This window comes from Podarcis tiliguerta (assembly GCF_965153285.1).
Source record: "Podarcis tiliguerta genome assembly, chromosome: 3".
Lineage (NCBI taxonomy): Eukaryota > Metazoa > Chordata > Lepidosauria > Squamata > Lacertidae > Podarcis > Podarcis tiliguerta.
The window spans coordinates 58,503,289-58,647,467 of record NC_139536.1 but is presented as its reverse complement, the minus strand read 5'-3'; positions in this window follow the sequence as shown (position 1 = coordinate 58,647,467).

The following is a 144,179-nucleotide window of genomic DNA, read 5'->3' as shown; positions in this document are numbered from 1 at the left end:
CCAGCAAGTCTGACAAACTTCCTGAACATGCGCACACGGAAGGTTTCAAATTACACTCTTCACAAAGACTTATCCAGCCTGTGAACGTCCTGGGAAATTCTTCTTTCCCACAGATAGGCACTTCATGTGATGTCAACAATCTGGGTGTCTGCAGCAGTGATGTTTCCATATACTGACAGAGAGGTGTACAAATGCGTGTATAAACTAGCCCTACTGTACAAAAGGAAGAATTCCATTTGTTGCTCCACCTACTTTTTCCTTCAGTTCCACCCACCAGTGTGGCCCTTGGAAGGCTGCTCAGAATGAAATGCGGCCCTCAGGCTGGGAAAGGTCTCCTAGCTTTGCAAAATAGGATATTCGCTACGGAGTTTGATTTTAAGAAGAGCATTCCTGCTGATTCTTGGCAGTTTCTTTTTTCTCTCTCAATGGTTGTCACTTTGGCTGGGAGGCCATCCTTCACTGTACAAGTAAGAGCTGTAGCCTTTACAATGATTTTTAAAATTCCTCCCTCCCACATGTACAGAGTCATCTTCTTCTCTGAGAAATGAGCTGGCAGCTTGGAAGTGTAATAAAAAGTAAAATAAATGAACCTCACTCCAAAGACTTTAAGAGGCCTTTGGAAAGCTGCTGTTCTCAATAGAGGACTGGAATCATTTCTAACATGAGCACTTTCAATCTTGCGCAAAGCCAATGGATGCTTCAGGAAACATTACTCAGCTATGCAGTCTTTGTTCCTAAGAAGTAGAGGTGCATTGACACAGAATAGCCTTGAAATCATGTGAGCCACATGACAGTTAGCCCAGAACTTCAAGGCGCATAAGTATAGTTTGCACTAAAAAAAGAAAATGGCCTCAACAGGGAGGCTGTGAAATTGTTCAGACTTTACAGCCCTTGAACTTGCCTGAGGTTCATCATTGTCTGTCTAGACAACATTTCAAATTATAAGCAGTACCGCCTATGAAATCCTGCCTCCTGCTCATTTAAAGATGAAACCTTTTGGTGAAACCTTACTAGTCTTATAGCAACTGATTTGGCTTTGCTCAAATCCCTTAGATGTTTTGCTTGAGGATGAACCAATTCAAATTTTGCTTTAAGTGTGCAGAGATGTGCAGCACCCTTCTAAAGGGGAGGGGGGAATATAAAACTCCACCCCAGTGTCAGAAAATTCAGTGCTGTCTCCCAAAACAATAGCAAATTTGCCCCTGTACCCCAAAATCTACAATTAGACTGCCCACCTGTTCAGGGGGCTGAATTTACAATGCATTTGAAAGCTGAAAAGATTGCTACGGGCTAAGCTCTTAGTATACCAATTGATTATCATCATTTCGGAGAATCACATGAGTGGAGAACCATGGGGCTAGAAAACAGGGTTCCATCCATGTTTGTTATCCATCTCAGCTTCATTCAGCATCTATTTCAGAAGGAAGGAGGCACCGGGGCTTCTTCACCTCCTTTTTCACAAGGGTTTAGGATTTCTATCTTCTCCTCCTTCTTGAGCTTTAAAGAAGGTAACTATTAAGGTACTCATAGCTCACAATCATTTGGTTACTGTTGGCATGATAATCCATATAGGTGGTGGAGGAGAGATGGATGTTAAGGCCTGCTGTGACAACAAGCAGCAGACATGAATCCATGAAACAAGCAGCATGAGGATTTGCTTGAATGTGCTAATCAAGGGTTGATCAGTAATAGTCAATGTGGTGCCCTCCACATGTCCTTAGAGTACCACACACCTAATCCCTGGCCATTGGCCATGTTGACTGGAGTTGATGGGAATTGTAGTCCAAGGAGCTTTGGAGAGCACCATGTTGGCTACTCCTGGACTAACTGGAACATAAAGAGTCATGGGTCATGAACCTACTGCTGGCTTTGAAATTATGTTGTGTCATCATGAGTCCATTCTGAGCAAGAGAAATGCTGCTGGATCCCATTATGAGGGATATTAGTGAAAGGAAGAGCAGCCACTGAGAAATAAAGGGTGCATCATTGCTACTGCCTCAGGGATAATGAAGCATGTAGCAAAAATGGTGAGCTGAGGAGCAGTTTGGAATTCAACAATTCCAACTTGTGGCCTCAAGTCACCTAGATGCTTTCTGTTCTGGACTCACCTACAGGATCATGCAGATTTGCTGGTGAGTTTGTGATCTATCCAGGGTCACATGAAAAAGTGATCCTGGATAGACCAGCTTGTTATTGAGGGTCACCATTAGCTGCCAAACAATCACATGAGCTCAAAAAAGATAACTGCTCTTGGAGAAATCACAGTGGTTCCTTATGGACTTCCCCTACATGGAGATGCTGGCTTGTACAACCAGTGCCTTCCTGGGATCCCAGTTAGATCACCAGTCTGCCAACAGCTCTGATTTTTTCTGCAGGCAGTGCAGGCTAGCAAACACATGGTTGGATCAAAGTCTAATTAAATTTGTTGTTGTATTTTGAGTTTGTATTGTTTAAGAGCTCCATCTCATATTTCTTTTTCGCATAGAATTTCATTCCCCAAAAAAGCATGAGCAGTTCTGTCTAGGCTTACACTGCCACCTCTACTTAGCTCATCTTTTGTGCTTCAAAATTCAACCATAGGAACTGAGGTGTAGTCCTCCTACAGGCGTTCCCAAGGCTAGGAGAATGTTCCAAAAGTTATTGCAAAGCTCTACAGGCTCAAGAGCTGTTCTGTTTGGAAGTTGCTTTGGGGTATCAAGGGACAATAAAGAGTGCTGGGAATCCATGATAAACCACAGATGTGTTTCTAATTGGAAGGGACTTTTTCTACCTAAGTAATGAGTTCCCTGAGGAAATCTTCTCTAAAATGACAATGCCTCTTGCATGCATTTTGAGGCTCGGTCGAGGACTACTCTGCACACAAAGCTTTTGTGAGTCTATCAATAGTTCCCCTTCTGTATTTAGCTGAACTATTTACCTCACTGTCTTAGATGACATATAAAAAATAAAGATCACAGCACACTGTCTCGTTAGCAGTTATCTCCTCAGCAGCCATAGAAAAATGGCAATCATTAATTGGTATACTAAGAGCTTAGCCTGTAGCAAATTCTTCAATTACTACAGGTTCCTCTCACAAATGCTTTGCAAGGAAGGATATGTAAGAAAAAGGGAGGGGGAGGAAGAGGGACCACCATTTCAATCCATTTCAGCTATTTAAAATTATCTTGTGTACTAGCTCTGTCTTCTGAGGAACCTCATGCTTTCCCTGGAACCTTAACAGGAGTTCCTCAGGGAGAAGACCAGGAATTGCAGGCAAATGTCCCTGGCTGGAAGATGGCTTGGTATACTTGAAGCTGCCTTAGGAGGTCAGGTTATTTGTCCTTCTGACCCAGTCTTCTCTACTCTGTCTGGAAGTGGCTCTCCAGTCTCAGGCAAAATGTTTCGCTCACCTCCTACCTGATTATTTTGACTAGAGATCCCAGGAAGTGCACCCAAGAACTCTGAGTTACAGACTCTCCCTCTGCTAAGATCCATTGTTCACCACCACTGATCTTCCACGGTCACCTTCCCCAACCTGGTGCCCTCCATATGTTTTGGGCAACAATTCCAATCAGCCCCAGCCAACATGGCCAACGATCAGAGATGGTGGGGTTTGTCATCTACAGCCTCTGGAGAGCACCAGGTTGTGAAGCTGCAAGGGAGTAAGGCTCATCAACCTTGCCTAGGCAGCCTCTGTGCCATCATGATCCTGATGGTCAGTGATCTCTTGGCAAAGATCCCCCAGCACCGGTACAAACTCTGAAGTGTTTGCTTTTCCACCTCTTGGAAGTCATCAGAGCCCCAACCTGAGCACATTTGAGAGGTGATACCAGGAATTTACAGTTCGTGAATAACAGAAGGTTACGTTCATTTTTATTATTCATTTATGCATGTCGTTTATTGATATTTTTAGCATATTCTACATTTTATATGATCTGTTTAACACCTTTATCCCAGAGATTAGTATAAGCCTACAGGAGCTTGAGCAGCAGCGTGCTGCCGAAACTTGATGCTGTGGAAGTCTGTTTTTTTAGAAAGAGGTAGGGGAGGAAACTGTACCTCCCTCTTTCCCTGCTAGCTATGTCCAACTGGACACAGTTGTGCCTGGCTATGGCTGTTAAGGCCAAAAGGAAAAAAGGAAAAACAAACAAACCAAACAGTTCTATCTGTGCTGAGCTATGCTGGTATTCCACAAAGTTATTTATTTTATTGGTTCCATTTATATACCACTTTTTCCTCCAGGGAGTTCAAGGTGGTGTACATGGTTTTCCCTTACTCATTTTCTATATACAACAGCCCTGTGAGGTAGGTTAGGCTGAGAGCCAGTGACTAGCCCAAGGTCACGCAGTGAGCTTCATGGCTGAATGTGGATTTGAACCCTGGCCTTGAACATACTTGAGTTCTTAAATATCCCATTAAAAGATTTAGAAGAGACCATAGAACCAGCTACTTATTTCTGGCAGTTTAGGGTAGATAATAATAATAATAATAATAATAATAATAATAATAATAATAATTTGTACCCCACCCATCTGACTGGTGGTTTCCAACATAAAGAAAACATAAGAAAACATTAAAACATTAAAAAAAAACTTCACCACACAGGGCAGCCTTCAAAGCTTATATCGGTAATATCCAGGTGAGGTTTTGAGAGAGTTAATGGGGATGGAGGTTTTTAGGACACAATAAAGGAGGTTGTTAGGAGACTCCAGTTAGAAGCAACACAAAGAATCAAGGAATCAAAGAATCTTCTCCCCAAATCTCAGAAAAAATAACAAAAGTATTTTGTTTCATTGTTATGTCCTTAGCCACATTGGGCAGCTTCACTCAATCCACAGCAAAGGTGAAATGAAAACACTATTTGTCATGCCATCAGTCTTTCTTTTCTTTTTACAACTTCCTAAAGATGAGTGTGTGAAAGAAAAAGATCTTACAAAATGAGCTGTGTTTTCTTTGAATGTTGAAATTAGGTTTAACATCTTATAAAAAAAAATATTTAGAATTTATTGGATTCTGCTACATTTGTATAGAAAAGGACTATCTATGACCACACGCTGCTGTAGATGTAATAAGGACAATGCTTCATTGTAACAATGTTTCTGCAGTGTCCGAAACTTAAAGATTTTTGGAGGAAAGTTCTAGGATGCATAAATGCTACTTTGGGGGGGAATTAAAATTGTCAGATGATAATATTCTTTTAAACTATATACCAACTATCTGAGGTTTGACAGCGGTTCAGTGTAGATGGACTCTCTGTGTAGGAGAGCCAGTGTGGTGTAGTGGTTAAGAGCGGTAGTCTCATAATCTGGGGAACCGGGTTCGCGTCTCCGCTCCTCCACATGCAGCTGCTGGGTGACCTTGGGCTAGTCACACTTCTCTGACATCTCTCAGCCCCACTCACCTCACAGAGTGTTTGTTGTGGGGGAGGAAGGGAAAGGAGAATGTTAGCTGCTTTGAGACTCCTTAAAGGAAGTGAAAGGCGGGATATCAAATCCAAACTCTTCTTTTTCTTCTTCTTCTTCTTCTTCTTCTTCTTCTTCTTCTTCTTCTTCTTCTTCTTCACCCTTACTTCTGCCAAAAGATTGATATTGATTCATACCATAGATAGAAGACATGACAAGACTTTCAACCTACAAACGGATTGCTTGTAGACACAGATTGTGTATGGATAAATATACAGTGGTACCTTGGTTTGCATACGTTTTGGATTACAACCCATTTTTTTTTATTACGAACAAATTTTTTTTGGAGGCCCCATTGGCGAAAGCACGCCTTGGGTTACAACCTGTTTTGGTTTACAAACAGACCTCCGGAACGGATTATGGTTGTAAACCAAGGTACCACTGTAACAGTATTGGGAATCCATTGATAAAAAGTATGATGACATGTTAATAATTGTACCTTTGTTGGAATAATTGTATTCATTATATATCAGATTGTACAGTGCTATATCTTTTTAAAAAGAGGTGTTGGAGTTCACCATGAATGCTTCCCTCGTTCTCTTAGAATGGCAATGTTGCCTACCTGAGAGGTGCTGGAACTGAGTTCTGTCAAGTTCCTGCTGGCATTGTATCACAATTTCAAGTATTTTGTTGTGTTTTTCTTTCTTTTATGTCACATTACTTTTTATAATAATAATAATAATAATAATAATAATAATAATAATAATAATAAAAAAAATTAATGTTGCATAAAATGCTGCATTTTAGTTACATTGTATTTAAGTTGCTGTAAAAAATGTTTTAGGTACACACCACAGGGCTGGTGTGCACACTTGGGGCAAGCTAGGTCTTAAGACTTTGTCCCAAGTTAACTCTCATGGCAGTGAAGAGAGGCTATTACCTGAATACAGTGACTAATGTTTATATATGCAAATGAGGCTGCTTGCATCACACAGAGACTCAGATACTGCACATAGTCAGTCTTTGGGTGTTGGGCCAGCAAGCAGGAAAAGATAGAGAGAGAAACAGTATTTTGATGTTTGGTTGGAAAGGTACATTTTGGTTAAAGATGTTTAAAGGCTCACACTGGGTGCAGTGTGAGAAACATTTGTAAGACCAATGTATCTTTAGCCATAGTTGTAATGTTAAAAACCAAGTTCTGCAAGTAAAGCTTTAAGAAACTTATTTCTTGTGTTACAGATTTTTTCTGCACAATGGACAGATCTTCCATTGGCACTATATCAAACATCCAATTCCTCAGCAAAGTAGCAAAATGTGACAAATACTTCACCCCTCCTCCTTAAAAAAAAAACAACAGTGGGGAATTTCCAACTCATGGGCCCAATTAGGCCTGCCAGGCCTCTCCATTTGGTCCATGAGGCTGCCCTAGGCAAACTGCACTGACCTGCCAGAACCCTGTTGTCATGCAATACTATATTTCCAATAGTAACTAAAACCAGCAATGCCCTGTTGGCCCTTGTTCTTGCAATGTCACAATACCTGCTGACCTACCAATCTACCTGGCCCATGACTGTGTCCTCTGTTCCACGCTCTGTGTGGCCAAGCCCAACAGGACCCTGGCAATGGTTGCTTTCGTGGGCAAAGATGGAGAGGAGGAAGAGGAAGAGGAGTAAAGTGGGGTGGGCAAAAATGATGGAAGAGACCACCAAACTTTGGGACTCAGGAAGAAGCTTTGTTGGAATATTGTGTCTGGGGTCTGGTTCAAAGACTGAGTGGTCCTATGTGCTTTCATTTTTTTTCTCCCCCAAAGTTGAAATTATAGGGGCTTGGTTTTGATGAGACACTGTATCAGACACCGTTCCCCATTTTTATTTATTGACTTTGTTACCTAAGTGTGCATGTGTGTTGCACGTGCCTGTCTGTCTGCGTGCTTCCCTGCCTACATGTGAGAGTATATGTATGCGTGTGACTACCTTTATGTGGGTGAGAGAGGGGGAGAGTGATGTCTGCCTGATGTCTGGTGCATGTGGCCAAAAAAAGCATAAGAACAAGGGTATCTTCTCCTGTGTTTGGGTACTATCACTCCTCCCCAAGACAGCTGAATTTAATGGATGGAACTGAAAAAGACTGAGCTGTCAAAATGGATTTCCCCCCATCTTCTGATTTTTTGTTCAGATAAACGTAGATTTGTTTCATTGTATTTTACTGAAGTAGTTTGTGTTGTATACAATGTGTACAATATGGTACCTTCCTTATATTATCAGGCTTGTTAGAGTTTATGCTTTGGCATGTGCATTTGTGATGATGGAGGGTGGGATAAAAGTACAATCTTTTCTTTTGTTTATTTCTTTACCCCACCCCTTTTTGCTCCTCCATCCACCACTGGAATGCTGCTCCCAGAAGGTTGGCCAAGTTCCAGTCTGGCCTTCAAGCTGAAATAGATTCTCCACACCTGACAGAAGTTTGCAGTTGATTCATTTACAAGAAGAAGTATTGAACAAGACTGGGGAGAGGAGACAGAAACTTCAAGAAAGGCTAATCAGTTCTTGGCTGATGAACCTACCTCTTCAATCTGCTCGGCCACTTGAATCCCAGTCCTCTTGTCTGTCTGCTGACCCTGTAATCCAGTGGGTGTTTTAAAATATAACTATTGCAGTTTGCTGCCTCCAGAGCACTAAGCTTCCAAATCTATTTTGATGGCTAGAACGTTGTGTTCCCCAAATGACATTCTATAGTGAAGTACAGCATGTTTATTTTCTGTGGAGTGCATTGTAAAAGAAATAAAGATTGTGAACCTGCATCAGATTATGAATACTTATGTCCGAAATACTCCAGCTGTGCAGAACTGTAGACAAAATAGGCAAGTAATTATATTGCATCTTTTAAGAAGAAGTCAACACTGGAAATTATTAGCATGTCATTAAGGGAATTGTTCACACAATTTTGGAACAGTTGCAAAACCTTTCTCTTTCACCAGAATTTTGGCTGCAGGAAGTCTTTTCTAGCTCTTTGAATGGGTAGTTGTTCTGTTTTTGATGTTATCTATATTGTGTTTGATGTTATGTTATGTTTTATGTTATGTTATGTTATGTGTTGTTATGTGTTGTTATGTTATGTTGTGTTATGTTATGTTATGTTGTTATGTTGTGTTATGTTATGTTGTTATGTTGTGTTATGTTATGTTTTATGTTATGTTATGTTTTGAACTACCTGGAAATGTGGTATACAGATATGTTTTATGGTGCAATCCTATGAAGTATGCATAGGATTGCAGCCTTCAAGAAGTAAAATATAGATTGCCTTAAAGAGCGCCCCTGGGTATTCCCAAATACTCTCTGGTGGCAATATAGAAAATAATCTGGAAGGCTGTAATAGAGTACAAATGCTAAAGCTCGTGCAAAATACTTTGAATTTCCAACATCACACAGCACCAGACTATATATCTTGCTTCATCAACTCTGCTTCCTTCACCTTCATAAAAAAAAATTGAAAAATTGCTCAAGGGAAAACAGAGTTTCTTACACAGGCTTTCAAGGAGACTTCAGAATGCTTAGGCTTGCCTTTTAAATTGACTGTTTACCAATTTAGAGTTTACACTTGGAGCATTAACTATCAGAAAAGGTTATCTTTCCTCAGTTCTCATGAAGGTTACCTCCTGCTGCACACTTGTGTACAGAGAGCATTTAGTTTCTCATATTACTGTGGCCAGAGATGTTTGTTTGTTTGTCTTAAATAGTGATCCACATGGAAACAGCTCCTTCCAACCCTGCTTTAATAAAGGAAACCCTTCTTAAAAACAATTCATTTCATGCAGGAGCAGATTTCAGTTCCTGTAATCAAAGGTTTCAGTAAATACCAATAATCAGAAATACCACTTTTCAGCCTACAACGCTGAAAGACGTTTCCTATTTCTGCAGAAATAAAGCTTTGTGCTCTTGAAGACAGAGGCATCTCTGTGACCAATGCTGCCTTTAAAAAGGAGGGTGGGGGGAGTGTGAGAAATGCCTGTGGGATTTCTCAATGGGAGAAGCAAGCTGACTCCCAGGATCCCAAGTGAAGCAGGCGGGGGGGGGGTGGACACAAAGGCTCTAATTGTAACAGTAAACAGAGGTGCATGTCGCCACCAAATTTCAATGGGAATAATATCCTGCTTTGTTTGATCAGGCGTCCATCATATTCTTTAGGTTCTGTCATATGATAGCCAGCATGTTGGATGGGATAAACAGCTTTGGGGATGGATGGGCCAATTAATATCAGCCTTCAGAAAAAAAGAGAAAAGGATAAGAGGGGGAGAATGCAGATAGGCAGCCAATATATAAATAGAGACTCAGCCATACACAATAAACAGAACACATCCTTAGGTTTGGGAACAGAGGAGCTTGTTAAATGTTGAATGTCACTGGTGAATGGCTGAGCTCAGAAAACTATCTGTCTATCTATATATAAAAACAGCCATGTTTGCCACTTCACTTCTCTCTGCAGCCTCCATTGTATCTTTTTGTCTGCATCGCCAAAGTGACCTCTAAACCCTGCAAACAGCACAGAGATTTTTTCCCCTCCTTTCTCTATGTAGACTATTATCCTTTCATCTTGAAAGGTCATTGGGTATCAGTTGAGGAAATACACCACTTAGCTCTGAGCATTTGCTCTGTTTGAAGGGATTTGCCTGTTTGTTTTATAAATGGGAATGCTGCCCACAAACAAATTGAAAATTAGTTTGCCATGTCTTTCCACACATAGACCCACCCCCTAAACTTTCCACACATAGACCCATCCCCACCCCATAGGAAGAAGAGTCTAATTCCGAAGCAGACTGAAAGATGTCTATCAAGATACAATATGAGCTTGGAGACTTGCCACTCTTCTGAAGCAGTTGAAGCCAGTTTGGGAAGAATGTGCAGCCTAAGAAGAAGAAGAAGAGTTTGGATTTGATATCCCGCTTTATCACTACCCTAAGGAGTCTCAAAGCGGTTCACAAGCTCCTTTCCCTTCCTCCCCCACAACAAACAATCTGTGAGGTGAGTGGGGCTAAGAGACTTCAGAGAAGTGTGACTAGCCCAAGGTCACCCAGCAGCTGCATGTGGAGGAGCGGAGACGCGAACCCGGTTCCCCAGATTACGAGTCCACTGCTCTTAACCACTACACCCCACTTGCCTAAGTGGTGGGATGGGAGGGTGGACATCTGAGTGCAATTGCGAGAATCCACAAACGGTTCCAAAGGACTAGACATGCAAAGTGCAGTTGCATCCATCATGAATCAGGCTCGGAAGATAAGACACAACAACATTCAAAATATTGCAGTAGAGAGCCACTGCAGTGGTTCCAAAGTGCTGCAGTGGTTAGAATGTCAGCCTGGGACCTGGAAGAGATCAGTGTTCAAATCCCCATTCAGCCATGAAGTTCACTGGGTGACACTGGGTCAGTCACTGCCTCTCAGCCTAACCTACCTCACAGGGTTGTAATAGCGATTAAATGAGCAGGTTGGATAATGTACACCACCTTGAGCTCCTTGGGGAAAGGGTGGCATATAAATGCAATAAACAGGAACAACTACGGTCGTACCTTGGTTTTCGAACAGCTTAGTTCTTGAACGTTTTTGTTCCCGAACGCCGCAAACCTGGAAGTGACTGTTCTGGTTTGCGAACTATTTTTGGAAGCTGAACGTCTGACAAGGCTTCCATGGCTTCCAATCAGAAGCTGCACTTTGGTTTCCAAACGTTTTGGAAGTCAAACAAAGTTCCAGAATGGATTCCGTTCAACTTCCAAGGTACGGCTGTATTAACAAAGTTTCTTAGGGGAGCAGGAGAACCAGACTTATGTAAAAGGGGGAAACCTCTGAAAACTTATGCAAGAGGGGGAAATCCTGTATTATTGACTCTCAAACATTAAACGTGTTTTTATTTGAGTGTCAGTCCAGCCTGAAGATTTTGTGGGGGATGATATATGTGGAGGTGCTTTTGAAATTTCCCCAAACCAGACTTCAGGGGCTTGTTGGGCCAGCCTCAAGGCACTCTGGGAAAGGGCCCAACCCCATTCACTGCACCATACAACAAACATACAGAACAATTCCAGGGAAGGTAGAGGTGGAAGAGAACTTCAATTCAGTTCAGAAAATCTATCAAACTTGTACTTTCTGAAACAACATGAGAACCAAAATACAGGCATCTTTCAAAATTCACAGTTGTTGAAATGTGCAATGCATTGCTCCAGTCAACCAATGTTTACAAAAATGCAGGCAAAAGTCCTTGAACAGGGTTTTTGCAGATGGGACTCATTAGTTGAATTCCACCCAGGAGAGAGCTGGCCAGACATGTGCATTGGTTACTGATGCTCATTTCATTATTTTTACTTTTTACTTCTTCTTTTTTAGCACCGGGGCAGCAGAAGTTGCTATTGTTGTTGAATATGTTGTTTCAATTTATTGTTGCCACATAGGAGTCTCCAAGCAACTTACAGCATTTGAAGAGCATAAAGCATAATATAAAATCAGAAAAAAATAACAATGCATTATAATAAAAGCCATAGAATAACAGACAAAACAGCAGCACAAACTTCAGCAGAGTAGTGGTGCTTTGATTTAAGTGAGCTTTTCTAATGTGAAATGACACGTGCTCAGAGTATTCCCCATCTTCCCTAACATATCAGAAATATAGACGCAAGTGTAAAGCATGGAGGGTGAGTGGGAGAAAAGAATTGCTTCTTGCATGCTTTACAACTGAAGTAATGCACATAGAATCATAGAACTGAAGTGTTGGAAGGGTCCATGAGGATCATCTAGCCCAACCCCCTGCAATGCAGGAATCTTTTGCCTAACATGGGGCTTGAACCTCAAACCCAACTGAGCTATCATGATTTCCAGTTAGATATGGCTCTCTAAAGGGGCTGCCAGTAAAACCACTAAGTCCAGGGTTTAAATTTCCCTAGTCACTAGCCACTCACCACCAGTTGCTGCTTGGTGACTATCAACCAGCTAGCATGACAACTACCATTTCCCTGTCCCATAGAGATGTTCTGGGCAGAGTGTTTTTCTGATATGCTACACCAATCCACACCTGCAAATGGACTTCAAAGGGGCTCACTGTAGCACCAATCAGCACCCTTTGGAGTTGTTACCTGAGCTCATAATGACATCAGGTGATTGACAGGCGAGTGACCCCACTCATTAGTCAAAGTTAGCCCATGGAGGGCGGGAAGTTTTCCACCCCTGTTAGAGACATTTCTTTTGTTTTTGTTTTAAAAAATGATGGGCTCTGGAAAATTTGCCCATGATGTGATCACACCGTATTCTTTAAACAGCGTACACAATCCATCATCCCCTCTGCCTTTGTGTTTCAGCTGTAAATGTGAATATAGTTTGTTGCAAAATGATCAAAATATCATAGAGATATAGATGGTTTGGCTGTCATACATATGTATTTCCCCCAAAAAAACTTGCAGATGGTTTGGCAGGAAATGATTAAAATATTGGAGGATGCAGACACTGTGAGAATACATAACGCTGTTTTCCCAAAATGACATGAATCATACACATACATTGCAAAATTATGGCAGATTTCAGAAAGGTTGCTAGAAATCTTGGAACAAGAGTTCACAAATGATAGGAATTGTATCCTACATCCTACCCCATAGTGAGCTCATTCTCTGGTTGTGGGTCTATATGTAACTAAAACAGAACGAGCCCTGCACAAGATGGAGTTCTTCACATTGAAGAAAAAGTGTGAGAGGGAATCCATAAGCAACTCACTGAGGACTGAGTAAACTAGTGCAAACTTACTAAGGGGGGTGAAACTGGAAACCGGGGGAGGTGGCACCGTGAGAGAGTATCTTGGGAAAGGGTGTGGCTAGTAGTTGGCTGGCTGGAACTCTGAGCAGGATCACTCCACATTTCAGCATTTTGTTGCAGGTTCCAAGTTTGTCAGGTCGGATGTTGTAAATGCTCTGTTTGAATGTTCCTGACATGCCAAGCCAAATGAGCATGAGGCTAATTTCAATGGTGATCTCTGTTAGCCCAAATAGACCGAGAGGATCAGCATGGACAGCGAAGTCAAAATGAACTGTCTTTATAGCAACATGCTCATACTATCCATATATACGTAGTGCCTTCCATATATGAGCATACTGTAAGTGTCACACACACTTACACACACACACTTACACACTTTTATTGCCTTTCATGGAACCCATAAATATTTAGTGCCTCTTTTTCAGGTTTCTATCCAAGAGATCTCTCCCAACTTGAAACAATAATATATTCATGGGATCCTGATAGTGCTACTTGCAACACATCATATCAAACTGTTTCCTGGGAGAAGCCACCAGCATCAACAAGTCAGAAGGGCTGCTTTGAAAGTTCACTGGTCCCTCCCTGCCAGATTGAACACACCCAAGGAAAAGATTGGATTTTAGGTCTGGAAGGGGAGCAGCAAGTACTTTCTCATGAACCAGTCCAGAGGAGATAGTTACCAAACAAAAGGCTGCCTGGCTGGCTGATTTGACCATGTAGTTAAAAGCAATCAATAACAATATCATCTAGGCTAAGTGGCTAACCTTAAAGAATATCTGCACCTACAAAGCAGCTTGTCATTAGTTCATGCAGTTTTGCAGATCAATCTGCAAGAGTTTCATTGAGAGTAAGGAGCTTACAGATGTTTTTGTATGTATGCACTTCTAACAATGATTCCACTCCTCGGAGGCAGTGAATTTTCCACACACTCCCATCTTTGAGGAGAAGGTATGACTCGGTCTCTCCCAGAAGGACAGAGGTACCCAATTACAGGCAGACGTTTGGGCTTCATTTCAGCCTGTTTCACCTCTTTCACACACACAAACCCCTTCTTCTATTTGCAGTGCCCTCTACAGTATGGGTTTCAGTAAGTTGCCTTGGGGTGGGGGGCACATAGGAATTTTGAGGGAAGCCCTTGATTGTCCCTGGGGGGGGGGGTCCTCTTTTTCACCTACTTCTCACTGTAGGGCTGTTTTATTGTTGTTGTAATAATTTGGTCTTGTTTGGCATTCAGTGTGGAAGAATAAGGAAATTTACCTTCCACAGACTTTTGCTTGAGTTTAAGAGTCCTTGAGGGTGCCCTTTATGCCTGGCATGCACATCTTGGTGAATGCTGAGCAGCAGGGCCTGGGTGAGTTTGCTGTGTCCATGTACTAACCAAGGTTTACTTAGCAAGGAGAGAGAAAATTCTCCCAGTCCTTTCCTATGGTGCCACAGCAAGCAGCTCTTAACATGCCTAAGAAATGGGGCTGAGTGCTTCCCTCACAGAATTTAATTCAACCCACCTGCCCATACTCTCATAATCTGTTTAGCATATCTTCTAGTGTTATACTTAAATAAAGATAACCTTTCCACCATTACTCTGCCTCTTGAGTCTTCTTCTGGGGGTGGAATGGCAAAGGAGCCTTCTCAGTCAGAAATCAGGTGGCATTTGTGCTTGTCATGGGAAAGGAATGCAGTTCAATTAATAAAACACCTGAGTTTGTTTTGTTTTGTTTTTCTAGTGCTCCAGCATGTAGGACCTTAACCAACTGGTTCAAAATACAAGGAAGTGGCTTGATAATACAAGCTGTTTGACAGTCCAACAGACTGCCTTGGAAGGTAGAAGGTTTGACGTGGAGGCTGTAAGACTACCTATCAAATTTCCTCCACCAACAGAAAGTTGAAATAGAAGGCCTCTGAGCTGATATCTCTTCCAGCTCTACGAGTCTATTTCAAAACAAGTAATTACAAACTTTGGCAACATTATCTCTGCCAAGTTCCAGGCTGCCTAGAAAATTCTGAACAGGGAAGGCTTACATCCTTGTCACTAATTATTCCACAGCTGACAAGCTCTTAAGCAATTTTAATGGCATAGTCATGTTCTGAGTTGCTACAGTGCATCACCTCAACTGCAAAATGCCATTTACTGGAAGCTGAATCTATTCTTCAACGTGTGTGTGTGTGTGTGTGTGTGTGTGTGCGTGTGTGTGTATGTATTACAAAATCCAAGAGGCTCAGCAGCAGCCATAATCATAAAAGGAAAAGGAATAAACTGCATTGGCTTTACTCTTTGGTCAGCATCCCATAGTTCACAACACTGAAAATTAGCCACATCTAACTGTAGCAATAACAAATCCACGTTACAAGGAAAGATCACGCTCAGAAAAACACCCCTCCCGGGATTATAGAAAAAGTGTCTCCTGTGAGCTGATGCATTTAGGATATGTTGCTAGAGAATAAAGGATTTTGGATCAATTGAAGCGCGGCTTGGCTCATGGCTACAGAGAAAAGTGATGTATTTCTCCACAGACAAAGTTACCCTGTAGAATGAGAGACAAATGGGCCACGTTTCCAGTGGCAGCCTGTTTATAGTCAAGAAGAGTGATGACATCTCTATGAAGGAAGAACATTTTCCTCCCAGCAAAACATTTTTTTCTTAAACAGAAATGTAATGGGCAGTTGATTTTCACTCCTGCCATTTATAAGCGGTTGATTTACTACACATTAATGTTGTTCACATCTGCTTCTCTAGTTTACCAAGATGTGGAAGATTTACCTGGTTGTTTATTTTCTTTTCAATTAAAATAAACCAACCCACCCGTGTTTCAAGGAGCAATGGTTTCTCTCCTCTCTTTTTTGTTTTGTTTTCTAGAACCCTGCATTCCATTTTTAGGGTTAGGTTATGCCAAAGCCTGGAGAACAGCTGCTAAATGTTTCGTGATATATTATGTATCTGATGCGGTGGGGATCACTCACCTTTGGGGGTCAGTGGGCACACTTTGAATTGTCAGAAAGTGTTGTGGGTGCTAGTCACTGCTGTGGAGACATGGCATTAATGCAAAACAGCTGCCACATGTAACGAAACAGAAAAAGAGGCAGGACTACAAAACAGTGCAGGCATGGTCCCTATCAGGCGTTCCATCAATGAGAAAAAGGTACCAACATCAGCCACTTCCACACTTGCTCATAGAAAGAATCTCTTCACACCTTTCCTTTGTTCAGAATGGACAAGGAGGAGGAGAGAATGGGTGTCCAGTCCTAGGATCCAATGAAATGTGGGCACGTTCAAGGGTGTATGTTCAGTGTAGGAGAGGCTGGTCCAGTGCAAACAGAAACTGAGCAGGAAGAGCAAACATCCTCTTGTGCATTGTTAGGGGATATTTGCTAAGATCTTTCTTAGGTGCTATAGGAAGTACTGGCAGGCATATTGGCTCCCACAAGTGCTGCACTGGTGACTTATGGAATTGACAACAATGGTAGCTGTCCATATCCATTTAAGGGTTTCCCATTTTCTTCTATGAGAGGGAAATAGTCTGAGTCATCACAGTCTTTCTTATGGCACTGGGCCGCTGAGACTGGTTGCAATATACCACATGGAAGATGCCTAAGATACCAGTAGCAAAAGAAGTAAATCATAGCTGCTATGCAAGTTACATTTTCTTCCATGTGATTTTTGCCAGTTTTGTGGCAGCCCTGTTTCCCCCATAATGCCTTGAACTACACAGTAACCTGGGCATTCTGGGAAACTAAAATGGCAGCTACAAGGAGAGGGCTAGCAAGTTCAGCTCTGTTGCCACTTTGAGACTAATTCTCTGTAAACAAAACCTATTTCCTGCACCCATGAGTTCTGTGACACGTAAATGCATATTTTAGGCTGTGTGTCTTGCTCTCAGAATGATACTGAAGGGAAAAGTTTTCTGAAATTGCAAAAAGAGACAATGCTAACAGATGGTGCCTGAGTAATTTAGTGTGTCATATATTTGTAAACAAACAATGTAAATTTAAAAAGAAAAAAATCCAAATTGATCTTTAAGGCATATGCTTTTAAAAGAAAAATTAAGCACAATAAACTCACACTAAATGTAGGGATATTAAGCCTTCTCCACTATGTATGGTGTTCTTCTTGTGGAATGGGTGCTCCTTACGTATGCAAGTTTTTTCTACCATGCATGCAAAACTGTTGGCATCAAGATGCCAGCCCACATTTTCACCTCAATTTAATCCAGATTTCCCCTTTCCAGGGAAAGTCAAATAAGTAAAAAATGCCACTTCGTACATCCTTCTGGGCTTGCATAATCCGGGGCAGAAAATGGAGACAGACTTTTCCTCCCTGTTTTTTATACTTGGCCTTCTTTGTTTATTTTTCCTTCAGGTCTGGTGTAGTTTTCAATCCCTATCAGGGAAACAAGACAGGCCTTCCCTAATCTGCACCCAACACACCAATTTTCATTCACCGACAGTGGAGAAACAGAGTGGAGAGACAGAGGCTCTTTTCCATGTGCCCCCACCATGAGAGGCCTTGGAGGGTGGCAACATGAGAATGGAGCCTTTTCAGTGGTAGTCTCTCTTGTGAAGTCTTGTCCCTAGAGAGGCCTCTCCTGGCATCATAATTACAGGCAAAAACATTTCTTTTCCACCATGCCTTTGGTTTTTAATTATCTGCAGCCTCCTTCAATGAATGGGACATTTTAGTCCTGCCTTTTAAAAATATATCTTTTTTTCTGTTTAAAGCTTATTTATTTATTGTTGTAAGTCTCTTTGAGTCTCTTTTGTAACCAAAGTGACCAATACGTTTAATTAATAATCATGCCAAAAGAAAGAAGGAGAAGGGGACAACAACCTTTCCCTCTTTGGTAAGGACAGTGGCAGAAAGATGGCACAAAGCAGGAAACCAGGTCTGAGGCTGACAGTCATATTAGTGTTCTTTTGTCCAGATTTTATTCCCTCTGTGATTTCCTGTGAAGGAAAGAAGGAAATGAGTGAAGGCTGCAGTAAGACCTGCAATCACTTTGAGATATGGATACTTGTTCTCCATGCAATCTTCTGTCTAGCCAGGCAACCCAAGAACACAACTGTTTGTTTTCAGTCAGAACTGTTGCATGTATCTGATGCTATTGACTGCTTATCTTCATTAGTTATATAATTTCCTTCAGGCCGTGCAACTGTTGTTGTTGTTTAGTCATTTAGTCGTGTCCGACTCTTCGTGACCCCATGGACCAGAGCATGCCAGGCACTCCCACCTTCCACTGCCTCCTGCAGTTTGGTCAAACTCATGGTGGTAGCTTCGAGAAAACTGTCCAACCATCTCGTCCTCTGTCATCCCCTTCTCCTTGTGCCCTCAATCTTTCCCAACATCAGGGTCTTTTCCAGGGAGTCTTCTCTTCTCATGAGGTGGCCAAAGTATTGGAGTCTCAGCTTCAGGATCTGTCCTTCCAGTGAGCGCTCAGGGCTGATTTCCTTAATAATGGGTAGGTTTGATCTTTTTGCAGTCCATGGGACTCTCAAGAGTCTCCTCCAGCACCATAATTCAAAAGCATCAATTCTCCGGCGATCAGCCTTCTTTATGGTCCAGCTCTCACTTCCATACATCACTACACGGAAAACCATGGCTTTAACTATATGGACCTTTGTTGGCAAGGTGATGTCTCTGCCTTTTAAGACGCTGTCTAGGTTTCATGGATCATTGCCTTCATGGATCACTGCCTTGCCATGGTGAAGGGGCTTGAATAACTCAGAGAAGCTATGAGCTATGCCATGCAGGGCCACCCAAGATGGACACGTCATAGTGAAGAGTTCTGACCAAACGTGATCCACCTGGAGAAGGAACCGGCAAGCCACTCCAGTATCCCTGCCAAGAAAACTCCATGGACAAAGACAACAGGCCATGCAACTAGTTGAAGGTAAATTAACATGAGCTGAGGTTGAAGGGATTTACTGATGACTAACAAAGCAAAAAACTAGTCCCCCAGCTTCTTGACCAGAACAACCTGACTTTCCAAGATTATTAGGTTCCAAGTGATTATTTAACTATCTGGTTCAGTTTGTGGAAACTGGAAGCTTCTTAAAGATGCACGAGTGGAGGCTTTTGTGGGTCTGTACAGGAAGGGAGTTTTCCAATTTTAATGCACACACTGAGAACAACTCTTAACTTGCCGTCTGAACATGGCACCAGGGATGCAACCAATAGCCATGATTCCCCACCTCTCCTGCAGTGAAAATCACATATTTGCATACACCATGAAAAAAGTGCACTGAACAGGCAGCAAGGCTGCAAATACATTCTGAAGATCCATGGGGGGAAACAGCCGACTTGATTTGCAAGATGGTATGCAATTAGACCAAGGGCGATAAGCATTCAGTCTGTGCATTTGAATGGGGAACAATGCAGCAATTAAGGCAGGTCTTTAGAGTTGCAAATTTGCCCTCCACTCTCTCCAGGAGACTTGTTCTAATATCTCCAATTCTCATTAAAATGCAAAGGGGCTTTGCTTCTATTTTTGTTTTCCCAGTGGTGAAATCAGCAGGGCTTAGTTTTATGTTCAGGGAAGTAGGAGGAATGGGCGGGTTGCCCCACACAGTGTCTTAGCTGTTCAACCCAGAAGGCAAAATAACATATGGGGGAGTGCCTGCCAGTGCCAAGATTATTGTGATGTTGGGATGGAAGGAGTTAACCCTGACTAGGAATCTAAGCCCTGCTGATCTTCTCCATTGGGGGAAAAAATGCAAATAGAACAATAAAGGCTGCTTTTTACAAGGTAATCAGATGGTAATTGATGGCACTTTTAAATGCAGAATGATGGGCAATTAACATCTTGGAAAATCCTACCATTGTGAACATTGCATATCTGCTTTGGCACTTGATTGTCCAGAAAGGCAAGTCTGAAAATTTCTACAAAAATAATAAATGAGAAAGGTTTGCACAGAATATGTTGCATTGTTAAATCAGTAGATTTGTAGCAGCCTTGCGTGTTACAAGAGGTATGTAAAAGCTGCAGCACAAGTGACACACACACCTGCTTTTTCACTTCTGTACAAATTGTAGTTCTTTATGCAAACAGTCTCATTTTTTCCCCTTTTCCTAACCACCCCCTTTTCAAAACTGCCACTGCAAATTAGCAGCTGCTGTGTTGACCCTCTGCCCACCATTTTGCATCTTCCATAATGCCTGCAGGATCGGGGGGGGGGGGGAGAGATGATGGCAACCACAAAAAATGTGGAAAAGATTAAGAGAAGGTGCCCTCTGTTGATAATAAAAGTTGTAAATGGGAATAGGTGAAAAAGAAACTTAACGGTAATGTCAGGATTGCAAATGGTGTCCAAAATAAAAAAAAAAGAAGCCAGAGAAAATTCTGAAACAGTGGTGTATTTTTTTTATTCTTAATAATAATTCCCTTCTACACAATTATCTCAAGGTGATGTACAATTAAAGCACCAAAAACAGTCAGAAGATTTAAAAAGCAGCCAATACATTTAAAGTAGTACATGTACCGTATTTTTCGTCCCATAGGACGCTCCGTCCCATAGGACGCACCTAGTTTTTTTGGGGGGAAATAAAGGAAAAAAATTTTTCCTTTGTTTCCCCCCCAAAAGCAGGTCCGGGAAACCGAACCAGGTCAAGGAACAGCGGGGTGGCGGCGCTGCGCCTCCCTGCTGTCCCCCGAGCTTGTGGGGCTGGCCAATGTCTGCCTGGCGTGAGGGGCGCCCTGAAGCAGAGCGCCCCTCGCTCCAGGCAGCAGGCTGCTATCCGCAGCGTGGGGAGCGCTGCAGGGAACTCCTGGAGGGCTCCCGACGCTGAGGGTGTCTGCCTGGCGTGAGGGGCGCCCTGAAGCAGAGCGCCCCTCACGCCAGGCAGCAGGCTGCTATCCGCAGCGTGGGGAGCGCTGCAGGGAACTCCTGGAGGGCTCCCGACGCTGCGGGTGTCTGCCTGGCGTGAGGGGTGCCCTGAAGCAGAGCGCCCCTCGCTCCAGGCAGCAGGCTGCTATCCGCAGCGTGGGGAGCTCTGCAGGGAACTCCTGGAGGGCTCCCGACGCTGCGGGTGTCTGCCTGGCGTGAGGGGCACCCTGAAGCAGAGCGCCCCTCGCGCCAGGCAGCAGGCTGCTATCCGCAGCGTGGGAAGCGCTGCAGGGAACTCCTGGAGGGCTCCCCACGCTGCGGGTGTCTGCCTGGCGTGAGGGGCGCCCTGAAGCAGAGCGCCCCTCGCGCCAGGCAGCAGGCTGCTATCCGCAGCGTGGGGAGCGCTGCAGGGAACTCCTGGAGAGCTCCCCACGCTGCGGGTGTCTGCCTGGCGTGAGGGGCGCCCTGAAGCAGAGCGCCCCTCGCGCCAGGCAGCAGGCTGCTATCCGCAGCGTGGGGAGCGCTGCGGGGAACTCCTGGAGGGCTCCCCACGCTGCGGGTGTCTGCCTGGCGCGAGGGGCGCTCTGCTTCAGGGTGCCCCACCCGCCGGGCAGCAGGCTGCTATCCGCAGCGTGGGGAGCCCTGCGGGGACCTCCCGCAGGGCTGCCTAGGGTGCGGACGTGTTCCCGAAGCGCCGGGCGCTCTGCTTTCAGGGCGCCCGACGCTCCGGGAAGGAGGCTGCTATCCGCAGCCTAGACATCCCTGCGGGACCTCCCGCAGGGCTGCCTAGGGTGCGGACCTGTTCCCGAAGCGCTGGGCGCTCTGCTTTCAGGGCGCCCGACGCTCCGGGAAGCAGGCTGCTATCCGCAGCCTAGACATCCCTGCGGGACCTCCCGCAGGGCTGCCTAGGCTGCAGATGTCTTCCTGAAGCCTGGAGAGCGAGAGGGGTCGGTGCACACCGACCCCTCTCGCTCTCCACGCTTCAGCAAAAGCCTGCATTCGCCCCATAGGACGCACCCAGATTTCCCCTTCATTTTTGGAGGGGAAAAAGTGCGTCCTATAGGGCGAAAAATACGGTATTTATCCAGCTGGAAATGCCAATTGGAACAAATACGCCTTCACCCAGTGCTTTTTTTTCTGGGGAGGCGCAGATTTGAACTATAAAATGGTGGTTTTCTTGAGTCAAAATGAGAGTACCCCTAAACATTTTTACAGAAAAAAGCACTATCTTCATATGTTTTTGGAAAATGCAGATAGTGGGTACTTGTCTTATTTTAACAGAAATGTTATTCTACAGAACAAGGGCAGCAACACTAAAAACCCTTTTCTGAGTTACTGCAGAGTGGGCTTCTGAGATCTTTGGAACTTGCAGGAAAATCTCTCCCTCAGACCACAGGGATCTACCAGGTATATAACGAATAAGGTGGACTATCAAGTAGCTGATCATGAGATAAATAGGGCCATATATGTTAGTACCAACACTTTGAACTTGGCCTGGTAGAAGATTAGCAGCCAATGGAAATCCCACAAGCAAAATGTTATATGCTGGCAGTAGTTCACTCCCATAGCTGCAGATTCTGGATCAACCCCAAGGGCAGCCCCACACAGAGCACATCACTGTAATCCAATCACAAAGCTACCAGTGCATGGACAACTGTGGCCAAGATATCCCAATCTTGAAATGACCATAGATGTCCTATCAACCAAAGTTGGTATATATGCTCATGTTTGCTGAGCACACCTCTGGAGTGACAGTCTGAACTATCTAGAGCTACTTAAGACATATGACAAGTTGCTTCACCATGTGGTCAGCTTGAGTGATAGTTGCTGGGTGGGTTGCCATCCAATATCAAGGGTTATACTCTTTTCAACAGATGGAGTTGGTGAAAAAGTGTAGACAACTGGTAGAGAACTTTCTTCCTCCACAGCCTTCACAACTGCAGGAGTTCAATGTCTGGTAGCTTGTTGTATCCCTTCAGTGAGCAAAACAGAGAGATGTTAATGCACTTCTTCAGATGCTACCACAACAGCTTCTACATTTGATAACCCGGAATCCACTCCCCATGGGTGAGGAGATGCTATCAGATGTTAATAAGGACCTGTGACAACTATTTAATTTAGGCTAGGGTGACAGTTTAATTTGTCCAACTATAGATGATTAATTTGTCTGAGAATAGAGAAGGAAGTAGCTAAGGATGTATTTCCTGTAATAGAGGAGAAAGCAGTTATGATCTGAAGAATGGGATTCTGCAGTCTGAGTTTATGCAGAGAAACAAGGAGAATGTGTAATGTGAAAGTCACCATCTTTGCAACTTCCTGCTCTGAAGGACCTGGACCCCAGGAATGCTTCAGCTGTCATTAATCTAGTTTACTTAGTTTATAAATATTTATACTTAATAGACATTCCTGGAAGGGAAGGAACAGTCTGACTTTGAGCTGTTGCTTTATGTACCATTGCACTTCACACAAGCCTTGATTTTCCTGGGTCGAATTTATTTGGTATGCAGTTAACAATATAAAAGAAACGAAAATAGAAAACGACGTGTTTAGAATGTTTGAGTAAACTGCAAAATCAGCAATAAACACGTTGCATATATTTCAGGTCAAGAAACAATCTAGCAATGTGTTTAGAAAAGAGACAGCAACGGTCAAGACATACATTTCCAGATGTTAGATCATAGGGGAAGTATAAACTTTCAGGCATGACTGGAGAAGTGCATGACATACTATTTTGATGGTACTTGGTGTTCATTACAGAGGCAGCTGGATCAGAAATGCTCATCAAAGGGAAGCTCTCCCTACTATAATTCTTCTACATTATGCAACATGTGATGCAAGATCACACAGCTTTATTGTTTACTGAGAGATGCATGCAGTAAAAAGAAAACATGAGTTCAAAAGGCATCTCATGATGTGGAAAGATGGAATTGAGGAGCCAACTCACGCCGTAGCTAAATTGCAAAGCTAGTTTCAGATATATTACTGTCTTTAGCTTCTGTGAAGTCCACCTCGTGTCAAGACATTCAAAAATGCCCATGCATTGGACTATTTTGGTAAAGTTTCATTTTAAACTTTTTTGTGGCATAGTTGGCATCCCATGCATCCCATGGCATAGTTGGCATCCCATGCATACTAGAATTGATTTGACCCTTGGGATTCCTGAGTCCAAGTCTGTCTTCTGCCATGAGCTTCTTCTGAGATGTTGAACAAATCAATCTTTCTGCACCAGTCTCACATCTGCAGATAGGAATGATCTACGTCACAGGACTGTTTAGCATAGTGATGGCCCTAAGATGGGGGTCAGCAAACTTTTTCAGCAGGGGGCTGGTCCACTGTCCCTCACACCTTGGGGGGGAAGACTATTGGGGGGGGATGAATGAATTCCTATGCCCCACAAATAACCCAGAGATGCATTTTAAATAAAAGCACACATTCTACTCATGTAAAAACACGCTGATTCCTGGACCATCCACAGGCCGGATTTAGAAGGCGAGTGGGCCAGATCCGGCCCCCGAGCCTTAGTTTGGCTACCCATGCCCTAAGACTTAAAAATGCTTGTGTCTGGAGGACAAAGGAGCTGCTGCCTCCCATGACATTTCTTTCCTGGCTTACTCAAATGTAAATAGGAGGAAGAAGGAGTTGGAAGCCAGTAGCTGTGGAGCATTAATCAGGTGCCTGGAGGGGCTACATAAAAGGCAAGACTGGTGTTGGCAAAGAGATCCCAGGAAATTTATGGGTGGAAGTGGGGAAAGGACAAGCTAGAAGAAAATTGGACTAGTTGCAATTAGAGCCAGAGAGGATAGAGATGAAGTCTAGTGATAACCGCCAGTGGCAAGATAGTAAGGTTTACAGAAGAGTGTGGCCAAAGGAATGGAATTGGCATGTTATAGACAATTTGATAGGGATGCAGGTAGGAAAATCCTACATCTCAGAAATAAAACTAGGAAAGGGGTCCTGTGATGGAAAGGGGATTTCCAGGCTCTAGGGGTGAAACAATTTCTAAGGCTGTGAAACCACCTAGAGTTCTGAGGATCCTAGGGACCAAAAGGAGGAGATTTGGATCACTGCTTCTACCTCCCTACCCCCAGTGCTGGATTTACGTATAACAAGCTATAGCTTAGGGCCCCACTCTCTTGGGGGCCCCCCAAAATTTCACTGTTAATATACTTCATCTTAATTGTATTTCAGTTCAACAATTACTTTGATAAAATATATATTTTCTTATGTGCAAATGGCTTTAGATATTACCATATCTATAAATTACCATATAGCATATATTCAACACAAAAAACAGTGACAATTTGTTGTTGAGAAAGGACAGCTGGACATATAAAGGGCCCCATTTCCTTCAGTAGCTTAGGGCCTCATCAAACCTAAATCTGGCCCTGCTCCCCCCCCCCATTTATATTTGGTTGCAGCAGTCATGATGTGAAGGGCTGCCCCCAAAGTTTACTAAGTGGGAAATGCAGTCTCCATGGTTGCAGCAGCCATAGCATTCCTGATGGATGGTCTTCATCAAGACTCTTACCACAGTAGGAAGATATGGGGAAAAGGGAAGACAGGAGTGCCTGGCGTGCTCTGGTCCATGGGGTCACAAAGAGTTGGACACGACTAAATGACTAAGCAACAACAACCACATGGGGAAAAGGAGACATATGAGGAGGGTCATGGTAGAATCAAGGAGACACTGATTATTCTGAGACCTATAATGCTCCAGTGACATCACTGGGAGTGTGACAGGATGCAAATATCAGTATAGACTTGGGAAGAGACATGCATTTTTTTTTTAAATAAATCCAATAGAACCCATATTTTCTTCTCTCTGTATTTGGTTTTTCAATGAATTGTATATTGAGAGAGAAAAGCAAAGGGCCAAGGACAGGTCCTCAACGGGTACCAGTGAAGACAGGAAAAGGAGAGTAATAGATGTTCCTAGCAAATCGTGTCCTCCCTAAAAGAGGACACGTGTTGCGTGAGACCTGGTGACCGAACTCCTGTGTTGTGGGTGGGTAAGATTGGATAGCCACAACACCCGATTGGTAGATCCCTCGATGTTTGGGTTCAATCTGTCGTCTGTAGTTGGGACAGGGGCATGGCAGGAATTTTCCCCACCTGGCCGATTGGCTGTTGCCATCTGGATTTTTGCCTGCCGTGTTGCAAATTGTCACAACTTGTAAGGTTGCAGATAGGCTCTGGTTCAAGTGATAGGGATGGGAGAACGGTCTTACCATCCCTATGTGAAGGGTATTCCGTTCAGGTGATAGGGATGGGAGAATGGTCTTACCATCCCTATGTGAAGGGTATTCCGTTCAGGTGATAGGGATGGGAGAATGGTCTTACCATCCCTATGTGAAGGGTATTCCGTTAAAGGAATCCAGGGACTCAACTGGTTTGGTCAACCCTAAAACCAAAACGAAAATTTGAGTCAAGTGTGAATTTATTTAGGGGGGACGTCTCTGGGGCTGAACACGCAATGTATGTATGGATGAATGTAGTCAATGGCTACATTCATTATTGTAGTATAATAACATTATGTTATTTAACCTTTTGCTTCATGTGTTTTTAGTGGAGAGTTTTGGGGGTTTTTTTAAATCTATGCATACCATGTTAAGAGATATATTTATATAATTGTTGTTGGTTGCATACATACCAGACAATGCACAAAGCAACCACATCTTGCTTCTTCTGTAAAAGAAGGGCCTTTGTATGTTGAACAAAATGGCTGTGTTCATGTTGGTGCTGGAAGCCATTTTGTTGTACATAGCCCTTCATGCATAGTATTACACAGAAAGTGATGAGTAGCCATTTTCTAAGCAATTTTTTAAAGCTTTTGTTACCCAGTACAGCAGAGGTAATGTGCTTTGAAGCTGTTCTAAGCAAGCCCCTGGTTCACCTCATAAGGACAATGAACTATCCAGCCCTCAGAAAAGTTCATAGATCTGTGGACTAAACCACAGAATTCAAAGGCTGGTTCAATGAAAAAAAAAAGGGGTGTTGTAGCAAAATCCAGCCTGGATCGAAATCCTTTCACATCCCTAACAATTAGTGAGCAAATTGTCATATTGCATAAATTTAAACTTCCCCACAGTTCGCAACTACTTTAGAAAGCACTCGAAGGAACTGCTCATTGGTGATTTCAACATTGTAGCAAATGATTCCTAGAAGAAGTATTATTATGAAAGGTGATTTGAATGCCAGAACTGCAAAGGAGCTGAAAAGTGTTCCCCGCCCTTCAAAATGAGACAGGCTTTGAATTCAAAATCCACACAGCCCAAGGGATTTTACTTTGAACAGTGACACAGTGTCATGTTTAATACTGAGACTGCAAAAAGGGAATCACCTCTCTTTTATTATTGTAATTCATCCTTAGTATTAAACTTCCCCCTTTGAAAAATAAATAAATAAGTGTGTGTGTGTGTGTGTGTGTGTGTGTGAGTGAGAGAGAGAGAGAGAGAGAGTTTCTCTTAACTAATACAATCGTACCTTGGATCTTGAATGCCTTGGCTCCCAAACAAATCGGTTCCCAAACAATCAAAACCCGGAAGTGAGTGTTCCAGTTTTCCAACATTCTTTTGGAAGCCGAATGTCCGATGGGGCTTCTGCGGCTTCCGATTGGCTGCAGGAGGTTCCTGCAGCCAATCAGAAGCTGCACTTTGGTTTCCGAACATTTTGGAAGTCGAACGGATTTCCGGAACGGATTTCATTTGACTTCCAAGATATGACTGTATCTGACAAGAGGTCGAATTTGGGTCAGAAAAATATATTTGCATCATGCCAAAACTGGTGGTAAGCTGCTGCTGTACCTGTGGAATGACTGCTCAGTCTGTGAGTGAATGAAGCACACACAGAAAATACAAAACAAATAAACAAAAAGCAGCAGGGAAATGGAATCACACCCACAGCATCCCTGAAAACTCTAGCTATGCTGGGACTGTGCTGCTGCTGCTGATATCCACATAATTCTCATTGAGAATTATGTCTCATTGAGACAGCCAATGAACTCATGGCAATGGTACATGCCGACAGCACGCACAACTGTAGCACCACTTATATCTCATAGTCTGATGCATGCATTTACTCACATGGAGGATGCTCATATGTATCACATGGAGGGCATAGCAGAGAGGCAATGTGGATTGGGCCCAGTGCAGAGCAAACCCTGCCTGCCAAGGTCCTGATTCAGATCACTGCATGCCTTCTATTGGTCTGTTTTTAAGAAATCATCCACACAAAATGTTAATTGCATAGGAGTTGCCCAAGTGGAAAAGATGCTGTGGTGGTATATGCACAGATGATTAATGAACAGTTTACGAAATGGGTGGAAGGACCAGCTCAAGGACCTGATCCAGAACTGGCCTGGTCTGTGTGGGTCATTTTTGACAGGTGAGTGGGGGCCCCATATTGTCAGTCAAAGGTTTATCTCCAAGCTTTGCACCACATGCTGAGATTGGAAATAACAGTTCCCTGTACCAGATGTTGTATGACATCAGGTGATTGACAAGTGAGCAGGGTTTACCCAAAATGGCCTAGCAGGCCAAATCCAGAAGCCTGCCAGGCCTGAATGGATTGAAGAGTTAGAAGCTCCAAACTGCTGGTTTATTATTCTGCATAAGGTGTCTTATGAAATCCAGTAATGAGAAAATTATTTGGTAGTCTGATGGCCAGGATCACAAGAGGACAGGGCTCCTGAACCTTTTAGGAGAGGGGGATTCGGGGGGGGGGCAGGTGTAGCTTGCACAGCAGTGAATATCTGAACCACTGCTTTTGGTATTTGTTTCCCTTTCGAAACAAAGTGAATAAGCAACCTGTCGTACAGGCTGGGGCTGTGGATGTTAAAATAATCCTACAGGAGAAGAAGAAAATTGTTTGTGGCAAGAACAACAACAAAAATGTACCGATATTATAAAAGCTTTCATATGAGTGTTTGGGCTGTGTAGCTCATTTCAATGTTTAACAAAACTTGTTGATAATGAAAAAATATCAGCCCCAATAATAGTTTCCTTAAAGGCTGCCCTTTAACCCCTGGGCTAGTTTTTGATGTTGTTGCGCCTTTTCATTGTTGGCATGGTAACCAAGAGGCACTTACTGACAGATCAATGCATGGCTACATCAACATAACATTTTCAGTCAAGTTCCCAGGAGCTTTCCTCCTGAATATGTCATTTTGATTCAGATAACTAAATCAAGCTAAGCACTGCAATGATAATGGATGACTTGCCTCATTAGCTGGCTCCTGCTGTTTTCCCGTGTCAGGAAGCACCAGAGTGAATGTCTTGGCTCCTAGGAGAGGGGAAGGATTTCTATTATTTATTATTTTGGTGTGTTATTTTTATCCCGCCTTTCCCATTCATTTGGCTAAATTGGTGCTCACAAGACAGAGAAGGAGGGAGGAAACAGCAACACGGTCCCAGTGAAAATCCACTAAAACGAAATCGTGCTAAACAAATTTGTGCAAATAGGCAATAAAGATTTGATCAGGGTACAAGTTATAATCAATTAATCTGATCATATTATGGCACTCATCGTTTACTACTTAACCCACCCACCCACTTTATAAGGTCATTCCAGTTTCTCATAATACTCCAATGATGCCCATATAGAAATGAGATTTTATACTTCACTAGGTCTAGATTTTCAAACAATGTAGCACATACAGGAATTGATTCAAGACAAAGATGGAAAATGATCACTTTGACAAACCTTTTGGTTTTAAACTTTAAGGCCACTTTGCAATCAACAGGTGTACTTAAGGAAGCCAAATATGAGGCCATATCTTGCTTTGTATTCTGTGACCCCAAAATAAATATTTATAAAAGACAGGAAGAAACTGTATTCATATTTGAACCTGTATTCATTCTTAAAAAGAAGATCACAAATGGTATCCATCAAGCAACCATTGTTCCCTATAAAGTTTAGAAGGGCTATGGATATTTACAGAGAATCGCTTACTAAGATTGTGCACAGTCCAATTCTCAGCCCAGTCCAGCCCTTTGGCATGCCCTCAATCCAACCTGGGGCAATCCAAGTCCTGAGTTATAGTGCTTAAACCCAACATGTGGTCAGGAGGGAATGAAAAAAGAGGCTCCTGCATCTGCCTACTTCTCTCCCCAGTCCTCACCACTAGACTGCACCTCTTTTGATAACCCTGGATTGCTCTGGGTGGAGCTGATCTGATCCAGGGTATTCTAGGGCTGCCTCAACCTATTCCAGCTGAATCCTGAGCCAACATGAACAGGGTCAATTTAGTTCAGGATGAAGAATTCAGTTCTGCTGCTTAAGGTAAAGGTAAAGGGACCCCTGACCATTAGGTCCAGTCGTGACCGACTCTGGGGTTCCGGTGCTCATCTCGCTTTACTGGCAGAGGGAGCCGGCGTACAGCTTCCGGGTCATGTGGCCAGCATGACTAAGCCGCTTCTGGCGAACCAGAGCAGCGCACGAAAATGCCATTTACCTTCCCGCCAGAGCGGTACCTATTTATCTACTTGCACTTTAATGTGCTTTCGAACTGCTAGGTTGGCAGGAGCAGGGACCAAGCAACGGGAGCTCACCCTGTCATGGGGATTTGAACCGCCGACCCTCTGATCGGCAAGTCCTAGACTCTGTGGTTTAACCCACAGCGCTGCTTACCCTACATTATATTATACATGTCCTTCTGTTGTGTGGTAAGTCTCCATATTAAATGGGAGGATAAGGACAGGTGACCAAGCTACTATTAACTGTATTTCCTCTATATATTTTTAATAATAATAATAATAATAATAATAATTTTTATTTATACCCCGCCCTCCCCAGCCAAGGCCGGGCTCAGAGCGGCTTACAAGCAATAATAAAAACAAGTTGAAAGCTGAATTAGTGAATATAATAACCCACCATAAATAAATAAATAAATTAACAAACACAACAATAAAGATAACACAAACATTGCACTTTAATAATAATATCATTTGTCCTATGATAGTGAGACTCAGGATTGAAAAGTTATGTTTAATGTAATAGGGTTATTATGATTTTATCCTAGCTTGCATTTTATGGTCTCAATAAGAAATTAAGAGCCTCAATTTTTCTTTGAACCTGTTGACTTCCTTATCTAACTCTTGTCACTCCTCTGGCTGTGAGGGGGCTAAATCTGTCCCTCCCTTCCCCCATCCTTAGGTAGGGACTAGGGTAATAATGCTCTAGGACAGCATCCTCATGCAATACTCCTTATCAGGTTGGGTGGGACCTTGTGCTACTTAAGGTGGGCCTACCTGGAACTTCCCCTGTCTTCTACTCAATGTGGCTTCTACTGGCTCTTAGAGAGGACTATGGGTGACCATCCTTTGAGTAGGAGTTTGAGGTGGATGCTGACTTGGCCACTGGGGCCACCTTTTTCATCTGATCCTCACTACCTTTGCCTTCTTTTAAGCTGTTCTGTATAATTTGGTCCTGTTACGCGGGCAATGCAGGAACTAGATGGGTAGAAATATAACATCTGTGAGCACTATGAAACACATGAAGGGTGAATGGATACTAACAAGCCTACCTCCTATCACCTGTTGACTTGAGGACAGGAGAAGGAGGCAGACCTTGGCATCCACTCGGTCAAATGCCAACCAGCAGTGGCAGGTAAGGGAAATTTTGAGCTGCTCAACCTGACTCAGGCTGACTGTGATTAGCACTGATCAGCAAGGGTAGTGTCACAAAATCAGGCAATCATGGGTGCTTCCTGCAGATACTGGCACCCATACCTATCCATGGTTTATTACTGCATAGCTGCATATCCTATTCTATGTGAATAAAGTGATCTTTCATCCCAGTTCCTGGAGGCCATAATATGAGATAAGTGTATCAAATTGTGCATGGTAGTTTGATATAAACATCAGACTTGTGAGTGTTTATCTCCACCCTGCTAGAGACCACAGTTATTGCCCTCTTTCCTTCCCTTCCTTCCCCTATCCCCACTGAAGGGTTTTTTGAATTAAAAACATTTTTTTTCATGGTGAACTACATAATGATTAGCAAACCCCATCATTGCAGCTAAAGTTCCACAAAACTTGTAGTCGTTGAGTGCTCTTACAAAAAATTATGGGGAAATAAAATATGAACAAGCTCAAAGAGGGGTAGTCCAAAGGGAAGCAGGGAGTGTTCTGAATCTGATTATCAAAAGGGACAGAATTATTATAATAATGATTTAATGGGCATGACTCATATCCCTAAATATTCAGCCATTTGAAAACTGCCTCCAGTAGTTAGAATCAGCATGATAAGCCATTTTTGTTCAGTGATCACAGGTATTTGATTCTAGGTGCTCTGATCTTTTGAAACAACTTTGAATACTGTTAACACTCCACTTTAAAGGGCTTGGTGAAGGGAGAGGGAGAGATCAGTATGAAACTGCATTGCCAATGCTGTCATTATTCTATGCCAAACAAGTGAAGGGAAATGCAAGGCTGCATTTTGTGCTTGTGATTATATTTCACGTCGCTTTGCTAAGTCTTTACTAGATTTTAAGCACCGGTTACAAACATGTACCCAGGAAACATTCTGTACAAGGATTCTAATGAGCAGGATGGAATATATAAATAAAACACAATTTGACTGATTGGCACAAATAGCTAGTACAGTCACACTGTGGCCAGAAGTAGCTAAGCTTCCCAACACTTGGGTGACACCCAATGCTTTTTTTTTTTTTTTTTGGTAGAAAAAGAGGTGCTGGAACTCACCATTAACACCTCATTTGTTCTCTTACAATGGCAATGTGAACTGAGTTCCGGTGAGTTCTGGCTGAAAAAGTAGGTTAGGTTCTGAGGTATCCTTTGAGGAGCCAAGAAGGCCTAAGAGGATTTCTGACCTGCCTAGGATGGCCATGTTGTCTGTCTGGTTCAAGTCCAGTTGAAAGAACAAGAGCAATAAGAGAGAGCAGGGTCCTAGAGGAGGCTCTTAAATAGTGAGCACCTGGACAGCAGACTGAGGAGACACACACGTTGATGGATTGGACTAGATGTTCCTCAGGGTTCCCTTCCACCCCTACAATTCTATGATTCTACTTGATCAGTCTTTTCCATTAAGGCTCAATGCATTTCTATTTAAATTATAATAATTCATATCCATGTAAATTAGAAGATTCAAATTTTATGTTCTTCTTCATTGTCTATTTTGGCAATATGTAAGTGGCCACCCCAGACATTCCCTTTATTCCATATTGTTAATACAGATTTGTGACACCCACAGACACACTGGGGCTTCTTATTTGCTGTTCTGGTGCCTGAATTTGGAGCATACCCTCTTGATATCAGGCCAGCGCAGGATGTCCGGATGCTCCTGAAACTGCAATGTATGCCTCCTCACTGGGGCTCATTTATTTTGTTTTTGATTCATATTTAAGACAAATGTTGAACATGTGGAGGCAAAATAGGTGTTCTCTTGAATGGTTCCATACAAAAGCACAATCAAAAATGGAAGTTTTGTTTGATTTTGGCAAAAGCAAAGCTAAAAGGATCGTTCACTCAACAGTTAGGCATCTTCATGGCTCTGGGCCTCGGCACTTGCTTGAACCTAATGAACAGAAGTGAGAGCAGTCACAATCTCAGTAGATACTGTTAAGTTGTGGGCGAACATATCAGATGACACAGCGATTCTTCCAAAGCAGCTCTTTATTTGTAAGCTGGAAAAGAACTGAACTGAGGAGCTCAGTCAGCCTGCTTATATAGAGCTCCAGAACAATGTAACTGTTGCAACTTTCTAAAACTATCCAATCACTGAACGTCACTTTCGATCCTTCATTTGCATACAAACTATCCAATCACTGAATGTCACTTTCGATCCTTCATTTGCATAACTATCTACAGTATCCCCCTGCTGGCCCAGGGTGAGAACTTCAGTACATAACAGATACATTGTGTGTGAGGGCGGTGGAGATAGGGGTTAGTGGGGTGGTACAATTTGGTTGCACAAACTTACAAACTCACAAATAGGGAGGATGTTGTCCAGATAACTAAATCAGGCTAAGTACTCTTGTCTCATAAGCATTTGTCTCATTTCTCACCCCTATGAGAACAGGGTGCTGGATTAGATGGGTGTTTGATCTGATCCATCAAGCATCTTCTTATATTCTTACAAAACCACAGAGGCCCTGTGTAGCACACATCCCATGTGGACGTAGTATATCTGATGGGAAGCCCACACAATTCTTAGACTCTTATGCAAAATGCCTGCCATGATGTGCGAGCCTGTTCTTAATCTGGAAGTGGGGTTGTTATTTAGAACAGTTCTTTAAATTGACGTTTTGGTATTAAAACTATTTTCTGGGTCCACTAGCAAAAGTGCAGTGCTTTCAACCCAAGTCTTTGACTTTTTCCACATTCTGTCTGATTTTTTAAATATAACATTCCACCTTGGATATATAAGTTTATAAGCTGTGTCAGTTCAATTTAGTGTTAAACCTGGCTAGAATTCACCAGCAGAGGAGCAAATGAACATGCAAAACAATGGAGCAAAAAGTTATCTAAATATTTTTGCAGTGTCAAGGGAGGTTTGATTTGGATTGAAGTTACTTGTGGTCCTTAACTTTAGCCAGTTTTGCCCAGATTTAAATTGCTTTGCCCAGTTTCCATGCCACTAATGTGTGTGACCTCTTCTTCACTCTTATTCAGAACAGAAACAAAAGCCAAGATGTAAAAATTATTGAATAATCCTATTTCATTTATACCTTCTCCCCTTCACACTCTTCACATACACATGTCAGATAATATAACAGTGTTCTGGAACTGGTATGTTTAAAAAATAACAACATACAGCTATGTATACTAAAGAAACGAAGAATAAAAAAACAAAATGTATTCCGAATGCCCAGATCATGATCACCTTAGTGGATTCAATAACAGGCAAAGCATGCATTTTGGGTACATTACATAGCTTTTACTTTTTCTATTTTATGACACTCCAGTGGTGGGCTGTTTTCATTTCATTTTTTAAAATTTATAGTTCACATTAGACTCTAGTATGAGGGGATGCTACAGTAGGAAATTTCTGCATTACAACTTCAAAAAGTCAAGAAATTTGCTACCTTGATTGTTAAAGCAGACAGATACCAGAGGAATTGTTGTTCCTTTACCTATTTTTTTTTTTTTGTACCCTGTTTATAAGCCCACACATGGCACTTAAATGCAGTTACGCTGAATGTTCCAGACATGCTGATTATTCCAATATCAATATAATGATTGTTCGAAGACTGGTTTGAGATTCCTTTGAGAGGCTGCGTTTTAGAAAACGCTGAGAGATTCCAAAACAATAGTTACTTTAGAAATTGAAGAATTCAATTGTTTATTTCATATGATCATCTTTTTATGCCTTTTATTGAAACATATTTTATAAAACATACTCATTTGTATAGCATGATGCCAACAGATAGCCTGCCTACTGGGATATTAATATCTATCTAGCTATGAGTCCCCACACACAGACACAAATAATGTGCAAAGTGACTTGCAATAAATCCAGCATAAAAATACAGCAACTTCACTATATATCTCTGTCTGGCTTCTGGCCTGGTTTGGTTATTGAGAAAGCTTTGGCTGCCCTGGTTGATAATAGGAATACTGTGAGAATTCAAAAAGGGCTTGAATTCCTTGAATTCCTGTAAACAGAATCGAGAAGGCATAGGCTGCTGCAAGCTGACACATGGAAGATGGAGCAAGCTTGTTTCGCCTGCCCCAGAGGGTAGGACCCAAACCAATAGATTCAAGTTACAAGAAAGAAGATTCCGACTAAACATCAGGAAGAACTTTCTTATAGTTAAGAGCTGTTAACAGCAGAATAAAAAGGTAAAGGTACCCCTGCCCGTACGGGCCAGTCTTGACAGACTCTAGGGTTGTGCGCCCATCTCACTCAAGAGGCTGGGGGCCAGCGCTGTCCGGAGACACTTCCGGGTCACGTGGCCAGCATGACATCATTGCTCTGGCGAGCCAGAGCCGCACACGACGCCATTTACCTTCCCGCTAATAAGCGGTTCCTATTTATCTACTTGCACCCGGGAGTGCTTTCGAACTGCTAGGTTGGCAGGCGCTGGGACCGAACAGCGGGAGCGCACCCTGCCGCAGGGATTCGAACCACCGACCTTTCAATCGGCAAGCCCTAGGCGCTGAGGCTTTTTACCCACAGCACCACCCGCATCCCTTAACAGCAGAATAGACTCCAACAAAAGGTAATGATGGACTTCTTTCCTGGAGGTTTTAAAGCAGAGGTACGATGGCCATCTGTAATGTATGATCTAGTTGAGATTCCTGCATTGTAGGGGATTTGACTAGATGACCCTTGAATATACCTTCCAATTCTATGATTCTATGAAAAAAAAATATATACCATGGGCATATTGGGGCATGACTTAATTTCAATGGTCTGCTCTGAGTTTAACTTAGCTGGATATAACCCATGGATGCAGGTGACCTGGTAAAAGCACCAGATCCCCTAATGTGACGGTCACCTCCAAGGTTGACTACTGTAATTCGCTCTATGCGGGGCTGCCCTTGAAGCTGTCCCAGAAACTCCAGTGGGTGCAAAATGCTGCAGCGAGGCTCCTCACAGGGTCTCTGCCATGGGAGCATATTCACCCAGTGCTTTTCCAGCTACACTGGCTCCCGGTGGAGTACAGGGTCAGATTTAAGGTGCTGGTTTTGACCTTTCAAGTCCTTCACGGCCTAGGATCCTCGTACCTATGGGACCGCCTCTCCTGGTATGCCCCACGAAGGTCCATATATAGCAACACCCTAGAGGTCCCGGGCCCTAAGGAAGTTAGATTAGCCTCAACCAGGGCCTTCTCAACACTGGCTGTGGCCTGGTGGAACGCTCTGTCTCATGATTTCTTTCCTCAGGGCCTGTAAGACAGAGTTGTTCCACCTGGCCTTCGCCTTAGAATCAGTTTGATTCCCTCGCACTCTTTCTTTTTCCTTTCTCCTCCTATGAAGAGGCTGCATCCTAATGTTTTAATATTGTATTTTAATTTTTTTAAATTGTATTTCAATCAACTTGTTTTTATTATTGGTTGTTAGCTGCCCTGAGCCTGGTCTTGGCTGGGGAGGGCGGGGTATAAATAAAAAATTATTATTATTATTATTATTATTATTATTATTATTATTATTATTAATTTTGAAAAAGAAATGGTAAAGAGACGATATTGTAAATATAAGGGCAGGATCTAAGCTCTCATTCTTCACTTTATGAAGCCTTTAACACTGATAATCATTCTGCCTTCCTCAATTTCATCTCCTGGTTATGTCTACAAAATTTCCCTCTTAGTTCTATTGCTCTCACTTCCACCTTTGTCTCTCTTTCAGTGATTCTTTCTTCTTTCTAACTCTCCACACACAGGAGGGCTCTTTCCTTGACTTTTCACTTTATTCTTCTTCATTCTGTATGTGTAGACTTCCAGTCCTGGGAAGATTTAGTAAAAATAGTAACTAATGACATAAAAAGTCCCTGTCCCTGGAAGATCGGAAAGTGTGCTCATTTGGATCTGTTTATATATAATTTTCAGTCATTGGAAAAGTCAAAAACGTGTGGCAAATGTGGACTGGAATGCATGTGTGCCAATACCCTTGAGAATAATTGAAACATGGTGTGCTAGTCAAGCAAACAAAACTATGTTTGTGATTATTGTTATCTCAGCTTTTTAAAGCTTTGCAGTGACCTGAAGTTTCTTGTCTGGACTCCTGTGATGTCCCTCCTACTGATACGCATCCTTTGTTCAACTTTCTCTTCTTCGGTCAATGCCTTTGCTGAAATCATCTTTTTGATACTCCTCCTCCTACATTTATATCCTATGTTTCCTCTAAGAAGGTCAGGGGGGCGTCCATTCTTCTCTCTTCCACCATTTTATACTCACAGCAACCCTGGGAGGCAGGCTGGGCTAAGAGACAGCGACTGACCCATGGTGGCCCAGTGAGCTTCAAGCTCCTAATCCAACACTCTACCCTCTGCAGCAAACTGTGGTTGTGTCAGTCCATGTGGAGAGACAACAAGGCAGCCCAAGCACAAGTTCTTCCCTTTTCTGAAACACAGGGTGCATATATGTTGATACTGGCATTATGCTGCTAGGTTAAAAGAAAGGGAAATATTTTATGTTTCATGCATAGACTCACAAATAAAATTTTCCCCTACTTGGCTTAAAAACACTGTCATGATAATAACATAATTCACATTTTGGCAATTGTATTTTGCAAAAAAGAAAAAAAAAAGATATTGCTCATGCCAATCAATCTAGGATCTTCCTGTTTGAATGGTCTCCTTGTTCTATTATTTGGCATGAGCAAACTAACTTCTAGAGTGTCTTGTTCACATCTATGAATATTTATACAATAATCACATTTTATTCAGAATCCTATTTCAGTTCTCAAGATTCCTCTGTATTTAGCTACATGCTGTGTGAGCAACTCTTCTTTTCATCTGAGATACAGAGTGGAGCATTAGCATTTCTGGTTGCTATCTCATATCTTTTATATTTTTCTTCATTTCCCTTCTTTCTTAAAAAGAAAGGATAAACATCTCAGCTGGTCAAAAATGTGTGGTTATTCCAGCCTTCTTTCCCCCAGTGCAGTTTTACAAGGCTACTTGAGGAGAATTGAAGTATGATATTAGATAAATCTTCTGGGACTCTCTGCAGCACACGTCCCATTGAAGTGAATGGGGGAAACTCAAGAGAAGCTCAGTTCAGCTGTCTCAGAGGTGTCTTAATTATTCCAACAACCACGGCAAAATTAATATGTGATAAAAACTCATGTAGCCAAAAACAAAATTAAGGGAAGACAATCTGTACAAAACCTACAATTTTCTTTATTACAAAAATTTTCATAATACAAAAATACCTCCCAATAACAGAACCTTAACAAAGGCCAAATTTCAACATAAGCCAAATGTATTTTGGAGCACAGGTCTTCTTAACAACAAACAGATATTAACCAATAGGCTTTGATTCTTGTATATCGAGCTTTAAGAAAAACAGCTCTCTTCAAACCTCTGTCATAAACAGCCATTCTAAACAAACTGACAATGTTCTACAGTCACTAATTAAAATCATATAAACATTTGCGTGCTCAGGCTTTAAACCACAAAATTAACCCACTCAAGTGGTAAGTTTTGAAGCTAATTGTTCTGTCTTCCTCTTTTACGGTTTTCTATGCAGGAATGAAATCCAGTTGGTGAATATTAGTTTGTTGTTCCTTAGACACTTTTGTTCTTGATTCTAGTAGTGCTGATCGTTAGTTTCTTTTATTTTTCATAGATTTGTTCTGTTTTGAAGGTCTTTTAATGTTGTATTAGGCCACTGGTGAAGACCTTTGTCCTCCGGGATTTGGCCATGCTAATTATTTTTGTAATAAATGGTTTTGTATATTTTGAATATGTTTTCCTTACCTTTGTTTTTGACTGCATTTTATATCATTGATATTAAGTGCTTGAGCTGCCTGCTGTTCACTGGCATTTGGGGCTGAACCTGTACACTGGTATAGAGCAAGTGTCAGGAGAAGCCAAATAGACCTTGAAACTACACTACCTTAGAGCTGGTATAATTAAGTTAATACCTTCATGGAAAGTCCAGAAACTCCAACTGGTGAAAAATGCTATGCTAGACTATTGGTGGAGACAGATCACATAACACCAGGGCTCAAAAGCTTGCAAGGGTTGCCCAGGCAGGTTCAACATTCTTATATTATATTACAAGGCCCTTAGAAACTTGGGTTCAGGATACCATGGGGACTGTCTAATCCCTTATGCCCCTGCCAGATCACTGAGCTCTCTTCAAGAAGCCTCTGTTAATGGTCTCCAGTAGCTCAGATTCATGGCTCATATAAACCAGATGCTGTGCTTTCAATTTTGTGGGCCTGATTCTGTGGAATGCCCACACAGCGAAGCATTTTAAGGAAGCTTTCTGTTCTTATGATTAACAATAATGTAATGCACTTTATTCCTTGTATGCAATATACAGTATATGTATGTTTATGAACACTGCTTATATTTAGTGGTATACAAATACGTTATACAAATAAATAAATAATACATTGTGGTCAATGGGTTGTGAAGGAAAAACTGTCCCTCAGTTTCCAGCCTGGCAGAGATGATAGGGCTGTAGTTATTCTGTCATCACTTACACACACACACACACAGAGAGAGAGAGAGAGAGAGAGTTCTGCCTATTACTAGTCACCCTCTCAGTTGTATTTTGTTCCAGATTTTGCCTTCAAAATGTTTTGTCCTTCCTGCTACTGTCTTTCATATTGTCTCATTTGTCCTCAAACCGCCACATGATAACTGCACACATTTCTTATAAAGAGAAACTGCTTTTTGTTTCTTATACTAAATGCTTACCTATTTACACCAAACAATTTAGAAATGTACAAATAATGGATGACAACTGTCTTCATAAACTCTCAGTGCTGGAAGATATAGTATTGTCAGGATCTTTTGTTCTGCAGTAATTGGATCCAACCACTCAGCTAGACATTAAGGGATGTTAGCTACTTAACATAGTGAATAATTAAAATTGCCATTTGTCATTTGCATGTGACGGAGGAAGAGCTGAGTATAGCTCACTACTGCCATTGCCTCTGTTATGAGCAATGCTTTCCTGCCATTTAGTATTTGCAGCCTTTTTGAAACACCTGCTTTGATGGGGAAGGTAAGGCATGAATGAAGCCTTTGGGAACCACCACTTTGGGGCACCTTGAGGCAGCAGTTCCCAATGATGCTGAGTTCCCTTGCTCCGTGTCTGGAAATTCCATGGAATTTTCCTCACAGCTCTTGTCTTAGATTTCTGGTGGGAGAGAGGGCAAGGAAAGGGAGAGCTTAGGAACTTCAGAAAGCTCCCTGTGAAGTCAAACACACACATAATAAGGAAGTGGCAGACAACCCTCAAAAGCAGTACAGTGGTATCTCGGTTTACGAACTTAATCCATTCTGGAAGTCCATTCTTAAACCAAAACTTCTTAAACCAAGGCGTGCTTTCCCTAATGAGACCTCCTGCCGCCAGTGCCCTTCCACCATTCAGACTCCATTCTTAGACTGAGGTGAAGTTCACAAACCGGGATACTACTTCCAATTTTGCGGAGTTCGTAAACCGAATAGTTCTTAAACAGTGCTGTTCTTAAACCGAGGTACCACTGTACCCTAGCATTGAGACTGACACACTGCCTCCAGTACTGGAGGAACTGTGCTGCCATTGGGACCAGTTGCCATCGATAGCCTTATTTGCCATGGGTTTGCCTAATCTCATCTAAATTTGTGCTCATCACCACATCTTGTGGTAGCAAGTGCCATGACTTTGACTGTACTCTGTGTGGGGAAGTGCTTTGTCTTGCCTGTCCTGAAACCTCCATCATTCAGCATCACTGGATGACTCCAGGTTTTAGTAGTATGAGAGAGGGAGAAAAAATTCCCAATGTCCAGTTTCTCCACACCATGTGTAAGTTAGACCATCTATCTCGGCAGTGATCTCAGATGGGACATTCTGTATGCAAAGCATTTTCTCTGCCACTTTGATATGTCTGACACACACAACAGCTCAGCTTGTAACAGTAACAATAGATTAATTCCATGTTGTGCTATCCTTGGTTGTATTAAAATATGAATGTGTTTCAGCTTCCCTCACAAGATAGGTCATCATTATCAACAATCTTCATTGACCTAATCACCTTTGCTACACCTATTCAGGTAAATGTAGCTGGACCTAAGGTTGCAAGCCTATGAATCTTCTTGGGAAAAGTAAAAACAATGACCATCTGCAGACTTCATATGGTGAACATTTTTTTTATTTTTGAAACCCCTAATATTTTATACTGCTCATTAAACCCATCCAATATGCTGACTTTTGAATATTCAAAGCTTCCAACTCATCTGTTTTATTTTTTAAAACTTTCTGATGAAGCATAAGTTACTAAAAGTTGATGTTGATACTGGCACAGAAAACTCTGAAAAGCAGTTAAACACTTTAAAATGTTGGGTTTTTTTAAAATTTTGGCATATCAAATACCAATTTTTCAGCTGTCAGACTGAAAGACAGAAGTTTGATGATTTGACAGAAAATTAATATTTTAGTAATCATTTATTATCATTATCTTCCCATTTTGCTTTTCAAAAATATGAAATATGTCAAGTGGCACTTTAAAGAAGAGGGTTTGCCCAAAGCAATTAAAAATGTTAAAATAAAATAGCTAAACTTAAGAACAAAAGTCTACTGTAGTAAAGGCATTCACAATACAATTCTAAGTATACTCAAATAGAATAAAATTTATTTGTGGATTATGGACCATAAATATAATGTCCATTTAGAAATACATCCCTCTGAATTCAGAAATATAAATCCTCAGTAAGTGTGTTAATGACCACAGTCCATTCTTTGTAGCTTTCATCTTAAGTTGCCAATGTCTATGATCTGGGGCTGAGCTTATGAGGTTACAGGGTGTGATACAAAAATGTGCCTCTTTGTTTTATATTTAGCAATTAATAAGAAGTGCACTGTGTACTCATAAGAAGATAAACCTGATAGTAGGTAAATGGTGGGCTGAGGTTTTTTGCTGCCTAAGGGAGATGGGACAAGAATGTTTCCACAAAACTGTCAGACTAGGGATGGAAGAGAAATTTAATTCACGATGCATTGAAAGCTGAATCTATCAATTTTTTTCCAAAACAGTATGTGAACTGGAAACACAGCTATCTTTTGAAATTTGCACTTAGCCAACTTTTGCAATGCTGTACAAAAATGCATTTATGGGAGGAAAGTGTGCGTAAAATGTATACATTCATGAAAATAACATTCAAAAAATCATTATCTTGGGGAAAATGCTTGCCAAAATGTGCACATTAGTCAAAATTGCATATAAAAATTGCAAATTGCATATAAAATTGCAATTTGCATTAAATGCTGATGAATTTTTATTTTATATATATATATATATATATATATATATATATATATATATATACATTCTCAAATTGCTGCAAAATGTGGAGAACTGAATTTAGGATTGGAAAAACTGAGAGAACCAGAATTGACAGATACTTCCATCCGTACCTCATAACCTCCTCTTCTTCCAGGCCTTTGGTTAATTAAACAATCTATGGCCTTTTAAAATGTGGAAAGGACCATTGATTTTGTTTGTTATTATGGTACATATTTTTGTGTTTTTATATTGTAAACCATTAGAAATTTAATAAATAATAATATTATAAGACCATTATAAAAATATATTATACCATAGGAGTTGGAATACAGTGTAGAGTTCTAGTTGCTGCACCTCAAAAAGAACACTGTAGAGCTAGAAAAGTTTCAGAAAACAACATACAAAATTATCATGAGGATGGAGCAACTCCTCTATGAGGAAAGGTTACAACATTTGGACTACCTCTCACAGTGGATGTAGAACATGTCTAGTAGCCTTTGATAGTCTCAACCTCCACACATTTTCTAATCCTCTTTTAAAGCCATTCAAGCTGGTGGCCATGACTACATCTTGCGGGAGCGAACTCCGTAGGTTATATGCTGTGGAAGAAGTTCTTTCTTTTTCTGTTCTGAATGTTCTAACTTTTCGCTTCATTGAGTGGCCCTAAACTCTAGTATTGGGGGGGGGGTTGATTTCTCTCTGCACTTTCTTCGCACCCTACATAGTTTTACAAATCTGTACCATGACCTTTCCCTTGCTTACCTTTTCTCTAAACTAAAAAGCCCAAAATGTAGTAATTTTTCCTCACAAGGGAGTTGCTAACTGACTGAACTTAAGGTACCAGCAGGATGCTATGGAAAGGCTCCATGGATGCAGTAGTGAGAGCCAGCACAATGACTTTCTCCCCTCCCCTCCCCTCTCCTCCCTCCACCCCCTACCCCCTGTGTGGGTCTGGAAAGCCCCTGGTACAGCATGGGGGGCGGGGAAGAGAGGGTACTTCATTCCATCAGGCAAGCTGCACTGCTTGTGCTGGTGGAACTATGGAAGAGCACAACACTGAATTCCACCCAGTGTGATGATTTGGAGCGTATCAGCTGTGTTCTGCCTTAGAATGCATTGATTACCAAGATAATAAATTGTAAGTGTTCTGAGCTATTACAACAATTCTACATTATTATGATTATCATCATCATGTATTTTCTCTCAGTTATTCTGGTGCTTACTCAGATGAAGAGGACTCTCACTGCTGGAAGTGCTAATCGCTTTTTAAGAAATGTTGTTTAGCAAGTTTGGAGAGTGATAGTTTTTTACAGGTATTTAATGGGAACAGAAGCACATGAATTTGTTCCAAGTTTTCCTGCAGGGCATTTGGAATTACTCTTGAAGCTTAAAATGACACATGTACTATATGAATTACCTTGGGTCCCCATGTTTCCATAGGTTTGGATTGCTGGCTTGTTTTGGTTCCCCCAAATAATCTGTCATCTATTTTTAATCTGCTATAATAATAAATATATTCCATCACAAGAATGAATTGTTATTCTCAAGAAGTGAATCGAGATTACAGTTATAGGGTTGAATGATCCTGACATGATACAGCAGTGATAAAACTTTTCATTTCCATTTTAATCTGCCCTGCTTAAACATTTTATCAACAAGACTACATTTCCTGTGCTGAGATTTTCTGGGTGCTTCTGCGCCAGGGATTTGAATTTCCCTGTTTTGAGTCTTTGCTTTATTGGTTCTGTAGCAAAGCTAACTAGAGGAATCCTAGCTGAGAAGTAAAGCACATGCAGAAGATTCAAGGTTCAACCCTTGTCAGTTAAAAGAATTACATAGTAGATGATAGAAAAGACCTCTGCCTGAGATCCTAGTTAGAGGACATGTTTCCAGTTAGCGTATACATGTACTAGGCTAGACAATGCAAAGGAAGCTGGCATAAGGCAGCTTCCTATGTTCTCGTGCTTCCAGAGATGAAATGGCTGCCTTTCAGAATGTCCTCATCTCTTCTGATATTGCTTTCTCCATACTTGCTTGTAATTCCTTTCTCGGGGAGTGGGATGGGATTGAAATTTAGCATCGGAAGCTTCGGAGGTGCCATTGCTGTATTGAGATGCAAAAGTGCTTATTTTAGCACTATCAGCACTGTCAATTCACGGCTTCCTTTTCCAAACCTGCTAGTGCTGGTACATTGTTCTTTGTAGCTCTTTCCCATATTTCCATTGAGTTTATGTTTGCATAAGAATCTATATTATGTGGTACAATTCACAACAATGGGAAACACGAGGAGAATGCATAGGCTCTGGCCACTGTTCCAAGGTATGCTGCTTACCTGATTATTAACCAATAACATTATAAAGGGCTCAGTTATTTTAAGACCGAAACCAGCATTCCCTTCTTCCCCTTCTGTTTCCACATGCACAATTTTTACAGGGCATTTTATTGTTCCCAAGACATCAGGAAATATAAAGTATGTTTATACAAATATGCCCATCCATCATTTTGATACACATCCAACCAGGCAGATAATGTCAAATTCATGACAGCATTTAACACTATCAGTCAGCATGTATGCCTGCTAGTGGGCATTCCTTGACAATGTGGATCATTTCTTTTCTACTGATTTGCAAGGATTCCTCTTTCTCATTTACTTTGCAAGTCTCTCTCCAACACCTTGCTTCTGAGCCCCCTTGCCTTCCTTCTGCCTAGGACCCCTTCCTGGGAGCCTGTGGCACAAAGCTCCTCCTGTCCCTGGGGCCTACGTGATATTTTAATACCAAAGTGATATCTTTCTTTTCTTTACCTCAGAAGATTTCAACAAATCTGATAGTTTTGCTTCTGAGAAGTTGGAATGTTTATGAACGTTCTGTGCCATCAAATCAGCTACGCCAATTGGTATCAAATGTTTCATTGCCATATGTAACGTACCATACAAGCTTTTGTGATATAGAGCTTCAGGCAAGCTGATCTAATGCCAGCTTATTTCATGCCATTTGCATCTCTGCGCTCACTGTTATTCTGTTCCCTCTTCATAGAAGAGCCCTTCTCCCTCATCCAACAAGTCATGCCCTCCTTCCTTAAGATTGGCTTCTTTAACAAATATTTCCTATGCCATTCCAACAAAATCTTAACTTACATTCTAGTACAACAACATAGTGGCAGAATTAAGGATAACTGCACACAGGTTGATTCATAACCTCTCATTTGAAGAATATCCATGGTATCACTCTTACATAGTATTACATCTTGCATGATGTCATAGTTGTGATGACATCATGTAGACAGCCACCACTTTGTTCAATATGAACAACCCTCATATTGATTTGTGTTTGAACCAGTGCTAGCTCTTACTGGAAAGTTATTTTCGTAAACTACAAATTATGACCTTATCATTGGTGGGGTTTTTTAATTGCTTCCTTTTTAGGTGATTTTTTAAAAATAAAAAAAATGGATTCCAAACATCATTTTTGGAGACACTACAGAACAGATTGACCTAAACTTAAACAGTATTCTCTTAGAAAGGACCAAGGAAGGAGCTTCACTGGTGTCCTAGAGAAAATATTGGCTGTGATCCTAGTTTGCTATGCTGTAATTTAAGTGCATAAAAATTATATTGCTTCATCATACATCATCATAGTTCTTAGTGCTATTCTGATAATAATCATACATACAGTGAATGTGTATGGGGAGAATGGTGTTGGGGTGACATGTCATGACAACATATATGGTCCCTATATGTCAGGGAGCATACAGTTTTGTTAAATTGATAGGTGGTGAATGGTGATGCTGCAGGATATGCCATCACAATCTCATTGAGCAAATTACTGAGGCCAGACAATAGTATAGCACAGGTTAACTTTCCCCCAGAATGATTTGTTTCCCATAGGATTAAGATGTTTAGAACGGGTAAACACCAAGAGAGAACTGGCATGTAAAAATACACATTTTTCTCAGCAAGATTGAATAATGAAATCCTTTTTGAAAGCACTAGGTCATATGAAGAATGGAAAAAAAACTTTCAGGGAGTATATAATGCACAGTGTTTATTAATCCCAAATATTTCCATATAGGGCTTTTTGTAAAAGGACCTATTTCTTATGCCTGGGAAGAGAATCTTTCTCAAAAAGCTTTGTCATGCCTCTCTATCCTGTGCTTTGTGACAAGAGCCACTACGGTGTCAAAGATCCTGTTCTTTATTAAACTCTTCAACAGCTTCTGGAGCTTCCCTGCAGGTTTCTGAAGCAGCTGAACAGCTTGATGGAGCCCCAAACACAAACTGCTTCCTTGAGGATCTTTCTCGGATACATCACAAAGCCTGTGGCCTAACAAAATCCATCTTCTGTGACTGTGTTGTGGTAGGTGCAGGAAATGTTATTCAAAACTGTATCGGAAGGCAACCGTGCATTCCCCTCCTAATGGGTTCAAAAAGGCTGCCGCATTAGGAGAAAATTGAATATTTCCTGTTTTTGTTTACCACTCTAAGAATTCAGTTACGATAGCAATTTCATTTGCATTTTGTGACTCTGTAAACTCTTGCTTGCTTCTCATTTGGAAAATAGCTAAGCCTATGGCGAACTTTATTGAAGGACTTTGTGTATGTATTTTAGTCACACAAACACTTTGCCCAATATCAGCAGGGCTGGTGCAAGACATTGTAGTGCTAGAGCTGAGGTGGATCAGTCATCACCACCACCTTCCCCACCAACCTCCTCCTTTTTTGCCACCCTGTGAATGGCAAAACTAGGGCCGATCCTAGGGCCTCAGCAGCATATTCAGCTAAATGTATCCAATAGTTTAAGAATTTGTGCTAGCGCAGTGGGATTTCTCCCTTCTCCCCTCCCAGTGCAAACTGCAAATCTGTTCTGGAAAGCTGGAGAACAACCCAGAAAAAAATTAGAGAGTGCATGGTGTGGGACAGTGAGGGGAAAATTTACATTGTTCAAGGAGTAACCCTCGCATAGATGTAAGTCACCTTTGCACTATGTTGAATACAAGCATCTGGGGCCATCTCGCCATTAGGGTGAAGCACAAAGGCCCCTTCTTTGGAACAAGGCATTGTGGGAAAGCACCTATACTGCCGCCACTTTGTAATGGCAAATGCTGTGCAGGGTTTTACAGTTTAGCACTGTGAAACTTTAATTTGCTACTGTCATGGCAAACACCTTTTAAATAACATTTTGGGTGACCTGGAAGTACATTCAGTCTTGTGTTTGGGTCCACTTGTGTTCAAAATTTTAGGCTTTGGGAAAGCATGTCAATTAATTTCTTGTGCTTGATTCTATACCCACTTATGTGGGGGTGAGTCTCCTTGTACAGAAAGCTTCTGGCAGTGATCTGTCTCACAAATCCAACTTAACTCTGGCACTCAATATTTATTTATTTATTATTTGAATTTATAACCCACCCTTCATCACAGGGTCCCAGGGCAGAGTACATACAATTTCATAATGAAGTGTAAAATAATATACAGCTAAACCCATAGTTAAAACAGCAGCCAGTGCTACAAGACTGCAGGAGGGGGGCAGCAACTTCTTTAAAACATTGTGTGCCTAGGCCAGGGGTAGTGAACCTCCGACCTGTGGGCCTAATTGGACCCACCAGGCTTCTCCATTTGGCGAGCCAGGCCATTTTGACCCACCTACCCCACACCTAGATGCTTCACAGATACGATGTCATATATGACAGGGCTGTCCAGCTTCCAAGAGACTGTGATCTGCTACCACTATTAAAAAAACTGGCAGTGACCTAACCCATTGACTGACCACAGTAGTTGAACTTTTCTTGGGAAAGCTTCATCAAAGTTGTTGAGGTTTTTTGGGTGGGGGAAGGATCCCGCGACTGACCAGGATCGACCAGGGGCATCCCGCGATTGACCAGTAGATTGTGATCAACCTGTTGGACAGCCCTGACATATGACATCAGGTGTAGGACAGAAAAAGTCGCTGTGCCAAAAAGGACTTAGCAAGACACTTTAAATCCTTGATTTTCAATTGATTGTTAGTGCCTGAAGACAGCCAATGTTCAGCTGACTGTTACGATGTCAAATTGCAGCCCTCACAATCAGCTAAGATGGGAAACTGTAGGGCTGTCATATGCCAGGAATTCCCAGACATAGCTGGGATTCAGCCTTCTTGAGATTTTGCAAAAAAAAAAAAAGGGGGGGGGAGCTCAACAACTATTGTGTCTGGATTTTCATAAATCTCGAATTGGAGCCAGAAGCAAATATGTGAGCTGACTTGCTGTATGCTGGAATGTGGACCTCTATTTTGAAGTAAACAATAAGTAGGGTTGCCATATTTTGAAGAACAAAAAAGAGGACCCATTTGCCTACTTCTACTATTTGCCAACTTTGCTATAACGACTCTACCCATGAAAAAGACAGTGTGTCCTGTAAAAAGCGGACATATGGCAACCCTAAATTTGATTTTTAAAATCAAATTTCTGGATGGGTGACCCTTAGTCATTTTGGGGGTATAATTGAGTCTGATATTATGAGGGAGAGGTATATGAATGTCCAGTAGTCCAATATTTCTAATAATTAAAGTGTCCTGTATTATACATGTACCAAATGTCAGGACTTTGGCTGTTTGGGATGTATCCAGACAATTTCAGTACCATGTCAGCCAGTCAGAAATTCCCTAGTGACATACACACAGAGAGAGCGAGAAAGCATGCCTATCAAATACAAGTGAAGGAGACATTTGTTTTGTGAAGGATGCTTGCGCTCAACAGGGCATGCTGCTATGGATGCATTCCCTCAAGCAGCTTCACAGTGCAAAAACAAAATATAGTGCAGAACCAAAACTGCTTTTAGATCTTTCATCTTCTGCTTCCCCGTCCTTGTGGATTAATTTTTCAGAGCTGTGAGTTTCAATAAATGACTGGCAAGCAAACTCTCTCCTCTGTCTCCTCTGCAGCCCTGAACATTCTCCTAGGTTCAGAATCTAAACTGAGCTTAATTAATTTTAATAAAGAAATCCATTTTCCCAGCTCTCTGCTAAGAAGTTATATACACCTGCTTGCAAACACACCACACACACTGAAAAAACAGATTCTCTAGCAGCTCTGAGATACATGCATAGACGAGATATTTTTTGCTAGAAGTGTTTTAGTTTGATTGACAAACTACATATAATTGGAAGTAGTAATCAGCAACTTTAATAGGATTATTTTGTCAGTAATTAATTTTGACAAATGGTAACTCCAGTAGGTTATCACTTCAGCAAATCTATACCCCTAGCCATCTTTTCAACTTATTGTTTATATCTTAAATACTTATTGAAAGTGTCTTTTTTTTTTACATTTGAGAAGTCTCTTTCAATTAAAAACCATTTTAGGGACCTCTTTTAAGGTCAGGAAACTATGCACTTGTATTTTTTAAAAAAACTTTGAACTTTGCCTTTCCATTGTTCTTTTTTAATGCTTTCAAGCACAATGTAGCCGCAGTTAGGCACTTTTGCAGCTCAGTGATTTCAGTGGAAAGATTAAGCATAGGCTGTTCAGTTCAAAACTAAGCCTGTTTACAGTGAAGTTAGTCATACTGAGCTCAATGGAATATATTCCCTAGTGAATTTAGGATTGCAGTATGAATTTCCCCCTCTGAAATCGCTGAGATGTAAAAATGCTCAACTGTGCCTGGATCATGCCCACATAGATCAACGTTAGGCATATTTGAATTGTTCCATTTAAAGGTTCTCAGGTAGCAGGACTGAGAATGACCTATCTGCCTGAAACCTTGGAGAGGCACTGCAATTTTGACTATACTGTATGACACTGAACAAGACAGACCAGTGGATGTGATGGTGTGAGATAGCAGCATATGGTCCACACTGGGTAGGGAAACTGGAGTCAGTGAGTGTGCTACCATTTAGAAAGTAGAGACTAGACATCTCCTCATGCCACCTGAGATGATGGTTCCTTTGAAGGCACCAATCTGGATGGTAGAACATCTGCTTTGCATGCAGCTTCAAACCCTGGCATCTCCACGTAGGGCTGGAAATGTCCCCTGCCCCCAACCCTGGAAAGCTGCTACCAGCTTGTGTGGGCAATACTGAGCTAGATGTTTGAAGAGTCTGACTCAGTATAAGACAGCTTCTGATCTTTCCATGACAGCAACCCAAGAGACTCCCTTCCATGGATGGGGTTAGTTCAAACACTGAATGTCCAACCAGATATCAGTTCCCCATCCCTGCTTTTTATCTTTTCCATATATATTTTTTCTACTAAGTCGAGAGTGAAGAATGATTGATTTAGACAGATTGCCATTGTAATAACTGACCAGGATCTGCAGGTCTACCTTTGTTTCCTTCAATATAAATATTAAGATAGCATAGGCTTTCCTGTGTTTGGTAAAAGGAAAGACTATTTCCCCAAACACTGGAAAAATCCAAGCTAGAGTCACACAAACACTTGAAAAGGAACATTTTTCTAAATTTATCCAACACATTTGATTAATTTCTGGAGTGCAATTCCCAGTCCTGGTGGGGAGACAGCTGTCGAGTAACAGCAAGGAGGAAGTGATGACTGTTTTCGTAATACAGAATTATTATTTTTAAGCACCTTCACACACCCCCACCCTTAAAGATCAGGCTATAAGGCTAAGATAGGCTTTAATCCTCTCTTGGCACAGGTTGATTGTTTTATTTTGTCTTCTTAAAAAATAAAGCTAAAATATTACAGGCAAGCAGTTTACTCAGTGATTCATTATGCTGCCCAGCAGGCAGAGAAATCAGCAAGAGCATGGGCTTGTTGGGTTGCTCCATATGTTTATTTGCCAGCTTGTACAGAAAACAGCAACACATACAGCCTGTGAAAATGCTGAATGCAGCAAATGTACGAGAGGCAGTCGGGGAGGGAAAGTGCAGAACCCAGTGGGAAGGGAAATGGATCTCTTGCTTGCTGTGGAAAAGCAGCCAGAACACTCTTTAAAAATAAGAGTGTAAATAATCTGTGACATCTCCTTCAATCTCTGGGCTGCAAAATGCAAGGAAATCCTGTCAACCACCACCACCTTTAACTACAGGGAATGATGAGGACATCCACTATTCTATAAACATTTGGACCTGCTGAATCTTTTCCAGAACAGGCCCAGGTAGTAGTCATTGGAGACCCTTGCAAGGCACTGCCATATGTCCCTGGTCACATGACCATGAATGTGCACATGTAAACTCAACAGACACACACACACAATGAAATATTTAACTTAGAATCTCAGTGCACCATGGGGAGATTTATAATACACACTAGTAAAGGTGTGAATTAATATCCAGACAACAGACCAATCAAAACACACAGTTTTTTGACGAATACATACCGTACTTTTCTGTGTATAAAACAAGCAAATTTTACTGAAAAATTATGTTAAAAATTGGGGGTCGTCTTATACATGGATAGTGCATAGTGGGGGTGTGGGATTGGTTGCTTCCGCGAGCCGGCTATTGGGTGTGTTATTGGTTGCTGCAGCAAGGGCTAGTGTTGATTGGCTGTCACTGTGTCAATTGGGCAGGCGGGCGGGTGATTGGCGGCTTCTGCTGGTGATGGGACAGGCAATAGGTGGCTTTTGTGATGCGTAGTTCAGGTGGGTTTGTCAATGACAAACCTAGGCAGCATCTTAAAAAAGCAGAGACATCACCTTGCCAACAAAGGTCCATATAGTTAAAGCTATGGTTTTCCGAGTAGTGATGTATGGAAGTGAAAGCTGGACCATAAAGAGGGCTGATTGCCAAAGAATTGATGCTTTTGAATTATGGTGCTGGAGGAGACTCTTGAGAGTCCCGTGGACTGCAAGAAGATCAAGCCTATCCATTCTGAAGGAAATCAGCCCTGAGTGCTCACTGGAAGGACAGATCCTGAAGCTGAGGCTCCAATACTTTGGCCACCTCATGAGAAGAGAAGACTCCCTGGAAAAGACCATGATGTTGGGAAAGATGGAAGGCACAAGGAGAAGGGGACAACAGAGGACGAGATGGTTGGACAGTGTTCACGAAGCTACAAACATGAGTCTGACGAAACTGCGGGAGGTAGTGGAAGACAGGAGTGCCTGGCGTGCTCTGGTCCATAGGGTTACGAAGAGTCGGACACGACTAAATGACTAAACAACAACAACAACAGTTCAGGCGGGTAAGTGATTTCTCCCTCTGAAAATCACCCCCCCCCCCAAAAAAAAAGCTCAATAACTCTGGGCAGTCTCACCCCATTTTCTTAATTTGGGGTCCCCCAAAATAGGGGGCGTCTTATACACGGAGGCATGTTATACACGGAAAAATACGGTACTTATATGGATTAATAAGTGGAATTTTAAAAAGGACTGGCAACTGGGTTACAACTGGGAGAGTTGAGGGAGGAAGTGCTGCCTGCCAAACATGGAGAAAAGCAGGTTGAGACTGAGCCTCCAGACAGGGAAGTGGTATAAAGGGGGAAGGGGCTAGATGAAGTGTAGAGATGGTCTTATGCTTTGTCACTCTTTCCCAGGATGGCCCTAAGTCTTGTGCTTAGTCAGCATTTCCCAGGTATGTGGAAAATAACTAGAGGGAGGCTCAGAGGGATGGTGACACTGAGATACTCAGTAAACAGGGGCAAGAGGAATTTAGGAGAATAGAAGCACATGGTGAAATGCATGAAATCATGGGTCACTGGACATGCAAACTATTTCTCATAATACTTGAAATATCTGTTTTAAATTTTGAGATGCACCAATTCATGACTATTTCATTTTTACGGGGGGAAATAGGGTCGAAAGTTGCCAGGCAGATCAATAGAGCCTAAGTGGTATAAAGGTGGAAGGTTTAGAATAAAGAGTAGGAATGGGGAGAGATTAATTCGGTTTATACTTTAAAGCGAGCTGACCTAATTTGCAGTTCCCAAATCAATATGTGAACTGAAATGCAGCTACCTTTCAAAACTCGCACTTCTTTGAATTTTCTAATGTAGTTCTGCAAGCCAGAAGGTTGCATTGTGGAATGTTCCTTGGATTCCAGATAACACCTTTACCTTAACAAAAAAGCAACAACAACAACAAGCCGACTTCTCATAGGTATCAGAATTTTGCACCATGCAACGCCAGTGTGCTTAAGGGGAACATTTGTAGGCTAACTTTCCATTCATTTTTATGTTTAAATAGTTTCATCTCAAGCAGACTGCTATTTCCCAAAAGGCCAGGCCCTCTTGGTATCCACCAGCCTCAATACTTTCTTAGATCTGTAACTACTTTAAATAAACATCATTACCTGATGAAATTTCTATTTAAGAGATTTCCTTTGTGAATTAGTAATGATGCTGTTGCTAGGCAGATACTGAATTATTTATAACGGTACACTGACAAACCATCTTGCCCATCCAGATATTGGTTTCATTGCCAACATACATCTAGTGTGATCCTTTTTCTATATGATTTGTAGAAAATGATCGATCCGAAATTATGGATCACCATGTTATGGATGAAGCATGTGGGCAATCTCCTTCATTCATTAAATGAAACTGTAAGGTTTTGTATTAATTCTGGGCATCTCTCCTTGAGATGGATCCATTTTGCCAATACCAATGTTCATAAGTCAGTATAGCATGGTAATCTATGGAGCACTGGAAAAGAACCAGAGGCATGGACTGGCAGATGCCTGGATTATTACCCACATCATTTTAGGCATATAGCTGTGTTTCGCTGGTGCTTGATAAAGTAATCTAAGAACATAAAGAGTCCTATTCAATGACACCAAAGGCCCATCTCACAGTGACCAACCAGGTGCCTATGGGAAGCCTGCAAGCAGGATGCAAGCACTCTCCACACTAACAAAGCTCAGCAACCAGTATGCAGAGGCTTATTCTCCCTGAATTTGTCTAATTCTCTTTCAAAGTCCAACAAGTTGATGGCCATTACTATCTCAATTTGAAGTTCTTCAACCTAGGAATTAAAAAGCATGACCTTCAGAAGGCTACTTAGGGCCCAGATCTAAACAAGGCCAATGAAGGATTATCAGTTTAGCAAAAACACTAAATGATAATGTGAGGAAAGAGCCAAAGTCCATCACGGTTGGCTCCTCCACACAACCACTTTGATTTCCTTCCATAATGCAAAATGCCATGATAGAAGGCATGGCTACAGGTTATAAATTAATTCAGGCAGAGGATGGGACCTCTGATGTGCTGATGTACCAGCAATGCTAGTCTCCAGAAACTGTTGCTTTAGGCTTTTGTGCTGAGCAATATGCATGCTTATTCAGAAATATGACCCATTGTGTTCACTCTTCCCTAGTAGCCTTAGAGAAGCATGCCAGTCAATCTGAAAATGGTTCATCTCAGGGGCCCCACATTTTTTCAGGAGATATTTATGAACATACACACAGATACACTCAACTTTTGAAAAACAAGACCACATTAAATAATAGCCCTGCCTGGTACTTGCTTTAAACGTCTCACCATTATTTGCAACAAGCAGACCAGTCCTTATTTTCTCTGCTCATTCAGCCAAGGATATGGTTATTACTCCATAAAATGGAAGCACTCTCAAGTTACTATTAAAAGAGCAATAATCCAGAGCGAAGGGTTCAACTTTGAAATCCAGGTTATGTTCCTGCTCCCAACGGTGTGAATATTCAATAGTTTGTGATGCAACCCTAGCATAGAAAGAAAACTAAAATTCCGAAAGCTTCCCCTTTCAGCCTTGGCAGCACCTATGTAAAACAATAAATCAGGTATCAGTGCCACAAAGGAGGCAATGTTATTGCACTCAGATTAGATAAAATTGAAGGTAATATAATAATCCCTCCTCCCTGAAGCCTCAGATTAGAGGAGGGAAGGTGCTTTGCAATTTGCACCTCTGGCATTAACCTGCAAAGAGGCATTGCAGACACCTGCACTGGAATTGTCATTGTTTCCATGGTGCCCATCTCCATCACCTATTTTTAATAGTTTACACAACAAGATCAAGGGTGTCCCAGCTGTTACTGCTTTGGTTGCTAGGCAACCTTGAAATCAGAGTTCAAGAAGACAAAGAATCATGCTTGGGGAAAAACCTCAAGTGTCTGCTTTTCTCCCTTCTTCTGCCTACATCATCCCGCACCCCCAACCCAGTGTTTACAGTCAGATGTTGTATCTCCTTCACTTTAAAAATTCTGTGGACGAATCAATGGCAATTGTCTCACTGGCTGACAGGCTAAGCTAGGGTAGTTCTTGGGAGTGGGGAGTGTTAGCCAGCTTTTCTAACCACAAACAGCACAATGTTAGGTTACCAAGCCTCTCTGACCCATAATAAAGGGGTATATAACATTTACATATTTTCCCAATCAAACAGGACTGTCTCTGCTCTCCCTGATCTGACTCTGGTGTGCAACATTCTTTTTGCATGGCTGCCCTGCGAAATGACACCCAAATCAATGGGCTGCCTTTCATTCACTGCCTGCAAAGAATCGCAATGCTCGCCTGGACTCTTGGGGATTTTTATGCCATTACCTGCCAAAAAAGAGAGCACAGGGGTCACAAGCAAATAAAGGTTAAACATGATTAGATTAACTCAGATAAATATGGGCTCTTGCACAATCCCTTCTGGTATGCATATGCTCTGAATACATTACTTTAATTTACAATCCATGCTATCCAAGGAAGATAAGAAAGAACTTTATCCAAATATTATTTTTTTATTGTCATTGATTATGTTTCTGTTGGTGTACACAGAAGTTACATAAACCCAAAGATCTTATTTGAACAATAAGGACAGGGAAGGTATTGTGTGTTATGGTGAATGCCATAGAATCTTGGAAGGGGTCCAGGGGTCATCTAGTCCAACCCCATGCAATGCAGAATCTCAGCTAAAGCATCCCTGGTAGATGACCATTCAATCTGCTTAAAAACCTTCAAGGAAGGAGAGCCCACCACCTCTCGTGGGAGTCTGTTCCTCTGTTCCGCTGTCTGTTCCAGAAACCTTGTAAATGTTGGGGGTAATTCCTAAGCTTTTAGGAACCCAGAAGAAAATATCCAGAATTTTTCTGAGATTTACCACTAAATCTGAAGCCTAACATAGCCTAGGCAAATTCATCCTTACTTTCATTGTATATCATTATAGAGGGGAAATTGATAGTGTCTGGCTTGTAAATGTCTAAAACAAACCTTGCTTCATAAAGTAATTAAGGGGTAGGGGTATTAAATGATCAAAGTCCAATTTCTGGAGATAAAACTTAAAAACAGAATAACATAGCTCATCAATATGTATGTATTGGTTTTTGAAACATAATTTAGGCAGATAGTTATTAAGGACAGATCCTATGACCATTGGGTACATAACAGAAGCCCCCAACATTTCTTGGCCTGGAGAAATTTAAAAAAAAAACCTATTGGTGGTACCAAAAAAATGTCCATTTTACAGAAGAAAAACTGACAATGCCCAGAAAAGTGCAGGCAATTCCCTCCTCTCTTACATTTTAGATTGTAAGCTCCATGAGACTGGTCCACTTCTGTTCATACAATTGATGGTGCCATAAAAAATAAAGTCATTTATTTTCTAAAAGAATAAGCAGGACGAAAAGGCATGGGCAAAGACCCCCCCCCCCACAAATATTTTAGGGGCAAGAAACACAACAGTGAACTCAGAACTTGAGGAGAAGAACAAAGACAAAAAGGGGGCAGCATCAAATACAAGGTATTGGGGGAAAGAGGAAATGTGTCAAATGGTACTGAAAAATGATTTTGAGAAATAAACTATTGCTATATATATATATATTTCCCCTGTCTTTCCATTAAAATGTCCACAGTGGCTTCTAATACAAAAGACACTTTAAAACCCAATAAAGATGCCACAAATGACAAATAAATACATGTTTACTCAGAACTAGATGTCCTAATCTGAGAGAGACACACCAGCTTGAAGTATGTGGGTGGTAAAACCTCATTTTCAAGCTCACCTTTTATTCAGCATTTGAAAGACGACAGAATTGGGGTTTGGAGTGTTTTGGAGGACAGGATGGTGTGGGGCTTTATTTTTACTATATGTACCTTTCACTCAATCATCTGGGAATCAAATTAATTTATATTGTTCAGATTAAAATGTGTCACAAGCACCATCCCAGAAGCTTTTGCACAGCCCTGCTAGTTAAAATACATGCCCTATTATTAACAAGCCGTTCTTGGAAAGTGAAAATCCTCAGGGACATCAGCTGAACTCATTTGCAAGAAGTGACATTTGGCCTGAATATAAAAGTTTTGACAGCCACAAAACATTGCTCTGAAAATGCTTTCACCTTTACCAAAATCTGCACAGCTTTGTGTGTTGAGCCGGGCTTCCCTCCCCCCACTACTGTGATTGAACCAAAAGTGCTATGCAGAGGAATAAAGTAGCATAACAACTTAATGCTCAGCTGTCTGCTCAGAATGTAGAATTCTCTGGGCCATCTCTGACTTCTGGGTCTGAAATGCAAAGTTTCCACCTGCTATCCATTATTTACAATTTGAAGGCAGCAGCATGCAATTTCCCCCATCCATTCACATCTTCAACTGTTTTTACTGTTGCATTCTTCTGACTGCTGTTGAGTCATTTTTATTGCTTGAGTTGTTTAAAATTGATTATTTTAATGTTTGTTCTTATCCCCCTTGGAAGCTGTTTTCCTGAAAGGCAGAGTAGAAAGGCTTTAAATAAAATAAAATAAATATGGTGTGTGCATGCATAGGGATGGGTGAATCTGTCAGTTTTGGATTCTTTTGGCTTCTCGTTTTCCCACTCTTAAATTTATTCTCCACATTTCCACATAGGTTTGATTTTTTTTTTAATACCCATATAAAAATTCACCAGTCTTTTAGTGTGAATATCTCTCAATATACACATTTTTGCAGAGCAATCTCCCCTCATTTAATACATTTGTGTATGCTATTTTCACTAATATATTCATTTTACACAGATTTTACCAGAGTATATACATTTTTGTTCACATTACTTGGTTGGAAAACTGTACTTCAAAATTTGGAGAAGTGTGAATTTAGAAAGATGGAGCATTAACAGTGCTTCTTTCACTGGTGGTGCTAGGCACTATCTGCACTGATCTCACTGCTGTACCATGTTTCTCATGGTCCATATTGCTTCCTCCACTGCAAATGCTTGCCCACCTCACACAGCCCTCACTATGCATACATCCTGTGGAGTATTATGAAGTGGTTAGAGTGCTGGGCCAGGACCTTGGAGACCATTTTCTAATCTTCACTCACCTGGTGCAGCTCACCTGGTGACCTTGGGCCAGTCACTGCCTCTCAGCCTAATCTATTTTACAGGAGGTGTGGGGTTGCCTACCTCATAGCAACTGTCACTACTTTTGGATCCTTAGCCAAAATCAAAACAAAGGCTTAGAATACCCCGGTTAAAGGGGTCCATGAGGAAAGTCTGAGCTGAAGGCCCAAATGGGGAGTAATGGACCATGAAACCCACAAAGAGGCAGCCTAGTAGGTTTGCCCCATTTGATCTGCGTTGCGGAGGGGAATCCTTTAAACTAGGATCAACTCTAGTGGAACAATTAGCCAGCCAAGGGGCTAGGCTGATACCCGCTGCCTATGTCAAAACCTACTTAACATCTGTGATCAGTAAAAGTTGTGGCCATTTCAATCGCAAGTTGTTGTCCTGCCGTTATTGGTACCTCCCGGCCTCCAAACCCCAGTGATGCCCGGCTCACTGCTCCTGGGCCTGCAGATTATCTCCCACTATCACAATATTGTGTTCCACCAGGGCAAGTGTTGGCAGTGCAAACTACAGAGCTTGGTGGGTGGTAGCAGAGTGATCACGGCAGCAGCAGGGGGGGAGGGGGGAAGCAGGCATCTGGAATCACTGTCAGCATTTCCACATTCCCTCTTGTTTCTCCTGGTGTTGTTTTGCTTTCTGCTTCCCACTGGGGGTGCCTAGGACTGCAGCTACGGTATGCTAGCACAACAACTGCTGGCATAGCAGAACGGCAGGATCAGGCTGCCTGTGCATTGAAGAAACGCGGAGAACTATGAATAAGTGTCAGCTCATGAAAACGGATGGAGCTGCATTACAACAATAAACAGAGGAGAAACAATTAGCTCTTCATTTCAAATGCCTCATATTGCATTCTTCCTTCTGACTGTAGAAAATTAGCCATTGAGTACCAGGAACAATTGATTTTTTCTTCCCACTTCACATCTGTTTTGTAATTGCATCCAAATGCAGTGTAGCTACTCAGCTGCTCAACAGAACTTTCTTTCATCATCGCCACTGGCCCAGACTCGCAACCCAGAGTTGGATGTACCCAATTTCTGTGATGTTTGCATTGTGAAACCTTATTTGCTGGGGACATCAAAATAAGTCAAACACATTCAATTGTGTTTGCCTGGTACTTGGAGCATGGGCTGTCAGCACAGAGATTTCTTCTTCTTATGTTGCTGGACGACAGCTCCCATCGGCCACCCTGGCTGGGGCACCTGGGAGTTTGAGTCCAACAACATCTGAAGGACCACAGATTCCCTATCCCTGACTGAGTTGGTGAACAGGGTGTTTAAAGTCAGTCTCATAAAGCCTGCTTTTCTCTCAAAGCATTGCTAAGGTAGCCATGCTTATTTTTAATCTTTTTATGTTTATTTTTTCAGCCTTGCAAAAAAGCGCCACTGAGTTGTAGTTTGCCATTTGGATGAGGCAAGTCACTTGAAATCTGACAGAGGGGGGGAAATACGCTCTCAGCATTTTATTGTCCTCGCTTTCTGACATTTATACTGAGATGCATGCTAAATACCTTTCGCCACCTGTCTTATTGAGTTCTTAGGTGCTGTGCTAACATGAAGCGCATACCTGGCATCCATATTAAAACATCAGCGCTTGCCACTCCACAATGGATGCAATACTTGAAGCAAACGAGAGTGCTCCAAGTATTACAGATGCTGTACCAGAGGCTGTGAATGTCGAGTCTGAGATGGTACCTGCTGAAGGTTTAATCACTGTAAATGAATAAATTAAGAATATCACAGATGAATTAGCAGGAGGCTAATTGAAATACAGGTGGATTCTTCACAGCTATGTACTAGCAAAATGTGCCCATATGTTTTAAGTGCTACTTTTAGAAAATATTTGGTTGCTTCAAAATATCAGACTTTTCACAACCAATTGGCCATCTCTGCCCCAACACAGCTATTAGCAAATTGCATGTAGTGCTTTCATTAACTTGTTAAGAATCCCTTCTTCACACTGCTGCTTTGAGAAAGGTTACCGGGGGAAATTAGCATGAGGTTTAAACAGAAGACTATTTATACAATTCATTTTTTTTAAAAAAACTCCCCTAATCATAGGGCCCATTCACATAGGAAATACAGCTACTTCTTTTATTTCCCATTTATTTAAATAATCAAAACATTGATATGCCACCATTGTCATAAGTAAATTTCAGAGCAGTGTAGAAAGCACAAAAACAAGCAATTCAATAAACACAAACCGAAGATTAAAAGCAACAGTTACAAGCTCAGAACAGATCAGGAACAACATTAAAATGTACAAGTAAATAAAAATGTTATTGCTTGGCCCCTATACAATAGCAGTGGTGATTCCAGGTGAACATCTTTGGGAAGAGGATATTCCATAGCTGGGGCACTACAGCCCGAAAGTCCTCACCTTTGTTGATGTTAGCCTTACCTCAGATAGGAGAGGTAAAATGTCAAGGTAAAGGACCCCTGGGCGGTTAAGTCCAGTCAAAGGCAACTATGGGGTTGTGGTGCTCATCAGGCCAAGGGAGCAAGTATTTGTCCACAGACAGCTTTCCGGGTCATGTGGCCAGCATGACTAAACCGCTTCTGGCGCAACAGAACACCTTCACCAAACCAGAGTACACGGAAATGCCGTTTACCTTCCTGCCGCAGTGGTACCTATTTATCTACTTGCACTGGCATGCTTTTGAACTGCTAGGTTGGCAGGAGCTGGGACAGAGCAATGGGAGGTCACCCCATCACACGGATTCGAACTGCTGACCTTCTGATTGGCAAGCCCAAGAGGCTCAGTGGTTTAGACCACAGCGCCACCCGAGAGGCACCCATAGTCTGGCAGGTGCATATAATTTACTTTGTCCAGTACAGTTTTAAAACCAAGCTAGTGTTTGCTCTTCTAGTTAAAGAGACGCTAGCACAGGGGTAGCTCCCATGCCCATGATGGACTTGTGAACCACCATTCCCATCTCCCGACTCCCCCTGCCCCACAAAAAAAAAAAGCCAGTTTCAGGGGCATAGGGTGCAGAGGGAAGCCCCGTTGTGGAAGCAGAAGTCCTTGCACAAAGCTTCTGCTGATAGGGTCCATTAGGTGAATCCTGTCCCAGCCCTTTCTCTTTCTTCTTAGGGTTATTTATCTTTATACCTGACTTGGACAAGAAAACCCTTTGAAAAGGGAGGTTGCCGTCTAATGGCCTTCAGACAGAGGATTGGCCTCTAATTGGCCTGAAGGACCAGGTGCGCAGCCTGGGAATCATTTTGGACTCACAGCTGTCCATGGAGGCGCAGGTCAATTCTGTGTCCAGGGCAGTTGTCTACCAGCTCCATCTGGTATGCAGGCTGAGACCCTATCTGCCTGTGGACTGTCTTGCCAGAGTGGTGCACGCTCTAGTTATCTCCCGCTTGGACTACTGCAACGCGCTCTATGTGGGGCTACTTTTGAAGGTGACCCAGAAACTACAACTAATCCAGAATGCAGCAGCTAGACTGGTGACTGGGAGTGGCCACCAAGACCACATAGCATCAGTCTTGAAAGACTTACGTTGGCTCCCAGTACATTTCCGAGCACAATTCAAAGTGTTGGTGCTGACCTTTAAAGCCCTAAATGGCCTCGGTCCTATATACCTGAAGGAGCGTCTCCACCCCCATCGTTCTGCCTGGACACTGAGGTCCAGTGCCGAGGGCCTTCTGGCGGTTCCCTTGCTGCAAGAAGCCAGGTTACAGGGAACCAGGCAGAGGGCTTTCTCGGTAGTGGCACCCACCCTGTGGAACGCCCTCCCATCACATGTCAAAGAGAAAAACAACTACCAGACTTTTAGAAGACATCTGAAGGCAGCCCTGTTTAGGGAAGCTTTTAATGTTTAACAGACAATTGTATTTTAATATTTTGTTGGAAGTGGCCAGAGTGGTGGGGTATTATTATTATTATTATTATTATTATTATTATTATCTGAGTACTAAGCTGTATGCAGGCTTGGTGTAGGATAGGCTCAAAGTATCAGTTGTGGAGAAACCTTCCTTAGTTAAAGTGTGCACATGCGGGGGCAGGGGGAGTCTATAGCCACATCTGTGCTATGCATTTTGAAACACAAGGATCCCACCTTAATGGCTTCCCTCAAGGAATCCTGGGTACTGTAGTTTGTTAAGGTTGCTGGACATTGTTGGGACTCAGGAGGCCCCTATTACATTCACAAAGCTGCAATTCTCAGAATGGTTCGACAATCAAACCCTTTTCCCGGAGACCTCTGAGAATTATAGTTTCCTGTGAGGGAAACAGAGGTCTTCTATCTCCATGACTGATTAAACTAGTGTCACAGAGCTCTAACTGTATAACGTGTAAATGGCCTATATGAGAATTTTTAAGCAAAGCATTAGACAAAGTTATTGAAAATGTGTTTGGGAGTGTTTTCTTTTCTTATTTTGTGCTGTTTTGGATTTTAGCTGATACTTCACATAAAGAAATGGTCACATGGTATAGTCATTCCAATCTTGTGAATTTGATAACCATAAGATAAAGTTTTAGATTTGCAGTTTTTCCTTAATTACCAGAGATCAGCATTCATAAATTTAGAATGCTGGCATCTATTGAATGAACAGATGGTGAACAACTCAGTGTCCTATGGAAAATCTTCCTCTTTGTTTTTCAAATTATGATACAAAAAATATGTTACCTTACTTTAAATTTAGAAAGTGCATTAGTTGGAATAGACATCAGGACACTAGCATTTTCCTAATTGCAACTCTCCAGTGGAACAAAATATGCTAATTAATGCTCTGGTTGCATGAATCTGATAAAGATCAGATTTTCTTTTATTCTTCAGTTGCCTTCAATGTTGTTATAGTAGCAAAGTTTGAAAAAAATGTAACCTTTGTTAAGATGAGTGATTTTGTTAAGCATCCAGAACGGAGCAATGATACAGCATGAAGTATGAAATACAGTGTATTTAAAAAGCAAATAAGATTACAGCTGGGGTTGACAGATCTAAAGCATAAAGAACACTAAATGGCTAGAGGATTTTTTTAATTAAAAAAAATGCTGTAGATTGAAGGGGGGAGTGCAAAATATCTTGTGAGTTCACCCTCATGCTATTGTTCTTTGGGGTGAAATGAAGTAGGATTTAAATCCCAGGGAATATTCAGCCCAACGCTTACAATCCACTAGAAGTAAATGCAGTCAATCAGACCTTTCCTCTTTCATTAAGGAGGTTTAATGTATGTGGTCCACAAGTCCTCATCTCAAGCCCATTAGCTTGTCTTTCAGCATTGTGACATATATATATATCTCCAAACAAAATATGGTAAGAAAGAAAAAATACAAATAAGTTGAGAGCAAATAATAATAGCAATATACATCCCAGCAATAATGTTAATCTAGACAGAATGTATCCATTTTCTTGAACAACTAAAGGACTCCGACTGTGGAAAACTGGATAATTAAAACCTGGGGGGAAGTAAATGTGATGCATCTGACAGACTTTGTTAAAGTAAGTGAAGGAAAGCAACCTCCCCCCAGTGTTTGACGTTTTATTTAATACTTGACGGGTTATAAATAAAATCTTCCTTCTCCTCCTTGGTCCCCTGCCTTTGCAGAGGGGAAAAGGTGCAGAGAGCTTCAATCTCAACAGGGAGTGATCTGACCATGATGTCAGTATCCCCAACTTTCAGATCACCCTTTCTGCCTAGTTGAGAAAACAAGTTCCAGAGTGTGGCCTGCCACATGCATTGGGTCTCTGACAAGTTGGGACAGCCCCATTATCGACATGGCAGCCACGAAGTTGTGAGCCAACCCAGAGCGAGTCACCTCAGCATGGGTGTTGAAGTTTCCCCACATCAGCAGTCTGGGAGTCCTCTATACCACCTCCAAGACCAGTTATGATGTACCCAAATGGCTTAGCACAAAAATGTTTAAACTCTGCTATAAAATGCATCACTGCATGATTGTCATTCATCTTGTATTCTGTTGATAATTGCCAATTTCTTGCAGGAAGATGATAAAACTGCACTGCTGCAACTATGTCCCAGTTACCAACTCCTAATAGTCAGGATCTCTTTTTTAAATGCACACTCATTTTTTTGGGTTGGCTCTTATCCGTACAGCCATGATAAACATAACTTTTTATGTTTCATTTTTCATAATCACAGAAAACAGAGACAGGTTCGTAAACCCCTTGGTCTCCGTAGTCACTCTTTCAATCCCTATCACTCAAGCTCTCTTCTGCTTTCAACTCCAGTAACTTTCTCCCTGTGATCATGTCTCTACAACCTCTATGATACAGTAAATCAGGTACTTCCATTATTTCTAATGTGTGTTTTTCTACCAAGAAGTGAAGTATATTTTTGCACAGGAACAGGTTCATCCAAAGTTAGTCAGGATTCATATATTTGTATCCTGACTAGTTGGTTTGCAGATTGTGTCCTTGATGGCCCATGCTGAATGATACACCTTATTTGAAGACATATGTGATCTTCAAGTTGTTCCATCGTTTTGTTATCTCAGAGTGGCCGTCTGTGTCCTTCCGCCAGGCGTGCATGGGGACTATGAGAAGCGGCAGTGGCCGGGCGCTGGTAGCACGGTAAGCGAGGCCTGCTCCCTTCCTCTTCCCTTCCTTTCCCCAGGAAGGCAACTTTTGTGGGAAAATGGAACATGTTTAGAATATGCTGGGGGAAGGCAGTACAGGAAAGCACAAACCTATATCTACTCCTTGGTATTGTGTGCAAGCTGTACAAGGGGGCAGACTGTTTATTTTGAAATGGAATTATGATCTTTGGGGCACACTTATATTGTTGCCTTGCTGTTGCTCCCTTTTTTGCAAAAGCAGCCTATAACCTACCTTTAAAAGGACAGAGAGGTATGAATGTTAAAAGAATGGTGGAATGAAGTTATATGGCTTTAGCAGAAATGTTATAAGGATTTAAGTATAAATAGATTAATAGAATATTATAGGTAAAATAAGGTTAGAATGTGTTAAGATAATTATAGGACAGAAAACAGAGAAAGATGGAAAGGAATTGCTGAAATAATTGATAGAAGTGGAATACAAAAAGGGAGGTGCGAGGAGGTCGGTGAAATAAGTGAATGAAAGACAAGATATTGAAACTGTTTGAGTGTTTTAAACTGTTTTTGTTTGGTTTTGTTAGTTTAATGTGTTAATGTTATGTAGTGTCTTTGTATTGTATTGTATTGTTCCTTTTTTGTTCTTGTTTTTGTTTTGTTTTGTAGTGTTTAAATTGTTCAAAGAGTAATAAATATTATTTTTTTTAAAAAAAAAAGGACAGAGAGGTAAAGCAAGGCTTTTTACATGAAGAGGAAGAAACAGGCTGGCAATTGGCTAGATTTAAAAATGGACTGAGTTTCCCTTATGTCTCTAACAGGTTGAAGTGGGTGAGCTACCTCTTAACCTATCATGTCTGCCTACCTAGTCCAGTTTGGTCTATTCTGACTAGCAGAGGTTCTGAAGGTCTCAGCAGACATCACCACCTGCTATCTGATTTATTTATTTTTTCAAAAGGAAGACACCAGGGATCTTCCTATTAAATTTACTCAAATTTTAAAAATAACTTTTAAAATGTGGTGCTAAATGATCTGGGGCCGGGGCAGGGTGTGGACCCCAGTTGTGCCTGCTGTTGTGTTTTTAACATCCACTTATGACTTGGTGACTTAAGAGTTCACTTTATCCCTTATATGCCCAGTAGGCCACTGCAGTGTGCAGGAGAACTTCTCTTTCAAGTTCCAAAGAGACCAGAAGCCCATTCCATAGTAACTCAGAGCACGACTTTTAGTGTGGCTGCCCCTATTCTGTGGAACAGTTGCTCACTAACTGCCTTTTCCAGAAACAACTGGAAGCATTTTTGTCCCAACAAGCTCTGCCAGCTGTAAGAATAAGCCTCTGCCATAGGTTTCTACTTTGTACTGTTTTTCAATTCTGCTGCTTCTGTTTTCTGCTTTGTTTTTTTTAGCTTTTTGTATTGTATTTTGTACATCACCTTGAGGCATGTGAGGAAGGTGATTAAATAATAATAACAACAATTTCCCTTCTTCAGAGTGGGGTTTGCAGAGCTCTGCCTTATATTCCTATTTCAGTAGATTCATGGGCAGGGATATATCTAGGCACTGGAGGCCAGAGTTTGCAGAAACACAAAAAAGGGGACTTGGTCATAAACATTGTCCAGAAGCTCCAAAGGCATCAGTGTTGTTCTCTTACAGTTCTAGATTGTGTGTTCTCCATAAGGCACTTTGCAGATGGCATGGCCTTGTTTCTACTACTGTGATAGGTCTGAAGCATCTTCACAGAAACCTTGAATTATTGTGTAAAAAGGAATCTCGTACCTTGAATTATGCTAAAACCAAGATAGTTTGGCTTGCTAAAAGACTACATCCACATCGGTGGAAAATAGCCTAAATATGGAAGAGGTTAACAATTTTAAGTACTGAGTACTAGTTCCACCACAACCATACTTGGCAGGGCATTTAGAAATCACAAGGCACTCACGCCTACAAGTAACTAAGGTCATATTAAACTTTGTTCACATATGAGGTGGTACCTTACACTTAAAAATTTTGGGAAAAGGGAATCCCACAAGCAATGTATGGTGCAGAAGCGTGGGGCTGGGAGAATGCTGTTAGACTGGAAACCATTCAGATTTTCTTTTTGAAGGAACTCTGGGCACTCCATGGCCACATTGTCCACATGGCACTCCCATTGTCAGGGTGAGATTTGACATTGAGCTATTTCCCATATTGCCCAGCGATCTTTCTACTTTGCTTCTGTATTGGTGGAAATTATGGCATATGTCACACAAATTTAACTCAAAGATGTTACTTGGAGCAAATTTCTAACAGAGCTGTACAAAGCTGGGCAGGAGTGGCCAGTGGGGTGGGGCATCATTGCTTACCTGGCTTCCCAATGTGGTCACTGCCAGTAACCAACAAGAAGAGGGGCAAGGTGGCAAGGAGCTTGATATGGTGAGGGTGCAGTGGCAAAAGTGTTGAATTGGCTCTGCTGCCATGCACATACTGTGCTAACCTTCCAATGGTCTCTCCCCTCTTTCTCCATTCTCCCTTTTGGCAAATGGGAGCAAATTCTTAACTGGGAAGCCAGGTGAGCGACACAGTCCCACTGGCTACTTCAGTGCTGAAAACTGTGGTGCAATGGGTTAGTACATCTAATTGTGGTTCGAGGACCCCCAACCCCCGTGAGGTGGAAATAAACACACAAGGACGCGTGGTATAAGGTTTATGGGCATGGAAAAGGCCACAACTTTATTGGTTACTGCAATGCAAAGGTATTGGCTTAGGCATTGGATGACCACAGCAGAGGGGTTGAATCATCAGTAGGGTAGGCGGAGCCAGTTGATGCCTATCCAACTATAGGCTCACCCCTGATGTCACCGGGGTCGTGCCATGGCCTCCAGCCAAGCAGGCATCGGACAGAATACACGACCGCCGGATTCCTTTAACGGAATACCCAAATCGAAGGCGTAGGCGATGGCCACACCTAGCCTTCCCACACAGCATAACACCCAAATCCAATGCCTAACCTACCCACCAATACCACAAAAGTTGTGACGATTGCTACGAGGTAGGCGAAAAAACCTATAGGCCTAATGCCAACAGGAAAAACTCCTACCAGGCCCCCAGACAACCGGGCGACCAACCTAAGGTCCATAGCAAGGCCAGAAGAAAACTTGAGCCCTGAGCTAGAGGGAGTGGAGGGTGGGTGACTCTCGAAGCAGCGACGTAGAAAGAGGCTGAGGAGGGGGCCGGCCCCAGCATATATACTAAGGTCAAGCCCTCCCCCTCTACGGGCGGCTCCAGGTGGGAACCGCCTCCTGGGCGTGAGGCACCGGCCAGGTGGGCCGGAAGAAGCAGGGGCTCCCGCCCCTGCGTGGGCGGGGTTGGGGCTCCCGTCCACAACCACTCCCCTCCCTTCTGGGGAGGAGAGTCTTTGTGGTTCGAGGACCCCCAACCCCCGTGAGGTGGAAATAAACACACAAGGACGCGTGGTATAAGGTTTATGGGCATGGAAAAGGCCACAACTTTATTGGTTACTGCAATGCAAAGGTATTGGCTTAGGCATTGGATGACCACAGCAGAGGGGTTGAATCATCAGTAGGGTAGGCGGAGCCAGTTGATGCCTATCCAACTATAGGCTCACCCCTGATGTCACCGGGGTCGTGCCATGGCCTCCAGCCAAGCAGGCATCGGACAGAATACACGACCGCCGGATTCCTTTAACGGAATACCCAAATCGAAGGCGTAGGCGATGGCCACACCTAGCCTTCCCACACAGCATAACACCCAAATCCAATGCCTAACCGCCACCCGAGCCGAAAAGGCTCGCCGCCAATACCCTCAAAGCCGTAACCAATCCCTAACACTCCTGATTACGCTGTCCAACCATAAGTCATTCCCCTTATCCGTGAGGTGAACCCCGTCATCCCGGTATAAGGCGCCATCGCCAATCCGGATGCGGTCATGACTGATAACTTGGCCATACAAAAAGCGCACCCAGCGGGACACGGCCCGGTTCAGGACTTTCCTGGATCTTTCAATGGCCATACAATTCTGCGCACCGCGCCAAACAGTTCTTTTCAGGAGGGATGACCAAAACAACGTCGTTCCGGGGCACAAAGCCGCAATTTCATCGATATCAGTCCTTATGGCCCAAGATAAGTCCACGCTTTTCCTGCTCACAAGATCATTCTCGCCCAACTGAATGATCAGAATGTCGGGGGGGCCGAATGCTGCCACCTTCGCCCTCAGCAAGGGCATAAGCTCCTGCCAGAGCATGCCTCTTCTGGCGTACCAATATACACGTACTCCTGGATGCAAGCCCAGGTTGGCGGTGAGGCCCCGGCTGACAGCCCTCTTGTGGGCCCAGTGGACAATACTGTGGCCACAAATCCACACGGTCTTCCTGAAAGCCACTATGAAAATGAAGGAGAGAGAAAAGGGTAAGCGGGGGGAAGAAATAGGCCCGAATTAACGTATGTAAGTTTTATAAGCGTTAGACTTCCAGCGGCCCAATTCCTTAATTCTATCAGCAGGCAGCCCCAAGCACGCGGCTGTTGTGGCGGCACCAATCCTAAATGAATGCGCCGCGTAATCCTGTGAGGGTAAACCGCACGCGTCAATGGCCTTGCGGAGTACCCTTGAGAACTGGTGTCTCAACAGAGGAGACCCGTCCTCATGGACCAGCAGTGGACCGGGACCGGGAGGGCGCAGGCGGAGGTAACGTCTTGTATCCTTAACCGGGCATGGCCCGGACTCCGCCGAAGCTGTGAGTTTTATTAGGACCCCCCTACCAGCCTGATCCGTCTTGGACTGACGGATCCGAACAGTCATGCCTGCTTCGGACAAGTGGACATCCTCTATCAGGAGCCCGCGCATAGAACCATTTTCAGCCGCCTCGGCCACCACCTCGCCCACCCGGAGGGCGCCGAAAAAGGCGATGGCGAAGGCCGCCGAAAAGAGTCTGGCCTCGAACTTAGACATGCAAACCGTTCTTAGCTTTTCCCGTATCTGGCTGAGCAGCCCATAGGAAATTGGTTTGCGGCCTGTAGCCCTGGATGGTTGAGATCTACCCCATCCCTCTATTGCTCTACGAACTAGGAAGTCACAGCAAGGGTCGGAGGCAAATGTCGCTTTGGAGAAAAAACTGATGGCGGCCGTATGTATTTTTAAGGTTTTAGATGCTCGCCCCAAGTCGTCCAGGTGGGCTAAGTACTCTAAGACGTCATCAGTGGTGGGTGGCACGCCCGCAGGTTGCCCGGATGCCCTGACCCTGAAGCCCAGAAAATCGCACCAGGCCTTCTTGTAGGACCTAAGAGTAGAAGGCGCGATAGACGCTAATACTCCCTTGATCACTTTGCGTCTCCAACGCTCCACAGGTGCTCCGGAAAGGGTTCGGGCAACAGTTCCTGCAGATAGTCTAGCCAGCCGGGCGCAAAAGGGGCGCCCTGGGGAAACTACCCTACATGCGAAGTTAAAATGGCCTAGAAGAGACTGAATCTGTCTGAGTGTGATCTTTTTGAGGGTAAGGGTGGACTGTATCATTTCCTTGAGGTTGCAGATTTTCTCCTCAGGTAAGTGAGATGACTGGGTGATTGTGTCTAACTCAATACCTAGATACGTGAGGCGTGTGGTCGGGCCCTCCGTTTTTTCTGCCGCAAGGGGTACACCCAAGTCCTGCGCTAAGGATGAAAAGGCCTGAAGGAGTGATGCACACTCCCCGGACCCAGGCCTGCCCACGAAGAGGAAATCGTCTAAATAATGTGTGACCCCAGTGGAACTTGTCCTAAATCTCAAGGCCCAATCCAGAAAGGTACTGAAAGACTCGAATGCCGAGCAGGCGACTGAGCAGCCCATCGGCATGGCCCTATCCACGTAATACTGACCCCTGAATTTGAAACCCAGTAACCAGAAGTCCTCTGGGTGAACCGGCAGGAGACGGAAAGCCGATTCAATATCGCATTTTGCCAAAAGGGCTCCCTGGCCAAAAGTCCTAATTAACTTAACCGCTTGGTCAAACGTGGCGTATTTCACTGAGGAAAACTCCGGCGGAATGGCGTCATTCACTGATCCCCCTTTTGGGTATGACAAGTTGTGGATGAGGCGAAATTCCCCCGGGGTCTTTTTTGGCACAATACCCAATGGGGATATGTGCAGATTTGGTATAGGAGGCTTTTCAAAGGGGCCCGCAACCCGGCCCGCGGACACTTCTTTGGCGATCTTCTTTTCCGCTACTTCCGGATTTACCCTAACTGATTTTTGGTTGGGGGAGTCCCTGGACAACAGGTGACCCACAACCGGAATGCGAAACCCTGCCGAAAAACCCTCCCAAAGGGGCCGGCCCCAGCATATATACTAAGGTCAAGCCCTCCCCCTCTACGGGCGGCTCCAGGTGGGAGCCGCCTCCTGGGCGTGAGGCACCGGCCAGGTGGGCCGGAAGAAGCAGGGGCTCCCGCCCCTGCGTGGGCGGGGTTGGGGCTCCCGTCCACAACCACTCCCCTCCCTTCTGGGGAGGAGAGTCTTTGTTAACAAAAAGGTTGGTGGTGTGAAGGCTGCGGGCAGGATTCCTGTATTGTAGAGGGTTGGACTAGATGACACTTGGGAACCCTTCCAGCTCTACCATTCTATGAGTCTATGATTCTACCACTTAAGTTGGGCCAGCAAATTGCAGAGCAATTTATTTAAAAATAAAGTTAAAGAATAAGACCTTCTATTAGTTAGATATAAACTCCAAACTATGCAATTATTACCATTTTATGAATCCGTGAGCTCTGATTATGGTCTTCCAGATTACCTTTTTGACTTATTGATGCAATGAGGAAGGCATTTACAGCTTTGAGATTCCAAACTATGCCCGCAGCATATTTAGAAGGGAGATATGCCAGAATACCTGTAAATTGTCATTTATGTATCTGTGACTATGCAGAGGTGGAAAACATTATTCATTATGTACTGCGCTGCTCCCTGTATAATTCTCCTAGGGATAGATTTCTCCAATGAATTCTTTAGAGAGTTCTTTAGAAAAGCTAGTAGGGAGAAAATGTGCTTTTTGCTAATGGATGGGGATAAACACACTACGTATATGGTTTCTATGCTTGCCTTTGCAGCCCAAAGGATTAGACAAAATTTCATTGTACAACAGGGAGCCCAGTGCACTACAGCTCAACTATGCTAAAATGTACCTTAAGACTGCTTGTATCCTTGGGAAGAAGAGTGGTTTTATCAAATAAATTTTACTTACTGAATCCATAGCAATCGTGATTCATAATCAGCCTAGCAAGGCAACATTGTGCAGAAAAACTAGACTACGATCATTCTACATAACAGCTACTGCTATATATATAATCACAGCTGCATATGATTGAGACAGGGTAAAAGAATGCCTCCAGATTAGATTAATGAACTCTGTGTGGGAAGGCTTTTGAAGAGTGTTTAGAAACAATGGTGGTCAAGGTGCTTTCGGTTGCCCAGATTACATTACATCATCCCTGACCCTTCAGCACTACCTACTTCTTCATTCACTGGTCCAATTCAGTGTGCTGCCTATTGCCAATAAGCCAAATTGGCTTGGTACCAGGATAATCTGAAAGGCGGCCTCCTCCTCTATAAGGCTGCCAAATGCTGTCTTCATTGGAGACCCTGCTCTGTGTTCCATTAGCCAAGGAGGTGTGCCTAGTGCTAACACAAAATAGGGACTTCTTGATGGCGACTCCCAACTCTCTCCTAAGAGCCTCCTCAATACTCTATTCCGAACTTAAAAATGGAAAGCGTAATGCTGGTGGTCAACAAAAGAGGTTTAAAGACTGTCTCAAGGCAAATCTTTTAAAATGTAGTATAAACACCAACAATTGTGAAACACTTGCCTGCGAGCACTCCAGTTGGAAAATGGCCTTTACCAAAGGTGTCATGGGCTTTGAAGATACTCGAACTCAGGACGCAAGGGAGAAACATGCTAAGAGGAAGGCATGCTTGGCAAATCCACACTGTGATCAAATCAATGTCCCCACTGTGGAAGGATGTGTGGATTCAGAATTGGCCTCCACAGTCACTTACAGACTCACTGTTAAAACTGTATTTATGGAAGACAATCTTACTCAGCTACGAGTGATCGCCAAAGAAGATTTTATTTGTTTATTCTGCTATGATGGTGAGGTTGATTGGTTGTATTGTTCTGAACTCCTTTATGGCCACAAAAATGCGGTACATAAATGTTTCTAAAGCTAAATATAAATAATGTAAATCTGTGATTTATATCTACAGTCCATAATAACATCCCACAGATTGTCAAGACACAGACCTGGAACATTGCATGAAAAATTGAGAAGAACATTTCTGTGTTCATGGAACTAGATATCCAGCAGCATTCTTTTTTCCAATTGATATTCTATTTAGCGTTGACTTTCAATTGATATTCATTGAGACAACTATCTACCAATCACCTTTCTATTTTATTTATACTTTGCTCATCACCATAGCATCTGAGTGCCTTACATAAATCAGCAAATGCATAATCATTTGGTGGATATTTATGCAAATGCATTATTCATTTTGCACATCCCTTCAATCTAGCAGTTTATATGAGCACTAAAAAAAAGGTAATCTTTCTCATTAATTCTATGTGCTTTGCTGCTGCTCCCATTAATTATAACAACTGGCTTTTTGTATTTTATTTTTAACTTTTGCTTTTCTTGATGATAACCAAATTCCAGCAGTAAAAATTAATAGGCACTATAGCAGTATTATGACGTTTTCGGCAAGGAAGCCATCTCGTAAATGGAGCAAGTATTCTGTAATAAATTAAAAGACAATAATTTATGAATATTTTAATTCATTTAATATTCTCATATTTATTAAAATGTCATGCTACAAGGATATGCAAACAGTATAAATATTCCCTCTTTTCTAGATGATGCTCCCTGCTGTCAGATTCATCCAAGGCTCAGTTCAGGAGTCCACTGTATCATCACTGATGGAAATCACTGAGATGCTCTGCTCCCAGCCTGTGGCACAATTATGAAATTTTAGACTGTGGTCTTCATGATCTTATGCACTCCCCCCTCTTTGGATGGTAATGTGCATTATGTCACTTCAACATGTGGTAAGAGAGCCCACGTGCATTTTCGGAAGCTCTTTCTCATTCTGCTGAGTGGAACCCAGGAGATTTTGAAGAGCTAGTAGGTACCCGGATCAGAATAAAATTGTGGTACACCCTATATCACTAACAGTAAGAACATGTGAACATGTGAATTTACCTTAAGGAAATTCCTGTGTATACTCAGGCACAGTGCCCCTAAAACCCAATGAAAAACTCGTTGAGTACAAGAATACTGGACTGGGGAAAAGGGATGGAGCAAGGATGTATTTTAAGCTGGTTTATGAATGGAAATTGGTGGTTATGATCAAACAGAAGTGGTGTGAGAAACCTCAGGCCTTTCAGAAGTTGCTGAACTACAACTCCCATCAGCACCAGCAAGCCTGGCCAATGGCCAGGAATGGTAGGAACTGTGTGGTTCAGGTACCTCAGGTTACATACGTTTCAGGTTACAGACTCCGCTAACCCAGAAATAGTGCTTCAGGTTAAGAACTTTGCTTCAGGATGAGAACAGGAACCGTGGTCCGGCAGCGTGGCAGCAGCAGGAGGCCCCATTAGCTAAAGTGGTGTTTCAGGTTAAGAACAGTTTCAGGTTAAGTATGGACCTCCGGAACAAATTAAGTACTTAACCTGAGGTACCACTGTACTTACAACAGACTGCCTCTTACATCAAGCAGCCGCAAGTCTGAGCTATTCGTGTGTATTTTTGAAGCCCCAACTAATTATACGCAAAAATATGCAGTGGCACCCTCCCTGTAAAATGCTGTCCCATCAGCTGTCAGGGTGATAAAGAATTGCCCAACTTTTAGAAAACATCTGAAGGCAGCCTTGTTCAGGGAAGTTTTTAATGTCTGACATTTTATTATTTTTTATATTTTGCTTGAAGCCGCCCAGAGTGGCTGGAGAAACCAGGGTATAAACAATAATATTATTATTAGCATATTAATAACTAAGTATTGCTATATAGTTATATGCATTGCCACACTTACCTGTTTATATGCTGGTTACTAGGGCTGTGCCCTGGATTTGGCCCAAGCCCTAAGCCTGAGCTGAATTGGGCTCTACCAGTGACTTTTTTAAGGAAAACTGGAACATATATGTATACAGCATGTGACTAACATGATAAAGTTTTTATGCAATATTTTTATGTGATTTGTAGGGAGGGACTCACTTCTTATCAATATTATTTTGTGAGAAGAGTTAGAAAAAGTTCTATGCAGATAAGTTTGACACCACAATTTTCAGAAAATTTCATCCATGGAGCTGTGCATGTATTCAAAAACAAACAGGTCAGTTAAACAAGTGAATCCACAGCATGTTTTCATTGTGTTCTGCATCTACTCAAAAACTTTGGAAGTTTTCTCCATTTACATTCATTTTAAAGTTAGAACTGCTTTTGTTTCGTTTTCCCTTTTATTTCAAGTTTCACACTGGTTTTAACGGGAGACCCAGTTTTCTGCTGCCTGTAATTTCTATGTTTTTTGTTCTAGAAAACATGAAATTTACAAGCATTGCTCTCCTTCCCACCCACTAGACATCAGACCTGCCAAAATTCAGCAGGATTGGCCACAGGGTCCCCATTTTATATTGCTCAAAATCACCACATCCTTTCTTTCCATAATCTATCAGCACAGGTTGTTTCAGATGGCTTCAATTTTTCATCCCAATAGAAGAGAAATGAATGAAAGTATATCAAACAAATGAAAAAATGATTCACAGCTCATTTTTCTAAATTCTGATGAAAACAACTAATGTGGGTTACTTATTTCATTTCTCCATTTATTTTAAAAATGAATGTACACCCTCCCATCACCATGCATTTGGCCAGAAATATGTAGGTTATTATAACAGGGTGCGTGCTGGGGTGGGAGAAAGGCAAAGAGTACTTAAGCATGTAAAACCTGTCCATGTTTTATTGTGTTTTATCAATTAAATGGTAAAATAATGTCCTTTTGCAGATGCAATCACCTGATTCCCCAAAGTATCAAGCGGGCATATCTTAGCAGTACTTCTTCCTACAAAATCCTTTTAATGGGCTGCTCCTCAGGTGTGGGGTGGAGTGAAAAAGAAAACGATGAAGACCCTATTGTGCACAGCAATTTAAAAAAAGAAACTCATCTTTACTGCAGAAAGAGAGCAAAGCAAGCCTTTCGCATCCAGAATGACTAATTGTTTCCATCGCACCATGTCCGAAGATGTAACTCCTTCTGCCTCTACAATGTCATTTCCTTGCTGCGAGAGGCTGCCTTTTCAGCTCCGGAGGCACCGAACTTCTCTTGGATTAAAATGTCCTTGCTTAAAAAGCTTTCTGAATAGCCCCCAGTGGCATGCCATGTACAAAACCGAACGCTGCAATAAAGAGATCACAGAAGGGTTGGACAGGACATTCGCTGGAAGCAAGATGTGAAACTGTACTCTGTGCTCCTTGAGCCCGGTGTGTTGTGCTAGCAGCAGGCATCTGGGGGCTGAAGCAATACATGAAGGTACTGCAAAGGCCCAGCTTCCTCCCCCTGCCATCTCTCATTATGCCTCTATACATTATGAGCAGTACTTGAACTATTGGCCCTGGCCAATAACAATGGGCATTCAGAGCACAGATGCCTTACCGAGGTTCTGGCCTCCTGTTGTTATCAGCTGCTCTCTTGGCAGGCACAGAAAACGTTGTGCGTGTGTAGACAAGTGCATTATGCTGTTCGGTGTCAAGGATGTTCAGTTGTCTTTGAACTACTGCAGGGAGGGGAGGAAAACCAATATTCCTGTTATCTGCACTTTTAGCACGGCAGTGGGATGAGGCTAAGAGGCGAGTCCTTCGATGTACCAGAAGGCAAGCAGTAATTCAATTACGTCGGTGGGGATGATAAATAATATCTGCAAGTCTGAGAGCAGCCCGGGCTGCTAGCATTTGATGTAACTGTTGCGACTCTTTGGCATTCTGCAGCTGGTGTTGCTAGGAGTTCAGCTTCTGCGAGTCATTAGGGAGATGTTTTTGTCTTTTCCAAAGCTACGTATTCCCTCCCACCCTGTTTGCATGCAGTCTATGCTACAGGGCCATGAACAATTGTGATGGACCCATAAGATTGCATTGTGCTTTCCTGGGGTGCACCATTCTGTAATCCACAGCTATGATGATGATGTTGATGGTGATGGTGATGATGATGACGATGGTGATTTATTAGATTTGTATACCGCCCTTCATATGGGCAGTTCACAACAGGAAAAGACAAAATGAAAATACAAAATACATTTAAAAAAACCAATAACCTCCCTGCCAGAAACACATTTAAGAAGCCATAGAATGTTAATTGGCTGGGTTCCTGGTTGAAGAGTAATGTTTTTGCTTGGCACCTAAAGATACGTGATGAAGGCACCAGGAGAATCTCCCTGGGAGGAACCAGTGCTAGGGTTCTAGCAGTCTGCAAGATACCCACCTTTCTCCCTCATCCATTTATTCCCTCTCAGTTTCATGGGGCAGAACTGTAGAATTCAGGGGGCATCAAACAACTGTGGACTCTAGTCAACCCAATTCATTCCTCTCCCCACCACTTCTTTACTTTTTTTGTCCGTAAGAGTGTTAGAAGTCGTCTCAAATCTTTGCTGGTCATAACCAAAAGCAAAGGACGGAACTGGGATTGCCTTGGAAGTGGAACAGGAAAACCATAGCAACCTGGTTTCACTTGCTCAGATGAATTGGCATTTAAAAAGAAGAAAAAGAAAGAAAAAACCCCTTAGTCATAGGATCTGAAAGCCATGTGATGTGAGGTTCCAGGGGAAAAAATGGGAAGCAGGGCTTTTCCATCATCCTTCGGCTCTCCCTGGGCTGCCTCAACTGTTGCCTAGCAGCAGCCATTCCACCAGGCTCCTTGAGCTGTGTCCATCCCAGCTGGTTGTCATAAGGAATGTAACTTTAAGGACCGGTACATGTTTTTGTTATTTTTTTCTCTCTCTCTCTCTCTCTCCTCCTTCCACATCCCATTGTCATTTTGTCTCATGTCTTAAGATTGTAAACCCGAAGGCAGGGGTTGTCTTGTTGTTTTATTGATCTGTAAGCAGTGTGGAAGCTATTTTGGCAGATGAGTGAAGGGAAAATGCTTTAATTACATAAACAAACATGAATTTATTTTGCATAGAGGACAGAGATGCCTAACAGTGGCACATGAGCAAAAGGTAACTGTGTTTGTCTGTTGTAAAGGGCGGAGGAACACATTTCTGAGTGGCACACTGAAAACTAATAAATAGTATGAAATAAGATTTCATGGGCTAGACCTCACCATCATTTAACACAGGAACAGGGCTGGCCCAAGAGCTGCCTGAGGAAAAGGACAAGATATCACATGCCATATAATCCATGTACAGAAGCCCCAAAGAGTGACAGTTAAATCTTACTTCAGCACTGGTTACTAGGTGGTGTCCACCAGACCTGAGAGCAGCACATTACCTTAGGTTGTGTGTCACACCCATAAAATAATAGAATTATATAATTGTAGAACTGGAAGGGACCCCAAGGCCCATCTCATCCAACCCCTTGCAATGCAGGAAGCTCAACTAAAGCATCCATGACAGATGGCCAGCCAACCTCATGATACAATATCATCTCTTTAGCATTTCTTTTCGAAAATCAGGAGACCTGGTCCTTATACCAGGTCAACTGCATCCATGCAGCTAAGTTATACTCAGAGTAGACCATTGAAATTGAGTCATGCCCATCAAATTCAATGGGTCCATGCCAAGAAAAGCTACCATTGGATGCTACCCCATGGCATACTTGCTCGTTTGCACTGTTTGTGCTGTTCATTTTAGTTATTTTTGCCATAGAATCATAGAGTTGGAAGGTACCCCCAAGGGTCATCTAGGAATCTCAACTAGATCATACATTACAGATGTATCCAACCTCTGCTTTAAAACCTCCAAGGAAGGAGATTCCACCACCTCTTGCGGGAGTCTGTTCCACTGTCAAACAGCTCTCACCATCAAAAAGTTCTTCCTGATGTTTAGCTGAAATATCCTTTCTTGTAACTCACATTCATTGGTTTGGGTCCTGCCATCCAGAGCAAGAGAAAACAAGCTTGCTCCATCGTCCCTGTGAGAGTCCTATCGATAGTTGAAGATGGCCATCATATTTCCTCCCAGTCTCATATTTTACAGGCTAAACATACCTAACTCCCTCAACCATTCCTCACAAGGCTTGCTTTCCAGAACCTTGAACATCTTGGCCTGCCTAACCTTCTCTCTGCAACTGTTGGCTACTTGTGTATACTCTTCCTACATGATTTCCCTTTTTTTCCATTTCTTATACATGCCCTTCTTAAATCTCAGCTCAGCTGTAAGCATTTTAGTGTGGATTTCTCATTATATAAACATTTCTGTATGCACTCTTGCCTGATATACAAATTTTTATACAAACCAATTTTATCCAACATAATTCATTTTTTGTATTATTTTCACTAATATTTGTATTTTCATGCATACTTTACCCTAGTATGCACTTTTTTGTACTTATTCCTTGCCTAGAGAACTGCATGGCAAGAATTCAGGGAAGAGCAGATTTTGAAGGATGCAAGTTCCCTTTTAAATGCAAACTGAAGTGAATTTCTCCCCCAACCCTAGCAAAGCACAGATGGAGCCAAGGTTTAATCAGAGTAGATTATATGCCTGAATCCCACAATCACCAGAAAGGGGGGGGGGATATGTGCAACTAGTGTTCGCTATAGGAAACAAGAAATAATTAACCTCTCAGCCCTTTCATATTTATCAACATGTTGCACTTCTATCTCATAGAAACTAACTCTATGCTGGTACCCCATTTCCTTTGGAAGAGGGCGGAATAGAAGCTTGTGATGTGGGCACACTGAATCCAAACGGCTGCCAGGCATGGAAAAGCATCACCAGGATGTGGAAAAACAGCTTTCAGTGGCTACATTATCATTCTGGTGAAAACTGCTGTAATGTCCAAACCCTCCCCTCCTTCCCTCTCTCCTTATGAGACTTTTCTGCTACAATGGCTGTTAAATATATCCAGAGCATTGCACAGATAATTTCAAACAGACTTACATATACAGAATGAGGATCCAGTGCCAAGTACCTATTAAATGGCAGTTCCATCACGAAAGGGCAGCTGCAAATGCTCTTGTCAAAGGCATTGCCTCCTCTTGTCTATTACGGAAGCATAATATATTTTGGTACAATTTGATGTGTGGGTCACATTGTGTCTGGTTAGATCAGGAGCTGCTGTGTCAAGCATCCACCCTCTGTGCTGACTAAGCCCAAAGCAATACAGTGCAAGTTACATATGCGGCTAACTAATGGGGGCAGGTGTGCTTATTATAGATGCATTTCCTATGTGCTGAGATAAAAATAGATCCCCCCCCCCCCAGTATACTGTACAGTTTGGCATAGCTGACTAGGTGCATTGCATTGAGGGCAGAGGTAGCCTTAGAGAATTGGCATGCCACCACAGACCAAGGATTTGTTCTTCAAGCATAACCATCTGGAGTCACAACAGCTCATTTGATAGAACATATGAAGCTGCATTATATCTAGTCGGTGTATTGGTCTATCCTGGCCAAAAAATGTCTGTTTTGAATGGCAGTGGCTATCCTGCCATCTAGGACACTTTTCATCTAGGACCTGGGACATTGTGAATGCAAGAGTCGTGTTCCACCACTCCACAATTGACCCCCTCCTGCCTCCTGTGAAACACATGAAGTATAGCCAGCTTTCTGTGTCCACTAACACAAGAGACCTGACATCAGTGTATGGGTGAGTTTTAATGTTGGGCAGTAGGAGAATCTGGTGCAGCAGTTGTGCTAGAAGAAACTCATTGTGCAACAGATTTGTGCAATCTACTGTTCAACCTGCTTCTGCATTCTCTTGAGCAACCATGTTCAACTGACACAAAACATTTCGCTAGCAGAATAAGTATACTGCTAAGGAACATTGACTTAGCACTGCATCGGATACAACTCATTCACCCATTGCTGATTCTCTTCAATCTCTCAATGGCTTTTGACACCACCGACCATTGTCTCTTTCTGGGCAGACTGAATTGACAGCTTCATAATACTTGGCCATCACAATCACTATGTGCTGATCCATCCTGTCTTCAGTTCGATCTCTGTTCTGCTTTTATCAATTTTTCAGGAATAAATAACAGACAATATATTTTTTTGTTTTATGATTTCCCACCCACCCACTGATACAATATTCCAATGGTTCATATTTGTTTGCTCCATATTTTTAGTTATTTTGTAAAGTGAATGACACAATTCTTTTGAGATTCTTCCACTAGTTTAGCACAATTCCACAGCAAATCAATTAAATGCATAGCGCTGGTACAAGTGAGTCTATGGGATTGGCAGACAATCTGCAACTGACAATTTGCACTGCAATATATGTAATGAATATACAAAATAATAATAATCTAGATAACCCTTTAAGAACTTCTTTGGTTACAGTATGCATAAAAAGATAGGATACCTATTAAGACAATGCAATACAAATTTCACTGTCAGATCACTCCCACAGACTTGAATGAGCTTCCTGAAGACAATGTTAGAGGAAATAGATTGCAGGTTAAAAATGCATTTTGAAGATAAACTTGGCTGGAGGAATTTGGAGTGACATGTGGCCAATAGAGGTACATGTGAGTTTACGTATATCCATGTTTATTCCTAAGGTAGTATGTAAACATGAACTAATCAGCTGTCATCCTTTGGAGGAAGTGAGTATAAAACTATAACATAATTGTGGTAATCTGATCAAAGCCTAAAAGGAAGTAGACTAGTCTAAAGCTCAGGAGGAAGGCATATGCTTCAGTCTCATATGGGCTTAGTGTGTGTATGTAATTCCTCACAGCTGGCTTCCTTGCTGAGCTCAGGGCCTTAATGAACTCAGGCTGGTCTCTGAAAACATCTCCACCAGCAGTTCCATTAAAAGCCAGGGGCATGCAAGACAATCATGCTCTGCATATGAGCAGCAATCCCAAAGCACACACACACAGAGAGAGAAATTTGATTTTGTGATGTAAGTGAAAATGCTTGCTTTGCATCACCATCATTTGATCATTAAATATCCATTTCAGAGTCAGCACGGTGAAGTACTTAAGCATGTCAGACTAGGCCTGGGGAGACCTGGATGAAAACCCTCACTCTGCTATGAAGTGCAGTGTGTGACCTTGGGCTAGTCCCTAAACAATGCACAGGGTTGTTTGGGGGATAAATTGTGCAGACAGCTGGAGGGATGGTCCTACTATTAGAATGAGGCAGGTGACTTTGGCAGCAGAGTTAGGGTCAGATGCAGGAGGAAAACAGCAGCATTACTTTGCCTGGTTGTTCCTCCTCAGCCCTGTGACAGCTTCCCTCTGTTGGAAGCTATGTGGACTCTGTCATGCACACTCTTTGCTAGCCTGATGTGGTGGATGACCCACCACCTTCATGGAAAAGTCAACAGCTAGTCTAGTCAGTTTCTGTATGTGGAAGGGGGGGGGGAATCTTGCCCTTCATCCCCAGCAGCAAAATGTCATGGGCCAGCCCAAGGGGTGGGGGAAGAATGGACCATGCACAGCACTACCCTATGCTTTTGGGTTGTTCATGGGAGCAACCATACCAGCAACAGCAGTTATGACCACTGATAATAATAATTTAAAAATCACTTCCTCTACACACCACTGCAGCTTAATATGATTCATTAGATAAGGATACCAAGCTATCTTGATTAAACAGCAATCCCTCTTGCAACTCTCATTAACTACTCTCTCCAGCTCATTAACCATTTTCCTTTTGCCTTCTTTTCAGAATTACATCTCATTCTTCCTTGCCCCCAACATATCAGAAATGGAGGGGTGAAACTTCCCTACAATTGCCCCTTTGATGGCCACACTAACAAACTCAAAGTAACTGAGGCTGGCTGCATGCAATTTGACAGGCGTGCGTTTAATAAATAAAGGCCCCTCTCTTCCTCTTCACTTTAATTGTCATGCATAAACATCTGTTGCTGATTTTAGTTAACACTGATTGCTATTCAGTAAACAGCCACTTCCCATGAAATCTTTATTTTATTTTATTTTTTTAAAAGGTCTAAACATTTCGTTTTAAAATAGTATACAAGTCCATATGCATACTGCAGTCAGTAAACACAGATTGGACAAATTCTGTCATCCTTGTAATGACCGTTCATAGAAGCTTAGAGACATATACATTTCCTTTCCACCATTTCTTAATGAATTCCCTAATTCTCTTGCTGAGACCAGTGACCAAATTGACTGACCTAGCTGATTCAAGCAAATGTTATAATGATAACCAGAAAATATGTTTTGATTATCTTAGGAGGCCTGGGAAGTTAATATTTCTATTACAATGAACTAGATGTTTTACTGTGTGGAAATTCTTTCAAACTCCCTTTTGGGCTGGTAACATCTGAATCATATTACAGTAGATCTAAGTTCAAGTCATTTTACCTGAAGGTCTGCAAGCAAATTATCCATGTGTAGAATAATTCCCCAGTGCCTGAAGAGAATTTTGCACTTGCAGCTATGTGTTGGGCAGAGGAGACTGAGCTGAGCTGAAACTACACACACACAGCTTAATGTACATATAGGTTCAGATTTCTTCTCTGTTCCCCCTAATTGTTTGGCCACACGCTGCCCTTCACCAAGACACACAGAGACACACAATTTATCCCATCCATTTCTATTTAGGACCATGGAGTCTATCAGTCAGACTTCTTTCTTAATGTCATTCATTGTTATATTTTAGGTTTACAAGATTACACTAGCCTTGCCAGCTGGTATTGCTCACAACCCCTAAATGGGCAATCCCAGGGAAGCCCCACATCTTTGTCCCTGGACCAGTAAGGTCAGGGAGCTTTCCTGAGCTGGTCTCTTCGGGACTGGCTCAGGGATCACACAATTTTATCCCTGGAGATGGGGTGGCACCCCAAAGCTAAGCTCCCTTTTGTGCTAGTTTGAGGAATGGCAGCTTCTCCGTCAAATATTTTGTCCCTTTAGGATTCGACACAGATTTTTTGAACAAGATTGTAGAGCATCTCCAACCTTGCTTTCTAAGAGGTCCAAGTAGGGAGTGCACAAAGCAATTTATGGATTGCTTCAGTACTTCCCAGCACCAATGCTGGGAAGGTGCTCTTTGCAAACAAGGTGAACCTGAAGCATAGGACATAGCCTGAAGCATAGGACAAGATGGCATCCTTCCCCTTCCACATATTGAAGCTATCCAGATACAGTGGGAACCTGAATTCTACTTCAGCAATGGTGATGTTGGGAAGGGCTATCATGCACTGGTAGAGCATCTGCTTGACATGCAGAAAGTCTCAGGTTCAATCCCTGGTATTATGTAGTTAAGAGAGACTGAGACGGAAGTATATCTGAAAGTTTGGCAAGCTGTTGCCAGTGGAAACAACACTGAGCTAGATGGACCAATAGTCTGACGCAGTATTAGGCAGCTTCCTATGTTCCTTTATTCTGTGGCATCTGAAGGCAACATACAAGCTTAGGAGTCATAATGCAGTCCACATAGCACACATAACATTGTCCTCCAACACCTTGCTGCAGCTTTGCACCTGCAGAACCTTCTGCCTGAGGTGGCTGCTACACTCTGTCTGATTATAGGACTGGGCCTACCTATGAAACTTATTAGTCTCTCTCTTTCTCGTTTTCTTTTCTTTTTTCACAAAAAAAGTTTCACCTTATCAAAGGGGCAACTTTTCAAGTGAGAACAAAAGCCCTAGATTAACCAGTTCTGCTTTGTTAAGAGATCAGTTTCCTATTTGCTTTCTCCTCAGTTGCTTCTGATTATTGATTCAATCTACATTTATGTAGATTCCTGCATTGCAGGGGATTGGACTGGATGACCCTTGGTTCCCTTCCAACAATTCTATGATTCTGTGTCAGTATTTCCCCTTCTTCCCTCCTCTCTTCTCCAGGCCCAGTCCCAGTACCTTGCAGAGGAACCACCAAGGTTGTACTTCAAGCTGAGCTGTGCCTCAGAATCTGTCAGTTGATGATCCCTACACTTTACAATTGCATGTCCTATCACAGCCAGAAACATCTGTTGATTGTCCGAAATGAAGCAAACTGCATTGACTTTATTCACTTGGAGATTGTGTTTGACTATCAACTGGGCATGTCAAAATATTTTGATCTGATTATTTTTGTTTCAAGCCAATCCATTTTTCTTCTTGGTTACTCATTGTTTACACTGACTTTGTAATAATTATTTAGTGGGATCTTTAGAAAGACGCACACACACAAAAACCACCTTGAATATGTCAAAACAAAATACATTGCCTAGATATTATTGAACTCAAGGTCAGACAAGATCATACATATTCTGTTTTATATACCTATGCTAGTGAAACCAGAAATCTTAGCATATGGCTATGAAATTTGAAGCTTTTAGTAACATAAAGAATAATGTAGCATTTAAAAAAAATAGAAGTGGTAAATTAGCAGGAGGGATCAGGTCACCAAATTCTGTGACAAGAATCAATTTGTAGGTATATATTAAGATCCAAGGATTCTATAATGTTTAGCAATTTCATGCCAGATTGCAAGAGCCCAAGACTATTCCTACACATTCTCTCAAGTAACAACAGTCTTATGTGAGAGAGCAATTATTATTCTCATCATATTAGTAAAGTAGGCTGGTATTATAATCCTCCTCCTCTTGTAGATGAGAACTCAAAGCTGAAGCAACAACACTTTGCTTAAGGCAACCCAGTGAGTTCATGGTTGGCCAAGGTGAACAAAGAACTTCACAGGACACAGTTAGCCACCAACAGCACACTGGCTCTCTCTTCATTGTTGCTGATCATCTGACCTTGTGCTTATAATGTCCTACAAAGTCAGCATAGGTCTCCTTCCCATTTACCACCATCCCCAGAAGATAGGCACACAAAAGAAAAGATTAAAAGTCCTCTTAAGTTCTAGTTATATAAAGGAGGGGTCTTCATAAGCCTGAGGTTATATACCAATGACATATCTAAGGAGTCTTCTCTCTCTTTTCCAGTACTAATAATCTCAAACTGGAGAAAGAAACATTATTTGCTAAGGCAATAGATAGTGTTTTATTGATTCGTATTTATTTATTTATTGCATTTGTTACATTTTCATAGAGAGGGAAGAGTGACTTACATAGCACTCCTAGATGGTCAACCATCCAGATACCCTTATTCCACCAGACCATTCTTTGAGTATTATTTTTAACAGAAGGATAGGAAATCAGCTAGAATAAGTAAAGCATGCTTCATATCCATGTACCTTCTAATATAAAATAGTTATCATCTTCAATTTCTAATGGAAAAATAAGCTTGCTTATATATATATATATGCTTTCCCCTTGTTCCCATTGCTTAGGGGGGAATCTCATTCCATTTCCGATCTTGTTAAACATCTGAAATGTGACAAATGGAACACTGATGAACAATGACATCAAATAACGACAAGTGGTGCCAGATGAACAATGACAGATTTTGCCTGATTAGTTTCCCAGGGCTTTCTATGAACACTGATTTCCCAAAGCACCCTGTGACTAAGAAGAAGGCATTGCAAAAACACAACCTTCTTGTTGTATATTGTGGTGACCAGAAGCACACTGCATGCCTCTGGTTCTCATGATGGGGCTATAACATGTTCAGTCATCATGAGGACTATTAAGCTGTAGTTCTCAGTTAGTTCTCAAATGATTTGGGGGTATGATCTTTTCCCACACAGGCATTGGCACTCCCTTCCGCTGCTTCCAGAGGCCAGCCCAGAACATGATTGAACCTATGGGTTGGGCAGGAAAGGAATGGTTTGCTGAATACATATGAAATGTGCACAGCCCCTTCATTCTGAGCAATGGCTGGTAGGGATGGGGGAGTAATTCAGTTAGTTTGCATTTTAATGGGAACCTACCTCTATGCACTCTATGTGGGGCTACCTTTGAAGGTAACCCGGAAACTACAACTAATCCAGAATGCAGCAGCTAGACTGGTGACTGGGAGTGGCCACCAAGACCACATAACACCGGTCTTGAAAGACCTACATTGGCTCCCAGTACGTTTCCAAGTACAATTCAAAGTGTTGGTGCTGAACTTTAAAGCCCTAAACAGCCTTGGTCCTGTATATCTGAAGGAGCGTCTCCACCCCCATCGTTCAGTCCAGACGCTGAGGTCCTGCTCCAAGGACTTGCTGGCAGTTCCCTCACTGTGAGAAGCTAAGTTACAGGGAACCAGGCAGAGGGCCTTCTCGGTAGTGGCACCCACTCTGTGGAACGCCCTCCCACCAGATGTCAAAGACAAACACAACTACCAGACTTTTAGAAGACATCTGAAGGCAGCCCTGTTTAAGGAAGCTTTTAATGTTTAACAGACTATTGCATTTTAATATTTTGTTGGAAGCCGCCCAGAGTGGCTGGGGAAACCCAGCCAGATGGGTAGGATATAAATAAATTATTATTATTATTATTATTATTATTATTATTATTATTATTATTCTCACTTCCCAAAACAACATGCAAATTGAAACACAGGTATTCTTCTGAATTTACATTTCTCTGGATTTTGCAAAACAGTTCTCCTTCAAGTATTGTGTACAAAATTGCACATATTGGAGGGGAAAGTATTTTAAAATGCACAGAGAAAATAAAATACAATTATGCATTATATTAAGGGATATTGCAAAAATGAATGAATTAGGCAAAAATGCCTACAAAACTATGAATGAGAAATGCATACTAAATCAGACTTCCAGAGGAGGAACATGGAGGACTGAACATCTTCTGTAGGCAGCTTGCCCACAGAGATAATTACATGGTCATTGATGATAGCTGAGACATAAAATTTTGACTTTCGAGTTCACTCTGGAGATAAGAGTAAGCAAGGGATTAATCTCTGATGCTCTGAAAAAGCCATTTGCTACATCAGGAGACTGAGAAGCTATCAGCTCCTGGGAACCTGGACGGAGGTGAGCAATTCAGAGTGGAGGAATCAACATCTTGCCCAAAAACTATGTAAGAAGTCTGAAGGGCATAATGTTGGCAATCCTCCCTGTCTCTAATTACCTTTAAACTGTTACAACTTACAACCGAGAGGTTTTTCTGTTTTCCATTTGAAATCTACATGTAGTGTGTGAACAACTTTCTATCTTTAAGAAGAGTTAATCATTAAAAGACTGGAGGCGGTACAAAAAGCATGTCTTAATTGTTTGAACCAAAGAAGTTTTAAAAGATCAAGACAGTTCTGGATGCTAAGAATTTTTAATTTTTAATACCATTTTCCCGATGTCTTCAAATCAAAAGGATTTTTTCTATGTCACATCTCCTCTGTAGGAAAGGAATGAGGTTTGACAAGAGAGAACTCTGAGGGGGATTGAAGTTCTTAAGGTGGAGACTGTGGACATTTTAAGGTAGAAACTGAATTGCTAATAAGATCACGAATATTCTGTTAGCTCAGAAAAGCGATTACTCCCAAATCATTTGTCACTCTAGAGCATTCCCACCACATGTGAAGTAGATGCACATTGCGGCACTTCTGGCATTTAAAATAGCCAGTCCTTGTCAATTCTATTTATTCTTGCAGCCATTAAATACCACCTAAGATAATCTGTACTGCGCCCCCTCAATTCAGAGTTTTCCAAACTTTTCCTGTTGGTGACAAAGTAATTCAGTTTTGCATCATTCCACAACACAGTAATTCAGTTTTACTCTCAGACCAGAGGTTAACCTAACCCCTTTCCAGCCCTGGGAGGCGCACTAACCTACAGCCACACACTAACATGTTGTGGCACACAGTTTGGAAAGCTCTGCCTTAATTGATAAATTATTTGAATATTTATCCACCTGTATCCACATTTTATTCCAGATGTTCTTACCTAACTCTCTTTCCCGTTTTCCTCTGCTTACTATTCTTTCCCCCCTCATATCCACCAATAATTTGTAGTTTTCCAAGAGGGACCCTTTCGCATCTGCTTTCATAATTTTCTCCTAAGTGTCCGTCTAGGCCCCAATACCTCCAACAGGAAACTCATGATATGGAAATACTTGTACCAAGGTGGTTGCCACCCACTAGATCTAAAAATAAATAAATCATGTATTGTTAATAAATACCCATCTCAGATTAACTCTCCAAGCATCTATCTCAAATGAGAATGAGGGTTTTACTGCACTGCACTAGCTTGGGAATACAGTGGTACCTCGGGTTACAGACGCTTCAGGTTACATACGCTTCAGGTTACAGATTCCGCTAACCCAGAAATAGTACCTCGGGTTAAGAACTTTGCTTCAGGATGAGAACAGACATTGTGCAGCAGCGGAGCAGCGGCAGCAGGAGGCCCCATTAGCTAAAGTGGTGCTTCAGGTTAAAAACAGTTTCAGGTTAAGAACAGACCTCCAGAATTATGTTCATAACCCGAGGTACCACTGTATTTTTTTTCCAGGTGCCCACCATGGCCTTTTGATTGTATTTTTTGCTCAGAATAGCACAGCTCCTGTGTCCCATGTTGCTCTGCATTTGCCACCAGCTCATAAGATCAAAGCACTCACACTGGCTGTCAAATGAGGTGGGCTGTCCCTCTTGGCTTTCCTGCTCCTCTGTTTGAAAGCTTTGCTTTAGCTCCTAAGGCAAATAGTGCAAATGATATTTCAAATGGGGGAATTTACTCCTGAGCTGTGTTTGCATACAGCTTTAAGCTGATTGTTCCTGATTTTGTAAGTAAACACAAGAACATCAGATTGCACACAGCCCCATCAGCTGCTTCTGCAGATGAAAAACTCCCTGGCTATGCAGGTGAGATTTTGTGCCAGCCTGAGATGTTGGAACCGAGTCATTAGGGACTGTGCTGTGATACAGAATGGCTGAAAACAACACACCACTCTGCTGCAACTATGCCCACTTCTGCACATTTGTACGGAGACCTACTGCTCTCTCTTGAAACCTTAAATGGCTTGTGGTATCTGTCTTTTCAGTTAATTGTCCCAATTTCTGCCTGAGATGATCGGTAGTGTAATAATTCAGAGCATTTATATGGCACTTCAGAGCATTCAGAGCACATAATGTACATTAGCTCAGTAATCCTTACAAGTGACCTGCATGGTTTGTGTGACCCACCAGGCCAAGCACAGCTCACGAGGCATTGTACCATGGCCTATAAGGTGCTAACAACCTCTGATGCTGTCCTCCTAGGGAAGGCAGGTCAACCGCACAATCACCTGGGAGTAATCCCTAAGGAGCACAATAGGTCGCACATTTCTGTCTAAAGAAGTTTGGGCTACGGCTGTTCTGAAAACCCCAGCAGGCCAAATGACTTGGCAGATGGCTTGTGTTTGACTGGAGGAGGGTAATGTGTTATGCACAACCTAAGACCAACCCTGTAAAGTAGGTCACTGTCACTCTCCCTATGAGGAAAATGGAACTCCTCAGTAAGCGAAGGCACTGGTAACCTAAATTACGGTAGTTGTTTTTGTTGCTTTAATTTGTTGGTCAGTTTCCCCTCCCCCATAGCAACTCAAAGCAACTTGCAAGATTTAAAGCGAAAAACAAACAAGCCACACACCTACCTTAAAAACAGCAAACAACAACAACAACAAACAACAACTCTATGTTAAAAACATCCTACCCACACATGAAAGCTGGCTTTGTAAGCCAAAGACCTGATGAAAGAAGAATATTTTTGTCTGGTGCCTAAAGATGTGTAATGATGATGCCAGGAGAACCTCTCTGGGGAGAGCATTCTGCAAGTGGGGGGGCCACCACAGAAAAGGCCTGTTCTTGTGTTGCCACCCTCCTGACCTCCCATGGAGAGTTCACATGAAGGGCTTCACCAGTATAGTTGTAATGGGTGGTTTCAAAATCCTGAACTCTGTGCATTTTTAATGACAATGAAACCATGAGACAGAGCTGCAAGTATGAGTAGAGGAATGGTGGTAGAGATGAACTACTTTCCTTTCTAACTGTTTCCACCGCCTCCTCTCCACTTTTAGATTTCCCCTTCCTAAGCTGTTTTTATACTAGACAGAGGCAGGCGGAGATGGTAGTACTTGTACCTCTTCACCATATTTAAAAAAAAAAAAAAAGTTGGGGAGGCACCACTGGGTGGGAAACAGCCGGAGATTAAAGGGTTAACTCCATTACTCTTGCTCACGGCTCCCCTTGGCTGCTTTTCATTTACAAAAGTGGGCTGCTGTGCAATATCTAGTTTGGCCTGGAGAGACCTCAGATTTTGGGAGATGAGGAAGTAGTTTTCTCTGGCAAAGACTCTCTTTTAAAAACAGTCTCTGTGTTTGTGTGTGTGTGTGTGTGTGTGTCCGTGTGCGTGTGTGCGCACGTACACACACACACAAAACACACACACATGCATGCGCGCACACATTTATTGCCATAGCACAGCTGGCAAAAATGCACAATGTACCAGTTTAAATGTGTGGCCAGGCACACATTGGTTCTTAGACCTTCCTCTCTGTGGAGTTATTCTAAACAGGATATCAATGTCACTAAAGAGAAGAGTCATCACCCCATTTCTTTGCTTTTGGCTCTTTCTTTCCATTGTTATTCCTCAGCGAGTTTAAGTTTCTTAGCACGAGGGTGGATCCCTGGCTTTTAAAAGTTTAATCTACCTCTGTAACACAACCTAAAAAGAAGGGAAATTAAACGGCTGCTTGTTCCAGAAGAAAGAGCCTACTTTATTTATCACTCAGTCCTACTTTACCTCCAGTGACCTAATTACAGCCCACACCAGGAGAAAGATCAGGAGCCTCTGAAGGAGCACTTCTGCCACCTAGTGATGATCGTTTGCCAGCAACTCAATGTCAAACTCTTGAAGTTTTATATTTTAATATGTCTAGCACACAAGTGTAGGTCACCTTCCCCAGTGTGCTTATGTGAAGGCTGAGGATATCTGTATCTTACAATTCTCTGCCCTTTCATAGGCTCAGAGTAAATACTTTACACACTGATATTTTTTAAGTGAGAGTGAAAGCTATTCCTCTAGGAGGTAAGTGAGCATGTAAAGAATATTACCACAGTGCCACTGCATTTTAAATAAGCTACATCGCTTGGGAAAAAAGATACTGGAGCCCATGGGTAGTATTAGGACAAGTCTGAAAACAAAATTTAATGCACAAGCTGGAGGCAAACATTTTTGAAAGAGAGTGGACTATATAACTTTCTGAAGTTGTGTGTGTGTGTGTGTGTGTGTAAATCCAAGTTCTAGAATACAAAATGAAGTGTACTATAATATCCTTACCTGAATACTTTTCATCTGATCTCCAAAGGGTGGGAGAATATATATTCAAAGAAATTCTTCGCAGTATGATCAGCAAAGCTTGCTTTAAAAACAACAACAACTTATATAGCAATGAGTCGGTGTTTAGTTAGTGTCATGAATAACATTATAGTTATAAGAACATAAGAAGCTTTAAATGTCTCAGGTCCGCAATACCTTAAGGACTACCTCTTTCCATATGAACCTACCTGGACCCTGAGATCATCTTCTGAGGCCTTTCTACGTTGCCGCCTCCTCAAGAGGTCTGGAGGGTGGCAACACGAGAGCGGATCTTCTCTGCAGTGGCTCCCCATTTGTAGAATGCTCTCCCCAAGGAAGTTCGCCTGGCACCTTTATACACCTTTAGGCACCAGGAAAAAACCTTCCTTTTTAACCAGGCCTTTGGTTGACCTGGTGGACATCCTATGCCCTTTTAAAATGTGGCTCTTTTTTTTGGAGGGGTGTTATTGGGCTATTGTTCTTATTTTGATTTTATATATTGTGATCGTTTCTATTAACCGCCCTGAGACCTCTGGGTATAGGGAGGTATATAAATTCAAATAATAATAATAGCTGATCAACAACACTCTCTCCTCTTGTGAAACCCAGCAACTGGCATTCCGAGGCATTCCTCCAGATGCGAAGGTAGAACATAACCATCCTAGTTAGTAGTCATCAAGAGCCTTCTCATCCCTGAAATTGTCTAATCCTCTTCTAAAGCCAGCCAGGCTGGTGGCCATCACCACATCTTGCATGGTGAATTCCACAGATCCGGAAGCTTCCAGACTATAGCTTCTTTGGATGGCCCTGGATTCTAGTACTATGACAGAAGAGGTGTCCAAGTCAAATCATTTTATATTCTGTTGGACCATTGTGTTGTTCTTAGCATGCATGGCTACATATATAGCAAACTTCATCGGTTTGGGTGGTTGCCTACAGAGACCACCCAGAACCTAATAAAAAATATGCTGGAATACAGTACGTCTTGAATAATGATAACAGACTATCTGAACTCAAACGTATTCTGTGATTAATCTGGCCACATATTTAACCCTTCCCAAGACTGGGGGGTGGGTTATAGTCAACTGACGTTGTTTTCAAAATGATTATGTAAATCAGCCCAATCGCTCCTTTGACGGATGATTCCTACCCACATAAATCAATTTTCTTGCTTAATTCTGTTATGCGTTCATAAAAAAAACCCAACAAACTAAAAATGTAACTTCTTTCATTTGTTTAAAAGGCATGGTACTGTTACAGGCCACCCCAATCTCTGCCAAGTGGTAGCCAGATCCCACGATCTCTGGCCACTTAACCAGGGTTTGTGTTCCTTTGGAATGAGGCACAAGGGAGACTAGTGTATTTAAGAAGTATGGCTTATTTTTCACGTATTTACAACTTGGGTTTGGAGGGGGTTAGTCTAGAATGTTACACCCCAAGAGGGTCTCTCATTGCTCCTCTCATGGCTTCAGCTAGCTTGGGTCCAAAGTAGCATCCATCCATGGTCCCTGGCCTCTCCTAGCCTGCACACATGGGAGTTCTGGCACCTCCTTTCTCAGAAACCTCAACATAAAAGGAAACATTTCTTCTTGTGGTGACATCATGCCCCCTGTTACCTTGGCAACCTCCTCCTCCATGTCTTCGGCCTGGTGATGGCTCCCATTATCAAACAAACCAATCCATTATCAGCCTTTTGTGTTTTCAACAACCCACCCCTCACAGAGCCATCTCTAGGCTGGCCTCATGAGGACGCTAGTTGGTGTTATTCCACCCTTTGCTAAATTACATGAATTTATGAGTTTGCTCAAATTCTTACCCTTCATTTTATATGATTATGGGGCGGTGGGGGGGGGAGTCCAGTCCTCCAAAACGTGTAACAGTATGTTACATTTCTTTTAATATGTTATCGTACTGGAGTGCCAAGCACTGACGACAATTTACGAAAACAAATTTCATCAATTAAATTAAAAACCCACGTTGGCAAAGTACAGCTGGTACAAATAACATAAAAACTGCAGATCCTTGCCTTCATTTGAAGCGCATCCGCAATTAGACGTAATAAGCAATGTGCTGTTCTTCTCAAACATTTCACTACAACAGATGTAGCGTCAAAAAAATATGAAGGGATCTTAATCTGAAAACATGTCATATTCCAGCTCCTCCAAGTTTTTGGAAGACTGGTTCCAGATAAGAGCAAGCTGTCTATAAAAGAAATTCTGCCAGCTTTGGGTCAGGTTAGGTAATGATAGGAGATTTGGAAAAGAATGGATGTTTTCTTGCTGAGTACACATATATTATGTCAATCAGTCACAGATGCTCAGATTAGCAAACTAATTCATATTCATCATGACTAAATTTGGCACATGCATACCTTACATGCCCCACTGAGCTAGTTGTGGTGCTGTAACCCCAACATTGAAGTAGGGCTGGGGTGAAACTGAGTTCACTTCATCTGCTAACTTACCTAATTCTCACCTCCAGAAATAATATGCAAACCAAAAACACAACTATCCTCATTTCACACTTTGTCAGTACAGTTTCCCAGGAAACAATGTGTACAAAAATGTGTGTATTGGGGGGGGGGAGAGAATGTGCATAAAACCTTTAAAGCCCTAAAAGGCCTCGGTCCTGTATACCTGAAGGAGCGTCTTCACCCCCATTGTTTAGCTGGACACTGAGGTCCAGCTCTGAGGGCCTTCTGGCGGTTCCCTCACTGCAAGAAGTGAGAGAAGTGAGATTGCAGGGAACCAGGCAGAGGACCTTTTCGGTAGTGGCGCCTACCCTGTGGAACACCCTCCCACCAGATGTCAAGGAAATAAGCAACTGTCTTACTTTTAAAAGACATTTGAAGGCAGCCCTGTTTAGGGGAGTGTTTTTATGTTTAATGTTGTATTGTGTTTTTAATATTCAATTGGGAGCTGCCCAGAGTGGCTGCAGAAACCCAGCCAGATGGGTGGGGTAAATTATTTTATTATTAGTATTAGTATTATTTAATTAATTAAAATGTGTATAGTGAAAATACCACACAACAAATGCATTGTCTTAGGGGCAATTGCTTGCAAAATGAATTTTGCTTGCTCATGAATTTTTAGGAGGAGTTTTAAAAAAGAACCCTTACAAACTGATGCTTGAAATGTAAAGAATTGAAGGTAACATTGAAAAGATGAGAAACTGGGGGGAAACTGCAACTGACAGATTCATCTATATTTGCATGCCAGTTCCTAAAGCACAACATGCAGGTACTGACTGCAGACATGACCCTGTCCCTTTGTGAGGAGGGCAGAAGGTGTCAAAAGGAATGGATCTTCTCATCAAAGGCTTCTGTCACTGATTTTTGAGCGAGGGGTGGAATGGGAAGACCAGTCCACAGTGGCTGTGTTTGCAGAATGAAAGTCTGCCTTACAAACTGGAACGTGTCCAGAGGAGGGCAACCAAAATGGTCAAAGGCCTGGAAACGATGCCTTATGAGGAACGGCTATGGGAGCTGGGCATGTTTAGCCTGGAGAAGAGGAGGTTAAGGGGTGATATGATAGCCATGTTCAAATATATAAAAGGATGTCACATAGAGGAGGGAGAAAGGTTGTTTTCTGCTGCTCCAGAGAAGCGGACACGGAGCAATGGATCCAAACTACAAGAAAGAAGATTCCACCTAAACATTAGGAAGAACTGTTGGATTCCAAGCCATTATCAGCAGAAACTGGCAACTCTCCCAGGCACCCGGCTTGGAGTCCTGTTGACCTCCCGGTCTGTTCTCCCGGCAGGGACCAGGCGGAGGTCGCGATAGGCGATCCTTCTCAGCGTGAGAAGAACACACCACTCTTTCCTGCCCCCCCGGCAGGGGAAAGAGATAAGACAGAAACGTATTTACATGGCTTTATTCCTGTCTTTGCAGTGTTACAGAAATCATGTCTGCTCTCATCAACCTCCAGCAGACGACTCCACAAGCACTTCCTGTGCAGCTCATATTACACTCTGAGCTAATTCCGGTGCTGTCTGTTTCCCACAGACACTCCCAACATCACATGACTTTTCCAAGCAATCAGCTTGCAGCATCATTGCTTCAATATCGTAACAAGAACTTCCTGACAGTAAGAGCTGTTCGACAGTGGAATTTGCTGCCAAGGAGTGTGGTGGAGTCTCCTTCTTTGGAGGTCTTTAAGCAGAGGCTTGACAACCATATGTCAGGAGTGCTCTGATGGTGTTTCCTGCTTGGCAGGGGGTTGGACTCGATGGCCCTTGTGGTCTCTTTCAACTCTATGATTCTATGATTCTACTAATCCAAGATATGCATGAGCCTCATGTATGGAGGGGTCAGAGAAATTCTCCACATTCACATTTATGCACAAACTTGGGTTTTCTGTAGAAATACATTTAAAAAAAATTACTCAGAATTACTCAGTATTACGCATAAGGATGGTGGGAATGGGTGATTGGCTGCTAAGTGTGGTAAAAAATTTTCCTGTAACACCAATTGCAGTCGTTAACAGTTGTCAACAGGTTTACCACACCTATCAGCCAATCAGCCATTCCCACCACCCTTCTGAGCAATAACTTTCCCCACCCTCTCACTATATATAAAGGTCTGGTGACTTCTGTTTCAGTGTATCTGAAGAAGTGTGCGTGCACACAAAAGCTCATACCAAGAACAAACTTAGTTGGTCTCTAAGGTGCTACTGGACATTTTATTATTATTATTTTTAAATATATTTCTACTGTGTCAGACCAACACAGCTACCTACTTTGGAATTCTGCTCAGTCTTTGGAGGGGGTGGCATTTTGCCTTGCCATTCAAGACTTGGGATGGTGTAGCCAGGGTTTGGTATGGTTTTGGAGATTTCCAGCTCAGATCTAAATGCTTGAAATGTCTTCCCTTCGCAAAAAGGACAGAACTCATACTTCAATTACAGTACTAGAATTATGTGGGACAGACTCTATTTTCTGTAGTGTCAGAAGTTCTCATAACATGATTTGGGAAGTGTTTGGTTTTTTTTTTTAAGCATAGCAGATGTAGCACTTAAGGTAAGCATCTCATCACTTTTCGTTAATATGATAGGAATCCATTTAAATAAGTAAACACAATCAAATCACTGCACTGGAGAAAAATGCTGATCTATGTTTACACCAAAATTCAAAATCAGACAGTTTTTTATGAAAACTTACATTAATACTGCATGTTATGTTAGAATTTTTGAAAACAAAATGTTTTGGGTCTTTTTAGCTGATTGATTCATTCAGTATGATCCTTTCCCTACTGTTAGGATGAGTTTTGAATAGAATATACCTCCTAGGGTTTTAAATTCCATACAGCCATATCATAAAGGATATCACTGGTATTTTCTCATTTTGTTCAAATCACGGTTCTCAACATCCATATTCTTTTCCACTGACTATAATTGCAGGAGAATAGCATTACATTTCAAAACTGAATTGAAATATGTAATATTAAATAGTGGCAGACATCTGGAACATAATGGAAACAACCAGTCATAAATAAAGCAAAGCTTCATCTTTGAGCAGCTCAAACTACAGCTTAATATTAAAACAGAAGCCACTATTCCTTCTTACTAAATGATTCCAAGAATAAAAGATTATATCTGCTCTGGTCTTTCAAAACTGAAAATATCTCGGCATCTGGCTCTATCCACTATATAATTTATTTATTTATTAAATTTATATTCTGGCTTTCTTCCAAGAAGTTCAAGGGTGGCCTACATGACTCTTCCCCTCCTCATTTTATTCCCACAACAGGTAGAAGACTAAGAGGTGGTAACTGGACCAGGATCACCTAATAAGCTTCAGGACCGAGTAGAGATTTGAGTCCTGGTCTCTCAGGGCACATGCCCAAAAAAGTTTCAAAAGCACAGCACGGTTATTATTCATTTTGTAGCTAAGAACCTTCTGGGACACACTTCCTCAACTTCGGCCCTCCAGATGTTTTTGGCCTACAACTCCCATGATCCCTAGCTAGCAGGACCAGTGGTCAGGGATGATGGGAATTGTAGTCTGAAAACATCTGGAGGGCCGAGGTTGAGGAAGCCTGTTTTAGGACATTTTTCCTTTTCCTGAATGCCTGTCTGACCCGTGAACAATGAAATGAGGTACGGATATGTGAATATTTCACTTATGGCAAACAAAGGCAATTCAAAGGAAGGCTATTGCTCTTTGCATCACATTGCTCTCACTCTGAACTGGTAATGGGGAAGGGTGTTGGAGCACAGCCGCCACCTGATTGGGTGTCATGGGAGAAAAGTCCAGCAACCATTGATTTGAAGCCCCTCCCAAAAAATCCGAGCCTGGGATTTTGTAGCAGACAAAAGTGCCTGTCCCACAGGAAAACTAAATGGAATAATCTATGTAGAACTTAATTATGTACCAGAGGCGCCAGCTTCTGAAGGATTTGGGGGGGTCGACATTTAGTGGTGCATGACATCAGAAGAGGCAGGGCGGAGCTGAACGTGCTGGCTCCATTGCCCAACAGCTCCTCTTCCTCCTGCCGCCACCACTGGTCATGATCTCCTTCTCCACTCCTTCCCCTCAGTAGCAGGAGGAAGAGGAGAAGGAGCCGGTCACTGAAGCCATGCTGCACTGGGCTCTGCACTCGGACCCCTCCACTGCTTTTGAACATTTGGGGCCCCTGGCCCCTTCCCCAAAATTATTGGGTGCCCCAAAGGGCTCAGCCCCTATCAGTTGTTATGTACGCAATGTATGTGGATGGCCAATTTGATTCTTAAGAACAATTTATTCCTCGTCTTTCCTCACCCTCCACCTCTACACTTCCTGCTTTGTGTAACATTGACTTCTTCAACCCTAGCAAAGAGGGTCAGAAGACTTGGAACCTTGACACATTTCTGTGACATTTTAGTTGGTCCTAATAAAGTCTGACCTTTGTGTGGCACTTATTTAAGGGTTGTGGTGAAAACTGCACATATATTAACTCCAGCCATTTTGCAGATACATTCCAGTCCAGTTTTCTTCTCAACCAAGAGCAAAACATAAAAATCACTCTTTTACCATCTGTGAAGTAGTTTTTTTTCTTGAACTTTTGTCAAATAATATTCCTCAAGCATCCTAAAGAGTGCTCTCATCCTTTGTAAAAGTGTTTTCAAATCTGCATGCAAATCACAGTGTTCCTAAGCCCCCTATTTGGCGGTTCAGTAATGATGAATTTACATTCATAGGTGGTTTGAATCCTTACAGATAAACAGGCTGTGGTTTCTGCATAAGAGAGTAACAACATCGCCCAAAATCTCATATTTGGGTTTCGGAAGAATACTGCAAAATTAATACTAGGAAAGTTAATTATCTGTCCATCGTACCTGGCCTGTATATGGAAGAATTAATTGCCTCTATAATTGTTTATTTAACAGAGAAGGAAAGCCACAAGTTAGTCAATATTCTCCAGATACTTTTGAACTACACACATCATATTTCTATTTATTTGGACCAAAACAATGATATACCATCTGCCATGCATGTTTGAAAACTTTGCTTTGCAATATTCGCCCCCCTTTGTGTGTGTGTGTGTGTGTGTGTGTGTGTGTGTGTAATGACTCCAGAAACTCCCTGCATATTTTGACTTCTTCATTGATAATGCACTCCAACTGCAACAGTCACTGAGACTGGGAGCTAAATGATTTTCAATGATCAAGTATGCAATAATCATATACAGAAATGATGTCTGAGCAAGACCTTGAAGACAATCAAAAGCTAAGGGCCTTAGCTCAATGGAAGTGCAGATGCTTTGCATGGGAAACACCCCTGATTCTACCTCTAGCCTCTCCAAGGAAGGCTGGGAAAGACTCCTGTCCCAAGCCCTGCTGATTTAGTAGGGCTGCTGGGGCACAGCTCCAGCACATCAAGCAATTATTCCCACCACCATCCCCAAAAAAACATTGCACACTCCTTCCTGCTCCACACACATTTTATTATTCTATTTCAACTCAGATAAGCTCTGCATACATTTCTGTCAGGCAACTGTTCTGTGGCCACTCAGATCTCCGAAGCACTCAGCCAATCCTAAACCAAAAGTATAGCTATGGCAAAAAGGTCTCTCCAATGTGTCTCTGTGCATAAGAACCTGGTGAAAATTGCACCCTGCCTGCACATGCAACAGAGGCAAGCTTCTCCCAGCAGATGGATTGGCCAAGGACCTTCATAAAAGTCTTTTTATGGCCTGAATATGCTGGTTATGTCCCAGATTCTCTTTTTCTTTGATTTTTAGGTCAGTCTTCATTATTTCAAATTTCCACACACACTCCTCCTCCTCCTAATTCAAAATCAGGGACAGGAAGCCTGGAGAGAAACTTTCTATTTTTGTCGTTCTTTATTTTTCAGTATTTTTATATCCCATCCAATTTTTTTCCAAGGAGCTCAAGGTGGCATTCATCAGTCTTATTTTCCTCATGCTATCCTCATTATATCACAACAAACCTGTGAGGTAGGATGGGCTCATTTCCCATTCCTCCTGTTCAGTCCAGTCCCTGACACATACATACCATGGACTGATCCACATGGAATTCAGTGGGCATGACTTCCGAGTAATATATGGTTATTGTCCATGAACCCATGCTAGATATTGTAACAACAGGGACCTCCTTCTGAACCACTCTTTTAGGTGCTATAAAAGGTAAAGGGACCCCTGTCCATTAGGTCCAGTCGTGGCAGACTCTGGGGTTGCGGAACTCATCTCGCATTATTTGCTGAGGGAGCCAGCATGACTAAGCTGCTTCTGGCGAACCAGAGCAGCGTATGGAAACGCCGTTTACCTTCCCGCCGGAGCAGTACTTATTTATCTACTTGCACTGGCGTGCTTTCGAACTGCTAAGTTGGCAGGAGCAGGGACCGAACAACAGGAGCTCACCCTGTCACAGGGATTTGAACTGCCAAACTTCTGATCAGCAAGCCCTAGGCTTTGTAGTTTAACCCACAGTGCCACCTGCGTCGCTTTTAGGTGCTATAGTTAGGTGCTATTTGTAAAATTGCAATGCTCAAGTGTCCATGTTAGCTGTGCAAGTGAGGAGGATGGAAAGAAAACTGGAATAGCTTGGCCACACCCCCGTGACCTCTCATTGGTCATGTCCCCCTGACCTCCTAGCACCCCACAAGCTCTAAGGGGCACCAACCATCACCCAAAGGCACAGAGTGAGAGAAATCTGCTTATATCATTCATCATCATTACACAAGCAGCTCGTACAACCTGTTGAAACCTGAGTAGGAAACAGCAGAAAAAATTGAGAGGTGCTTGTTCTCCTTCTACCACACCACTTAGTGCCACTCACCTCTGCCAGTCTAATGTTTATGTGAAAGACTTCCTCTTCCTCTGTGCTCCCTGCCCAAGTCAATAGCACTTGCTGAGGCTGGCGGTGGGCCAAAAGGATATTAGTCAGATTGACTTTTTTCCTGCAATTGATCCCACAGCAAAAACATTTACCTTCCACAGCTCAATATTCTGATTGGAGAAAAGGATCCTAAAAAGTATGCTTAGTTTTCTTTACTGTGGAAAAATAAGCTCATGTTTCCCCAGTGGTTTCTTTCTTTGCTTATCTTAACCAGAGTACATTATTTGCAAGCCTTTTTCCCTACAAGGAAGTGTGATCTATGTCAGAAATCCCTCACATCTGAGGAGGCTCTCAAAGGACTATTTGACCACAGACGGAGGGAAAGCATTCGCATGAACTGGCCTGAAACATTTAGCAGAATGTTAAGGATGATCAGTTGAAGAAACAGCTGGTGCTTGCCTTTAAAGCCTCTCACTAGGGTTGCCATATGCCCGGAATTCTCCAGACGTAGCCAGAATACTGCAGTTGGAAGCAGTGTCTAGGCGGAAATCACTTAAATGCCTGGGAAAATCTGGACATATGGCAACTGATGTTGGAAGTCTAGATTTTGGTAAATTTCCTTAAAAATAGCTCCGTAACTTTTTTCTTTTTTGAGAGTTTGCTATTTGGGACCCAGCTCCTGACAAAATGCTTGCTTTCTTGTCAAATGATATCAGAATTATATCCAGAGACCCTCTTTCAGGTACCCGTACCATCTCTGGTAAAGCAGGTGGTGACCAGAGCAGGAGGCCTTCTTGGTTGTGGCTCCCTATTTAACAGAAGCAGCCCAATACATTTTGCTGCCTGAGGCAAACTATACTTTCCACATTCCACATAGAGAAGCAGACTAGGCTGGCATTTGAATCTTCCTTCAATACTGGTGACAGGACAGTATCCTATTTATATACTGCTTATTTGTCAAAATGGCTTCTAAGCAGTTTGCAAGTATAAAACCAGTTGCGCATAATTAAAATGCACAACAATACACAAATAACAACAGAATACACAAATACAACATATATTCACAGTTAAAATATACAATGAACAAGTGCATTAAAACTGCATAACAATTAAGAGTTAAAACAGCAATTAAAAACCAGAGGTTCAAGTCAGAGGATCAGGGAAATGCTTGTCTGAACAGTACAAGAGCTATCAAAATGCCCATATCAGTGGGACCTCTGGCAGCGGCGCCAACTTGAAAAAAATATTCGGGAGGCCCAGGTAAGTCCCGTGCCACATAATTGATCACATGGCATGGTGCATGCACACCATTTGAATGGCAATGCCCATCAACTTTTACGGGGCCCATCCCCCTCAAGTGTTTTATTTGGGGCTCCAAATCTCCCTCAGCCCCTAGAAATTGACTCCTATGACCTCTGATGTTTCAGAATACAGTGGTACCTCGGGTTAAGAACTTAATTCATTCTGGAGGTCTGTTCTTAACCTGAAACTGTTCTTAACCTGAGGTACCACTTTAGCAAATGGGGCCTCCCGCTACCACCGCCATGTGATTTTTGCTGAAGTTCTTAACCTGAGGTACTGTTTCTGGGTTAGCGGAGTCTGTAACCTGAAGCATCTGTAACCCGAGGTACCACTGTACAGCATCCCACAACACTGCCGCTATTAAGCTAAACAAGACAGAGATGCTGCTTTTCAGGAGTGAAACAGACTCTGGAATATGGATTTAATCTGTTCTGGCTGGGTTTGTACTAAGGCTGTCCATAGACACTACCACCCTGCCTCAACCTGCCCCATGGCTCTGATCTGGAGGGCCCATATTGGGTCCACCCAACTAGGGACAACACACCTAGATCCATCTCAGATCTATTAGGCATTGCTCATGCTTACTTGGGTTTGTTTGTTTTTAATCAAACATATAATCAGGAGTGGGGGGGGCAGAAGGAGGTGGTGCTTTGTCTCCCCCCCCCCCTCCGGACAGAGAAGGAAGAATCATGTGCAGCTTTATGTGTGAAACACTTCCATCGCTCACTGCCTAGTGTTGTGGAGAGCTGGGAACAATTACGCAACTCCTCAGCACTGCAAAGAGATCAACAACTGAGTAAATGTATGAACGCGGCCCAACGATTCTATGAACACTTACACAAACTATTAAGCTTTTTCTTACAGTGAAGGAATTCTTTGAATCAAGCATCCATTGTGGCAGCGAAGTCAAAGCAACATGCTGTTTATCCTCTTCACGTTTGCTTTGTTTCCGTGTTGAAGTTGCTGCGATAAAAGTAGTCTCTGTAACATAAGGTGATTTTCTTTATTGCACACTTACAGTTTATGTTGCCATAAAACTCATGCCAAGAATGGAAAGGTGAAGAGGATTAAAGAAATGCTATAAAACATATCAAAATAGATTGCACAAACAATTATTGTTCTCTAAGAAATAAACAATTACATGAGTTGATTTGGGACAGCTGTGGAACAGCAGCTGAACTAGATGTGTTAAAAAAAGCTTGGATTGCAGATTTTATTATCAGCAAATATTATCTTTTTAATCTTTCTTGCCAATTGAGAGCACTGAATACCACTCAGGTTACCCTATGAATGAACCAGCTTAAAGCTGATGAAAACAAAACAGAGATGTTATATTAATAATAATGTTCCATAATTAATTTCTGTGCCGGTGTATTGGAAATACATTCTCATGACATGTTAGGAAGTTTCAATTACATTTGAATGGGTTTCTTTATTACCATCAATGGGGATATCACTGTAGTTTTGTCTGGTAAACTAACCAAATGACTGTAGGCCTGAGGGATTTGGGCAACCTCCAAGCTAAAGCAGCTCTGGTCTTAAGGAAGGATGGACATCTCTGACCCCCAGTTTGTTCCATCCTTTTTTCAGATGTGAATGTCTTAAAGCATGGGTAGGCAAACTAAGGACCAGGGGCCAGATCTGGCCTAATCACCTTCTAAATCCAGCCGGCAGATGGTCCAGGAATCAGCATGTTTTTACATGAGTAGAATGTGTCCTTTTATTTAAAATGCATCTCTGGGTTATCTGTGGGGCATAGGAATTTGTTCCTTTTTTTCTTTCAAAATATAGTCCAGCCCCCAACAAGGTCTGAGGGACAGTGGACTGGCCCCCTGCTGAAAAGGTTTGCTGACCTCTGTCTTAAAGTATGTCTCCTCTTTCTACCCAGAGATTTTAGGATAATTCCAAGGAAGTTCAAAAACGCCTGCCTGAACACATTGAGAAGTACTTTCAAGGAAAACCGAGGGCTCTTATTTCTTGCTTTTAATACTCTAAAGTTCCTGGGAACAGAGTGTGGCACCTCTGCCGCCCAGGTAAAAAAGGTTTTTTTTAAAAAAAAAAATGGGGCATGAAGTGGCATTTGTACAGACACCCCTAAAATGGCTGTCCCATGTTGTACTGATGTGTTTCTTCATCCATACTCCCCACCTCCATCTGCTTGTGTTTAATCAACTGTCCTGTAAGCACCTGAAGAGGGCTCTTCTCAATCACCACCCTGTGGCCCCTGAATAAGTGCAGTCCTTATTGGGATCTGTTTTGGGAGTCCCTACCTTGGTTCTCCCCCTTCTGTTTTTTGCAAAACTTCAGTTATGCATAGATAGTCCTGCTTTGACTACATCCACACTCAGAGAATGTACTTGTCAGTATATATGATGATAATGACGGACCAATGGGCAGACTCAGCATTAGGCAGATTCATAAGCTCACAAAGAACCTGGAATGATAGGATTTAAAGCTGTCCAGTTACCAGTACTGCCTTTTTTAAATTAAAAAAATAGAGGTGCTAATAATCCCAATTGTGGCTCTAGTTTCTGCCAGATGCCTTCACCTGTCAGGATGGACATTAGCAGTCCAAATACAGCAAATGAGGCTGCGTTGTTCATACCTCAAAATCCCACTTTGTGGTCAAACTATTGAATTATATATTAATTACAATAATTCATTATTTTGACATTTGGGGCTCCTTTCAGCTTTAAACAGCTCATAAGATACAGATGGATTTTTCTGTTGCCAGGCTTTTGAAACAAAATGATTAGAATTAACAAATAGGTCACAACCTTGGCAACTATCCAGTATAATCTGCTACTGTGCTAGTTGCCATAGAAACTGACAATTGTGAAAGTTCTTTCAATGCAATCTATATTTTATGCATAAGAGATTAACACATTTAGAATAAGGAACCAGCTAATCAACACAAAGCTGATGTTCCTCATCCCCAAAACTGTACAACAGGCTTCTTCTTTTTAAAAACCTGTATTATCAATAATTTCTTTTTTCAGGCTTTAACCATCAGACATAAAGAATATGATAAAGGGCACAGCATAACATCCACAATCAATGCATGGAGCAGGATGCTGATTATCATGGGCATTGCCTTAGTTGACATTTATGTTTCCTTTTTGGAAAGACATCAAACCAATCCATTTTCTTCTCATCTACAGCGAGCATGATCCAGCCAAAGCTGAGCATTTGTAAGTCACATTTATTTCAGTGGTAGAGTTTTAAGTAAGGAGGGTGACCCAAAATGTCTCCTGCAACTTTGCCAGCTCCTTTCTCATGTTGCAAAGCTGGGAGTGGCACTGTTTAGCTGATTTAGGAGGCCATGAAAGGGCCCAGCTTAGATTCTTGACTCTCCCATTGAAGTAAATGGTATGCAGAAGTACTTAATACAGTCGTACCTTGGAAGTCGAGTGGAATCTGTTCCGGAAGTCTATTCGTCTTCCAAAACATTCGGAAATCAATACATGGCTTCTGATTGGCTGCAGGAAGCTCCTGCAGCCAATGGGAAGCCGCAGAAGCCTCATCAGATGTTCAGGTTCCAAAAGAATGTTCAAAAACTGGAACACTCGCTTCCAGGTTTTGATCGTTCTGGAGTCAATTTGTTCAGGAGCCAAGACGTTTGAGATCCAAGGTACAACTATTAGCTGAGACAAGTCTGAAATGTTTTGATGTGTTGTTGGGTTCTTTTCTTTACATACTGGTGATAGAACAGAAACTAAAGACTAAAAACTAAAGTTTGGTGAACAGACTGCCGGTCTGTATGTCTGGAGAAGCAGACTGAGTTAAAGGATATGGAAATATAAGCCAAACTTTGAAAGCAGCTTTAAATCAGCACTGTAATACCAAACTAAACTTTACACCGGGAAGTCTCAGGTGAATGTGGATCACGCTGTTTGACTAAATGCAGAGGATCAAATTCTTATACAGTGGTACCTCGGGTTACATACGCTTCAGGTTGCAGACTCCGCTAACCCAGAAATAGTACCTTGGGTTAAGAACTTTGCTTCAGGATGAGAACAGAAATCGTGCGGCTGTGGCGTGGCAGCAGCAGGAAGCCCCATTAGCTAAAGTGGTGCTTCAGGTTAAGAACAGTTTCAGGTTAAGAACGGACCTCTGGAATGAATTAAGTATTTAACACGAGGTACCACTGTATACCAGAGGGGAGAAAGAGGAGGGATTTTGGCAGATGCAGGGTGTCATGTAGAAAAAGCTGAACCAGCCCACAGTGCAATGCCATGCTTTAAGTTCAATGGAACTTACTCTCAAGAAAGTGTAGCTTCAAAGGTGCAAGAACTCTGTACTGCCTTGCACCGAGTCACTTCATGTACAATAGTGTGAGCACATGATGGATGGGTAAGATTCACTCCCCCAGTCAGAACATATTTCGGCATCAAGACTTCAATTCTGAACCATTATGCTACCCTGTGCCTTATTAACAGGACCAATTATTTTGTAAGATGCAGGGGTTTCTTACATGTGTCAAAGCACACCTTCTTACCTTACACCACAAAGCCAGCCCTGCTGTAGCTGGCTTGTTTTTCTAGTTTATTATACTTTAATAATGAAAAATTGATTTTGCTGCCAGAGAAGGATGAAAACATATTTCTTAAAGGGAAAAGAGGGGACTAAGGGTCAGGTGGGGCTTGTCAACCTGGGAACGTACTCCTTTTGGAGAAGGCAAACTGATTCTAAACCTCTGCTTCCTCGCGGGAGAAGAAAAGGCTAAGGAGCAGTGGCATAGCAAGGTCAGGGGGCACTCGGTGCGGAAAATTTCTTCTCACCCAACCCCCAAAAAACAAACACTAGATTTTATTTTATTTTTATTTTGCCTGACGGTATTTATTATTTCTTTGGGGAGCCAAAGTAGTTGTTGAGCTTTTTTTGCGAAGCCCAAGTTGTTTGCAGCGGGAACCCTGTGCGCCACAGCATCTCTCACAGACGTTGAGTGTCACACAGCATTTTGTCACCCCCTCAGAGGTGACACCCGGGGCAGACCGCACCCACTTCACTCTTCACTCCAACCCTGCTAAGGAGTGGGGAGTGGGGTTCAGCTGTGCATTGGAAAAGAATACCCCTGCATCCTAAATCATGAGTTCAAGTAATCTGTGGTTTTAAGCATTCAATTATTTTTTGATTATTGATTGATTGATGATTGATTGATTGGTTGATTGTCTATTCTGTAAGCAGAATGGTAGGCAATATAAAAGGAAGAAATGGAAGCCCATAAGCCGATGTATATTTAACAGAATCAAGTTAAATTAAATGAACTGCCACCATGAAACACTGCATTTCTCCCTGTTCCCGGTATTAAAACAGAAGACAACATCTGAATGATCTATATGTGGATGAACAACTTAAAATTAATGACCTAGGCAAAAGAACAGTATGTTTCCACATGTTTTAAAGATACTGGGCATATTCCAACCAATGGTGATGCACTGTTAAGTTCTATTGATTATAATAGGATAGTTAAGCACCCACTTAAATCTCTTGCATTTTCAGTGAATGGGACTTGTTTGTCATTTGCCACATGAAGGAAAGTTGTTAACATTCATCAAGTTCCATAAATTTCATCTGATGGGATGTCACCTTCCCTCCTCCAGCTGATAGACCCTCCTGAACTTTGAAAAAGCAAGGCACTGTGGCTGCAGTCCTATAATACTTACCTGGGAGTAGGTCCCATTGATCTCAATGAGAAGACATCATAGGATTGCACTGTAAAATGCTTATCTTTGTCTGGCTCGCACCCATCCTTGCCATGATGCATATTTTCAACAACCAAAAAGCGGGGCTTGGTGTTTGAGTTGCCTTATCTGACTGTAAATAGATAAATGAAATAAACACCCCAATATGTACTGTAAGTACTGTCTAAAGTATGAAGTATCATTTAGCTGCAAAAACCAATTATCATCCCTGTCTACATTTTTTTAAAAAAACTGTACAAATCTCCCCCTCCTATTTTAGCACATTTTAAGCCACAGTGTATATGCATTATTCATATTGCCAATCTTGCAGGCAGTTTTTTTATTATTATTAAATTTTATCATAATAATAGTTATTACCACAGCCTTGGCAGTTTTGAGTATTTTTCAGTGCTGTTACTTTGAAAGATTTCAATCAAATATATAAAAGATGCAAATCTATTTCTATAATAAACTTAAGCCATACCATCTCTATATATTTTTCAAGCAAATGGTAGAAGTGATTGACACCTTCTCTCTGATAGCATCGCCAGTTAACCTGAAGATGGCAGACAGTGACAAACCTCACATTGCAGCTCATGGAGAAATTCTTGATTTTCCTTTCTGTTTAGCATTATCAGTTGCTAATGGCTTACATTTTAATCCTAATCCCAGCAGTCATGTTTTGAATCCCAAAGAGCTGCCTGCACATTTAGAAAACCACTCTGTGGATTCCTGTAACCATTACAATGGGTTTTCAGTGAGCTCAAGAGTGAACCCCCCCCCCAAAATGGGACATTCCTCCCTTAAAAAAAAAGCTCAACAACTTTGACCTGAACCCCCAAAAGGGGTAGATCACTGCCAGTTATTTATTCTGTGAGTAGATCAAAGTCTGTAGGGAGTTGGACGTCCCTGTAGTATAAAATAAACATCCTGTCTTATGTCCATCAATAGTTAGACTGTGTCATTCTGTACTAGATGGCATTTCAATACCATCTTCAAGAAGGGATTCATATTTTTCAGTAATCTAAGGAAATCAAGAAGGCTTGGGTAACAGTGGTCAAGTGGCTATCTTTTAACATAGTACAATCTGGCAAGCAAACCAGAGCAAGCAAATCAAAGGCCCACTAAGCCACAGCCCCTACTAAGAATTCAGGGCATAGGAGCCAACTCCTAGGGGCTGATGTCCCTTTGGGGCCCCCCAATAAAACATTTAAAGGGGCTGGGGCCCCCATAACTGATGGGCATTGCTGTTCATATGGTGTGTGTGTGCCATGTCATGTGATTGATTATGTGGGACGGGGCTTACCTAGGGCCCCAATATTTTATTCAAGTTAGCACCCCTTATCCAGGGACAAAAGTGGGCCTAGAAATATTCAATTGTTATTCAAGAACTATGGCTGCAATCCATTTAATTATGCATATTTAACTACCAGTAATCTCAGTCATGGACTGATTGCATCCAGTAAACAGATAGATACACCTGTAAAACTCTTTGTAGAGGGTAAGGGGGAATTTGGTTTAGTAGAGCTAACCAGAACTCATGAAAGGGTAGAGCTTGATTTAATTATACTCATAATAGAGCCATTGAACTCCATGGAACTTAAGTTAGTCACGAAGGCTTTGGCTGCATTCAGACAACACTTCCCATTTTCCTTAAATGATAAAAACTTTGGGAAATCGAGTGGAAGTTTAGTACTTGTTTCATAGGATATCCTGCCTTATTTGGAAGTCCTACCAAAATTGCAGATCCCAGACAATGATCACTATTGCCCAATATTGATGCTCTCAGAGTCAGTGCTTTCCTCTTTTCAACTATGAAATGACTTGGACTCCGCAGCTGATGCTGAGGAGGTGGGAGTGTGAATGATGAGCCTGAAGTATCGCTGACTGCAGCTAATACCCCAAACCTTTGCAACATGAGTGACTGTGGAACAGGATTCCCACAGTGTTATCACAGCAGATGTGGGAACCCATATCTCTAAAGCTGATGTTATTTATGGTTGAGTGCTACTGCCAATCTACATTTGCTTTTAGATCCATCTAATATTGTTGACTAGCTGAGTTACTGTCAATTTACCAGCGATGTAGAGCAGCTGCCCCCTTGTGCACACTTGCAAGCTTTACAGCACTGTTGCCAAACACGTCACATTTCTAGGCATGTATTAGATTTATCCCACTTAATGTCTTTTCCCTCGTACATTACAAGTGAAGGACTTTGGGAGTACATGAGCAAACAGACAATTTATCCATTTTTTCTGTTGCTGTTTTCTGTGTCCTACTTTTAAAGAAATTCATTTCTTACAATGCAAGCTGCACGGAAAGTGTTTTCAAAAACACCCCTCCAGGCATTTTTCTGACTATCATAGAGTAAAGTAATCCAGTTTGACAGCAAGAAATTTGAAATTTAAGATTGAACACAATACATGTTTTCTCTATCGTGAAGCACACATATTTTCTCTTTTTAAAAAAATGATTGGAAAATTTAAGATCGTCCCCGGGGATTCTACAAATTCTCCTGAAAATCCATTAGACACAGGATGGTTCTCGGTTAATAGGTGTTCAGCCAACTTGTTGATACTAAATTGATGGAAATATTACAAAATCTAAAAGGTTTTTCTTAGAAGGGTTTGCCCACAAATTCCTCAGTGCTAATACGAATCCATTGGGCAATTTTAACCTACCGTAATTATTGTGACCTTGAGACATAGTCAAGGTGTGCAACTACTGTTAGGCAACTCCCATACATGCCAGTAGGGTGAACAGGAGATATCCCTGGGAAATGTTGTCATCTCAACAGTTGCATTAATGTTGCAACAGTTACATTAAAGTTAGGAATAATTTCTAATGATGGAAGATACTTTGCAGATGGGCAGGGTGCTTCGCAACAGTCCTGTAAGGTAGGTTAGACTAAGCATCTGTAACTAACCCAAAGTTGGTCAGTTCCTTGGCAGGTGGGAATTCTGAAATCCAGCTTTCCACAATAGTCCTTCAATCTAACCAATATAACACTCTGGCTCTCAAATCATGGTGACCTCATTTGACTGACTTTGTGAGTTTTTTGGAAATTGGGAATCCTGAAACCTAGCTTTTCACAAGAGCATAAATTCCACAATAGCAGCTGGGGTGACATGGGTGGGGCTGTGGGGCTGACCCGGCTTCCCCATGCCATGCATTCCTCCCACTTACAGAGATGGAGAAGGGGAGAGACTGGATGGCAGGGAGCTCAGTGTGGTGTAGATGCTTGCTCCTCCCCCTCTCAGTAACTAACCTAACCTTAACTTTAAAGAGGATTAGACAAATCCATGGAGAACAAGGCTATCAACAATTACCAGACAAGATGGCTTGATTCTACTTCCACCGGCAGAGGCATTATGTCTCTGAATACCAGTTACGGGGGATCTCAGGTGGGCAGAATGCTGTTGTGCTCACATCCAGCTTGCAGACTTCCCACAGGCATCTAGCTGGTCAGCATGAGAGCAGGATGCTGAACCTGTTGGTCCATTGGGCTCTTCCATTCATGGAACCATTGTTTATGGGTCAAGCAGAAACAAATTTATCTGTCTCTGTTTACTACTCAGGAAATGCAACCAGCCTTCAAGCTCATTTGTCCCAGTACGATTTGGGCTTAGTGCAGCTCCACACTGGGTACCTCAGAGCCTTCCAAAACTGTGAAAAGGGGAACGAAAAACAACAAGCAGGGTTTAGAAGCAGGAAGATGAGGGAAGTAGGCAAGGGGCAGGAGTCCAGCGAAGAATGTCTCATAGATATTCATGGTGTAGAACGTTGATGCTGAAATACTCTGCCAAATGCAAAGGGTCAGAAGCTCACTCTAAACCATTTGCTCCCAGTTGTTCCTTTGCATTCAGGGCCAAATTTAAACCAGGTCCCCACTGCAAAGCAATCACCAGCAAAGCATGGCATAGAATGTGCTCCTGGTAGTTTACTTGCAGTGGGACTTGCCTTTGGCACTGCTTAAATTTAATTCTGAAGGAAAGCCTGTCGGGATTCCCAGAATGCTGTGTGAGATAGTAAGTCTGCTGATGCAACTGGCTGATGCAATCAGTCTGCAGTCAGAAAGACTCAGCAGTAATGTGCTGTCAGTTGATTGGCTGTCATAGGTTTAAAAGGGAAACCTGTCCAGCAGTAAGTGGTGGTGTAGAGGAGTGTGGTCAGAGAGAGAGAATTAGAGCTCTTCCTATTTGCCTTAAGGTGCAGCCAGGTACTCTGTTTGACTGTATGAACTGCTCGTGTATTATAGCCTGTAGATATTTATATATATATAGCTCACAATAAATATACTGCACTGAAGAACCTGGAACTCTGAGCATTTCTACTAAAGTACAACGAAGAATGCGCGACAAAGCCCCTCTGTTTTGGAGTGGGGATGGATCCACCTGATGAGATATGACATGTGGCTGACAAATGTGTGGCCCTGGCCACCTGTCAAAGGTGGCCAGCAGCGTGTTGGGCACTTTTTGATTTCCCCTCTCACCCTCGGTCCAGACTAAAGTGGTTATCCACTCTAGCACAGAAGCAAATATACGTTTGTAGTGACTGCTGAGGGCACTTCTGTTGCCTTCTCTACAAATGGCTCCATCTTTGGTGAGATCTGTAAAAATCTGGGAACTGAAATATGTTTTAACAAGCCTTTTTGTCTTACTTAAAATGGGAGGGGATCACACTGTTTATTACATTGATTCTTGCTATTAGAAGCAAAGGCACAATTGTAGATTTTACATGCATTGTCAAAACAACATCAGCGAGAAGATTGTAACAAAAACACTTTGTGAATTGAATTACTTCTTAATGAATTGTTTTCCTCTCAATTTAATGTAACTTGTATCTGTTGTATAATTTTAGAATACAGACTTTGTAGGATTATGAACATACCTTGTTTTAGTGAACCATATCATGGCAGGATAAACTATGCCTGCTGGTAATGATGGCATGAACAATATTGACTAATTTGTATATTTTCAAAAGAGTTTAGCTCATTTCTTTCTAAACAGTTCCAACAAACTGACAAATAAAAACAACAACCCAGATATAAGCTGAAACACAATAAGAATTGTCTATAGATCTTAGGGTGATTGAAATGCCTGGAAGTCTGTTAGAGCAAGTATGAGAGAACATTCATGGAGAGTCTGACCAAAAATAAGCTTCTCTTCAGGCAGGGGCGGAGGAAGGGGGGTGCAATGGGGGCTGTCCGCACCTGTTGTCACCACTGAGGGAGGTGACAAAATGACAGGCAGCACTCACTGTGGGGCCTGCAGTGGGCCCAAGCCACACATCTCTCCTGGGAGTGACGTGGTGGCTTGGGCGCCCCAGGCTCCACACTGGCCCAAATGGTCCACCCGCCGCCTCCCCCTCAGCTGTAGGGCGACTGAGTGGGAGGAGGCAGGCAGACTCCTTGGAGGCCCCATGGAGCGTCCTGCCCTGGCTGGCCCCACACTCACGGGTGGCTGGCCCTGCTCCTGGGCACAGGGCACATGCCAGGACCTGATCGGCTTGCTCTGCCGCTGTCTTCAGGGCCAGCTTCAGGGCCAGAGGTTAACTTTGTGTTGGGAGGGAGCAACTCCATGGAAGTGATCCAAAGTGAAGGAATTTTAACTTGTCCTCCATAATGTGCACTCAGCAATGTTCATAGATGTTATTGCAAGAGATCAGGGAACATTCTACGATGTGCATATGGCTATGGATGCAATGAACACCACACAATAAAACCTTGCAATCATGCATACTATCATACTGAGCTTGGGGTGTTCTTCATTTGCTATCAGTACACACATACACATTTGTAATATAGAGGAAAGGGCTCACAAATGGACTGAAGGAATGAAGAACTGTGGTAAACTGCATTTTCAGGGGTGGATGGAATCCTGTCTATCCCAGTTCTATATGGGAATGATAGTAGTCTGTCCTATCCTGTTTATTTGGGATAATCCTTTAAAACCCATGCAGAAACATACATCATTTTATTTCTTTGCCACTCTTCTGTAGTTGGAACCACGCTCAAGGTGGCTTGCAGCATGTAAGGAATTGCATAACAACATACAGTGGTGCCCCGCAAGACGAATGCCTCGCAAGACGGAAAACCCGCTAGACGAAAGGGTTTTCCGTTTTGGAGGTGCTTCGCAGGACGAATTTCTCTATGGGCTTGCTTTGCAAGACGAAAATGTCTTGCGATTCCTGGGGGGTTTTTTTCCGCTCCCCACCCCCTTTTTCAAAGGCACTAAGCTGCTAATAGCCTTTTAGCAGCTAATCCGCTAATCCCTTAAGCCTTTAATAGCCGCTAAACCGCTAATAGTGCTAATCCGCTAATGGGCTTGCTTCGCAAGACGAAAAAACTGCTAGACGAAGAGACTCACAGAACGGATTCTTTTCGTCTTGCGAGGCACCACTGTACATAACAAAATAAATAAATAAAACATCAACAAGTACACAACCAATCTGAACAACTTACACAATTTACTGAAAGGTTAAAGGGGGGGTACATATGAGTCTGGCTCTGTCCACTTGTCAAACTTGGTTCACGTGGGGTTGGGGAGATAATGGCCTGGCCTGCCAGGCAGATCCAGTTCCTCACTCCGCTCTAAAAAACCAGGAAAGGAGTTTAGGAGATATTTTCTCAATGACCCATGAAAGCTCTTTATTCTAGAGCTTAATAAGGCATCAACATCAACAGCAGATTTCCCCAGTGTGTTCTAGAAACAGATTAGATTCATGAGCCCCCAGGGATGAAATAGCTAACTGGCCTGGTTTGCCTTGGTTTAATGGAAGATGCTTCTTTCTCTTGTAAGCACAAGCCCTGAATTTAGAGCTCTCTATTCCCAACAGCAGATATGGTGCTTAAAATGAGAGCTGCTAGACATGCCCATTTTCTAAGTTTTTTCATGTTTTAAAGAGTTCTGTTATTCTAAATGATTGCTAGTATTCTCGGTAAGTAGAAAATTCAATATTTGCATATGTGAGGGATTCCCTAAGATTCCGGATTTCCTGCTTCTGAATAATTCCACGATTCTTATTAAGAGCTGACATGAGTAACAGCATCATTTTCAGAACTAAGTCGCTTGTCATTTTACCCTTGAATGACTGATATCTCTTTATATGTGCTATGAATATTATAACAGAAGGAAAAATTAAGAGCCCTTGAAGGCACAGTGTGGAATCAAAAATTTCCCGTTTATTATAATGATACTTTGTAGCAATTCATAAGTCTTCAAACACTAATCAGGTTTTAAGTTATTACAAAATTAATAATAGAACATATCATTTGGACATTCTTTCTTTTTCTGGAACAAAGTTGAGTGGGATTTTTCCATTTGATGTCAGTCACAACTTTTTGCATCAGTAATCATCACAAGGGGGGAAAGGGCATGGCTGCTTAAAAGCTCGGTGAGCCAACAGATTTTGACTGCTGCTTTCTGGTTTAAGTGCAAGTAGGGTGGGCACCTTTCTACTTCACAGTGCATCCTTTGATGGGCTGTCAGTGGACTGTTCTCTGTTCAAAGGTGTCCTCAGTCTGATCCAAATCAAGCTTAAAGATCAAGAACCATAAAGGTGAGCAGGGCAGTGGCGTAGCAAGTTCAGGTGGTACCCAGCGAGGAAATTTTTTTGTCACCCCCCCCAACATTGAAACTGAAATCTGTCAAAGAGAGCCATGCAAGCGATCGTGATGCAGCTTCCACCTTCTCCCCCTTCCTTCCTTCCTCCCTCCACCACCCCTGTCAAAGAAAGCCGTACACCAGCCTTTATTTGTGCAAAAGGGGGTTTGGGTTCAGCCGGTATTTGCTGGCACCTGGGGCGGACCGCACCCCGCTTCCTATACCCCTGGAGCAGGGCCTTGAAGTTCCCCATCAATGGCAGTCAGCACCTGGACAGCAAACTGAGCAGACACATGGATCCCTTAGTCACCGTCTTCCCTGCTCTGCTGATATGTATTATATTTCTGCTTCACTTTTAGTCATTCTTTCTAAGTGTGCATCTATTTACAACAGCATTTCCCGAACTTGGGTCTCCAGCTGTTTTTGGACTACAACTCCCATCATCCCTAGTTAGCAGGACCAGTGGTCAGGGATGATGGGAACTGTAGTTCAAAAACAGCTGAAGACTCAAGTTTTGGAAACACCGATTTAGAATATGCAGTTTTATTCAAACCATCTTTTGTTCTCTATTTCTGGTCACAAATTTCCTCTGTTTTGGCCACCCTAAGTGTAAGCCTGGCTGAATCTTTCCTAAGGAAGAACTGCCAGAGAGATACAGGTTGAACCACTTGAACCACTTTGTGGGGTTCTTGGGTAAAAGGGTGAGCAAAAATGGGGGGGGGGGATATATGACCTGTATGTGTCTCGAGTTTAGTCCTCATCACTTGAGTATGTAATGATTCTGAATCTAAATTGCCCCTGCTCTCAACAAAACAAAACCTTAAGTGGCAGGATTAACAGTGTATCCCAAAGCAACCTTATTGATATCTGGGCTATTAAAGTAACTGTGTTTTATGCAGAAAGTCCTACATTCAATTCCTAGCCTTTCCAGATAGGGCTGGAAGAGACCTCTGTCTGAAACCCTGGTCATCCACTGCTGGTCAGTGTAGATGTGCTAGTTGGACCAAGGGTCTTACTCAATATGAAGCGGATTCCTATGTTCCCATTTAAACTCACATTCTGGGGACCAATGGTGGATCTATTTGGCAGATATACTTTACTTTTCCATTCTTATCTGTGAGGTTATTTATAAAACACACTTCATCAAAAAATAGGCCAGTGAACAATAAATATAAGTAAGAAAAGTCATGCAATCTGAAGATACAATGCAATAATAAAACAGAACCAAAGGACAATAAGGATACAGTGGACATATTGATCAACTTAAAAGGCCTGTGCAAAAAGAAAAGGTTTGACTTGGTGTCAAAGGCATTGCAAAGTTAGCGCCTATTACACCTTGGAGGGTTTCCACAGCCAAGATGCTGTAACAGAAAAGACTTTCCTCCTAGTTATTGGATAACAAGTAGAAGGTCATTTGAGAGGGGCCTGCTTTACAGATCTTAAAATGCAGAGAAGCATTCCTTCAGGTATTGGGTCTCAAATCATTTAGGATCTTAAAAGTAAGTACCAGCACCTTGAATTGGGTCCAGAAGCAAACAGACAAGGAGTGCAGCTTCTGTAGAATCAGTGTAATAGGTTAATTTCAACTGAATTATACTCAGAGTAGACCCACTGAAATCAACAGACATGGCTAACATAAGTCCATTGATTTCAATGGGCCAACTCAGTTGGCTGCAACCCAACATGATCACTCCCTGTTCAACTCACGCATCCTCCCAACCATAAAACTACATTTCTCAGGTCTTCCTAGAGAGAGAAAATGACTAGTTAGTCTAGTGTGGCCATTATCCTAAAGTTCTGATTATCTGAAAGTTTGGCATTTGGATATTCAGATATGTAAGGAGTTTTTGGTTATCATTCAAAGGCAGTGGGGGCCTTGATAGGAGATGACATTTCTGTGGCACTTGTTTAAAACCCAGGCTGCATTTGGAAATTTACAGGTATTATAACTTCACCAGCTTGATACAGCTGTGATATACAGCAAATATCCACACATGGCCTAGACTCTAAATAAGCACCATAGAAATGCCATCTCCAAGCAAGGTCTGAATAATTAGCACATCCATCTGGTATAGTGAAATGAAAACATTCAAGAAGAGAAATGAAGCAGTCCAGAGTGTAACATACATCATTCATAACTGGAGTCCAGAATAGCCCAGAAGTGTCTTCACTAACCATCGTACCTCAATTCCAAAGCCTTATCCCACCATACATACTTCTTGACACTTCAACATCATTTTTATGAAGAATAATGAAAGTAATTGCACCCCTTGTAAAATATTAGACCCACAGCTAATAATGAAGCAAAAATATATTTTCAGAAGCTATAGATGATAAATATACCAAGAACACTCTATGCCCTGATCCTGTGTCAAGTTAAGCACACCTAGGTTCACCCAAACTCATTGAAATCCATGGGCTTAGGCATACCTAATTCTGCAGAGGATTGCAGCCAAAGCATGCTTTGGGTATTATGTCATTGATCTGAAGACTGCAGCCATTTCTCTCCCTTTTTCTCAAAAGACATTTATATTTGCTGTAGAGCATTCGATTTTTATGTGCAATAAAATATTGGCCGTATGATTTGCACATTTTGATGCAGTGAGGACTTTTCATCATGTATTTTATGAGGTCATTTTTTAAAAACATGTTATGCACCATCTGTGGGCTTTACAGCTGTCCAATTAGCTGCCGCTAGAGCCTTCTTCTGCCTCTCATCAGCATCATCTCCACTATAGTGGAATTGCCCTCTGGGGCTCCCTGAATTGCTCTAAAGCATCCTCTAATATAGTCATGTTCTCTCCACTTCTCTCCAATTGTTTTTATGTTCTGGAACAAGAGCTAGGACAAATATTGTGAGAGTATTATCCCCAACACAATAAAAAGCCAATTATTTCTTAGTAATGCACATTTATAGCTGGCTTAGTATATATATATACCCTAGTCCTACCACTCATACATATTCAGCAGATTTTATTTCACAGTACTTAAGTCTTCAGACTATACAATGTAATTTTTTGCGGGGGGGGGGCACACAAAACAACAACAACCTAATCCCATGTTCATTCAGGTTCAGAAAACCTAAATATTCAAAGCTTCAAAATTTAGAGGTCATAAATCCAAGGGCAGATTAAAGTTTAATGGCCCATACCCATGAGTCCTTTCGGTGGGATAGCAGCAGGTAGAATGGATGAAAGCGCCCAGAGATAATGATGAGATGAACCCAGGTTAAGATTGTAATTAGCTCTGGAAAGCCAAACCTTTCCCCTGCAAACCCAGAAAATTATGTGAATACTTCCATGTTCAACTTTGAGCCAAGTCAGACCCTGTCGTGTTCCTGGTGATGTCAACAGAAGTGCAATGTGGTCTGACCTTTCCACAATCAAGTCTTTGAGATTGATGTCTTGTCTTCCCCTACCCAATGAATGGCAAGTCCTCAAGCACATTTCCCCTTTTCTCCCACCTACCCAAGCTGTTACCCAACTAGCCAGTAGCAGCTAGAGCTGCATTGCTCTTGTGGCTTCCCAACAGCACATGTCACTGCCAGTTACTGAGAGGGAGAAGGGGAAATCACTGGGTAGTTCAGTACAGTGCAGGCACAGAGGGTGAGCCATTCTAATGTTCTGGTGTTTGAACACAAAGCAGGTGATCAGAAATAATAATAATAATAATAATAATAATAATAATAATAATAATAATAATAATAAAAAATTTTATTTATATCCCGCCCTCCCCAGCCGAAGCCGGGCTCAGGGCGGCTAACAACACTAAAATAGTGCAACATTATAAAAACATTATAAAAATTAATTAAAATCAAATTCAAAATTGATGGCAACCATAAACTAAAGTTTTGTAAAGATTGCCAAAGGAGGGAGTCAGGCTGCACCCTGACCAAAGGCCTGGTGGAACAGCTCTGTCTTGCAGGCCCTGTGGAAAGATGTCAAGTCCTGCAGGGCCCTTGTCTCTTGTGACAGAGCGTTCCACCAGGTTGGAGCCGCAGCCGAAAAAGCCCTGGCTCTAGTTGAGGCCAGCCTAACCTCTCTGTGGCCTGGGACCTTCAAGATGTTTTTATTTGAAGACCGTAAGTTCCTCTGTGGGGCGTACCAGGAGAGGCGGTCCCGTAGGTACGAGGGTCCTAGGCCGTATAGGGCTTTGAAGGTTAAAACCGGCACCTTAAACCTGATCCTGTACTCCACCAGGAGCCAGTGCAGCTGGTATAGCACCGGATGAATGTGATCTCGCAGCGAAGACCCCGTAAGGAGTCTCGCTGCAGCATTCTGCACCCGCTGGAGTTTCTGGGTCAGTCTCAAGGGCAGCCCCACGTAGAGTGAGTTACAATAATCCAGTCTGGAGGTGACCATCGCGTGGATCACAGTGGCTAGGTCAGGGCGAGAGAGGTAAGGAGCCAACTGCTTAGCTTGGCAGAGATGAAAAAATGCCGCCTTTGTTATAGCTGCAATCTGCGCCTCCATGGAGAGGGAGGTATCGAAGATTACACCCAAACTCTTAACGGACGGTGCTGGCACTAATTGCACCCCCGCAAGAGATGGGAGTTGCCCCCTCAATCCCATATCGTCCCGTCCCAGCCAGAGGACCTCTGTCTTCGAAGGATTTAACTTCAACCGGCTCCCACGTAACCATCCAGCCACAGCTTCCAAGCATCTGATCAGTGTGTCTGGGGCCGAGTCAGGATGGCCATCCATCAACAGATATAGTTGGGTGTCATCAGCATACTGATGGCAGCCCAGCCCAAAACTCCGGACAAGCTGGGCGAGGGGGTGCATAAAGATGTTAAAAAGCATCGGGGAGAGTATTGCACCCTGAGGCACTCCACATACCAAGGAGTGGGGGGATGACAATTCCCTCCCAAGTGCCACTCTCTGTCCCCGACCAGAGAGAAACGAGCGCAGCCATTGAAGGACTGTGCCCTGGATCCCCACGTCGGCAAGGCGGTGGTCCAGGAGTTCGTGATCGACCATGTCGAAGGCTGCTGACAGGTCTAGAAGAATCAGCAGCCCCGACCCGCCTCGATCCAGCTGCCTGCGGAGATCATCTGTTAGGGCGACCAGAGCCGTCTCGGTCCCATGACCAGCACGGAAGCCGGACTGGAATGGATCCAGAGCCAATGTTTCATCCAGAAACCTACCAAGCTGTTCAGCAACCGCTCTCTCAATCACCTTACCCAGGAATGGAAGATTCGAAACCGGACGGTAATTGGATAGATCTAAGGGATCTAATGAAACAAGGAGACTGATATTTGCTGTTTGGTTTTGTTGCTATTCACTTCAGCAGTGTCTATTAAAGGCCATTCTTGAGCCACTGGGCACCGACAGGCTGACAGTGGCACCACCAGGCTCCACAGCTCCACTCCTGAGTTTCAGGACCTGATCTTCAGGACACATCAGCATGCATCAGCTAGACTGCACAAAACATACTTATTAAGAAAGGAAGAGGAATGAGAAGATTCCATTCATAGGATCCAAGAAGCTATCACAATGGTCCTCAACTACTCAACCTGAACCCAGCTCGCTTCTTGCTCTGCCACACATTTTCAGGCTTCTCCCACCCTGGTTCTTCTTGATGAAACATTTGTTCTTAACATCTATCCACTTTGTGGGCAATTTGATTGATCCTCACTGGATCAGAACAGAGGCCCACCGAGTTCAGCATCCTGTTCTCACAAGGACCAACTAAATCCCTCTAAGGAGCCCACAAGCAGGACCCAAGTGTCACAACGGCCTCCCCACTTGTGATTCCCAGCCCCTGGTGCTCAGAGACATCCCTGCTCTTCTGTGAACTGCTTCAATTGCTCTGCTCTATGGAGGCCTTCATCTTTGCTTTCTGTTGTTCTTTATGAACACCACACAAGCATGAACAATATCAATGCTTAAAATAGAAATATGAAAAGGGGGTGGCAACATTACGGAAAGGTGGCCCAGTAGACCCAAGCATCAGATGATTTGGGATGCCCCCCAAATCTCCTGCATCTCCCCCAATCTAAACTTAAAAAAAACAACCCACTTTACTTACAGGGTGACTGTACAAGCTGGTGAGACCCAAGCCAACATAACTGATCAAGAGGCACTCTATACCCCCCCACCCCCATTTTTGTATGGTGGGCCACCCCAATTCCTTTATGTTCCAAGCGACACCCCTGCGACACATCCACACCACACATTTACAACACTCTAATGCCTCTTTAACAGCTGTGGCTTTCCCCCAAAGACTACTGGGAATTGTGGTACTACAATATCCGGCATCCATAATGAACAACAGTTCCCAGGATTCTCCACGGCTGTTAAAATGGTGTATGAGGGCACTTTAAAATATGGTATGTGACCATGTGCATAAGTGGTCTCCTCATTCATGAATTTTGTCAGTGGTGTTCATGGACTAACACTAATTTTATTACCTGGATTGCAGTTCACATGAGCTGGAATTAATACCACATTGACACATATTTTGGGGGCTGTATTTTGCATGTTATTTTATTTGCTACATGTCCTTATAGCACTAAGCAGAACAGGACCTTCAACCCAAACTATGCATAACAAAAATATTTATTCTACCTAAGCGTGTGTACTCGTTTGGGTAGAAATGATTGGAAAGCTAGGAGATTTACAACAGTAGAAAGGGGGGGGAGCTTACAATTTCAGTGATGTTCTATTACAAGTGTAAACCACTAGATGGCTCAATAGGGGTAGAAAATGTAAGCCAATGTAAGAAGTACAAAACAGCAAGATGAATTTTGTCTTTCCATTCATATATAGGCATTTATTGCTGTAAGTAATGTTTCTCAGCTCTTGAGAAATAGTGACCACTAAAATCACAACAGCAATTGCATCTCTCTGCAGTGCTGATACTTTTACAGTGAGAATTGTGAAAACAGGGGGCACAAAACTAACTGGAACTCTTCCTAACTGCTCAGGTTGTCAGCCACTATTTTTCCAAGCCTTATGAGGAATGGTTGAGGGAACTGGATATGTTTAACCTGGAAAAGGGGAGACTGAGAGGAGATATGATAGCCAACTTTAAATATCTAAATGGCTGTCACATGGAAGATGGAGCAAGCTTCTTTTCTGCTCCAGAGGGTAGGATTCAAACCAATGGCTTCAAGTTACAAGAAATGAGATTCTGACTAAACATCAGGAAGAACTTTCTGACGGTAAGAGCTGTTTGACAGTGGAATGGACTCCCTTGAGAATTTGTGGGCTCTCCTTCATGGAGATTTTTAAGCAGATGGCCATCTGCCATGAATGCTTTAGTTGAGATTCCTACATTGCAGGGGACTGGACTAAATAACCCTCAGGGTCCCTTCCAACTATGTTTCTATGATAGTGCTACCTCATGATGTGGTGGTGTTCTGAGCAGCGTGCAGATGGGTGCCCCCTGGTGGCTGCCATTAAAATGCTTCCACCAGGGTGGGTCATCACCCCCCCCATTCCACATATCTTTAAAATAATGGTATTGACAAGATGCCACCCAACCTGGAACCTGGAGATATCTTCTCAGAGGAAGAGGCCTGAGGACCCTGCAGAAACCCCATTACAACTGTGGTCCTGGAAGAAGTGGCAGTAGTGAAGGCAGGCTGAAGAGCCCCAACTCAGATCTGCCTGGCATGCCCCCACCCAATAACCTCTTGTGCCCCTCTTTTATGTCCCTCCCATTATCTCCCTCACCCCCAGGCTTAAAGACACCAGAATAGCTGTCAGAAAGCCCAGGGTTACTGGAAGAGTGCCCATTTTGCTGCCATAAGACCCCATTGTCTGGAGGAAGGCTGTACTCAGGAAGAGGAGGAAATATACCTGCAAACAATGACCCAGCAAAGGTCTGGAAGAAGAGTGATAGACAGAGCATATATGTTTCCTTTGAACGCTTGTTTGTTAACAGATCCCTCTGAGCTTTTTAATGACCAGTTCCTATGCCTGGTGCTGGCCATGGGTAGATATGCAATGATATAGTGCTCTCTAGTGCATTGTTGAAAAATGAAATTGTAGCTGTAGCTGAAGGAAGGCCACAGGAGCACTAGTAAGTGTTGCCCTCACCCTCAAAAAGCAACATAGGGAAGGCCATTACTTCTCCCTCCCCCTCTCAGCTGAATGTTCTCTTTTCATATACTAGCCCCAACCCCATATTCCCGGGATTGCAGAGAACAATATGGGTGGGGTGGCAGTTACCAGGCAACATTTGTGGCAGAAAGAGGTGCCTGCCCCTAACAAGTGTCCCCTGAATTTTATTCTCCTTGCCGCCAGACATATCATTTCTCGTCTGATCCAGTTTCAGTTCCCAGCTGGAAAAAAAAATTGCCTCTGTATGGAGAATTAGGAAAGTAGAAAGCACCCCCTTGCTTCCTGTCAATTCTCCCCTCCCAGTACCCCAAAATCAAAGGCACTCCAATCATATACCAGCTGATGACGCTCCATATGAAAAATGGCAGGTGTCCTTTCCTCTGCTTTCAGGAGCAGGTGGCTGAGTGGTTCAGCACACTCAGAGCTAGGGCCTCTTTCTCAAGTACTGTGGGTTGTTTTACTCTCGAATCGATCAAATCTGAAGTCAAAGATACTGCATTTCAAGAGCCTTTTGGCTTTTGTCCCGTTTTCTTGCTTTGCTTCCTGGCTTAATTACTTTCAATAAAGTGAATGGAAATATGACCCTTATCTTAGCGACTTGTCATACTCGATATTAGCAACTGCATCTTATACAGAAAGGGTTCAGAGAGTGACCTTCTGCAGAATGAAGTATGAGCTCAAATATATGCTGTTGGAGCAGGGCAGTAAATGAGAAACCCCAATATTTGGCCCCTTTTGACAAGGTCAGATCTCAATGGTTTTCTGTAGGTTTAAACAAAATGCTGGCATGCCCCTTTCTATAAAGGTTACCTTGTAGAATGATCAAGTTCTGCAGCATCTTTTTTAAAAATGTAGCTCACACAAAGGAGCTTCTTTTGAGTCTATCTTAGCAGTTCATATGTCATGAAAGTTCATGTCCTTCCCATTCAAAACTGAGAACCTCAGGAGCTCTATCAAGTGAAAAGGCAATCTATTACAGATACTTCACAGCAAGCTTCCGTCTCTCCACCCCTCTGAGCAATGAGCTATTGAAAAGAGCTACATTCTGGGCTTCTTCTGCTTGACTTATCGTTCCAGCTGTTAATGAAGAAACCTTACTGTGTGAACCCACAAAAAATGTTATTAGAAGATATCCCAAGCTAGTCAAGCTCAGAGTATTTCCATTGAAATCCAGTAAATCCAATTATTTGTGTAGGTCTACTCTCAGCATGACTTTGCTGGACATCCTCCATTATTATTATTGATATGTATGTCGCTTTCCATAACAAATGAAGCCTCAAAGTGTTGTACAAAAGCACAATACAAAAATATAACGTACAGTAAACACAGCCATCAACACAATACTGCACACTGCAAGTGATCATCCATAATAGTCAATTATAGAACAGGGATATCCTTCTTAACCAACAGCAGGATGAATACCTAAAATACCCCCCAACCAGAACAGAATTATTGCCCAAATGACTAGGAGAATAAAAGGTAGGGAGGTAAGTGAGGGCAGGTTTAATTTTAGCACTTGATGGTTTTCAGTCGCTGGATGGCAATTTTGATTTCTTTCATAGTAGTAATTGCGCTGTATCATGTAAGGATGTAGTTGTCTCACTATGATCCAGTTAACTGCATACACATTTATTTGCACATTGGTATGCCTTCAGGATACAACCGGCCTGTGTGTGTGAACTATTGTAATAAAGAAGCCTAAGAGCTCAAGCAAGCAATATATGAAGGTCTATGAAACCCAGTATAAGGTTCATAGCATGAATGCAAGCAGACAAATTGACCTACACGGTAGAGACCATGTTGGGTGGATATCAGGTTACTTTGACCCAGGCTATGCTGTTTTGCCCCTACCATGGTTTATTATAGGCTCATCAAAGAACAGAATCTAGCTTGAGTATTTTAAAGAGGACCAGTGTTGTATAGTGGTTAGAGTGTTGAACTAGCTGCTGGGAGACCAGAGTTCAAATCCCCACTTGGACATGAAGTTCACTGGTGACCTTGGGCCAGTCACATACTCTCAGCCTAACCTACATGGGGATGTTGTGGGGATAAATGGAGAAAGGGAGAGCCATAAATGCCACCTTGAGCTCCTTGTAGGAAAGGTGGGCTATAAATTTAATAGAAATTAAAAGGAAAAAAAATAAAAAATAATCTATGCTTGGAGTTTCCAAATGCCTGAGTTGCAGTATCTCAGTCAACAACTCTTGAACAATGTGCTCTGATTTTGTTGGTCTATATAGTGATACACGGGTGGCGCTGTGGGTAAAAGCCTCAGTGCCTAGGACTTGCTGATCGAAAGGTCGGCAGTTCGAATCCCCGTGGCGGGGTGCGCTCCCATTGCTCAGTCCCAGCGCCTGCCAACCTAGCAGTTCGAAAGCACCCCCGGGTGCAAGTAGATAAATAGGGACCGCTTACTGGCGGGAAGGTAAACGGCATTTCCATGTGCTGCGCTGGCTCGCCAGATGCAGCTTTGTCACGCTGGCCACGTGACCCGGAAGTGTCTGCGGACAGCGCTGGCCCCCGGCCTCTTGAGTGAGATGGGCGCACAACCCTAGAGTCGGACACGACTGGCCCGTACGGGCAGGGGTACCTTTACCTTTATAGTGATACACACACACACACACACACACTGCTTATATACAAACTCTACAAAGAGTTTAGTAGTTATCAAGATCACTGTAATCCTAGTAATCAATTGTAAGTCTATAGTGAAATGCCAGTTTAATAGTGTTAATGGTTTCAAAGCCTATGAGCTAATCCAACTCATTAAAATACTGCAAAGAGTGAGGATTAATTCAGCTTCATTCGGCGTATTCAACCATAGATGCATAATTACGCTTGCTCCTGCTATGACCTGGTTGATGTCTAATTGAGCTTTTGAACTTTTAATAATAATAACCAAAAAGCCAGTTAATTTGGGGCTTCCTCTGTAAGAGGTTTACAGCAATTTAATTGCACAGGGCCACTCTGTTTGGGTCATAGGCAGGAACAACATGTACAAGTATTTTACAATGTGGGCATACTTCCTTCCTAATTGTATTAAAGTGGCAAACTCCAACAATGCATTGTGCTGAGCTGTGTTAATCACAGCTGAAGGCTCACTCCAAAGTACATCTCTGCCAGAAAAGGGAACAGTCTGTGTTGTGCTTATAGAATCATAGAATTATATGGTTGGAAAGGATCCCCAACTTAGCCATATGGGGGAATTGATGTCATCCTATAAGAGAACTCAGTGGTCAACACTGGAGGACAGATAAATTGATGGTGTTCCTTTAGGACAGGCATAGGCAACCTTCGGCCCTCCAGATGTTTTGGCCTACAACTCCCATGATCCCTATCTAACAGAACCAGTGGTCAGAGATGATGGGAATTGTAGTCCAAAACATCTGGAGGGCTGAAGGTTGCCTGTGCCTGCTTTAGGAGTATTGGCATTAATGAAAAGTAAACTTTGATTGTTGAGTTGACTTACTAACCCCTATGCACTCGTGCCATTTAGAATATTGGGAAAATGGCAAAGGTTTTAGCACTAGGACTATCACCTATAATACCACATCATCCTTTATTTCAAAATAAAAACAGATCATATGATGTGAAGGTATGGAAAGAACACCATTTACATTGCTTGAATGATTATAGCAAGGGACAACCTTTTACAGAGGTGCAAGTACATTTAGAAAATCATCAAATTTCACTGCCGCTAGGATATCAATTGAGATCATTTCTTGCAAATATAAAAATTAAAAATGAAGCTACAAGGAAACTAAAAGAATATGAAAAGATAGTGATAAGAGATAGTATGACTAAGAGACTAATTTCCCTTTTATACAAAAACCCTTACTGATAATCAATTTTACCCCAAACAAAATCTAAAAAGCTGATGGGAACAAAAATTGGGTTATAAATATTGCAGAGAATGAATGGAACAATTTATGTACAAAAGCACCATATAAATCTCTGTCAGCAACTACTACTGTCAGCAACTAGGGAAAACCCAGCCTGATGGGTGGGGTATAAACAATAAAATTGTTATTACTACTGCTGCTGCTGCTGCTGCTGCTGCTGCTGCTGCTGCTACGTAATGTTCACTAAAATTTCTGCCTGGGTGTTCTTTAACATCAAAAAGATATTTGAGATTACAGCTCAGACAATGCAAACAACTGTGGATTTAGCCTTATTTAATTTATACTTCAGAAATGGACCAATTAAGGAATTAATAACACATCTATTAACAGCGGCAGCAGCTAGAACAGTAATAGCCAGAACTTGGTAAACCTTGCAATTAATGAATGTTGATCAGTGGTATAATATATAGCTTTCCCAACATCAGAGTTTTTTTCAGAGTGTCTTCTTTTCTCATGACGTGGCCAATGTATTGGAGCCTCAGCTTCAGGATCTGTCCTTCCAGTGAGCACTCAGGATTGATTTGCTTCAGAATGGATAGGTTTGGTCATTTTGCAGTCCATGGGACTCTTAAGAGTCTCCTTCAGCACCATAATTCAAAAGCATCAATTCTCCAGCCATCAGCCTTCTTTGTGGTCTAGCTCTCATTTCCATACATCACTACTGGGAAAACCAGTAAAGGGGTCCTTTACCTTTACCCTATTCTGTGTTTTCCAGGTTCCAAGATAGATGGTGTCCCGGCTCCCAGGTCTTTCACATCCTTGGCATGATCTGCTGGGTCAAATGCTTCCATAATTTCCATGCTGCTAGACACATTTTCCCACAATGACCCATTCAAATTTCAGCTTCTGGGCATACAGGGCACCAGAAGGTCCAGTGATTTGCTCACTGCACAAAAGCAGGTCAGAGCAGTGTACTCCTAGTAGCAGCAGAATCAGTGCCTTAGAATCCCAATCAGGAATCTAATTGGTGATCGATCTGAGATGAGGGTGGTAGAGTGTGACGTCTGGTGTGGGAATCTGGCTGCGATTGTCCAGCAAGCTATCACACTTCAGTAGGGTTGGTAGGGAAAAATGGGTTCCACCTTCAAGTGGCTCAATCACAAAGCCACTTGCCTTCCTCCCCACCATTCACTGGACTCCAGCTCACGTCTTGAGGGTGAGCTGTATCTCTTCCCCATCCAAGCTAAAGAGGTCAAAGAACTCTGGACTAGCTAGAGATCAGTTGCTTTGCCCATCCAAGAAAACATATGCATAGCCTGCTCCAGATGCCCTGCAGGGCAGCATTGTCATTCCTTCTACCTGAAGAATCAGACCGATGGACCATCTGGTTCAGCTTCCTTTCTCACAGTGGTCAACTAGATGCCTGCTGTTAGCCTGCAAGCTGAACCTGAGCATGGGAGCCCTCTTCTCCCTTGTGTTCCCCAGTAACTGCTAGTTAGGAGGCCTACTGCCTCTGATACCGGAAGGAGAACCCAGCCATCAATAAAGCCCAATTAATTCCAGCTCTGATATGAAGGTGTGCTCTCAGGCAGAGCACAGTGTGATCCCTGAAGGCAGGCTTAAGGCTTAAAGTAACAAACATGTACAAACAGGTTTACCCCATATGGAAGATAACCTGGCAGCCAGCAGTACAGGAAGTTTGCAGGACGAAATGGAAGATCGAAGAGAGAGAAGGCAGCAGTGTGACTTGGCCTTTTACCAGGTCTAGAAAGGTCACACTCACCTGCTAGTCACATGCAAGGAAGGATGCTCCAGGCCAGGGGGAACAGGAAGTTTCAACTGGCTGGACATTCCCCTTGCATGTCCACTCTAGCAAAACAATGAATGTTGTACTTGACTGCTCCCAGTGGATTACACCCCACATGGGTCACAGTCAGCCTTTGGTCTTTGAGCAACACCATGTTCTTTCAGAAGAGAAATGTTGACAACAAGGAACAGCAAACCGTGTTGCAGCTTGATAGCTCTTGACAGGCCTGATTTGATTAACCCTCCAGATCTTATAAAGACGCTGTTAGGAAAGGCACAGCTCGATAAATTAGAAGTTTAAGATATAGGACTGTGTGCCTGACATGACAAGAGCTTTTAAATGATTAACTTAGCAAAACTCAAACGTACAAGATGTGATTGCAGGGCGGGCATGCTAACATATGCTTTCCCTCTCCAGGATCCATGAATATCTATAGCATTCAATTACTGCAAAGTATATCAAAGCCTCTGCATGTCTGCTCCAGTTACGGGCTTTTAATTTGGAGGGCAGGGGAGAGAAATTACAACAGGGCACATTCCTACAGTATCCTATGAAACTAACAGTGATTTAGTTAACACATGCTTCATTTCAGAATACCTTTTTCCCAGATAAATCATTTCATTCATCACTTTATGTTCTTATTTCAAAGAGGTGCCTTTAAAGCAGCTGCTCTTTTTCAATGTACCTCTGGCAGTACGGGGCAGTACTGAACAGATCTTTCCAGTTCTATAGGACTAGGTTGCTGAATGCACATGTCCTGTACGCTTGGCCTACCTGGTTGAAAGTCTGCATGTCAAGCCCCCAGTTGAGGGTCAATCCACATCTCCAAAGTCCAAACTGGGCAGCAGAGCTGAGGTACTGCAGGGATCCTGGACCATCCAAGCTGGAGGTCATAAACAAGGGAAGTTGAGCAGACACAGCACCTCAGCTCTGCTGCCCTTTTATACTTTGCATTCTGTCTGCAGCATCTGGGCTTGGCAAAGCATGTGACCCTCATCTGTTCTGGGTCTACTCCAGCTGAGGAATCACACACCTCCTCTCAGAACTAGCAAGCCCCACTTGGCCAGCTGGGCTGTGGGCCCTTGCCTACCTCAGCCCCTTAGAGCACCACTCCTGCTGCTCCCTACGCCTCAGAGTCCACCGTGTTCATGGGAACAGGGCGCCTCTGACTCTGGTGATGGGTCCTGCTGCTCTGGTTCCTGTACACTGACCCTCCATCCCCTCATCACCCTCCGTTACCCTGTGAGTACTTCCTGCACTACATCTCCACCCCCAGCTTACCCTGGTGTGTCCCAGCCTCAGCTACACCGTTCAATGGAATCCTCTTCCTCCTCCCTGTTGTCCTGCCAGTTGACAGCACACAATCTGGGGTCAGATAAATTAAACTCTGAGAAAGGTGTCACAATTGAGCCTTGCTTGAACAACATGGTTTTCCTGGAGCTCTAGTGTGTCCTTGTTTTGTCTTGTCTTCTGCCTTGTTCCTTGACCCTGCCTCCTGATTTGTCCTTTGGTTCTGGCATCTCCCATGGCTTCTGGTTCCCATCTCTATTTACACTGCTGCCCATAGCCCAGCCTTGACCAAAGGCCCATCTAGTCCAGCATCCTCTTCTCACAGTGGCCAACCAGATGCCTATGGAAGCCCACCTGAGTGCAACAGCATTCTCCCCCTTTGTGATTCACAGTAGCTGGTATACAGAGGCCTATTATGCCCAACATTGTGAAACAAAGCCATCGTGGCTAATAGTGACAGATAACCTTTACCTCCATGAACTTGCCAAGTCTTCTTCAATAACCATCCAAGCCAATGGTCATCACTACATAACATTTTTGCCCCCTTCTCAGCCAGCTGCCTCTTTCTAAAGGTAAAGGTACCCCTGCCCGTACAGGCCAGTCTTGACAGACTCTACGGTTGTGCGCCCATCTCACTTAAGAGGCCGGGGGCCAGCGCTGTCCGAAGACACTTCCAGGTCACATGGCCAGCGTGACAAAGCCGCATCTGGCGAGCTAGCGCAGCACATGGAAACGCCGTTTACCTTCCCGCCAGTAAGCGGTCCCCATTTATCTACTTGCACCTGGGGGTGCTTTCGAACTGCTAGGTTGGCAGGCGCTGGGACCGAGCAACGGGAGCTCACCCCGCCGCGGGGATTCGAACCGCTGACCTTTCGATCGGCAAGCCCTAGGCACTGAGGCTTTTACCCACAGCGCCACCCGCGTCCCCCCATGCACTCTTTCTACATGCACTTAATTCATGAAGGGAGTTTGAGTTCATTAATTTTGTTTATTAACAAACGAGTTTCGTTTGGACCCTACTTCCAGCTCACTGCCATATGCAAGAATAATTAGTTCCTTATTATCAACAACATCTGAGTTGAATTTCAGTGAAGCCTGAAGTCAAAATGATGGCAGTATATTTTTAAAAAGCGGATCCCAAATGTGAGTTCAAATATGCATGTGCCAACATCAAGTGATAACTTGCACACCCAAAAGAACCATTACAGATCAAGCACCATAGGCACAACTTTTCTATCACCCTCAGGCAATTATCTTCTTCCCTATTGCTTCATGGCAATACTTTGCTAGTAAGTCAAAGGCAGGATTTGGGTATAACTTTTGGTGCAGCACTAATGAATCTCAGATGTAGTAGCAGCAGCAGTAATTAAATAACAATAACTGCATATGTTGTCTCAAATCTTGCATATGTGGTGGATGTAGGCCATTCATACATTGTGTACTATATTGTTGTATGTATGGTCATTGACGGAGAAAAGCAGATACTTTTGGTATATCTTAATTCACTTCCACACTGCCAAAAATCATTGTGTGTGTTAACTCCTTCATCCAGATAAATATGTTGATGTAATGGGTTGATACAGCAATGTCTTTGTGTCTCTGATTAACTGGTGATCTTTTGCATCCTGTTTTCTTTTCTGAGATATTGCCTCAGTATGAAAACTGGCATTCAGAGCAATGATTGATATACCTCTTAGGTAGAGAGTAGCCCTGAGTCCTTGTTCTGTCTACCAAACCAATGGTTAATGCTGTCAATTCTGCAAGCTGTAATTAGGGAGTAAAGGACTGATTCTAAACTCACCATCCAGAACAGATGATCAGTGCTGTCAGTGTGGACAACACCATCCATTTCGTGAAGAGGTTGTTTTGTGGAGCCTGCTATTCTGCCAAAACATCTTCTGGGAATAGATGTAGAAATGTTCTGCAACCTTGTATCCTCCAGATTTTTTCAGCTACAATCCACACCATCCCTGTCCATTGGCCACACTGGCTGGAGCAGAGGAGAATTGTACAGTGGTACCTCGGGTTAAGTACTTAATTCGTTCCGGAGGTCCGTTCTTAACCTGAAACTGTTCTTAACCTGAAGCACCACTTTAGCTAATGGGGCCTCCTGCTGCCACTGCACTGCGCCACCGGAGCACAATTTCTGTTCTCATCCTGAAGCAAAGTTCTTAACCCAAGGTACTATTTCTGGGCTAGCAGAGTCCGTAACCTGAAGCGTATGTAACCCGAGGTACCACTGTAGTCCCAAACAATTTGAGGGCATCAGGGTGAGGAAGACTATTTAGAGAAGTTGTGCTGTTGTTCACCTCTATATGCCCAGATAAGACTTTAGCTCTTTGCTTCCATTCCTGTTCACCATGATCATGAGTGTGGTTACTAGTGCTGTGGTGTCACAAAGGCACTGGTTTGATGTCTCTCACTTCTTGAAGGAAGAGGCAGGGGATAGTTATGGCATAAGTTTCCCTGAATACAGTTTTATTTAATCAGCCCCTGTTTCCTAATAATACCTCTCTATAGCCTCATGCACATCAACAAAGCAGTTCATCAGCAACAGTTGGACAGGGACACTCTCACAGGCATGGCACTATAGAAAGCTTGATCTGCTGTGTTTTCAAAAAAAGTGGGATTTTAGAGTTTTGTGAAAACAACTTCTTAAATGTTCATCCAGTATCTGGAACCAACGTTTAGCTATCCTTGTGGACCTGCATATGGGTTTTTTACATTGTTTATCTGAAAATAAATAATGTAGAGGAATTTGATTTGGATTTTCCAAGAGCAAAACATAAATCCTAGCACATTTCTCTGATGCCACTTTATAGGTTTGGTCTTATCATTCATTTCAGAGAAAGGGAATAAGTCTTGGAGGCAAAATGATGCCTGGGGTGAAATAAATTGTAAGCCTTTCGGCTAATGGCTCTCAAATGTTTTCCTTGTCTACAAACATATTTGCTAAATGCTCATCTAATGGTGGTTCCCACTGAGCTTATTACGTGGCATTTGTACACTACTCGTTAGCAGAGATGGCGGGTAGGAATACAGAGAGAAAGCATCTCATTTAGGAAGCAGACCAACAGATTTGAATGTTTTCCTTATCTCCATAATGGCTACTCAGTTGGGATTCTGGGAACAGAATCTACAATTATGATAATCTGGGGACATTTGTTTTTTAGGTTGAGGGTGCTTTTTAATAACTCTGAATGAAGGCTAAGGCTGCAGTCTTGAGAGTACATCATTCAGCTCACTGAATGAAGTGGGGGTCTCTTTCCAAATAAACAAGCTTAGGGATATTCTGCACAACAACACAAAGCAGGTGACATCTGTTCATCTATAACAAAACAAGTACATGGAAGGAGCCACAGCTTAGTGGTACAGATGGCGCATGAAGAATAGCCATAGTTCCATCTTCAGCATCTTCAGGCAGGGGCAAAGAAATCCCTTGTGTAAAATAGTGTTGCGCCCAAATAAAATCCTGCTTCTCCTCACCCCCAACCATTCTCCATAAATTAATGAGAAAAGAAATTGCATTCAGAAATGATCATAAGGTCAGGGAAATTTTGATTATTTTCTCAGGTACAGGAGTTTTCATGAGCTTACCTTACTTTTGAAGTGATTGGGGGTGTTTGGGAGTAGGGATGGCAGAGAAATCCAATTCATTTCACATTCAAAGATGAACCTACCTAATTCACACTTTCTGACACAATATGAGAGTCAAGTCATAGTTTGAGTTTCAGTTCAGATAAGTAAACTCTGCTGTGAGGCACAGAAATGTTTATTTGTTAAATTTATGTGCTACATTTCTACCCATTACGGGCCCTTAAAGCAGCTTACATAAAATCAGTAGAACTACTGAAAAACATCAGACAGAAACTGTCTAATTTAAAATGAATGGTGATAATGGGCTTTAAAAATCTATCAAGCAATAAAATTAGTTATTTTAATTCACTGAGTTCAAATTCAAGTCTTTGGGATCTTTCTCCAGCTCCAAAAAACATCGAGGGAAACAAGAATATCATTATTTTTTACCATGATTTTGCATTAAGGGAAGATATTCATGGAGCTTCCATCAGATTAATTGTTTTCTAACAGACTACATTCCTGCTTGGAAGGGCACAATTATTTTTAAATTAGTTAAAGAAATCAGGAACTGGTGCTGTTATTTTCAGTAACTAATTTTCTTTCATGAAAAGACATGTGACTGAGATTAGATTTGGGCATACAGACTTTCAGAAATACAGTAGACGCAACTGATTAGGACAAGGATTTACCCAAATGGGTTACAAGGGGAAGCATGATGAATGTGGTTGCAAGATAATAGAATTTATGTTATGGTCTGACATATTGTATTTAGGAAAGGGATGCTGAGATTAATGGATAGATGGAAATTAGTTATTTTATTGGATTTGATTGTTCAATTTATACTTCTTGCTATCTGTTGCCTGGAGTGATGCTAACATCTCTATACCCATAGCTGTGAGATGGGAGATAATGATTTCAATCTACTGTACTTTGCATTGGTGGTTGTGATAGTGATTGTGACAAAGTATGCAAATATTTAAATGTACTATTTAATGTATTAAATCCAAAGGGGGTGATTAAATCCAAGTCTATAGCTTTCCTTCCCTCTCTCCCATACACTGGACATTGGTGGCCCTTTTGCCAGCTCTCTTACACACCAAACACACACACACACACACACACACACACTACCAATAATTGCAGATCTGTAGATTTCTACATGTGGGGAACCAACTGAACTGTCCACTAGAATGAGATTTTAACATTAAGAAATGAGACTTTTTCACAAAATGTTCCATTATGATGAGTTTGTCAATAAAATGGCTAATGAATACTTGACTAAGTGCAATCCCCCCCAAAAGCCAAGGTACACTCAAGTCCCTATCTGTGACAAGCCTGAAGGGTAGAATTGTATGCTTAAGAACAATTGGTTTAATGTGTATTCAAGCGCACTTAATGTTCTACAGACTGAACACACTGAAAGTAATTACCTTGGATTACTGTGAGAAGGCTGATAGAGACGTATGAAGGAAGACCCTGTAATCTGGTTAATATTATTATTATTATGGGCATCATAATTACAAGATGAATGATGTTCAGCTTTGCCCATTTCATACAGACCCATCACCAGCTAAAGGCAAATAAGCATGATAATAGAAAACAGAGAGCGCAGAAGTACCTGTAGAACTCAAACAACAAAAGCTGAATGTATTCTGTGAGCATTAGCCACATCAGTCTGATATGATGCAATGAAATTATCTTGCAGAGATTCAGAATGCTGAAACGTTATAGAGAAACACCTTATACATCAATTTATGTGGATTGTGTACGTGGAATGTGAAATAGTTTCAGAATAACTACAATCTAAATTCACATATTTAGTTAGACCATTATAAAAAAAAAATTATCGAACTTCCAGTATGTTATTTCTTTTGCATCATTTACTCCAAAGATCAAATTAATTACACGCTGTCCCGTCCCATTTCCTTGCATGCTTGAAAATGAGGTTTATGTATGCAGAATATTGCAGTTTCCTTTTGTACCAATTATCCCTTTTGTCCTTGTGAAAAGTGTGACAGCTAGTCGAATTCAGTGCCGGTTTATTCAGAAGTAAGCCATGCTGCGTTCAGTGGGACTTGCTGCCTTGCTGCCTCAGCCAGCTGGGTTAGAGCTGATGGTCCTTTCTTCAGTAACAAGCATGGTACTTAGTCACTGAAAGGATGGAAGAAGGTATTGTGCTTGGAAGACATGGCATTCATACTTCAAGCCCAAGTCTATGTCTCTCCACACAAACACACACATCCTTTGGCTGCCCAAATTGTGAGCAATTACTTCACTGGTCCAACTCATTAGCTAAATAGTACTTAATTAAGACTGCCTAGTATTTGTCTTGGAGAGCTGCATTGATAGTAGGAGGAGTGTGTGACAATCACTTATGCCAGTCAGCATCGCATTACCTTAATTACTTATTTTGTGTACCTGCTCAGTGCCCAATGGGAATGTAGACAGATGCCTTATACTGAGTGCAAAGTCCCAACCTACCTTATCTTTCCTTTCACCCTTGCTTAGCTCAGGGAGCCCTCGGAATCACAAGGTCCTGGTGAGTCCCATATTTGTGAACTAGGAGGTTTAAGGCTCCTCTCATCAAAGTGTTTGTTTGTGCACATATCCAACGTATCTAAATATATCTCCTTTGTAACCCTACACCCTATAGAAAGGGGTTGCTCACCTATATTCAAGGTGGGCAGTGGTTGCAGCCCTGGCACAGCTCCCCTGGGATGGGAGAGTCCTTTCACCTTCGCAGCAAATTGGGCCCATTTGGGAGATTTGCCTTCCTCAAAGCAATCATCACAACTTTCGGTGGGTAAGGCATTGGGTGGAATCCTTAGTCTATTCTCGGGTGCAGGGTGACATGGTGCACCACCCCAACTGCAAGCAGGTGTGATATCTCAGGGTACCCCAGTAAAGGGGTCAGAGTGGGTGTTCTGTCCTGAAGCCAAGTGGGGAGCAGAGGGACCATAAAACTTCCAATTGCAGCCCAGGGAGGGCCACCTTAGTTGATCCACATCTTGAGGTGGCCCATAACCCAGGCACAACCCTGTCCTAACAGCAGCCTTGTGTCAGGAGGCGGATACTGGATACAGACCCAATGCCTAAGCCAAAGCCTGCTATATCATTCTTCAATAAAGTTGTGGCCAAAATTTTAATCCAAGAAGTTGTTGTGCCAAGATTGTTCATCCTATCATCACTTGACACTTCCATCCTCGTGGTGGTACACTGTACGTGGGTTGGTCCGCAACCCATTCTCTAATTCATAGAGTTAGCTCTCTTGCTCAGGCATCCCCAACCTCCAGATGTTTTGGTCTACAACTCCCATGATCCCTAGCTAACAGGACCAGTGCTCAGGGATGATGGGGATTGTAATCCAAAACATCTGGAGGGCCGAAGATTGGGGGTGCCTGCTCTTGCTGGTATCAGGTAAAGCAAGTTTCAGGTTCTTACATTCGCTTTTTTATTATCCTGTCATCTGTCCTTGAGTTCCAATTGCTCTTTGAAGTTGCCTTTTGATGTACAGACTGAGCTATTAAAAGTATGAGTCAGAAAAAAGTGGGAAACCTTAAATCAAATGCTTGCATTGATTATTTGAGGAAATTTTGGATTACTTTTAACATTAGAAAAGAGCTGGGACCAGTAAGTAGGGCCAGCTTCATTAAGATCAAGGTCTTTAAACAATTCAGTAAAAATACGGGGGGAGGGCTCTTTTCTTTTGAACCATGGGCAGTGACACATTTTTGGCAAAATAACTCCCATTCGTTTTATTTTATGCTGGGCCTATGTAGTTAATATGTCATTTTTCAGTATTCAAGCTTATTTTTGTTGCAGCCAAAGTAAAAAATAATTTTATTCCTAACATACACGTAAACTTGCTGTGTAAGATCATAACACTTCCTTTCTGGCATTATGAAAGTAATTATTTCCTAAATCTGGTATTCCTTTTTTCAACCTCTTGTGAATAACCTTTTCATCATTATTAAATGGAGATTCTATTTTATGAGTCATTTCATTTTGAATTAAAGAGAGTTTGGAGTTCAGATTCCAGAGGGATATCTGTATTAATCCTGTTACGGTAATTGTAAAGTACAAAAAAGAACAAAGAATCTGATGACCCTTGAAAGCAGCCGTCCCCAACCTGATGCCCTCCAGATGTTGCTGGACTATAGATTTATTGTGGCATCAGTTTTTGTGGAATTCAGAAAATATATGAATAATCATCCTAAGTTGAAAGATACAGAAGTATAGCAGAAATAGAAACAGTGGGGTTATAGAGACATGATAAACAAGATGGAAAAACCATTGCATTTCTAGAAAAAGCCCAGATATATACAGAAGATAAACACCAGGCATAGTTTCAAATGGCAGCATTATTGGGCAACTGTCAATGGACCACCACTGCTAACACTCTTGCCCTGGGCCCCTTTCTTGAGGGCTGGGTGTGTGTGCTGGGTGGATCCTCAATTTTAATTACCCACAATGCCCCGGAATGACAAGGAAGCATGGCCAGTCACAATGGCAACAGCACAAACCTCGTCGGAGGAGTGCCACAACTGCTCTCACCACCACCACTACCCTTCTCCTCCAAGAGCCTTCTTCTTCTCCTCCACTTACCCTTCTCCTCCATCCACCCGCCACATCTGGAAAAAGTAGAAAGAAAGGATCTTTGGAGGGCAGAAAGGATTAGGGAGATGTATTGGTGTGTTCCTTAGCACGTGCAAAGTCTGTTGATGATCCCTAGGCATAAACTAGACCAAATAAAACACCCCTAAATGCCATAGATTTTAGTCCAAAGGGAACCATTTTTGTATACACACTCCTCCCCCACTGAAATCAATGAAAAGTAATCATTTGCAACTTTGAGCTGCACTTCCAGGGCTGGTTTACAAAAGTAAGATGAAAAATTAAGCTGAAATATAGCAATACAGTTTAACATACTCGTCTCGATTCTGTTTCAAATGTTTAGCTTCAACATTAAAAAGACGAAGGAGTCTGATGAGGCCAGATCCAGTTTATGTAGTGACTGAATTTAGAAATAGCACTTTGCTATCTGTATTTGAGGAAACATGCAGTACCATTCATGCATCCAGGTCTCTACAATGCCAGCTTCTCAGATAGACTTCTCCTCTCATAGTGTCTAAGTGGAAACTATGTTTCAAGGGCTGTCAATCCAACCACCAAAAGCTTTGTCAGGGCAAGCAAATGCAGTGCATTTTAAATGCTATAGGGAATTGGTAATATTAGTGTTTGCCTGAATTGTAACCATTTATGTGTTAGCGTGTGATCACCAAGGGGGAATATTTCTAGTCAACTACCCAGGAAAGAAATGGTCTGAAGCCAGTTTCTATAGGAAAACTTTTCTCATCTGGTAAATCTCTTCATGCCTTCAGGCAATGTTGTTGTTGTTTAGTCGTTTAGTCGTGTCCAACTCTTCGTGACCCCATGGACCAAAGCACGCCAGGCACTTCTGTCTTCCACTGCCTCCTGCAGTTTGGTCAAACTCATGCTGATAGCTTCGAGAACACTGTCCAACCATCTTGTCCTCTGTTGTCCCCTTCTCCTTGTGCCCTCCATCTTTCCCAACATTAGGGTCTTTTCCAGGGAGTCTTCTCTTCTCATGAGGTGGCCAAAGTATTGGAGCCTCTGCTTCAGGATCTGTCCTTCTAGTGAGCACTCAGGGCTGATTTCCTTCAGAATGGATAGGTTTGATCTTCTTGCAGTCCATGGGACTCTCAAGAGTCTCCTCCAGCACCATAATTCAAAAGCATCAATTCTTTGGCGATCAGCCTTCTTTATGGTTCAGCTCTCACTTCCATACATCACCACTGGGAAAACCATAGCTTTAACTATACGGACCTTTGATGGCAAGGTGATGTCTCTGCTTTTTAGGATGCTGTCTAGGTTTGTCATTTCTTTTCTCCCAAGAAGCAGGCGTCTTTTAATTTCGTGACTGCTGTCACCATCTGCAGTGATCATGGAGCCCAAGAAAGTAAAATCTCTCACTGCCTCCATTTCTTCCCCTTCTATTTGCCAGGAGGTGATGGGACCAGTGGCCATAGCTGCTTCATACTATTAAACAAAAAGAGGTGTGTACTTAAAAACAACAGCACATTTTTGCTCCAGTTTTTGTAGCTCCTGGAAATTCACCACAATCCTAGACTGAAACACTAACTTCTTGGTTTGTTTAGGAATTGGTCATAAACATTTATTTTAGCTGTAGATTATCATTATAGGTGCCACCTTTTATTTACTGTGTTGGTGAATGAAAGAATTCTAACAAGCATATAGGTGAACTCTGCTTTTCAGGTGAAAGTAAATCTGAATTTTGTCTGCCTTATCAGCATGCCTACGTAGTTGCCAACAAAAAATTAGGAAAGTGTGTGTTCTCCATGACAGTCTTTGCCCCTTGCCAGGCCATATACTAACTATTCAGATTACTTTTTTCAAAAAATGTTATATGTTTCCCCAAAAGTACTCTCTCTTCATTGAGCAAGTAGGTGATGAGGTTTGGAGAAGTGGATTGTTACACTGGGAGGAAGGAAAGGGTTCAAAAAATAAAGGAGGGGGCAACCTCAAGAGCTTGAGGATGGGGAGCAGCTGCTATTCCAACACTCGAAGGATATGGCCTCTATCCCTCTCCTCCCCATTTGACACCTGAATTGTTGCTGTCATTTGAAAGGCAATTACCAACCAAAGTCAGAGCAGGTATAATCAAGAGCAGGGATGGGGAGGGAACCTGTGCCTCCCATCAAATGTTGCTGGACTCCAACTCCCATCAGCCCCTGCCAGCTTAGCCAATGTCCAGGGATGATGGGAACTGTAATCCAACAACACCAAGAGGGCCACAGGTCCCCCATGCCTGGTCAAGGGTTAAGGGTGTGGCAGTCCATGGGCATACATCCAATTTTAACGCACAATTGGCTCAGAATAAACTGAGCTGATCTCTGTTGCTCTCTGTGATAGGGGCAAGTCAATTATGACTTAGATTGAGGAGGGCAGGAGAATGAGTTCACCCATCATAAAAGACCCCTGGCAATTAAATCCAGTCGCGGACTCTGGGGTTGTGGCGCTCATATCGCTTTACTGGCCGAGGGAGCCGGCGTACAGCTTCCGGGTCATGTGGCCAGCATGACTAAGCCACTTCTGGCAAACCAGAGCAGCACACGGAAACGCCGTTTACCTTCCCACCGGAGCGGTACCTATTTATCTACTTGCACTTTGATGTGCTTTCGAACTGCTAGGTTGGCAGGAGCTGGGACTGAACAACGGGATCTCGCATCAGCCCCAACCAAGGATGATGGGATTTAGGGTTCAACATCTGGAGACCCCACATTCCCTGCCCCTCCTTCAAACTATAACCTCCTCCCTTCAGAAAGGAAGAAGCTCACACTTTAGAATATAATTTTGCTCACAGTGTCCTACTTTATTTTTTGAAGCAAATTAATTTCTAAATGGTTCTACAGTTGACAGATTACTAGCCAGAAGGCATGCAATAAAAACAAACTCCAACATAATTAAGAATGGTCCTAAAAGGGACAGGGGAAAGAAACAAATGGATTATCAAAGCTAATGAAAACTTTTGCCGATTATGATAATAATAACATTCTCAATTCATTTAACAAGCTTCATAAGAGCTTTATCTGAAAGCAAAATAACTAAAGTTTATCCTCTGAACACAGGGATTTAATTGAACAACCAATGTGTGAGAAACTGATATAAGATTGCCGGAACAACCAAGTCCCAGCAAGGAGCAGCTTCCTATCTGAAGTGTGTACTTGTTAGGATTGCCAAGCAATGCTGAAACTAACCATAACCACATTGAGCGCAAACCATAGGTTGTGTGCCTTCCACCCCCTGGATATTGCTATATATTGTTACAGATATATATTTAAATCAAAACCACAGATTTAAAATAAAAGTAAATGAAGATAAGTTGCAATTGATTGTGGCTAGTAACATTCTGACTTGGTAGAGCTGTGATTTTTTAATCTTGCTGTTTTCATCACAATGGGGCTTGTACAGCACTTACTTAGGAAAATGTGCTGTTGTATATGTGCTGCATGCAACTGTTTTCTCACTAAAAATAATCAGTCAGTTATCCTCTGCACATTTATGGGCAGGGGAAGAGCTTCTAACTAAGAGAGCCCAAACATGATTTTCAGATAACATTGACTCCATAGCTCTTATTTAGAAATTAAGTCATACCACACGACATAAGCTTTTGAATACCCAGCCAGATGGGTGGGGTATAAATAATAAAATACTATGATGATGATGATGATGATGATGATGATGATGATGAAGGGTTTATGTATTGATTACGCCTAGACATCTGTTGTTGAAACATACACACAAACTTTTAAATGTGAGGCATACCTGTTTCCAGTTGCACGTAGTTTTCTTGCCCTGCAGAAACCAATTTAACTTTGCATTATCCAAAACACCTTTTTCTCTAAATTAAAAGAACAAAGTGTTCCAACCAACAGACAACAAAAATTGTTTCATTTGAATCAAAGCCCAACAGAGCACAGCAGAACGTATTTGCAATGGCTCAGTCCTGAAAATATGAAGCAATAATCTCTGCATCACACCACAGAAATCATAACCAGCATTTTATGTCTGAGATTAGAGTTTGGGGAAGGAAATGGAATCAGTCAGTGTGACAACCAGACAGGCATAGAGCTTGACAGAGAGTCTTTTCTTCTGAGTTCTTCTCCTTTTCCAGCTTCTGGCAGTCTTCCATTAGAGTCTGCCAGTTGCTGGAACAACATATGCCATTCAGCTCCCTACTTCTGAACCTTTTATCTTACTTTCTAATGGGTCTCCTCAC